The following is a 135,868-nucleotide window of genomic DNA, read 5'->3' as shown; positions in this document are numbered from 1 at the left end:
GGTTTTAAAGATCTTTGGAAAACTGGAACGAACTTTTTGGCCAACATAATATCAGGTGGGTGATAAGCGCAGTGAAGGATAAGAGGCAGGGCGTAGGGGTGGAGAGTGAAGGAAGGGCTGTTTTGTATGGGAGATGGTCAGGGGAGGTCTTTCTGTGGAAGTGACACTTCAGCAGAGTCCATATAGATTGAGGAAACCAGAAGGGCATTCCATGGTCGGTGACAATGAGTTCAAAGGCCCTAAGGTCAAACTGAATCTTTGCAGAAGAAGCAGGAGCCCAGCCGAGTAAGATCAGAGAGGCATAAAGGGTAGGCAAAGAGTTCAGAATCTTGCAGACCTTGGTGAGAATCTGACCTTCATTGTACATTTGCACTCTAAAATTCACCTTGGGCTCCACTCTCACATACTCTATTAGTTACATAGAAAAAACTAGAGACCTCTGCTCACAGGTCCTTTTCCAAAATGCAGATCTGCCCACAACAGAGATCCCCAAATCCCTCAAACAGCCAGAAGGGATGCCCTAACCCAGAGCTGTGGTGTGCCCACACGGGCAGGTCGAGCCTTGGAGGAAGTGGGGGCACTCTGGCAAAGGGTAGGCAAGAGTTATGGAAAGCAACAAGGGGGTGATAGTACTCAGGGCAATGATGTCAGGTGGAGGAGGCACACTTTAGACCAGAGAAGTGAGAGGAGGATGTTCAGGTCAGTCTGGGATGGAGGACAGATACAAAGTGCCTGGGGACATCCAAGATGAAAGCGTCCAGGAGACCTGATCTGGGGCTCCGAGGAGAGGATGGAGACAGACAATTAGTGACCAAAGTTTGGTTTTGCTTTTTTATGAATTTTCATTTATTCAGCAGATAATTAAGTGGCAGGGGAGCTCTGACAAGAGCTGAGGGCACAAGGAGCCGGAGGAATAATGTCCCCTGACCTTGATCTCCCCCAGCACCTCACTGTTGAAGAGCTTCATACTGCTCTGCCGATGGCTCCCTACCAGCAGCCTCTGCACAAGCTCCAGACCAGATTTAGACCCAACTCGCCGCTCAGCCCACACACTCATGGAGCCCTAGCATCCTGGGTGCCTGCCCTGGATGTGCAGTGTATTCATTTCCAAGGGCTGCCATAACAAAGGACCATAAACTGGGGGACTTGAAACACTGGAAATGCATTCTCTCACAGTTCTGGAGGCTAGGAATCTGAAATCAAGCTGTTGGCAGTGTTGCATTCTCTTCCAAGGCTCTAGGGCAGGATCCTTGCCTCTTCCAGCTTCTGGTAGCCCCAGGCCTTACTTGTTTCTGACAGCTTCACTCCCATCTTTGCCTTTGTCTTCACAGCTGTCTTCTTCCCTCCGTGTGTCTCTCTCTTCTTATAAGGACACTATCATGTTGGCTTAAAGACCCACCCTACTCTAGCACAACCTCACCTTAAGTAATTACATCTGCAGAGACCCCTTTTCCAAATAAGGTCACATTCTGAAGAAGGAGTTAGGACTTCAATATTATTTTGGGGGGGGAGGGGAGTTGGGGACACAGTTCAACCCACGGATCACCTTATACTCACCAGGTCCTAACTGACCTCATCTCCCCAACTGGGACCTGAGCTGGAGACCTGGCTGTCACCTAGACACCTCCCTTTCTGTCTCCAACCTGACAGTCACCACACTCTGTATATCCTGCCTCTCAAATGTCTCCCAATTCATTTCCCACCGTCCCTGCCCTGGCCCAGGCTCTCCCACCCCCTCTTCGCCCTCCCCTCTAGACTTCTCCCTTGACTCTGGCCAATAATCTCAGCCTCTCCCACCCACCTTCCACACCATGGCGGGGTTCTTTCGAACACACACATCACACCCTGCCCATCCTGACTCATTCAAGCTCCTTAACGTTGCTCATAAGGTCCTTGCATGGGCTGCCTCTGATTCATGGATCCTTCATGGGGCACATGGTGGGACCTCATCTAAACCCAGCCCTGGTGAAAGTCAGCCTGCCACCCCACTCTGTGCCTGCACGCCCTCAGAAACAAATGTGAACAGAGAAGATCACACAATCATGGGGACCCGACACTTTTACATCCGATGACCTCAAGTAACTGGTTCTATTTGTCTCCATTTCCCTGGCCATTCACTATTTCATGCTTTCTCCTTTCTCTCCGCTAACTTCAGTACCTCCTTTTCACCCCTGACCTTCCTTCCCATGCTACTGAGACAACAGAAGGAACGAGGAGAGAGCATGTTCCCGACACTGTTGACACTACATCAACACCTGCCTGTCTCCGTGCCCATAGAGCCCCTCCCCGTTTATTGTGGCCGAACAGCCCAGGCCCCTTAGACCAACCCTACTTGTGCCCTGAGTCCCACCCATCGTGCCCACTCAAGGAAATGAGGCTGTGATTCTCTCCTCTCTCCTCCAGAGCATCAATCTCCCCTTTTCTAGATCACCCCATAGGCACACAAACATACCTGTGACATCTCCCATCTTAAATAAACCTCTTGAGATCCTGAGCCTCCTTCCAGATACCACTCCATTTCCTCCCTAGAAAGGATCATCGACACAGGATCTCTCTATAATCTCTCTTTGAACTCACCCAATTAAGCTCCTGCCCCCACCACACCTCCAAAATTCCCCTTTCCAGGACTACTGATGAATTCTGTGTCACCAGCCCCAGCGATTGATTCTCAGACTTCACTGAACTTGGTTTCTAGGCAGCATTTGGCCTCATTAACCCTTCCCTCCTCGCTTGGACTTCCTAGGTGGCTCAGTGGTAAAGAATCTGCCTGCCTGCCAGTGCAGGAGACACAGGTTCGATCCCTGGGTCAGGAAGATACACTGGAGAAGGAAATGGCAACCTACTCCAGTATTCTTGCTTGGGAAATTCCATGGACACAGGAGCGTGGTAGGCTACAGCCCCATCAGGGTGCAAAGAACTGGACAAGACTTAGCTAATGAACCATAAAACCCTCGATTTGCACTTCTCACTCAGCTGCCAGGACAGCAGACCACCCTGGATCTCCCCTTTCACTCCCTGACTGCTCTTCCTCAGTCTTCTTGGCTGATCCCAGCCCTCTACATCTGAGTGCCCAGCCGTAAGGCCATGGATTTCTTTTCTATCTACACTGTTCCTTCTCCAGCCTCTCCCAGTCTTAAATGTCATTATTCACTGACAACTCTTAAATTCCTATCTCAAGACTGAACCTCGCCCCTGAAGTCCAGACTCAAATATTCAACTGCCAACCTGATATCTGTACCTGGGCACACTTGAACTCTTAATCCTCTTGTAGCCATTTGCCAGTCTTTGCTTCTGGTAGCTCCATCCTTCTGTTACTCAGGCCAAAGACAATGGAGTAATCCTCAACTCCTCTTTCTCTCACTTCCTCTACCCAATTCCACTTCAGCTCATCTCAGCAGCTACTGCCTTGGTTGGAGCCACTACTACCTCTCACCTGAGCCACTACCTCTTCATGGGGCCTCAGCTTCCACTCATGCTCCCTAAAGTCAGTTTCTACCATTAATACCAGTCAGATCATGTCCTTCCTCTGCTCATGGCTCTCACCTCCTGTAAAACCCAAAATCTTTACAGTGACCCACAAGACCCTGGAAACCTCTGTCTCCTCACCCTACCCTGCCTGCTGGCTCCCTCCTCTCCAGTCCGCTAGCCTCCCACTAGTCTTACCTCTGACTGCACTTGTCCCCTCACCTTCTTCATGTGTCTACTCAAATGTCACCTTCTCAGAGAGCCCTCCCCCAACCACCTTATTTTAAAATTAGACAGACACACACACGCACACCACACTGCCCAACCCCTTTGCCCACTTGTATTTATTTCATAGTACTTACCACTTTTTCACTTATATATCTTATTTTGCTAATTGTCTCACTCTCCCCAGTAAAAAGTGAACTCCATGAAGGTATAAAATTTTGTCTTTTGTATTCACTGCACCTAGAATTGTGCAGGCGCTCAATAAACATTTGTTTGAATGATCAATGAAGCACTGTTTGTTGAATGACTTTGAGGACTCCCGCAGGATGTAAGCTACAAATTTCTCGGCGTAGACTTAACTCCATCATCCTGCCTCTCAGCTAGAACCCGTGTTCTAGCTTCATTTCTGCCTCCATGCATTTGCTTAAAGTCGTGTCTGTGCCGGGATCACCCCTTACCAGCCAAGAAGCTCTCACTCTGATCTGCCTCCCCGCGTGTCAGTCGTGACGTAAGTGGACAGGGTCCCCCTAGGCAGGGCTTGAAGGTAGATGAGTTACTATGGTTACTGCACCCGCCTGGAGCGGAATATCCCCTGGGTGCCCCGCCCCTACGGGTAATAGGTGGTTTGCAGATTTTTAGCAGCCCCGCGCACGGACGGGTATGTGAGGCTGCAAACCTAGTTTTCTGACGCTCCCCACCCCACCCACACAGTTGTCATAGAAACAAAGAGCTACCAGCACCATCTCTCTCCCCTTTCTCTAAGAGACACACAGACAAAGTTAGAGGGTTGAGTGGGCTGGAAGATTGTCCGAAACGCTATGAAGCTACGCAGTACCATCGCTCGCGACGGCCCCTCCCTGATCCTCCAAGGATTGCTACGCCTGCGCAGGAGACAGAGTCTGGGTACCGAGCCTAGCGGGCAGAGAGGCACGCATGCGTATGAGGGTTTTGCGCGTGCGCCCTGGTGGTATCAGGGAGCTAGGGGACGAGCGCCGCGCTAACCTTGCGCCTGCGCAACTGCAGCCCGCTGACGGAGGCCGAAGGAGGGCAATTCTGCGCTTGCGCTAGGGCGGGGGGCGTGAAACCGAAGCTGTAAGGGCGTTGGGGGACCGACCGGCGCTAGGTGCGCCTGCGCCTTGGCTCGCGGGGCGGCCGGGGGCGGGGCCCAGAAGGGGAGGGAGAGAGCCGGCAGGGGGAGGGAAGAGGCCGCAGAAGCCCGAACCTTGACCGACGGGCAGGCGGGGGCTGCGGCGGCGCCGGTGAGTGATCCGCGGCTCGACTCAGTCCCCACCCTCCGTGACCCTCACTCTTCCTGGAGTCTCCCCTAACCCCCGTTGCCCCGCGAGCCAGTCCCGCACCCCCATAACCCTCAAGGCTCCCCTTGATTCGTGGCAATCCCCAGAGCCCCCACAATCCCCGCAGATCTTAATCCCTAAGAGTTTATATTCCCGGCTCCTCCACTGTCCTAGGAGCCTCCAACTCACCATTATTTCTGGACTGCCCTTCTAAGGACCACTTCTATTATTGGTCTTGCAGACGTTCGATTACCCCCGAACCCCCAGAGCGCTCCACTGATCCAGTTCTCCCCCTTCTTGCTGCATCTCCTTTTGAGGATCTCCTTATCCCCATCACCCTCGTGTTTCATCGACCCCCGAGACACCCTCATTCTCCTTGCATTTCCCACTCTTCTATGCCTCCAGTTCTCTAAATGCCGCAGACACCCCCTCTTCTTCCGCTCTTCCTCATTTCCCTCCACTCCTCCAGACCCTCCCCCCATTTTCATCAACTCCCTGGCCTGGCACTTTGCGCCGCGCCTGGCGCGAGACTAGCGCTCAGTCGGTGTCATCTATTCTTAGGCACTCTGACGGCCCCCCGCGGCCCGTCTCCTCCGTCTGCCCTTCGCCCCCAACCCAGTCCTCGGGGACCCGGGAGCCGGTGTCGGGGCGGCCGGGGTGGGGCGGGAGGCGCGGGGCCGCTGAACCCCTTGCCAGCGCCATGCGCCCTGTGCCCGCAGCGCCGGCGCCCCCCATGCGCCAGGCGGCCGGACGGCGGCGTCGGGGGGCGCCATGGCCTCGGCGGCGGCGGGCGAAGCGGAAGAGACCACCCGGCTGCGCAAGCCGCGCTTCTCGTTCGAAGAGAACCAGATCCTGATCCGCGAGGTGCGCGCCCACTACCCGCAGCTCTACGGCGCTCAGAGCCGTCGGGTGAGCGTGGCCGAGCGGCGGCGAGTGTGGGACGGCATCGCCGCCAAGATCAACGGCATCACCAGCTGGAAGCGCACGGGCCAGGAGGTGCAGAAGCGCTGGAACGATTTCAAGCGCCGCACCAAAGAGAAGCTGGCCCGCGTGCCGCACTCCACGCAGGGCGCCGGGCCTGCCGCCGAGGACTCTTTCTCCGCTGAGGAGGAGACCATTTTTGCCATCCTGGGACCGGGTGTAGCGGGGTCAGGAGCTAGTGCAGGGGCCGAGCAGCCCCCCGCGGCTGCCTCCTCACAGCCGCCAGCCCCGAGTGCCTGCGCCCAACGCTATGTGCTGTCTGAGGATCGCAGGGAGGATCGACGCGCGGGTGAGTTCCTTCAGCATCACCTTAGCAAAAGCAACCGAATTCTACTTTGTGTCTGGCGCTGTTCCGAGCCCTTTCTATGGCGCTTCAGCTCCTCACTACAACCATGTGAAGGGCATGCTGCTATAATCCCCATTTTACATCTATAGAGACTGAGGTTCAGAAAAGTGTAGTGACTGTCAGAGACAAAAATGGAACCCAGACCTAGGAGATCTGGCTCCAGAAATGCCCAGCTGGGATCATCAGCTCGCCCACGATTTTCACTATAATTGTAGTGCAGGGAGTGATTCCGGAGGCAGACGGTTTGGGCTCCAGTTACTACTTTGCCACTCAGCTGTGTCATTTGGGATAAGTTACTGCTCATCAGTTTCTGCATCTGTGAAATGGGAATAAAAAGATTGTCCCCACCTCACAGGGCTGCTGGGCAAATTAAATGGGCTAATATGTGTAAATTGCTTAGCACATTGCCTCCTTGTTAGTTCCAGATACAATTACCAACACTGTTAAGTAGGAATTGTTTCACCATTTTGTAAATCAAAGACTCAGGGAGGTTTGGTAATTTTCCCAAGGTCATGCCCAGAGTAGAGGAACCTGGGAGAGTGGAGTACAAAACTTCCCATGCAGTCTTGACTCTGAATGATGATTTTTTTCTACAGCTATTCCCCAGGCAACTGCCCCCAAGGGATGGGGACAGAGGTGTGACTGAGACATCCTTGGGTCTTCCCTTCTGGACTCACAGTTCAGTGGGGGAGACAGATCCATGCATAGACTGCGATGACTCAGAGCAGGCAGGACTGGGTGGTGGGAGTTCTGCGGTGGGGAGGGGGAGGTACCTGATCCAGCCTGGGCAGTCAAGGAGGGCTTCCCGGAGTAGGAGGCATCAGAGTTGAGATAGAGCAAGGATGAAAAAGAGCTGGAAAAGTGTTCCTGAAGAAGGAAGAGCATGTATAGTGGTTTGGAGGCGAGAGAGCTTGGCCGCTTTAGGAAACTGAGAGATGTTGCCTTCTGAGAGGAGAGGAAGGAAAAAAGAACATATTTTTGAGATGAGGCAAAGAGGTGAGCAAAGGTCAAACCATGCAGTTCCTTTAGGCTGAGATAAGGAGTTCAGTTTTATCTTAAGTACTGTGGGGAGCCACTAAAGGGTTTAGAGAAAGAGGGGACACGTGATCCAATAAGGCATCTCAGGATCATGTATTATAATTTCAAGAGGTGCATTCACTCACCCAAGATACACAGCAAGTAAGCAGTAAGAACTTGAATACAGGTTGTGTCCAACTCAAGTTAAGTCCGTGAACTTCACTTATGCTCTGGACTAGACGGCCTGATATATACATGTTGTATATGTATATTGTTTTTGTTTGTTTGTTTGTTGCTAAGTCAAGTCCAGCTCTTTGGCAACCCCATGGACTGTAGCCTGCCAGGCTCCTCTGTCCATGGGATTTCCCAGGCCAGAACACTGGAGGGGGTTACCATTTCCTTCTCCAGGGAATCTTCCTGACCCAGGGATCAAACCCATGGCTCCTGCATTGCAGGCAGATTCTTCACTGCTGAGCCACCTGGGAAGCCCACAACAACAACACACAACAATGACAATTAATATTGACTGAGAGTTAATGAGTGTGCAGGAACTGGATCACACATGGTTTGTAAATAAAGGTCAGGACTTTGGATTTTATCTTGACGGCATCTGGGAGGCAGACAGTGTCTTAAGCAGGAGAAAGACGCAATCACTTGGGACCCTTGTCCTCAGTATGAAGCAAGCGTCAGTGTTTCTGTGAAATGGCCCCATTGAACCAGCACAAAGATGGCAAACTTATTACTTCAAAAGCTGTGCAACCCCTCCATTCATTCATTCATTCAACAGGCACCATGGTAGGTGCTGCGAATACTAGGGAGAAAAAGACAATTTTTCCTTTCCGTATGAAACTGACATTCTAGCTATGGTAGACAAACCACAAAGAAGTAACCCTCAAAGCAAACTCTCAAATTACATGAAAAAGTGGTAAAAGAGGTAAGACAAAGCACATTAAGAGGATAGTGAGTAATGGGAGGGGGATGGCCGCGGTAGACAGGGGAGTCAGGAAGGGCTTCTCTGGAGGTGAAATTTGAGCAGAGACCTGAATAGAGACTGGGCCAAGTGCATATCTGGAGGAAGAGTACTCCAGCTGGAGGGAACAGCGGGTACAGAGGCCCTGAGGCAGGTATGTGCTTAAAGTATCCTTGATTAGAATCTCACACCGAGATTACCCACTGTGTAAAACTCTTAAAAGAGGAACTGCTCTGAAGCATAGGAGCAGAGCCTGGGGCAGCCTGAGGAATCTTTTCTGACACTGGAAGGACAGATAAGGATCATTTATCTTGTGACCTAATATTTGAATGAAAGAACAGTAACAATAACAATATTGAGACCTTAACTGTGTGCCAGGCACTGGCCTACACCGTGTACCCATGGTGATTCACTTAACATCTGTAACCACCCTTGGGGAGATGTTCTGGTACAGGATTACTTGGTCCTGTGTTCACAGGCATCCATTTACAGGTGGGAAAACTGAGGCCCAAAGGTTGCAAATAACTCTGATTTTTAACTCTCCTAGTGGTCCTTCCATAGCCCTGTGAGTGTGAAGGCTGGGCCCCTTTCTGTTATTTTTGTGCTTGTGCTAAGCCACTTTAGTCGTGTCTGACTCTCTGTGACGCTATGGACTGTAACCCTCCAGGCTCCTCTGTCCATGGCCTTCTCCAGCCAAGAATAGTGGAGTGGGTTGCCATGCCCTCCTCCAGGGGATCTTTCTAGACTAGAAGAGTCTAGGAGTCGTATATTATTTCCAAGAGGCTGCAATTCCCATGTGCTTTATGAAGAAGACTTGCCACCGTAGATCCCATAGCACTGGCCCAAGGGATGGTTAAAAGCGTAGGCTCTGAAACCTACCTAGGTTCAAAGACTTCTTTTCCCATTCACCAGCTCTGTGACACTTCTCTGGGCCTCAAGTCAGCTCATCTACAGAATGGGCTAATAATGATAGCACCTACCCCAGTGACTGGCTGGGAGGACTCAGTGAAATAACAGAAGAGGAGAACTTAGCCACTTCACTCAGGGCTGGCCAGGAAGATGTCCAACCACCTTTAGCTGTGGTTATTGGTGCTATGCCAGCCTCTCCCACCTGTCCAGGCTGCCTTGCCTAAGAGGATGGAGCGGGTGATGATCCTGGTGGAGGGAACAGTGTGTACACTGGGCTTGAGGCAAAGAAGAAGAATAGAAAGGGGCAAAAGCTGAGACTTTATAGCCCTAGAGAAAGTCTTGGACTGTCCCCCTTGGGTGCTGGGAGCTGTGGGAGGGTTGCTACCAGGACTTGGGGCCTGGTGCCCAGTCAGTACTGACTCCTAGGAAGCCCTGGTTGTTTTCTCATTAAAGACAAAATTTTGTGCTGGACATTGTTCTAGGCGCTGGGTAAACAGCAGTGAACAAAACAAAGCCCTGCCTGATGGAGCTGACATAAGGAGGAGGAGACAGACCACAAACACAGAGCGATCCCATGCCAGGTGGAGATAAGTGCTATAAAACAAATCAGGGATGGTTAGGAGAGAGAAAAGGACAGAGCTGCTTCAGACAGAGGGTTGTGGATGTTCTTCCCAAGGAGACAGGTTTGAGCAGAAGCCTAAGGAGGTGAGGGAGGGAGCCTGGCAGGTGACTGGGGGAAGATCTTTTCCAGGCTGACTGAGAAGCAAGTGCAAAGGCCCTGGGGCAGGAGTGGGTCTACAGTGTATGAGGATCTGGGACTTATCTGGTGGTCCAGTAGTTGGGACTCCATACTTCCAACGCAGGGAGCACGGATTTGATCCCTGGTTGGGAAACTAAGATCCCACATGCCACCCAGTGTGGCCAAAATTTAAACAAAAACTGTATGAGGACCTACACGGAGGTCAATGTGGCTGGAACCAAAGGAACGAGAGAGAAGGAGTGAGACGTGAGGTTAGGGAGGCAATGGAGGCAGATCGTGGGGACCTGAGAACTTTGCTTTTACTGTGAGAAAATAGCCACAGGAGGGTTTTGAGCAGGTAAAAGACAGATCTCACTTGTACCTTTATTGAGGGAGAATTCTCAGACCATACAACCCAGTGATTTAATAAGTGTACAATTCAGGGGCTTTTAGTATATTCATAGACTTGCACAACCATCCCTACAGTCCATTTTAGAAATTTTCATCACTCCAAAAAGGAACCCTATACCTCTTAGCCATCAACCCCGCCATGTCCCTCCATCTCTGCCCAGCCCTGGGCAACCACTAATCCACTTTCTGACTATAAGATTGTTCTTTTTGGACATTCCATGTAAATGAATGATAATGAGGTCCTTTGTGAGTAGCTACTTTCCTGTAGCATAACTGTCCTGTATTTTAGCTGGACCCTTGAGGGCTGCTGGTGGAGAACAGACTCTTCAGGGGTGGAGGTGGGGCTGGGAGCCCAGTGAATAATCCCAGGTGGGGAGATGATGGCGGTTGGACCAGGATGGGGGTCGTGGAGCCAGACAGATGTTGAACAAAGGGTTATTTGTACACGAGTGGTGTCTTGGGAAAGAGAAAGAGTGACTTTTTTATTTTATCCCAAGCAGCTAGAAGGATGGAGCTGCCATAATCTGAGATGGGGGTGGCTGAGGGAGGAGCAGGTATAGGGGAGAACTGGGAGCTCAGATCAAGCAAGTGAGTTGGAGGCATTATTGGATGGGATTATTGGAGGGATATACACAGCCGGAGAGAGAGGTTTGGGAAATCTGGGAGCCTGTGCATGCAGACTTTTCGTGTCCACGAGCATGAATGGCATCCCAGGTGAGAAGAGGCGGAGGAGCCCCGCAGGCTTGCGGTTGACCTGGCACAGGCCAGAACTGAGACTGCCATCCTTGTTGGAGAGACCCCCGATTCCTCCAGAAGTCCCCCTTTTCTGCTCCAGCCACCTCTCCTCTCTTCCAGGCCCTCCTACCCCCTCCCTTCTTCTCCCCAGTATCCAGGGATGTGGCCAGAGATGGTTCTGTCTGGATAGTTCAGAGCCTTCTAGAATGTTGGTTCTTAACTCTGAATGAGAGCAGAGCTACCTGGCTCAACAGGAGACCTCCAAGACCCAGTTTCCATTAAGGCTAGCATCGGCCACCAGGTTATTGTTAAATATATTGTTTCTCCCCCTTGGGTCATGGGGCTTCTGCTCCAAGGCATGATCCGACTTAGGTTTCCAAAAGCTGACTTTGGGGCCAGGCTGGGTGGGAGGTGGAAAGGGGAAATCATGACAGCATTACAGGTCCCGCTCGTCTTACCTACATCTCTCTCTCCACAGACACACCAGCCCACAGCAAGGGGGGCTCCAGCAGCCCAGAGCCTTGGGCCAGAGCCTCCTGCAATCCCCAGGAAGGGGGCTGCCAGCCACCTAAGGAGCGTGAGTCCTCGCCCCCTCCAGCCCTGCAGACCGTCCAGTTGCCCCGCCTGGCCTTGTCTCCACCACCCTCAGCTCCTCCACCACCGCCGCCACCACCCTCGCCCCCCCAGCCACTGCAGCAAGCCCAAGTGGCACCCTCGCCCCCCAGCCCCCCACGCCCTCCGCTGCCTCCACCCTCGGCCCCAGACCCCTCCCTGGACTTCCTGCGGGCTCAGCAGGAGACTGCCAATGCCATCCGGGAGCTGGCGGGCACCCTGCGCCAGGGACTGGCCAAACTGAGCGAGGCCCTCAGTGCCCTGCTGCCCCTTCTGCCGGGAACGCCTGCTGACCCACTGCCCCCACCTCTGCCCCCGCCCCCACCCCCGCCCCCCAGGCCCATCTTGCCCCCACCCTCCCCCAAGGTGGAGGTCACCCCAGAGCCGGTGTCCGTGGTGGCAGCCGTGGTGGATGGGGCGGTGGTGGCAGCCAGGGGGGTGATCATTGCCCCAAGGAGCGAGGAGGGAGCCCCCCGGCCACCCCCTGCCCCTCTCCCACCCCATGACTCCCCCCCACACAAAAGGAGGAAAAGTTTCCCTACACGGAAGAGGCGGGGGCGATGGAAATGTCCCTGAAATCTGCCATGGGGTTCGAGCTTGTCTGCGCACCTTTTGCCTGCACCTCCTCCCCAACCTTAGCCCTGTGGAGGAGGGCAATGCACCTTCCCTTCCCAGCTGCACCCCGGCTCCCTGCTGCAGGGGCACACGCACCCCACCCCCTGTACTAGTTAGTGCCTGATTCTAGGGCGGGGAGGCCTCCTGGATGGGCCCCCAGCCCTTTCTCCAGTACAGCGCTGTCTGCCTGGCTGCTTCCCCCAACCCCAACTTCTAAGCCATGGATTTTATGTTATTTATTATATAACATAATAATATGGGGGGTTGCGGAGGGAAACCTGCACTACCCCACGCCCCTGCCCCCAACAACTCCTGGCCTTGACTTGAAGAGAACTGACCCACCTCCCCAGCCCAGACTTTGGAGGGGGTGGGGGCTGCAAGACAAATCAGGATGAAGAGGAGACTGCAGTTTGTTCCCTAGGGAGGAGGGGGTGGAGTTCTCACTGGGGAGATGGAGGTTGAGCCTTCTGCCTCCCACTGCAGGTCTCTGACCTCCAGAGCTTAACCCGCTCCGTTCTCCCCAGTGGCGACTAGATATCAATAAACTTATTTTTTAATACAGTTACTTGGGGCTCTGCCTGAGACAGGCCTGGAATTGCACCACCTATACCAGCCCCATCTTTCTGTGGGTAGGTGACAACCCCTTGAAGTTGGAGGCTGGTAGTTTTCTAGACTTTTTTTTTTTTCCTTAAAGCCATCAAGTCCTGTGTGGAAATCTTACCCTATTTTTTTCATCCTTCAGACACCCCCTGCTAAATGTGATCTCTAGGAGGACGTCTTGGATTCCTTTTTCTGGGCTAGGATGGGTCTGCTGCTTAGATTTTCCCTCAGCATCCTGTGGTCCCTAAATGAACACATGCCTTTATCTATTTAAAGCCTGCTTCCCCTACAGTTTAATGAAGTTGGGGAGCTGGTTCTCTTTTCTACTCCCAAACTGGCTGCAGAACCTGGTAGCTAAGTAGGTAATAGCCATCACCCTGGACTCAGACCTGGTTCAAGCCCTGGTGCTGCCCGGCCAGCTGTGTAACTACCGGCCTTTATTGTCCTCATCTGTAATATGGGCATAAAGATTTAGCTGTCTTTTACTGGCTACAACTACATCCTATTCATCCTTCAGGTCACAGCTCAAATATCACCCCCTCAAGGAAAGCCTTTCCCGACACCTCCTTTCTCCCCCAGCAGTTATAAAAGAAAGGGAGTTAAACAATCATTTGAGTACATTTAAATTGAATGTCTGCCTCCAGGTGAGCCTTGTCAAGGTAAGGCCTGAGCTATCTTAGTCAGCGTCCTCAGCATTGCCCATCACAGGTTGTCTTTGAAGTAACAGGAGCTTAAAAACAGCTTTCATTTATGGTGCTCCTTTTCTATGCCAGGCTCCATGTTCAGCATTGATAGCAATGTGCATTTTAACCTGAAGGTACCCAATGAAAAGCCAGAGTCTCCATTTTTTCCTGAGAAGGTTTAGAGGCTTGCCCTAAATTTGTCAGGGCCCAATGCAGTTCACCGGTCTGGCTGGAACTCTTGAATCCCACTCTAATATTTACTGAAGAATAACCCAAAGATGATTTTACATGATACATAGATGGCCTTTTTAATGGCTTCATATGCACATAGTTTTATTTTGTAAAAATGAACCTAGTACTTAAAACCTGTAATTATGCACATAATACCGCGTAGGATAAGGCAGAAGTAAATAGCCTTTTTCCATAGGAGTTAACTTCAAGAAAAATGTTAATGATAACAGTGGTCAACAGAATTGTGCATCGAGACTGAAGTTTGGGTTAACAGAAACAGACCTGCTATGGCTGCAACGGGATGGAGAGGGGAAGCAGGCGCTCCCTGATTAGTCTGAAAACTGCTAATGAATGCAACCCTGGCAAGTTATTACGATACTTGGAGCACAACAGAGACCCGGGCTTCCCTGGTGGCTCAGTGATAAAGAAATCTGCCTGCCAATGAAGGAGATGTAGGTTCGATGCCTGCCTGGGTCAGGAAGGTTCCCTGGAGAAGGAAATGGCAACCCACTCCAGTCTTCATGCCTACTTCTTCGAGCAGCCTGGCGGCCTACAATCCATGGGGTAGCCAAAGAGTCAAACAAGGCTTAGCGACTGGAGAACAACAGACCCAGGCCTAGAGAAAAGAGGCTGATGTAGGTTAGAATCTGGAAACCTGTCTCTCCTCCACATGCCCCCTTCTCCAAGCATGCCCTGCAGCGTTCCATCGCCGGGAAGCACGAGGGTCCCAAAAGCCTGCTTTTGCCTATCAGGTAGTAAGCACTCAAGGTGGGAAAAACGAGGTCTGGTTCTCGCTCTCCACAGAAACTATGCCCCACTTCCAACTCTTGCTATCTCTGGCCTCATTTTCTCCTTCCAAATTAGTGAGCCGTCGAGGTCGAGAGCTCCTCTCAACCGGGCGCTCCGAAACCCCAGAAATTGAGGTGGGGGGTGGGTTGTGGACAGACAGCGGGAATCGTGAAGGCCTCAATCAACCTCTCAGGAGGCGGAAGTGCGTCGGTTTGTCGGCCCCGCGGAGCATTTCGGGAATTGTAGTGAAGTTCTGCGGGGTGCGCAGAAACTGACAGTGTAACCCTTTGGAGACCAGAGCGCGCCGGCTGAACTGGAACAGGGGCATTCGACCACTCCCTTTGGCAGATAAAGCAACTGACGCGGAGACCTTGAGTCCTCTCTTCTCTCCGGTTTTCGCTTGCCCCAGTCAAGAATCTGATATCCAAGATTCTAGGCAAGACGAAGTGCCAAGTGGACAGCCCTACCCAACGCTTGAGTCGCCAGCTTCCTGTCCGCCCCCCTACCCTGAAACCTTCCAGTTAAGGCCCCTCCGCCCCCGTCCCACGAACTGCTGCCTTCAGTAACCGGTAGCCGGCCCACCTTTTGAAGGGCGGGGAACTGAATCTCAGAGAAGGCAAGACTTGCCTAAAGTTGCACAGCAAGTCGGAGTAGAAACCGGATGCCTGTCCACCTCCCGCAATTTCTGAATCCTCGGTGGCTCTCACCATCCGTATCACATCCTCGCCCCCAACCTTGGTCTCCAGCTGCTTGGAGCGACCAAACTCCCTCCCCCGCGGCGAGGAGTAATCACGGTTGCGCAGCGGAGAGGCAGCGAGCCCCAACCCTCCTGCAGCCTGCAGTCCCCTTTAAGAACAGGCCCCTGCGGGACTACGTTTCCCAGAAGGCTTTGCCGGTGCGTTATGTAACTTTCCCTGCGAAGCGGCCTCTGGGGCAGAAAGAGGCGGCGGCGGCTGCGGCGGCGGGAGAGGCGGGAGCCCGAGGCGGCGGCGCCCGCGGCCCATCGCGGGGCCCGAGCTGTGCGCCGCGGCCCGGATCCTGGACCCGGCGGGGGCGCCGACGTGCCTCTGCCAGTCTTTTCGAGGAGGCGGGAGTGAGGAAAAAGGCTTAGGGCCCAGGGGGCGGGGAAGGGGGGCCGGGCCTGGATCCACTGGGAGGCCGAGCGAAAGGCCTGGCGGTGGCTCGCGCGGTCCCGGGGACGCGAATCAAACGGCGGCGGCGCGGATTGAACGGCGGCGGCGGCGGGTGGAAGGCGAGAGCCCGAACGGGCGCGTGCGGGGGCTATGGCGTCCGTGCAGGCGTCCCGCCGCCAGTGGTGCTACCTGTGCGACCTGCCCAAGATGCCGTGGGCCATGGTGTGGGACTTCAGTGAAGCCGTGTGCCGCGGATGCGTGAACTTCGAGGGCGCGGATCGCATCGAGCTGCTCATTGATGCCGCCCGCCAGCTCAAGCGCAGCCACGTGCTCCCCGAGGGCCGTTCTCCGGGGCCCCCAGCCCTCAAACACCCGGCCACTAAGGACCTGGCTGCCGCCGCCGCACAGGGCCCTCAGTTGCCGCCTCCACAGGCCCAGCCCCAGCCGTCGGGGACAGGCGGCGCTGTCTCCGGCCAGGACCGCTATGACAGGGCCACATCGTCGGGCCGCCTCCCCCTGCCCTCGCCCGCCCTGGAGTACACCCTGGGGTCCCGCCTGGCCAATGGACTGGGCCGTGAAGAGGCTGTGGCGGAGGGGGCGCGAAGGGCCCTGCTTGGCTCCATGCCCGGCTTGGTGCCCCCCGGGCTGCTAGCAGCTGCGGTGTCTGGCCTGGGAAGCCGAGGGCTGACGCTGGCACCCGGCTTGAGTCCTGCCCGTCCAGCTTTTGGCTCCGATTTCGAGAAGGAGAAGCAACAGAGGAATGCGGACTGTCTGGCAGAACTGAACGAGGCCATGAGGGGCCGGGCAGAGGAATGGCACGGGCGCCCCAAAGCCGTGCGGGAACAACTGCTGGCGCTGTCCGCCTGCGCCCCTTTCAATGTCCGTTTCAAGAAGGATCACGGGCTGGTGGGACGTGTGTTCGCCTTCGATGCTACTGCCCGCCCGCCAGGCTACGAGTTCGAGCTGAAGCTCTTCACCGAATACCCCTGTGGTTCTGGCAACGTGTACGCGGGAGTCCTGGCAGTCGCTCGCCAAATGTTTCATGATGCTCTGCGCGAGCCGGGCAAGGCGCTGGCCTCATCAGGCTTCAAGTACCTCGAATATGAACGCCGGCACGGCTCTGGGGAATGGCGCCAGCTGGGAGAGCTGCTAACGGATGGGGTCCGAAGCTTCCGCGAGCCAGCACCCGCCGAGGCCCTGCCCCAGCAGTATCCAGAGCCGGCCCCTGCAGCTCTCTGCGGCCCTCCCCCACGAGCCCCATCCCGGAATCTGGCTCCCACTCCACGCCGTCGCAAGGCCTCCCCTGAGCCCGAGGGCGAGGCAGCTGGGAAGATGACCACAGAGGAGCAGCAGCAGCGGCACTGGGTGGCACCCGGTGGCCCATTCTCCGCTGATGCCCCTGGTGTGCCCTCCCCTATCGCCGCCCTGAAGAACGTAGCCGAGGCCCTGGGCCACTCCCCCAAGGACCCTGCCGGGAGTGGGGGCCCTGTGCGCGCCGGGGGTGCCAGCCCCGCCGCCTCCTCCACGGCCCCACCTCCAGCCCAGCATCGTCTAGTGGCCCGCAACGGTGAGGCAGAAGTGAGCCCCACAGCAGGGGCGGAAGCTGTTAGCGGGGGTGGTAGTGGCACCGGGGCGACCCCTGGGGCCCCCCTGTGCTGCACCCTCTGCCGGGAGCGTCTGGAAGACACCCACTTCGTCCAGTGCCCCTCAGTGCCCGGACATAAGTTTTGTTTTCCCTGCTCCCGCGAGTTCATCAAGGCTCAGGGCCCTGCTGGAGAGGTGTACTGCCCCAGCGGAGACAAGTGCCCGCTAGTGGGCTCCTCTGTCCCCTGGGCCTTCATGCAGGGAGAGATCGCCACCATCCTTGCTGGAGACATCAAGGTTAAGAAAGAACGGGACCCCTAGGCCACTACTGCCACCAGTCTACTGCCTATCCACCCCCGCCCCCCTCCACCCCTTGCCACCCACCGCTGCTGCGGATAAATTATTCCCTCCCCTACCCAGGCCTGTGCCTCCCTCACCTGTGTACATACCCACTTCCTTATCCCAGATGGGTCCCCTGGGGTAGATGCATTGAGGGTGGGGGAGAAAGCTGTCCGAGGGGGTGTTTGGGGTCCCCTGACCCCTCTGGTTTCCCTCTCCCCTCCTTGGCTTGGCTTTGCTGCTGCTTGTAGTTGAGGGAGAGGTGGCCCCCTTCTCCTTGAGAAGGGGCCTCCTGAAATCTCGCTCTTTATAAATGAAGCAAAAGCATTTTATTGCCGCCCCCCCCCCCATCTTCCCCCCTTTCCCCCCTTCAATAAACCGAAAGATGGGTTTTTTCCTTCTTGGTCCCTTAGTTGTGTGCGATGCTGCGCCCCCTTTGGGACTAAACTGAACCTGCAAGGGAGAGGACGTCGCGTTGTAGCCTCCAGGTGGCGCCCTTCACTCAGGTGGGCTCACCGGCTGTTTTTACAAAGGCTGGCCTAGCCTTCTAGTCATCAGCCCGTTTTCCAGATGCCAGAACTAAGGCTCACGCGGGGAGCCGGGCGGGGGAAGGGGATGGCTCTTGAGTGGTAGCCACAGCCAAGCTCGGGAATTAGGTTTCCCGTCTGGCCCATCCCCGGAAGGTAGAGGACACAGTGCCCCCGAGGGGGAGTGGAAAGAGGCTTCCCAGAAGGGACGAGCTGTGAGTTCTTGCTGGGTAGGGAGAAAATTAGGCCAGATTGCTAGGGGGAACTGCGCGAGGACATTTACCTCCTGAAGTGCACTAAACAGGGTCCCTGGGAAGACGGTGACTGCTGCTCGCCTGCTGGTGCCCTGAACTGCACGCCCATCTCGAGATCGGCCTCAAGGGCGGCCTCCCTGAAACACCGTGACTGGCCGGGTGGAAGGCACTCCCCCCGCGGTCACCTCTGATGTGTGCGGCCTTATCCCGCACCTGTCCCGGCCGGCTGATTATTAACCAGGACTTCCTGCTCGCTGGCGTCAGGGGGCGGGGCCTGAGCGGGCTGCAGAAAAGCAGGGGTTAAGGGGAGGGGGCGGCCCCAAGAGCCCAACCTCCACCCCAGCGTCCTTCCCTACCCCACCCCCCCGCCCCTCGCGCGACCCTGACGTGAAGATTCCGGGAAGGGGGGAAAGCGGGGTGCAAAGGCCAGCAGATGGCCAGAGAGGTGGGGAGTGACTGTCCTGCCCACCCCCACCCCCGCCTCACAGCCCTGTCAGACGGCTGTGAGGCCCTAGGTTGCCCCAGGTGTCAGGAACCCAGCTGTTATATCACCCAACTCTGGAAGGTCTTAACGTCCCGACCCATCTTGGTTACCCACGTGTCTCACCCACAAGTCCCAGCTCCCAAATATTAGGGACCCTGGGGCCTGGTCCTCTGTAGCTGGAGCACCCTCAGTTCTTGGTCTGAGGGGTCCCCTCCCTCCCCCCAGCCACCAGGTCTCAGGTGTTCTGTCACCCCTGGCACTGCCAGCCTGGGCTCTGGGCAGGGCTGGGAAAACCACCCCTGATTAAATACACCAAGGCGATAAGCGTGGGGCAAGGGAGACGCTGGATGGAGCTCCAAGCCTGAGCACCCCTCCTGGGCAATCTGTGGCCTCCCCTGACCCAGCTCTGCAGACCCAAGTATTGAGTGGCTCCCCCTGCCCCCAGCCTCAGAGTTAAGAGGACTCCAGACGCCAGGGCACTATGCCCCACTAGGGGCTAAAGACCTGTGGAGGACACTGGGTCCTTTAAGAACAGCTGGTGGGTGGCTGGGGGGCAGGGGAGTCACCCCCAGCCTGGCCGGTGTGTATTCTAGATAGAGGTTGGGTTAACTATTAACAGAGCAGACAACCTGAACTGCGTGGGTGTGGGGGGCTGGATCAGCCCCTCTTCATTCAGGGCCAGGGTGGGGCCAGAGCCAAAAGGCTCTGGAGTGATTTGGGGATCAGTGAGTGGATGAAGAGGCTTCATGAAAGGAGAGACAGGGACACAGAGAGAGACCGAGGGAAAGATGGAGGCCACAGAGGTGATGAAGGAGCTGTAGAGACTGGCTCATTGAGAGAAGATAGAGACCCAGAGAGAAAAAAGGAGAGATCAATGAGAGACCCTCAGAGATGAGGGAGATGTAGAAACAGAGACAGACAAACATTCAGAAAAGAGAAATATCCCAACTGGTTAAGAGAGGCTGAGATACACTGAGGAAATCCCAACAAGAGAGAATGGAGAGAGAAGAGACTGAGAGTCAAAAAGAGGACGATAAAGAGGGGAGCGGGAGCGGGGAGGCTGTGAAATCAGGAAAAGGAACAGGTTTGAACTAAAGAGTTAACACATAAGAACGGCAGGGCTGGGTCTTTCAGTCACTTGGTCCCTATATTAAGACCTGGCTCAGCCCTCACCTTCCAGGTCTTAACTCTGCTGACATGTCCTCGAGGAAGCCCTCCTTGACTCTCAGTCTGTGTTAGGTGCCATTTCTGGGTTCCTGCTCCCCTATCCCAGCCTTGAGCATTCTAAATCTTAATAGAACTGCACTGCAAGCCCCATAAGGGCAGAATCAAGGCTGTCTCAGTTCCACCGAATCCCCAGTCTTGCCCAGCACTGGCTGTTTAAAGGATGGATAGATTAATGGATTTCTTCCCTTCAAGAAATGTTTATTCAGCACCCACTGTGTGACCAGCCCTGCTGTAGGTGCTGGGGATACAGCAGGGAACAGAAAGCCATCTCTGTTCTCATGCAGCTGACATTCAGGTGGGAGATACAGACCCATAAAATGTGGATCTCAGCTCCCAACCAGGGATCAAACTCACGCTCCCTGTGGTGGAGGTGCAGAGTCCTAACCACTGGACCTCCAGGGAAGTGCCAGAGATTGGTATTTTAAAAGGGGAGGCAGGGCTTTCTAAGATGACACTAAAAACTAAAGGAGGTGAGGGAGCAAGCCAGGAACACTCTGTGAGGATAGCATGTGCAAAGGCCCCGAGGTGGGCACCTGCGTGGTTCGCTCCAGAAGCAGCCAGGCAGTCAGTGCAGCTCTGGCAACAGGGACAGACATACAACTGAGGTCAGCGGGATCGTAGGGGCACATTGAGGGTCCTGTGGTCCACAGGAAGGACTTTGGATTTTCTTTTAATGGGAACAAGTAGAGGGTTTCAAGCCCTGAGAGAAGAGATGAAGCAAATGAGACAGAAAAAGCAAAGAATCAGCTGAGATGGACAGCATCCTGTTCAGCTCTGTGTCCAGGGCTCAACAGAGGGCCTAGTATATACGCCCAGAGACAGTGTGTGCAGGAGGGAATAAGAGGCAGATTGACAGAGAAAAGAGTCAGAATGACATTAGCTGGATGGACAAACTCCCAGGGAGAAGCCAGGTTAAGGACCCAGGACGCCCAGGGACAGCAGACAGACAGACACAGACAGACGACAGCCCAGCTGAGAAGTCCCATTCCTTCCAGAGGCCTCCCCACCCGGAAACCTTACCAGGAGCTGGAAAAATCCCCCAGTCGCCCCTGCCCGCCTTGCCCTGTGGCGTGCCCACTCACACCTCAGGCAGAGGAAGCTGGCAGGCCCCACAGGAACCTTTCTATGCGGGGGGAGTAAGGGCGGGCGGGCGCAGGGACGAAGAGAGAGGAGTGGCGGGCGGGCGGGCAGGCAGCGGGCAGCGGCTACACAAAGGCCCCAGTGTCTGCCCCTCCTGCCCCTGGGTACAGATATAAATAATATGTACATATACCTTTATATATATATATATCTACCAGTGGGCTGGGGTGGGAGGCTGGGGGCCACACAGTCCCCCCCTAAGGACCCTGGGAAAGGTCTGCTCCTGTGGGGTCTGGGGCCTCAGAGACAGTGACCAAGACTGAGCGGTTCCGGGTGAGGGGGGCTTACAAGGTTCGAGAGAAACAGGAAGAGACTGGCAGATCGTGGCCCTGAGTTAAAAACCAGGTGGCAGAGAGAGTCGGTGGGCTCAGAGACAGACCAGGAAAGGAGAGAAATCAGATTTCCCTGAGAAAAGACAGAAAGAGTCCGAGGTAGATGGGACAGAATGAAGACAAGGGTCATTCCAGAGAATGAACCACAGAGAAATGCAGGTGAGAGGAAGTGGGGACAGAAAGAAGCAGAGAAGCCAGCAGACAGCCAGGGAGCGACAAAAAGCAGGCAGGCAGGCAGGCAAAGGCCAAGGCTGGGGGCTTGGGAAGGTGGGGGACCGTGGGTGGGGGAAAGGTCAGGGCACATCTCCAATTTAGGGGTGCCGCCTGTGGGGCTCTGGGCCAGCCCAGTCCAGGGCAGGCTAAGGGGCAGGGAGCGGAGGTGAGGGAGGTGGCCTTGCGTTCCGGATCTTGGTGTTTACCTGGGGCAGGCATTGCAAACAGGCGCCCAGCCTGGCCCATGGCAGGGCGAGGGTGGGATGGGCTGGGCCGCAGCTCTGGGCACCAGTGGGCCTGACACGCCCACCTGTGGCCTGGACGGTGAGTAAAACACACGGGACACCTGGGTAGATGGTGACACATAGGGGGACAGACACAGTGACACACAGGGACAGATATAGGCAGACCCAGAGCGTCCGAGACATAAACAGACCCACAGAAGCCAGTGACAGAGACACGCTGTAATAGACACGGTGACAGACACCGGGACACAGGAGCAGGCAAACACAGTGTTGAGCTTAGATGCGGCGACAAAACACAGAGACCGAGGACACAGTCAGACACGCTGCAGACAACGGCAGCGCGGGCACATGCGTGCAGATACCACGACACAAACACCCACGGAAACCCAGCAACAAGACGCTGACGCCGAGACACACGGGCGCGCACCACACACGCTCACACACTGACCACGCAGATCACGGAGTAACACGGAAGCCTGCAGACGCCATGACAGCGACACGCTGACACCAAGGGACACGCTGACACTGACTCCCGGACTGCTGGCTTCTGGGGTGCCCCTCGGCGTCCGGCTGCGGGGTGTGAGCGGGGCTGAGCACGGGGGAGGGCTCGGGACCCCAGGGCCCCGCTGTGCTGCTCTTACCCCTCTAGAACAGCGCCCTGATTTAGGGCCCCGGCTCTGGGCCTGGGTTCAAGTTCTAGCTCCCCACTCACCACCTGTGTGACCTTGGACAACTTACTTCTTCATGCCTCAGTTTCCCCAGTAATAAAATGAGTGGTGGGAAGGACTGGCTCCATTAACTGTCAGGTGCTTCCACGATGCCAGACTTAGTAACTGTTGTTATTGTTCCGTTTCCTTCCTTCTTCACCATCATCATCTCACGTTTTCTGAGGCAGGTGGCTCTCTGCTCACAGCAGGGACCCTGCCTTGCCCTGTTTCCCCACCCACGGGCTCCTCCCTTGGACCACGTCACCCACAGCCACAAGCCATGCCCAGGTCCATCTGTCCCAGCCCAGGCTTCTCCGTGTCCCCGTGCTGTCCCTCCATCCCTGACCCCCAGCGTCTTCATGTCTGCCCTGTGTCCCATGTGTGACCGTGGTACTTTTCCATACTGGCCGCCCGCCGGCTGTCCCTGGGGTGGGGGTCACACCTGCCCACGCCGGCCGAGCCAGTGGCCACCAGACACCCTGACGGATGGCCCCACCCTCCCCCCAGGACCCTACAACAACACCCGCCCCTCCGGCCACCTGAGGTCCCCACTGGGGCGGCCTGAGGCCTGAGCCTGGGGACAGGAAGCCCCAGGCCTGGCCGCCCTGAAAGCCTCTTTCAGCCTGGGCCTCCTCCGGCCGCCACCGACTCCTCCTGCGGAATAATATTTGGGCTGTTGGCCGGGGGGCGGGGGCCAGATCCGGAGGCCGCCTGGGAGAAGCCAGAAACCGCAGGGCTTCCTGCCTCGGGCCGGCCGACTCCGGGAGAGACCCCCAGGCCCGAGGGAGGGGGGCGGGCACCAGGGGAGACTGAGGGCCTTTCTCTCGGCACCAGTTGTTTTTTCCAGGAACCGGGAGGAATTCCCCAGCCTGCCCAGGACAGCGAGGCTGGTGGGACGGCTGACGGGGAGCCAGCACGGCAGGGGGCGGGGGGTGACACGCAGCCGGCGGGGCGGGCATGGTGACAGAAATAGAGGGCCTGGCCTGCGAGGTGGCAGGTAGAGGCGGAAACTCAGGGAGCCGGGAGAGGGAGGCCAAAGGAGGAGGAGGAGAGAAGCCGGAGAACCAAGGGAGTGGAGGGAGGCAGACCCCAAGAGAGGAAGACTTAGAGCCCCAAGGGAAGGAGGGAGCATTCAGAGAGGGAGGGAGGGACAGACTCAGAGGAATGGAGAGGATGAGAGAGAGAGAGAGCAAGGCAGAATGTTTGAGAGACAGATGTACAGATGATGTGCGAGCTGCCCACAAACCAAAGGACAGAGATTAAGACAGAGACAAGTAGGGACATAGATGACACTAGGGGACAGACAGATGGACACACAGGAAGTGGGAGAAACACCCCTCTCCCTTCTGTCCTCCGACTGTCTCTCTGTCACCTGCTCATACACACACACACACACACACACAGAAACAGCTTTTGGTCTTTGAATGGACTGACTAAATGAATGAGTGGCTACAGAGCCAACGGCCATGAAAAGCAAATACAAACTAAGGAAAAGACACCTGCTCCAGCCAGCCTGGCAGCATGACCTCGGCCCCGGCCTTTCCCATTCAGGGCCTCAGTTTCCACCCTGTGAAATAAGGGCCGTGAAGACCACACCTGTGTTTCCCAGAGAGGCATGCCCTCGGCAACACTGGAGCCACAGATACCAGACTCAGAGCCTAGGCAGACTCAGAGACCTGGACAAATAGAAGCCCCGAGAACCCAAACCCAGAGGCCCCCAGAAGCCCCCCAGCGCCCAAAGGAAGGGTCAGCTCCTTTCCCCCACACCTGCACGTGAAAGAGACAGAGACACACTAGAGCCAGCCAATATACACTCACACACAGCCACAACAGTGACAGGGATGTGGCAAAGCCAGGCATAAGTCACAGACATAACTCTTTGGAAGACATACAGACAGATGCTGACTCACGGAAGTACACATGAAACGCACAATGACCCACAACGCCAATGTAGGCGTAGGTAGACTCTCTGAGGCAGCAGGCAAGTAGACAAAGGGACATACGGAGACACACATCCAAGTGTGAGACCCAGAGGGTCCCAGGGACAGGTGTGTAAGAGAACCACAGACACAAAGCACAAGGCAGACACACAGAAGTCTGGTATCCTGAGACATCTCCAGGAAGCACACGGAAGATGGACGTAGAAACTAACACAGTTAAGGGATACAAGCCACAGATAACACCCACAGCAGACCACGGGGACCTCAATGGCTGTAGCGATACCCTATGACCCACAGAGGCACAGGCGCACGGACGCGTGCACACACACACACACAGCCTCCTTCAGTTGGCACCTCATCTGTCCCTCCTCCTCCTCCTCCTCCTCTCCAGCTTCACCAAAAATTGAGCAGTCCCAGGGCTCTCTGAACCTCAGTGCTAGAGGCATGTGTTGAGAGGGTGGGGGCAGGGAGATGGCCTTGGTCACTTCAGAGCCACCTCCGCCTGCTGCCCCGGCCCCATGGCTGCGGGGGCTGCTATCTGTGAGCAAACTGTCCTTGGGGTCAGGGACAGCAAAGAGCCAAAGGTCAGGTCGATGCCTCCCCCAGCCCTTCCCCCAGAGGTAACCGGCTCTTGGGGGCAGGAAGGAGAGGGGACAGGACACAGCAATTCAGTTGTTTCAGCTTCGAATGCCCCACTGGCTAAGGAAAAGATACATCCAATAAGAGGCAGAAATGGTGCCTTTAATGGTCAAACACAGCCAGTAACCCCCTTCCTCGGCAAGAACCAGACTTTAGTAGAAATCCCCCACACCCTAACCAGTCCTTTCTGGTTTCTCCAGGATCAGAGGGAGAATGGGCTCCAGGAAAAAAACAAAAAACAAAAAACAAGGAGTATCCTCATCTCTACCCCTCACTCAGCTCACACCAGAGACAGGGATGACACGGCCAGCACCGGGGCTGCGGTGGCCACTGTGTTGCACAGTGGTACCCGGGTGATGGCAGTCGGTCAGTATGGTGGCCATCACAGCACCCAGTGGGCCAAAGATGTAACCAAAACGGTGCCACCATCACATCCAGAGGCTCAGCCGAGAGGCTGGGCATCACAGCACCCGAGGAGCCAACCAAGAAGTCATCCCAGAGGGTGGCCATCTGAGGACCCAACAAGTCAACCTCATCACATAGATCAGTATGGCCGTCTTCACAGTACTCAGTGGGCCCACCACGATGTCAGTGGCAGCTATCATAGTACTCAGTGGATCAACACGATGCCCAGTGATGGCAGTCACCATGGTGAGCAGTAGGCGGACCAAGATGTTGACAGCCTGGAGGAGCAAGGCATCCTCGGGGAAAAGGTCAGGCCCTGAGCCCGATGGTATGAGCTACAGCCGGATCCCACCCACCACGCTCCCACCTCACCCCTGCTAGGATGCGTTAAGCAGAGAGCGGGAATAGAGGCCCTGGTAGTAGACCCCAGACTCCCCACCCTCTGCCCCGTAGCCCCCAAATCCCACGTCCAGCTTGGGGGGTGCTGGCGACTGTTCCGACATCAGGTTGTTGATGGAGAAAGGGTGATTGAAGTTGTAGGGCGCATCCAGCTTTAGCTCCCCTGGGAGCTCCAGGCCTGTGAAATAGGGTGTGGAGGGAGCAGCGGGCGAGCCACAGTCCAGAGCCCCCACTTCGTCCCCACCCTGGGCCTCCGGCTCCGGGGGCGGGGGCTGCGGCTGCGGCGTGGAGGCCACAGTGGCGGCAGGGGCGGCGGCCGCGGAGGCCGACCCCGCACTGTTCCTGGAGGCCGAGCTCCCGCCGCCCCCTTTCTTCACCTTCTCCTCCAGCTTGAAGCGCTTCTGGCGGCGTAGGTAGCAGCCGTTCTCAAACATGTTACCTGAGCTGGGGTGCAGGGCCCAGTAGGAACCCTTGCCCGGCTTGTCCGGGGAGCGCGCCACCTTGACGAAGCAGTCGTTGAAGGAGAGCGAGTGGCGGATGGAGTTCTGCCAGCGCTGCTGGTTCTCCCGATAGTAGGGGAAGAGGTCCATGATCCACTGGTAGATCTCGCTCAGGGTGAGCATCTTGCCCGGCGCCTGCTGGATGGCCATGGTGATGAGCGAGATGTAGGAGTAGGGCGGCTTGGCGTGGGCCAGGGGCCGCCGGTACCCCTTCGGCATCTCCTTCCCGTGGACCAGCCCCGGGCCCGGGCCCGCGTACCCTGAGCTGCTGCCTCCACCCGTGCTGGCGCCCAGGCCTGGGAAGGTGGGCCCCAGGGGCGCTGTGGGGGCTGGGGGCGCCAGGGGTCCAGTGGGCAGTGGGGAGGCAGGGAGCCCCCCTGGGGGGTAGGGAGAGCTCAGCGGGTTCAGGGTCATGTAGGAGTTGAGGGGGGCCATGGTGGGTACTGGGGTCACCGGAGAATAGACCTATAGGGAGAGAAGGAGAGATGGCAAGTGGTGAGCCTCTACTCTGTTGGTAAGCAAAGCGTCGCTGGGCCCATTTTGGGACCCTCTGTCTGTGCGTCTTGCTCTTCCATCGTTACCTGCCTCTGGAAATGGCTGTCTCTTCAAGTCTCTCTCTCTGCCCCCTCTTCACACACCCCTCTCCCTGACCCCATCTCCCACATCTCATGTCCTGGAGTGCACATGCTTTAAGTGGTTCTCAAAGTGTGGTCCAGGACACCCTGGGGAGTTGTCTGAGACTCTTCTTTGGGGATCAGCGAGGTCAAACCATTTTCGTATAATGCTAAGATATGACTAACCTTTTTCACTTGGTTACTCTCACGAGCATACAGTGGAGTTTTCCAGAGTCCACATGACATGGAATATTGCAACAGACCAAACGTAGAAGCAGCTAGGAAAATCCAGCTGGCTTCTCCTGAACCAGACACTAAAGAGACGGGCAAAAATGCCACTGTGCCACTCCTCCCCTTCAATGTCCTGAAATACAGTTATTTTAATAAAAATACACACTGCTTATACTAACACATTGTTGCTATTTTTAAATGAATGAATGCCTATTTTTAAAATGTCTCAGTTTTCACTTTGAATGTGGTAACAACCAATATAACTCTGATCAATAAAAACTGTTTGGGGTCCTCAATAATTTTAAGAGTGTGAAGAGGTCCTGAGACCAAAAAGAAAACAAAAAAATTGAGAACTGCTGATTTATCTAATAATGGAATCTATGTGTGTCCTTTCTAACCATCTTTTAGGTTATAAAATCATAGCTTTATAAGTCAAAGCACCTGAAAATCAGAAATCACATATTTCCACCTAATATATGTCATCTGTTTATTAAATGTCATCAAATCTAAGCTTCAGTAGTATTTTAAGTGTCAATAAGAATGGAAAAAAACATTGTCAATTATAATCCCCAGACACCACTGACTGTAAAATCCATTCCATTTTCAGAAAGGTTCAAATGGGGGGAAAACATACATCTTCTCTCAGGGAAATAAGGTAGACATTGCTATGTCTTTGTAAGTAACTATCTTGTCTCTCAAATATTCAACTGACCACCTACTGTGTGCTGGGCACTACTCCAGGCACTTCCCAGGAAAGTTCTGCTCTCATCCTTGTGACCACACTATGGGGGAGGCGCTATCATGACACCCATTTTTCAGCTGAGCAAGCTGAGGCCCCAGAGAGGTTGTCCAGGAGTCACACAGCAAGGAAGGAGAAGAACTGGGATTCTGAATCCAGGCAGTCTGGCTCCACATGGGTGTTCTAGATCTAGCTACAAAAGCAGTGACTAAGACTCGGAAATGCCTGCTCTCAGGGAGCTGTCAGTCTAGCAGGAAGTGAACAAGGTAAGGAAGCAAAGTACAAAGCTTGGTGGATGGGGACTTCTCATTCTGTGAGCATTTATCCCTTTCATCCAGTCTTCCATCCATTCTCTGGCAATATTCCATCTGTCTGTCTGTCCTGCTTCCTGTCCCGGGGGGTAGGGTGGGTCTCATGGCACTGGGGGTGCTGCTCTAGCTCTGATGGGAACCACCACTGAGTCAGTGTGTCCCATCTCACCCCTCTGTCACTTAAGAGTCTGCACAGACCAAGGCCCAGAGGGAAAAAGGAACTGCCAGGATCACTCAGGGAGCCAGAGACAGGTGGTAACCAACCCCAGGTCTGCATTCCAGTAGAGAAACTCTCCCCTGTCTTTTCGCGTGTCTATCCAGGTAGCTCTTTCTACTTAGGTCTCTTTGACTCTCCCTGTCGGCATTCTATGTGTCTGTTCACCTCCTTCCCCGTCTCGGTACCTCTACACTCCTTCCCTCTCTCCCTCCCTCCTCTGTCTCTCTCTCCCCCCCTCACCCCCGCCCCCACGCTCTCTCCCTTTATCTCCGTCTCTCTCCTCCATCTCTTTCTCTCCCTCCTCTGCCTTTCTTTTCACATAAAAAGACACTCACAGCCCCCACCTCTCTCTTCCTCTGCCCCCGCCCATCTCTCTCACATCTCTTTCTCCAGTCCTTGGAACTCTCTCTGATTACCTTCCTCCTTTCCCACCCACCCCTCTTTCTTTCTCCTTCAGTACATCTTTGCATCTCTCTGCCCCTTCCCTGGGCACCACCGTCTCTCTAGAAGTCTCACATTGAAATTGGAGCCACAGCTATTCCCCTCCCCCATGCACTGGTCTCCCCTTTGGTTGGCTGGCTCTGGTCCCTCCCCAAAAGTAAGGGAAAAGGGTCCTTTGGAGAGAGGGGAGGTGTCGGAACTCAGGGGGATCCACAGAGAGAGTTCCTGAATCCCTCTATGACCCCTGACACTTCTCCAGCTCAGTCAGACTCTTGTATTGCAGAGGAAGACAGACTGGGACCCCAGAGCCCTTCTTTTCTGGCTCCCCACCCACACGGAAGTCCTTCTTGAGGTCTGACCTCAAGCCTCCAGCTGCCCTAATCCACCGTCAGCTTTCACACGCCCCGGGGCTGGGATGAACCCCCAGTGTCCGGGTCTGAACCGGATCTCCCCTGTGAGGGCGGGGCTGAGACTGGGGGGGAAGCCCTGAGGGGACCTGCACCCCCACCCCAGGAGGCTGGAATTTCTCCCCTTTCATTTCCTTATTGTCTCTGGAGGAGGGTGTGACAGGGAGCAGAGGGAGGCGGTGTGAAGCCAGAAGCTAGTTTCTAATCCTGGTCCCAGCCTAGGACCTCAGGTGGCCCCTACACTCTGAGAGGCTTTAGGTTCTCCATCTAGAAAATGGGGTGGGGGGAGCAGTTGGACCAGCTGACTTGTGAGAACTGGGGGGATGCCTGAGGACTAACTTTCCAGTTTCTCTCCAGACAAAGAGCTAGCCTGGTGGAGGGGGGTGCCATGACCCCAGCAGAAGGGTGTGGTGGGCAAGAAGCAGTGTGGGGTTCCCCCCAGTGCTCAATTGCTGAGTGAGTGCAGAAGTTTCTCCTCTCATTGTTCTGACCCAGGTGGAGGAGGTGATTTTGTTGATGGGAAGGTTGAGGAGACCCTCACACAGTACGTCCATTTCCAGCCCCCTACATGTCATCTCTTCCAAAATATGCCCCCAAATGATGACCATCTCTAGACTGTCCCTCAATTTCAGAGACAACTTCCACACTCCTTGTCCCCTAAGCTTCAGGCTGTGCCCCAAATAATGATTCCTTAAGCCTAGAGCCCCGCAATTTACTTTTTAAGATACACCTCCAAAACACTGATTTGTAGTTGGTATCCTTAGAGCACACCCCCAGGATCTGAACTATGCAAGGCGTTCAGCTGAGATTCTCCTACTGTCTGGAAGCCTCCACCACCAACCTGGTCTCTGCCTTCCCCACCCTAGAACCGACATCGCCTCCACCTCTCAATGCTCTCAATCCCTTCCCTGCCCCACCCCACGTGCACCTCACACCTCCACAGCCCCAGGACTGGCCCCTCCTGGGCACCTTGCCAAGCCTTGCAGGCCTGGGTATCCAGGAGTCCCACCCTACAGCTTCAAACCCCAGACCCAGAACTCAGGCACGCTGGGGCCCATGTAAACCCCAGATCTTAGTGTCTTTGGAGAACTCAACCCCTGCAGTCCCACATCCCACCTCAAGCCCACAGTCCCCATCCAGGTTAGAAACCCAAGTATCCAGACCCCCATAAACTTCTGGCTAGGACCCTGTCCCGCCTCCACTTCATAATGTTGACTAGAGAGCAAGCAGGCTAAGACGGAGTCCTTGCAGCAAGAGGAATGCAAGTTAGACCTGGGGAAGGACTTTCCATCAGCTAGGGCAAGCGAATTATTATTCTCTGCCCCCTATTCCAGGGAAGTCTCATCCTGTCCGAGATGGGACTGGTGAGGACATTAGCAATTTGTGGAGATCAATGGAAGGTGGGGTGGGTCGGGGGTGGGCGAAATCTGAAACCCTCCAGACTCCAGCAAGGAGAATCCCTGCTGAGGGTTTCTCTAATAACACTTAGACCCCTGAAGTTCAGCTGGGAGGGGTGAGGGTCAAGAGTAGGGACCTGCTAGGTGGAGACTGACCCCCTCTGCTGCCAATGCTGTTGCCCTTACCCCCTGCTCTCAGGATCCCGACTGTGACTGCATCTGGCGCCTTACCTATCTGAGCCCCAGCTCTTAAATTACCTGTTATTTCACACTCTGCAAACCAAGCTTCATGTCTGACCACCTTCATCTCTTATCCTTGAGCACCTACCCCTATTTCTAACTTTAAAATAGAACTCAACCCCAATCCTTATCCCAGAACCCCAATTCTTACATCTACCCCAGACCCCCATCTTTAACACTAAATTCTAACCCTGAACTCTCAACTCAGACTTCTCTTAATGGTGACCTCCCTCTCCCATCTCTTATTCACTATATTTCTCCCTAATGTTGAACCCGGTTGCCTAATCCCTCAGCTCTGTCCGTATCCCGGAGCTCTGATTCCTATCTTTGGTTTATTCATTTTAATTCCTTTTACTTTGGGTCCCTGACACTCAGCCCTCACGTATGAGCTATGACTTGACCCTTGGCAGAATCTTCCTTACTCCCATTTAAGCCCTCACGGCGACAAGCCTGCCTAAACCGCGCTCCCATGCATTGTCCCCCGTCTCTGACTCCTTACACCTGGTCTCCGTGTGTCCAGTTCCCCCGCTCTCAGGTTCTATTTGGGGCCACCGTTGGAGTCCACACCCAGGTCCTTACCCCCATTTAACCCCGCACCCTGATTCCTGCCCGCCCCCCCTCCCCCGCCAATTCCCGCTCCGCCATCCCCGAGGACACACCTCGCCCGCCTCCGGGTAGTAGCTCCACTCGGCCAGGTCGTGGGCCTCCATCTTCACCGAGCCCAGCATCCCCCGGGCCTGCGCCCCCACCCGCCCCCGCTCCGGCCCGGGGAGAACCGAGAGTTTCGGATCTCTTGGCGGGCACTGCCCGAGTTCCGACCCGCGCCCGTCCGTCCGACCGCCCAGGGTCCCAGTCGTCCTGGGCGCCGCGGGAGGCGGCCACGCTTTATAGCCGGGACACCCCCGCCCTCGCCCGCCCTGGGCTCCCCTCCCGCCTCCCCGAGGGCGGTGCGCCCGGATTGGGGCGCCCCCTGCGGGATTGCGAGGAGACAGACCTCAGGCGCCGGGATCCGCAGCCCGGGGACGAGAGAGCTGGGGACGGCTGAAGAGTGCGGGAGCTTTAACTGGGAAACAATTGCTCATGCTAAAAGCCTCGAGGGCAGAACTCTAGGTCGCTTCTACTTAGGGTTTTCATCATCTCAACTGGAGCAGGCGAACAGCCAGCAAGACTTGTTGGAGTGGAAAGGGGGCTCAGAACCGAGTGGTCTCCAGAGTGGTCTCCGCTGTGTTACTATTACTATAAAGACCGGTAGGAGACCCTCGAAACCACATTTCCCTTTGGACGGAGTGGAAGACTGAAGCGTCTGATAACTGGAAGTGCTCCAGATTGTGTAAATGGCCAGGACACAAGGTGGAGGGGATCGGGGCCTCTGCTCAGATCCCACTGAGACTGCAGACAACCTGCAAGACCTAGGAGCTTCGCCTACCCGACTCTGTTCAATCAAACATCAGCCGTCCAGGGAACCAGAGTCTCCGTGAACTCCATTTCCCAGAAGCCTCCAGCCCCCTTTCCGTCCCGCCTCCTGTCACAGGACTACATTTCCCAAGAGGCATGGCGCCCGAAAGCCGGAAATGAAGGTCCGCCCGGGCTTCGCAGGGGGGGGGTGCGGAAGGCCGCTAGCGCGGTAGGGGCGGAGGCGCTCGTACAGAGTGGACTCCATTTCCCAGCGATCCGCCGAGTGCTGTGATTGCGTAGTGTCACGGCGGCGAGCGGAAGATGGCGGCGGCGTCTGTGAAGAGGCGCTGCTGAGGGGGCGCGAGGGGGACGGAAGCCGGAGCCGCGGTGAGCGGGGGGCGAGCAGCGTGGGCGCCAGGGACGAAGGGAGGAAGGACTCTGAAAGGCTAGGGGCGCTGTCGGGGGCAGTGAGGACACTGAGAGGAGAAGGGAGCAGTGACGCTCGGGACCCCAGTTTCTGCCCAGCTTTTGGACCCAGCCGTGGCTCCCCAGTACCCTCAGGGCAAAGTTCCAGCGTGGCCGCCAAGGCGCGTCCGCACCCCCCGGCCTCAGCTGTACCAATTTGCTGGTCCCTCTTTTCGCCCAGCTGTACTGGCCTTTCGATTTCCTCAAACTCGCCATACGCTTTCCCGCCTCAGGCTTTTTGCACATGCCGTCCCCTCTGTCTGCAACATCCTTTTACTCATTCCGCCTGGCTGACTCCCATTCATCTTTCTGATCTTGGCACCAACGTCACTTCCTCTGCGAAGCCCTCCTTTCCCGCCCTCCATCCCGAAATCCGCCTGTTGGACGATCTCATAGGTCGCTGTTCCTTTCCTTCATGTCACTGGGGGGTCTCACTTGTTATTGAACCTTTATTTGTGTGGCTTGTTAGTCCTGTCTGTGACCATGAGCCCCACGGTGGGTAGGGACTGGGTGTCTGTCGGTCTCCGCTGTGTTCCCAGCACTGCGGAATCGCGCTGAAAACTCCCAGTTAAGGTTCGTTGAATGAATGAACGATTCTCGGGGGGCCACTCTGTGTATGTAAGGGAAGTCGTCGTACTCCAGGTGGAAGTGGGGCGGCAGGACTCTATAAGGAGCACAGCGAGATGGAAGGGAAAACGATGATTACTGTTGATAGCAAAAGACTACAAACCACCCCCAGATGTTATTTAGTAGGGAGATTGGCAGGGAAAAAACGGATAGCCGTCAGAAAATAAAATATGAAACTGTAAAAAGGAATGAGGGAAGGGGGTAAAAAAGGAACCAGAGACAAAGAATGTACTGCAGCATATATTAAGGGAAAAGCAGAATGGAAAACAGTGTTTATCATATGCTTCCTTTTTGACAAAAGTAGAGGAAATATTTGAAAGTGAAAGTCGTTCAGTTGTGTCCGACTCTGCGACAGTCCATGGAATTCTCCAGACCAGAATACTGGAGTGGGTAGCCTTTCCCTTCTCCAGGGGATCTTCCTAACCCAGGGATCGAACCCAGGTCTCCCGCATTGCAGGTGGACTCTTTACCAGCTGAGCCACAGGGAAGCCCAAATGAAGTAAGGATATACATTAAAAAAAACCAACAGTGGAAGAGGAAGGACACCAGGTAAAAAGTTTGGGTGACTCAGTGTATTCTTATCATGAAAAGAGAAGAAAATTCATCATGAAAGCGTTCATTGTGTTCTGCTGGGAAACAGCAGTATACTGAATTGTTGGGTGGCTGTGACCTTTAATTTGCATGAACAGAGCTGGGGGGCAGGGGAAGCAGTTCTTTTTAGAGACGCAGTCCAGTGCACTACTGAGAAGGCTAGGTTCTGCAGCCAGGCTGCTGGGTCTGCATCTTACAAGTTATGAGCCTTTGATCAAGTGATTTTACTTCCTTGGATTTCATATATCCACATCTGTAATATGAGAATTGGGGCTTCCCTGGGGGCTCAGTGGCAAAGAATCTGCCTGCAGTGCAGGAAACTGAGGTTTAATCCCTAGGTTGGGAAGATCCCTTGGATGAGGAAATGGCAACCCGCTCTAGTATTCTTGCCTGGGAAATCCCCTGGTCAGAGGAGCTTGATGGGCTATAGGGTGTTGTGAGGTTTAAATAAATTACTGGGTGAGAATTGTGCCCAGCGCATATTAAATGTTCAATAAATATTAGCTGTTATTTTTCAAGCATTCCCAGAGCCAAAGGGCAAACTAAGGGATAGTGAGGGATACTAAGCCCAGTGATTGTTGAAGCCCTTTGACATTTACTCAGCAGATTTTTTTTTTTTTTTAATCTTTTGGTCACACTGCGTGGCATGTACGATCTTAGTTTCCTACCAGCGATCAAACCTGTGTCCCCTGCATTGGAAGTTCAGTCTTAACTGCTGACCACCAGGGAAGTCACACTCAGTAGATTGTTATTGAAAACTTACTAGATGACTTCCCTGGTGGCTCAGACGGTCTGCCTACAATGCTGGAGACCTGGGTTCAATCCCTGGGTTGGGAAGATTTCTGAAGAAGGAAATGGCAACCCATTCCAGTATTCTTGCCTGAAAAATCCCATGGATGGAGGAACCTGGTAGGCTACAGTTCATGGGGTTGCAAAGAGTCGGACACAACTGAGTGACTTCGCTTCTTCTTCTTCACTCGGTGCCAAGCACTGTTCCATGCTGGGGATAAAGTGAACACCCACACCTCTTCCCTCATGGAGCTTATAAATATGTAGTGTGTTTATAATGATCCATACCATGGAGAAAAACAAAGCGACACAGACGGTGAGGGAAAGTAAATGGAAATTTGAAATCAGATGGTCAGAGAGGACCTCGCTGCTGGGATATTTGAGTTGAGACCTGAAGGAGATAAGGAGGAAGGGAGCTGTGGCAGTATCTGAAGGGAGGGGTAATCCAGGTAGAAGGAAGAGAAGCACAAAGGCTTAGAGGAAGGGGTATGTTGGTGCGGTGACGAGGAGGCCAGAGTGACTGGAGCAGAAAGAGCCAAGAGAAAGAGCAGAAACAGAAGAGCCAGCTCACGTAAGGTCTGCCCGGCCGTGGTGAGGACTTAACTTGGCTTTGACTCTAAGCAAGATGTGGGGGTGACAGGCAGCAGGGAGACCAGGAAGGAGGCTGTTGGACAGTCATTCATTCAGCAGATACCTGTTGAGTATAAACTGCTGTGTACGGTATATTATGGTTCTTTCAAAAGATGCATCTTTTTCACTTCCTCAAATTATTAACAGTTTTCTGCAGTAGCCTTCAGATCTCTTTCCCTGCACGTGAAAATAGCTATACTTACGTTTACTATGTGTGTTAACTCAGCTAATCCTCACAATAGTTCTGGGAGATCACCACTGTTGCCATCCCTGATTTACAGAAGAGACAGCTGAGACCCAGCTGTTTCTTGCCTTGACAAAAATCGGTTGGATCGTATACATTCCTCTGTGAGGCAGCAGAGTGTTACTGTCATCTTTTCGTGATGATAGTTCTTTGAGACCCATCCTTTTTTTCCCTATTTCCTCCCTTTTCTGCTTTTTGGTTTTTCCTTCCACTCTTTTTTTTTTTTTTAACAAATACATATATTTTGCCTTTCTTTTGTGAAAAGGGAACATAGAGTAAAGATTGCCTTCACTTTGTTTTTAATTTAGTATGTGCTGGAGCCCACTGTCTATCAGCACACAGAAAGATTTGTCTCATTCCTTTTTACAGCTGTGTAGTATTTTATTTTGTGGATGTATCACAGTTTTTCAGCCCGTCTCCCTATTTGAGAAGACTCGGGTTGACAGCGGTCTTTTGCTACTGGGAATAGTGTTGTAATTGATATCCTTCTTATTTCTTGATTTTTGCCAGTGTGACTTTGGGAGAGATGTCCAGAAATATCCCCCACTTCTTTTGAAACACAGTGTCATAATATTCCAGAAAATGGCAGAAGTGTAATTTGTTTGATTAGGCCTTCTCTGATGTATTGAGTACTTACCTACTGTGTGGAGGACCCAGCTGGAGAGACGAAGGGCACTGAGACCAGAGAGAGGTGGCTGCTCTGCGTGCATCTCTTCAGTCCTCCAGCGGTTGTTTGTGGTCAGCCTGCTCTCTGTAAAGTACTGGAGGTGAGGCTTGGTTCTCCACGGGGTACAGCCTCTGAGCCAGGAGACATCAGTCTCCCCCAGATTATAGCCCCAAGAATACATACAGTCAGATCCAGACTCTGGAAGGAGGAGGGGCTTGAAAGGACCCAACAGGCTGGGAAGGAGGGTTGGGTCCTTCACAGACAGTGGAGTAACGGCCCAGAGCTTGCTCCATCCTCCTCTCCAGCAGGTACCGGGCTGCAGCCATGGCAGCCAGCAGTGGGGACAGCGTCACACGCCGGAGTGTGGCATCACAGTTCTTCACTCAAGAGGAGGGGCCTGGCATCGATGGCATGACCACATCAGAGAGAGTGAGTACCAAGAGAGAGGGGTGGAATGGGGAGGCCCGGGCCCTCTCTGGGGGCACCACCCCTAGCTGGAAGATCTCAGGAGTGCCGTAGGAGCTGGGCTGACCTGCCTTCCACCCTCCTTCCAGGTGGTAGATCTCCTGAACCAGGCGGCACTGATCACCAACGACTCAAAGATCACAGTGCTCAAACAGGTGAGGGGAAGAGGGTGACGCTGGGCTAAGCAGGACGAGAGGAGCTGGGATGGGAGCTTCGGCAAAGAGGGCATGGGTACTGACGCTAGCATCCACGTCTAAGTGCTCGGGATATGGCACTCAGCGCTGCTCGGCCACACCATCGTTTAATTCTCACAAAAGCTCTCTGAGGCAGGGTAATTTCTTCTCTGTTTTACAGAGAAAGAAGTAGAGTCTCAGAGCTTAAATTAGACCAAGGTCACTCTGCTAGGACCTGACAGAACTAGGACCTGAATGCTGGATTCAGACTCCAAATGCTATGCTTTTGATCCTCAAGTTTCTTCTCCACCAGAGTCCTGTCCAGTGGGGAGGACCTGCAGGTGACCCAACAGTGGGGACTCAGAGTAGGCAGGGCTGACATGGAGGCGCCTGGGGGAGTGTGGAACCTAGAGGGGGCTTCTGACCCACCCTAGTGGCGGGAAGTCAGGGAGGGCTTCCTGGAAGAGGGATGTCTGAGCTGAGACCTGGAGGAGAAGGAGAGAACCAGGCCAAGGGAAAGAGGGAGAGTGTCTTGAGCAGAGGGCAGAGTAGCTTGTACAGAAGCAAAAGAGGATGAGGAATTAGGGGGTGCTGAGTGTGGTTCAGAACAGGAGGCAGGTGGAGTTCAGGGGACCCCAGTTCTACCTGTTCTGCACGCCACCCCACCTCAGCAGTGAGTGGGGTTCTGACGGGGCCTCCCTTATGGGGTGGTTGTCAGGGCTGTTCACCAACAGTGCCTTGGCTCGTAGGCAAGAGCTTCTGTGAGAGTGTTTTTGGGAGGGGCTTATTCCAAAGAGCCTGGCAGGTATTACACAAAGGCCTCAAGAAATGGGCTCTCCCTGTGATAAAATGCCTGCTGAATTGCAGCAGTTTAATGGGGAGTAGAAACAGAAGGGGCGTGGAGAGAATTGCTGGATGAGCCTCAGGAAGGTAGGAGTCCCACGGCACCTCTTCACGGTCACTGGTCCACTAGGACCTGCGCCGCCTTGTAGCATCTTCTTCTTAAAGCCTCACAGTAGCCGTGTAAGCTATTGTTTCTGGTTCCCATTTTGCAGAAGGGTAGACTGAGGCTCAAGGGAAGCCGCTTGCCTAGGCCATGCTGGGAGTTGAGCTGAACCTGAGCTGAACGTATCTGCTGCCCCCATGCGGGTTTCTCCTCCGCGTGCCTGTCTGTACTGACCGGCCCCTGGTTTTATATTTGTGTCCCCCTTTTTCCCGATCTGCCTCCAGGTGCAGGAACTGATCATCAACAAAGATCCCACACTACTGGACAACTTCCTGGATGTGAGTGGCCAACAGGAGAGAAGGGGTATGGGTGTAGGGATAAGGGAGGGGATCCTGGTGCAACTCTGACCCACCTTCCTCCTGACCCTGGCAGGAGATCATCGCTTTCCAGGCAGACAAGTCCATCGAAGTGCGCAAGTTTGTCATCGGCTTCATCGAGGAGGCTTGGTACGGGGCGCTGCAGGGCACGCGTGGGAGCGCCCCTGCTGGAGTTGGCCTCTCGGGCTCCTGGCCTGCTCCTGCCCTGAGAGTCTTGCCCTCCGCTTCCCACACGCATTCTCCCTCCCTGATTCCCCAGCAGATACTTAATAAGGTCCAAGTCTCAGACTCGTCCACTCTTCCTCTGCTTCTTTGACACTTCACATCTACATCATCAGTAAGGACTGCCGACTCTGCCTCCAGACTGTAAACAACATCCGACCATTTTTCAACCATTTCCCTTGCTGTACCAAACATTTTTTATTCAGTCCTCACACATGGGATTCTTTGTTTGGCCCATTTAACTGAAGAGAAAACTATGAATCAGAGAGGTGAAGTGAGTTTCTTAAGGTCACACAGCCAGTATGTGGCAGTGCTGGGATTTTAACCCATGTCCATAACACCATTGCCCAGAGTCTCAATCTCCCATCTTTTACTGGGAGAGTTTTTTTTGTCCAATTGAGGTATACTTGATTTATAATAATATATTAGTTTCAGATATACAACATGGTGATTCAAATTTTTTAGAGATTATATTCCACTCAGCTATTGTAAAATATTGACTATATTCTCTGAGCTGTACAATACATCCTTGAAGTTTATCTATTTTGTATGAGGTAGCTTGTACCTCTTAATCCCCCTACCCCATCTTGCCCCTCCCCCATTCCGTCTCCTCACTGATAAACGCTAATTTTGTCTTTTTTTTTAACATGTTAGCATATATAGCACTTTTGATTTTTAAAAATTTAACTTTTTCCAAACAAGCAAAAAAAAGTGATATTTTTTGAGGTATAGTTGATTTATAATATATTAATTTCAGGTAAGTAACATAGTATTTCAGAATTTTCATAGATTACTGGGACAATCTGGTATGTTTTCTGAGTTTGCCAAAACACTTTTTGTTCCAGATATGTATCACATGACTGCTATGTGCCAGGCATTTGTGTCAGGCTATAGAAATAGAACTGGATAAAAACAGATATTGTTTCTGCCTTCATGTAGCTGATGGTTGAGTTTCATATTTTTTGACTGATTAGCTTAATATTTAACTTAAAATTGTAACGTGATGTAAAAATTCACATTCTGAGCTCTGGGTGTAGCCTTGAATTTATTCATTCACTGAACAAATATTTATTGAAGGCCTTTTCATTCTTTCCTTCAACAAAAAATGAGAATCTGCTAGTACTCGGATGGGAAAGAATCCCCTACTTTCAGAGCCCTCCATCTTAGGTAAACAAATTAGTAAACAGAACTCATGATTACATAAGACAGAGTGCTTTAAAATATTAATGACTAATATTTGTTGAATGCTTTCTTATACCCTTCTAAGAGCTTTACATGTATTGTTGCAGTTTTCACAACAGGCCTCCAGGCCTATTCAAAATGAGACAAAGGTGCTTGTTCAGATTCACACCAGTGGTCTGGCACTGCTGCCTCTTAGGTGAACTGTGGGCCCTAATAGTACGAGAGAGTGGGCGTTGCAGGACCAACCTAGACCACGGTCGAGCTCACCTATGTCCGAAGGTACCAGATGCTGGCAGACACGACGGGTGTCTATCTGCCTTCCAGTCTTCTGACACACTGGCCCTGATTTCCCTTTCCTGGCAGGCCGCAGGCTCCCATCACCTGCACAAAGGCCACCTTGACCTTGCCTTTCTTCTTCCATCCCCAGCAAGCGAGACATTGAGCTGCTGCTGAAACTGATCGCGAACCTCAACATGCTGTTGAGGGATGAGAATGTGAATGTGGTGAAGAAGGCCATCCTCACCATGACCCAGCTCTACAAGGTGGCCCTGCAGGTAGGGGCTCCCTGCCCGCCTGGGGTTGCCCCAGCCTGACAGGCCTCATTCGCGTCTTAGAGCCCACAACCAGCGTCAGATCCCGTCTTCCAAGGTCAAGATGTGCTGTCGATCTTTAGGGACAGACAACGAGGGGCTCTAAGTTCTAAAGGCCCAGGAGTTGCCATTAACCCATCTTTCCCTGCATCCGTCCATCCATTTATGCATTCCGCAAACGGTCCCTGAGAACCAGGTCTTGTGACCAAATGGGCCAGCTGGGTCCACACTGTGGTGTGATGTACATTAACATTATTGAGAGGAAGAAATCCATTTACTCTCTTGCCACCACCTTGAGAGGTCGGCATTGTTGTTCCTTTGGCCTCTTTAAGATCTGAGCCTCCAACACTCAGCCTTGTCACTACCTCTGAACCTTATGAGGGCAGGACCAGGCCTGGCCTGGTCACCACTGGGTCCTGTCCCCCGCATCACCTAGCCCAGGGCCAGGGACGGAGTTGTAATTCAGTGAACATGTCCCCAGTGAATGTATTTATCATCGTTGATGGATCTCTGAGTTGTGGTGGAGTTGGTGATTGGTGTCTTGTCCCCATCTGCCTGTCTGTCCGCCCCTCCCCGGCCCACACACAGTGGATGGTGAAGTCACGGGTGATCAGTGAGCTCCAGGAGGCCTGCTGGGATATGGTGTCGGCCATGGCTGGGGACATCATCCTGCTGCTGGACTCTGACAACGATGGTATCCGTACCCATGCCATCAAGTTCGTGGAGGGCCTCATCGTCACCCTCTCGCCCCGCATGGCTGACTCGGAGGTGCCCCGACGCCAGGAGCACGACATCAGCCTGGACCGCATCCCTCGTGACCACCCCTACATCCAGTACAGTGAGTGCCCCGTCAGCTGCTCCCATTGGCCTGGCACTGCACCGGCTCCCTCCTCCTTCCCCCTTTCCCCCTCTCTTCTTAGTTTTTCATTTCTGGAATCAGTTTAATACAGCCCTGATGCCACGTTCAGATCTCAGCGTTACCTCTCTTACTCACGTGAGCTGGGGCAAACTACTTCTTTCTGAACTTTGTCTTGCTTTTGTAAAATGAAAGTGGTAATGGTACCCTTCCAGGCTTGTAGTGCTGTTCCATAAGAATGTGAGCACTCAGTAGTAAATATCAGCTGGTTACACAGTTTTTCTGATTGCAAACTATAAAAGTAGCACAGGCACGTTTTAGTGTCAGGCAATAAATACGGAGGAGTAGAAAGGGAAATTACTTCCTTCCCCGGTCCTGCTCCTCAGAGATGAATACCGCTAAGAGTATTGTTTCCTTTCGGACCTTTTCTCTGCAAAGACAGGTATTTATATGTGTGTGTTCATAGTTTCTGTGTTTGTTGGGTTTATTGTTTACAGAAAACAGGGCCATTCTTAATACTCCCAGCTGAGAGGCATGAAAGTGGAATGGCTTGTGTTTGAATCCCTGCTCTGGCTTTGAGCACCCGACCTGTTCTCTCTGAGCCTGTTTCTTCATTGGTAAATCCGGAGTTGTTACTATGGCATCTCCTTTAGGGTGTTAGCACGAGCTTTTTGGTGAGTTTATGTGGCTGGCATAGTAAGCGTTCCACAGATATTAGCTGTTCTTCTGGATTGTTTGACCACGTTTTGAACTCAACAAAAATTAAGTTGCATCTTTTCCAAACAGTATCATGTTCAGATGTTACAAAATATTCCATTAGAATGGCTATATTACATTCTATATTTTATTCACTGTTTTGTATAATGTCGGATCCAGTAGGTTTTTGCATAATAAATGTCAGGAAAGATACTTGCCACAGTTGTTTAGAGTTAACTTTTGGTGACTGGATCAAGGAACATGGTGGTTCAGAGAATTTCGAGTCCTTTATCTGTGTGTTGCCACATGTATACATATTCAGAGTTTTGCATCAGTGCAGCTCAGACAGATTCCTTATAGTTGGATATGTTAAATTATTTCTACTTTGTCAGTATTGCAAGCCTACGCTTTGAGCGTCATCTCTCTATTTTTATTAATAGTATTATAGTCAGACTCATCACGCACTAAATCTCCTGAGTTTTTTCAGCCAGTCACAGCCATCCATGTACGAGGATATTTCTCCTTTTGGTCTCAAAGACTGCTCTCTCTGGAGGCCAGGGAGAAAGCCCCCTACTAACTGGTCCTCTTCTCTCCCTCGTTAGATGTGCTGTGGGAAGAAGGCAAGGCAGCCTTGGAGCAGCTGCTCAAGTTCATGGTGCACCCTGCTATCTCCTCCATCAACCTGACCACAGCCCTGGGCTCCCTGGCCAATATTGCCCGCCAGAGGCCCATGTTCATGTCAGAGGTGATTCAGGCCTATGAAACCCTCCACGGTAGGTTGGTCCCCTCCCCTACTTCCCCTGTCCACAGACCAGTCTCCTCTTTTCTGAGAAAATGTGGGCTAAATATCAGGCCCCTAAAGCATTCATCATCGTCAATCTAGTAGGTTATGGACATAAGGAAGGATTCTCCAGATTAGACACATATCTTTCAGTGATTGCAGGTGACAGAAACGTAGTTCAGAGCTGCTTTTAACATTGAGGTATGTGTGGGTGAAGTGACCTGGTGTCTTAAGTACTTCAAAATACTTCAGCTCTTCCCCTGTCTCCCCTAAAAAAAGCAGGAGGAGAGATGTGCCAAGATCAGCAAAATGTTGATGGCTACATGGTGATTCATTACCCTGGTCTCTACTTCTGTGCATGTGTGAAACTGAAAGGTGTGGGGCTGAGGCGTGAGTGTGTGAAGATCAAGAGTCCCTCTCCCTCTCCTGGCTCTAATGTGTCTCTTTCCTAGGGTAGAAAAGATGGCCCCCAATTGTTCCAGACTTCCATTCCATCTTCTTGGCAACCCCATGGGAAAGAGAATGTCTCCTTCCCAGCCATTCCAACAGAGGTCCAAGGGCTCATTGTTTCTGATTGGCCAAGAAGACATTGTGAGCCTATCTCCCAGCCAATCACAATGGCCAAGGAATTGCAGTGTTCTTACTGGCTCTGAGGCTCTTGCCCCCTTGGACTGAGAATGGAGCCGGGGTGGTTCCCTCAAAGGAAAATGAGAGTGTTGTTGGCTGAGGAAGTGGGAAAGGATGCTGGGCAGGCACAGTTGCAGGCATCCTCTTTTGCTGTGGAACAGGAGAGACTCACCTCTCAAGGTGATTGTTAGACGTTTGAAGGTCATTCTGGTGTCAGGGACCAACAATGAACTGTTGTGGCAGCTCAGTTGAAACATTCTGCAGGTGATTATTGCTTTCCCTAGGAAAAGTGTGATGGAATTTCCAGACCAAAGGTAGAGGGAGATGAGACTTAATGTTTAATAAAAGGGAGGCTGGGTTTTCTGTTTTAAGGTTGACTAATACCGAGGGAGACCTCTCAGGGGAATATCAGCTTGTACAGGGGGAAGGCCATAGTAGATCTGAGAGTGAAGGAGCTCTGCCAGGAGATGCCCGCCACCACTGCCCAAGGTGGGGCTTAGGAAGGCAGGTGGGCAGGGCACCGTGAGCTCTGTCCACAGCATAAAGCTCATGCTACTTTGCTCGCAGCCAATCTGCCCCCAACGCTGGCCAAATCTCAGGTGAGCAGCGTGCGTAAGAACCTCAAGTTGCACCTGTTGAATGTGCTGAAGCACCCAGCGTCCTTGGAGTTCCAGGCTCAGATCACCACCCTGCTGGTGGACCTGGGCACGCCTCAGGTGGAGATCGCCCGCAACATGCCCAGCAGCAAGGATGCCCGCAAGCGGCCCCGAGACGACTCGGATTCCACGCTCAAGAAGATGAAGCTGGGTGAGCTGAGGAGCCGGGTCAGGCTGGGCAGGAGGTGGTGGCAGGGACTGACCACGTCCAAAATGTCTAATTATTTATAGGAAACTAAGCTTAATTTACATGATAGATTATATTGTATAAGTATGACATATAATAAGTGATGTCAAAGTAAAATTATTAAAGAATATAATATACTCAAAAGTAATTACTTAAGTTATACAGAAAGGAGTAAAATGAAAATAGTCTCCCTTTCATCCCTCTCCCCCAAAGTAACAAAGCCACAAGTATTAACACTTAGGTTTTCTTTCAGAAATGCCTTTGATGTGTAGAGTTCTCCTTTCTTGTGAAGTAATCTTTGGCGGCGGGGGTGCTGTGTTGCAATACACAGGTCCCATGATGCTCCCCACCAAAAAGAAAGGATGGAATTTTTTTTTTTTTTTGAAAAATAACTTACTGAGTATGAAGATTGAGGTAGAGATCTGTGTTTCTCCACCTATCCACGTGATTTATTTTTTCTTTATTTTGGCCACTCCTTGTGGCATGTGGAATCTCAGCTCCCTGACCAGGGATTGAACCCACGATCCCTGCAGTGGAAGCAGAAAGTCCTAACCACGGGATCTCCAGGGAATTCTGTAAATGTCTGATAGCAGCTTTCCCACAGTTTTCATCACATCAGTGTATGCCACCCCAGCAGTGTGTGAGTGCCAGATACCCCACTGGGTAAACCCTGGGTATAAATGGTATCCTCGGTTTAAATTTGCTTTCTTGCCTGTTTTGGAGTTTTACATTTATTAGCTGTTTGCATTTGTGTGAAGTACCCGTCCTTTCGGGCTACTCAGCCTTTTGTAATTGAGTTGGAGGTGCCCTTGGTTAATGCAGGGCATCAGCTCTGTTGCTTGTGTTGCAGACTTGACGAGATTGTGTAACATGTCATATTTTTGCCTTAATCTACTTACATCATCATTCTATTGAGCATTCCAGCTCTCCCACTTTTATAACTACAGCTTCAGGGAACATCTTTGCACACAAAGCTTTTTCTCTAAGGTTCATACTAAGTTAGTTTTTTCCCCTGAGCTAGAACCTCTGTGCTTATATTCAACCCAGCCTGTTCTTGATAGACTTTGTATGCTGTATCTCTGTAGCGTCAGTGTTGCTGTGAGTTCGCTGTGCATTTTACCTTAGCTATATCTGTAAGTTTTTAGGGTAGATCCTATAAGTGGAACTGCTGTGTTGAAGAGGTATACACGTTTAAAATTTTGACCTACTATCAAACTGCCTTTCCCAAAGGCCATACCAGTTTATACTTCCACAGTTCACACCCCCACTAACAACTGTCACTACTAACTTTTTGTTGTTGTTGTTCATCATTTAGGCAAATCTGTTGTCTTACTAGGATGTTTTACTTTTTCTTGATTCCCTGTGAGGCTGAGCACTATTTCAAAGATAGGTGTTTTTCAGCAATAAAGCTCTGTGAGCTTATTAGTTAGCCTTTTTGTCTTCTTGGAGCTTAGTGTGGTCAGCCAGGCTGGTGTTTACATTTCTCAGATGAGGAGAACTGAGGCCTAGAGAGAGGTGGGTAGTTCCCCAGGGTCACATGGGCACACTGCTGCTGTTTGCTGAAGCTGCTTGGGGGCAGGGGTACCTGAGAGGAGAGAAGGGCCCAGTGCTCCCTCCAGAGAGCCAGCATCTTGTCGTCTCCTCCATCCTAGAGCCCAACCTGGGGGAAGACGATGAGGACAAGGACTTGGAGCCAGGCCCCTCGGGAACCTCGAAGGCCTCAGCCCAGATCTCAGGCCAGTCAGACACAGACATCACGGCCGAATTCCTCCAGCCTCTGCTGACACCCGACAACGTGGCCAATTTGGTGAGGACGCATAGGGGCCTTTTCCCACAAGGCAGGGAGGAAGGGTCTCCAGTCTTCCCCTGCCTTTCTGCTCCACACTGCCCACCTTTTGCACATAACATCAGACCTGAAACCCTTCTGTTTTCAGGGCTGGGAGGGTGTGGTCCACTGGGCCTTCCTCACCTTGGATGGACCTCTTCTTAGATGATCTTTATTCCTTCAAGAGGTCACTTGTCACACCGCCCACCCCCCAATCACAGTTCCCCTTCGGGTTTTCTAAGTCTCGGTCTAGACCCACCCACTCTCTCTCCTTTCCTTTGCAGGGAGGGCCTATTAGGTCTGTTAACTGGAGCATCAGCCCATGACTTGTTTGTTATGTGGTATGGGATTGGCATTGGGGGGGTGGGATGACCAGTGTTATTTTTAGATTTTCGAAGATGTCCTGCTCCGAAGTAACAGAACCATTGGTTTGAGTTGAGGAGGCAGTTGGGCTGGGGGAGGGGCAGAAACGTGGGAGGGTGGTGGTCCTCACACCAGTCTTCAGGCTGTAACAGAACCGAGACCTTCTTGTTGGACGCTCCTGCAGAATCTCTCTTCCCATGCTTGACGGCAGTCCCCATCAGCTTTCCCTTCTCTCTCCCTAGAGGCTCCAAGGGGGTTAGTTGCTGGGCAGTTGGGGCAGTGAGTTTACTCTCCAGCTCACATCTCTTGGGTGAGCTCCAGGCCTGGATGTCTGGCCACCTGCATCTTTCTCTCCTTGAGTGTTTTACAGGCACCTCAGACTTAACATGTCAAATCTCAGCTTGTGAAATTTCTCCTCCCACTCCAGTACAGGCCCATAGCCCCTCCTGTGTTCCTGGCACACATGCCTCTCGTCCCCACACCAGAAACTTGGAAGTTCGGCTCTTTTCCTCCGCCTCCCCTCCAGCCCTTCCCCTCTTCCCCATCCCTGTGACTGACCCCTGCCCTATCCAGGCCCTGCCCTCTTCCTGGCAGAGGACCACTTCTTCCTGGCTCTGCCTTCTACTCTCCCTGCGGCAGCCAGAGGCATCTTTGTCAAGTACAAGTCATGAAGCTCCTCTGCTCAAATCCCTGCCAGGGCTCTCTGCTTCCTTCCAGATAAAACTTAAATTCAACTTGCCTTCGGCCCTGTCTGATTTGGCTTCCATCAACTTGTTGTACCTTACCTATCCCTGTCACACTTCAGGAAATTGTCTTTTTCAAATTATTGGCATGGCGTTGTTCACAGGATTCTTCTACTCTCGTAATGCGTGCTGTCTCTGTAGTAACGTGCCATTTCTTTGTCCCGGATACTGTGTCCTTCCTCTTTATTTTGTATATTCTTGCCATAGATTTGCTTGTTTTAAGCCATTTCAAAGAACTGGCTCTTAAGTTTTTTGATCATCTTTCGTAACCTTTTCTGTTTTATTTCTGCTGTCTTTATTTCTTTTTTCTTTCTTCCTGCTGTCTTTCTTTCTTTCGTGTTACTTTCTTTCAATGTTTTTCCCCAAAGGTAAATGCTTGGCTTATTAGTCTCCAGTCTCTGATAGCTCAGTTGGTAAAGAATCCGCCTGCAATGCAGGAGACCCCAGTTCGATTCCTGGGTTGGGAAGATCCCCTGGAGAAGGGAGAGGCCACTCACTCCAGTATTCTGGCCTGGAGCAAAAGAGTCGGCCAGGACTGAGTGACTTTCACTTTTACTTTTCTTACAATGTAAGCATTTGAGGGTCCGACTTTCCATTTAAATACCCGTATCTTCCGTGTTTTATTCCATTATCTTTCTCTTGTAGTTATTATTTAAGAACATGCATTCAAACTTCTAAGCCTGTAGGGGGTTGAAGTTATCTTTTGTTACCGATTCCTGACAGACGTGGATATGTTCTATTAGGGTACTGATTTTGTGTTTTGTTTGTTTTAAATCAATTTCTAGCTCATATTATACTCTGTCGCTGAACCTCCTTCCAGTCTCTGGGCAGAGTATCAGCTCTGGTGCCTCTTAGCCTTCTCTCATGCAGTTCCCACAACCTGGAATTTCCCCACCCACCTGCCCCCACCGCTGCAAGGCCTCACTCTCTGTCAGTCTGCTTCCAGCCCACCTCTCAGTTTCCAGCCTACATGCCACCGCCCGGAGAAGCCAGAGCTGTTCTTGGCCTTCCTGGTGTGACACCTGGCCCCCTTCCCTTCTCTCGTATGCCACCCACACTGCATCAGTACTCGTTTTCTCTCTCACTCGCACAAGAATCTGTGATCCATGAGGCCCAGGCCTGTCCTCATCACTGCCATTTTGCCAGCATTGGTCTGGGTGTGGAACCAGCATCCATTGCGTCAATAACTAAGGAAGGTTCCTGGCATCTCGCAGGTCCTCATCAGCATGGTGTACCTGCCCGAGGCCATGCCCGCCTCCTTCCAAGCGATCTACACCCCAGTGGAGTCAGCAGGCACCGAAGCCCAGATCAAGCACCTGGCTCGGCTCATGGCCACGCAGATGACGGCCGCAGGACTGGGGCCAGGTGAGTGCCGCAGGGAGCTGACCGGGGCCGGGGCTGGCACTGTGGCCGCGGGGCTCTCCTTACTGGAAAAGCACCTCTTGGTCGAAGTGCAAATGGAGAACCATGTGAGATTTTATTGTCGGTAGTCACAGGCCCCATAGATTGAGTGAGTGTTCAGTATTTGCAGGCCCTGGGCTTTGAGGCCCAGCAGACCTGGGTGTGAGGTCTGAGGGGACTCAGACTGGCTCAGCCACTTAATAACTGTGTGTCTTTGGCCAAGTTGCTTAACCTCTGCAAGCCTCAGGTGGTTTCCCATTCTCACAGTGCTGCTGAGGTTTAAATGATGTACAGTGAAACAGCTCAAAGTGCACAACTTAGTGGATTTTCACAGCGAACACGCCAGTATAAGCACTACCCGGGTGGAGGAGGGCTGCCACCAGCACTCTGGAAGGTTCCTTCTTGCTCCTTTCCAGTAGAGACTCAATGCATCCCCTGTCCCCACTTCTGTCTCCGTAGGTGAGTTGTTTTCGTTTTGAACTTCCTATCAATGGGATCATAGCCTCTGGCTTACTTTAAACTCAGCATAAGTTTTTGAAGTTCATCCATATTGCTGTGTAAGCCAAGCGTTTACTTTTTTATTGCTCATTAGACTTCCTTTATGTGACTAGGCCCCCATTTGTTTATCCACACTCCTCTGTTGACGGACATGTGGGCTCTTTATACAGTTGTTGGCTGTTACGAGTAAAGCTGCTGTGCCCTCATTTGTGAGTTTATACGAAGGAGTGGAACTGTTGGGTCTTGATTTGGGGCATGTTCGATGCTATTTGAAACTGCTCATCAGCTTTCTAAAGTGGCGATACCTGGTGTTACTCCGACCAAAAGACAGTGAAGTTTCTTGTTTGAACCTCAGTCGTTTTATTGCAAAGTGGGGATGAAAAATGTTCCTGCTCCAGAAAAGCATTTTGCAGAATTTTTTTTTTTTTTTCTAATTTTTTGCTCTTTTGGCCATGCCACAGAGCTTGCAGGATCCTCGTTCCCCAACCAGGGATCCAACCCACGCTTTACAGATGTAAATGAATTTCGGATGTGCAAGGCTTAGAGTGGAACCTGGCCCACAGGAGGCCCTTGGGTGGGAGCAGGTGGTTCTGACACACCAAGAGCCCGTTTGCTGCCTTCCCCTCAGGCGTGGAGCAGACCAAGCAGTGCAAGGAGGAGCCCAAGGAGGAGAAGGTGGTGAAGCCAGAGAGCGTCCTGATCAAGCGGCGCCTGCCCGCCCAGGGCCAGGCCATCTCGGTAGTGGGCTCCCTGAGCTCCATGTCCTCCCTGGAGGAGGAGGCACCCCAGGCCAAGAGGAGGCCGGAGCCCATTATCCCCGTCACGCAGCCCCGGTGAGTCCCCTGACGGCACGGTGCAGGAAACTGGGGCCTGGATTTGGTGTGTATGTGACAGGCGAAGGCAGATAAACGGAGATCAGTCTGGGCCAGGATCTCAGATTCCAGAGTCAGTGCCGTACCCACTGAACCTTATCTGCTGTTTTCTTGTATATAAAACTACCATCTTATATCTAAAATGGGGCTGATCGTATCTCTCTGTCTTTGAGGATGAGAGAGAATTAAATGAGTTCACAGTGCTGGTTAGAGGATTAAATCGGATGGCACTTGGTGGACAGGGATCACGAGGTAGAAAGCACTTAGCGTGGTTTCTAGCATGTAGGAAGTGCTCCTGGCTGTTCCCATCACTGTCCCCTTCATCACCTGCCTTACAGACCACAGAATCCAGCCTCTCCCTGCCCTGTCCCCAACCTAGGCTGGCCAGCAGGGCTTGACCTGCTGCCCCTCCAGGCTCTCTGTTAGCCTTGCTCCCTCCTCCAGTCACACCAACCTGTTGGTCGGCCAAGCATGTCCCCACTTGGAGGCCTTTCCACTCCCTGTTTCCTCTGCCTAGAGAGCTCATCCCCAGACATTTGTGGGTCTGATTCCCTCACTTCATTCAGGTCTTACTTACGTTGTCATCCGTTGCTTGCTTCTTACAGCAGCCTCCCCTCAGATACCATGTACCAAACCCAAACAGCACCCTCTGCCTTCCTGTTGCCCTGCAGTGCCTTGGGGTCATGGGGGAGTTGGAGGGACAGCGTGGGGTTGTCTCTGTCTGTATGTCCTGGGGTGGGGCCTGGGTTCCAGAAAGGACGTTCGGAGTCACCATGTCCCTCTCCGTACTCTTGCACGTAGGCTGGCGGGCGCTGGTGGGCGCAAGAAAATCTTCCGCCTAAGTGACGTGCTGAAGCCCCTGACGGACGCGCAGGTTGAGGCCATGAAGCTAGGCGCTGTGAAGCGGATCCTGCGGGCGGAGAAGGCTGTGGCCTGCAGCGGGGCCGCCCAGGTGTGCCCCCGTCCTCCCAGCCCCTCCTCCCAGTCCCTCTCTCCAAGAGCCTGCCGCACGTCGCAGCGGAGAGACAGGCCTCCGGGTTAACCCTCCCTGGCTCCAGACTCCAGCACTGGCGCTCCTCAGCCGCTTCTCCCAGCCTCACTCTGACCTCCCATAAAGCAGATATGACAGCAGCAGCTCCTCAGACGACGTGGAAGAAGACGTGTGTGGACACGCGTGCTCTGTCCCCCAGCACAGGGGGGCTGCAAGGAAGAGCCCCCTGCACGGGGCTGTCGGGGTGCTTGCTCCTGCTGTGGTTCACAGCATTCTCGTTCTTTCGCCGCAGACACACTTACACACCCACAGCTGCTTTAAATCCTGATTCCACCAGTTGCTGGGATTGCAGCCTCAGTCAAGTGGCGTGTTCCCCAATTTTTGAAGTTTAGTTTTAGTTAACCAAATAGTATATGAACGTGTGCTTTCTGTTCAAATTATTTCCAGGCCATAGAGGGACCATAAGTCTCCTTTGGCCCCCGTCTGCAAGCCATCCCCCCGACAGAAGCGACCAGTAAACAGACTTGGGGAGTCCTTCAGGATCATTTTCTGTGTACTCAATACTCCTAAAAATTTAGATATTTATATTGTAGATGCACTTGAGATACAGTGTAGCTATTTGTAATTTTATATATCTATGATTTAGATATTGCTCCTAGAAATTTTAGCTATTACTCCTAGTTTTATTCTGTTATTTTTTTCTCCCTCTTCAGTTTTTTTCCTTCCATATAAATGAGACCTCCTGAAAATAAGGTTCTTCAGCTTTCCTTCCTCATTACCACTGGGTCTGCGCTGGCTCCCTGAGGCTAGGCGGGAGCAGATGCAGGGCATGGTTGGGGGTGCCCGGCATTGCCCTTGCCACCCCCACGCCGACACAAATCCTCACTCCCGTTTCAGGTGCGCATAAAGATCCTGGCCAGCCTGGTGACGCAGTTCGACTCGGGCCTGAAGGCCGAGGTCCTGTCCTTCATCCTGGAGGACGTCCGGGCCCGCCTGGACCTGGCCTTCGCCTGGCTCTACCAGGAGTACAACGCCTACCTCGCAGCTGGCGTCAAGGGCGCCCTGGACAAGTACGAGGACTGCCTCATCCGCCTGCTCTCCGGCCTGCAGGAGAAGCCGGACCAGAAGGACGGGTGAGGGGGCGGCCCTGCAGCCCGCTGTCCTCAGGGGTCCCCCGTCCGTGTCCTGCCTTTGCTTTCTGGGTTCCGAGCAGCTCTTCCTCAGCACCCAAGCCGGTCCTCCATGCGCGCATCCTGAGCCGCCGCCTCTCCCTGCCCTCCCCACGCACAGAACAGGTCCCTGCAGTGTCGCTTTGTCCCCTAGCTCTGCGGCTTGCTCTGACCAACCGAGCGGCGTCACTCACCTCTGGGCCTCCGTTTTCTCCCATGATGTGTGCTAACTGCCTGTTGCAGAGGCCTGTTCTGGGGGTCAACTTCTCACCATCCCCATCTCTTACCTGAATTGGTTCTGTAGCTTCCTCTTTGCTCTTGACCTCCAGCGTATCCATTCTCCAGCAGCACAGGTGACATTTGATAATGTAAAGCCTCTTATTTCCCCACTGAAAACCTTCCATCGTCCTCAAGATAAAATGCCACTTTCTTAATAGGCCTCGTGAGATCTTGTATAATCTAGTCGCCACCAACCCTCTCGAGCCTCTTTTTGGCCTCTCTGCTTTTCCCTGCCCACCCCCTACGCCCTGCCCCGACTTTAGCCGCACCGGCCTTCAGTGCTGTGTTCTCACACATGCCGAGGTGGGCACTTTTCTGTTCGCTGCCTGGGGTCCTCTCCGCCTACTCCTTGCATGGCCGGCTCTTTCTTAGCTACCAGCATTGGCTAAAGCATCTCAGAGCAGCCTTTGGTGGTCACTGTGTCTGAAATACAACACCCTTCAGAACTCCCCCCACCATTCCCTCCCATTGCTGTTTTAAACAAGCTAGGAATCCCCATTGGACAAAACAGAGGCAGTCTCTGCCCATGTCACCACCCCCCTCCCCAGGCAGCATTTGAACCCGACTCTGTTGCTTCCATAGCTCTGTCTGCAGGGGGTTGAGCAAGCACTCTGTAAGGGGTCCTGCCAGCTCTGAGCTGCAGTCAGCAGGAGGGGGAAGCCCAGGGGCCTCTCCTCTGCAGCTGTACCCGTCCTTCCCCCTCTGGCAGGATCTTCACCAAGGTTGTGCTGGAGGCGCCGCTGATCACCGAGAGTGCCCTGGAGGTGATTCGCAAGTACTGCGAGGACGAGGTGAGGATGGGCGTGACTGGGGCCGTGCTCACTGCATCCTGGGCTGGGGTGGTGGGTTCTGTGAGGGACCTGATCTGACTGAGGCAAGGGAGACACCCCAGAGGCACACTGCGGGTGCCGTGAGCTCCAGTTCCCCTCTTTCCTGCCACAGAGTCGCACCTACCTGGGCATGTCCACTCTCCGAGACCTGATCTTCAAGCGCCCATCCCGCCAGTTCCAGTACCTGCATGTCCTGCTAGACCTCAGCTCCCACGAGAAGGACAAGGTGACCCCCCACCCCTGCTCTGTGCTGGGCTACACTCAGCCCGTCCTCTGTCCCTAGTAACCAGCCCCATCTTTTCCACATGCCCCTGAAGGTTTCTGGGCCTGCTGCCCTTCTTGCGCAACTTGGTGGTGGTGGCTTTTCCACTTTTGATGGCACGAGGCTGCTTAGAATGTACACACGTAGACACACACACCCCGCCCCCCCAGGATGGCAGTCCATTTTGCTCTTACTCCACCCGTGTTGGTGCACCCCCTCTTAAGGCCTGGTGCTGTGCTGGGACCTGGGGGGCACTGCCCAGGACGGGAGCCGTTGTGACCACACAGCACGTCCAGCGCCTGGAGTGGAGTAGGGTGTGCAGCCAGGGAAGGGAAGCGGTCTAAGGAAGACTTCCGAGGAGGGGTCGCGCGAGCCAAGACCTGCACTGAGTGGACGGGTGTGCCCTGCACAGAGGGTCAGCGTGTGATTGAGAGGCCCTCGGTCCATCCCTGCACCTGCCTGCCGCTAGCTCCTTCCTGACATCTCATGGCCATTCGCTCAGCAAACCCTCCCTGCTGGCTTGGCCCCAAGGTGCTCTTGGGGACAACGTGGTGCCCAAGACTGGGCCCTGTTCACATGGCTCCCAGCAGGGGATGTCTGAGTGAAACAGGATCTAGCCAGTGACAGGCATGCCAGCAGTGGGAACCTTTTGTGCCAAGTCTCAGAGCTGGGGAGAATGCTGTCACTTTAAGAAAAGTGAGGGCTTCCCTGGTAGCTCAGACAGTAAAGTGTCTGCCTGCAATGAGGGAGACCTGAGTTCGATCCTTGGATCGGGAAGATCCCCTGGAGAAGGAAATGGCAACCCACTCCAGTACTCTTGCCCGGAAGACCCCATGGTTGGAGAAGCCTGGTAGGCTATAGCCCATGGAGTTGGAAAGAGTCGGACACAGCTGAGCGACTTCACTTTTTCGAGCAACTAAGGAAAGCTTCTTCCAGTTGGAGTGCAGCAAGACAAGAATGAATGATAAGAGATGGGATGGGGCAGGTAGACGGTGGGGTAGTACAGGGCCTTGAGTTGGGCCAGGAAGCCTCTCTCCCAAGCTGGTAACCAGCCTTGGGCATGGTAACTCAGCCACAGCGGGCCTTTCTCAGATCTCGGCTTGTTTTCACACCAATGCCACCAAGCTCAGAGCAGCCGACCTTCCCCCCACCCCCGCTCCTCAGGTGCGTTCCCAGGCCTTGCTGTTCATCAAGCGCATGTACGAAAAGGAACAGCTGCGAGAGTACGTGGAGAAGTTTGCCCTCAACTACCTGCAGCTCTTGGTCCACCCCAACCCGCCGTCGGTGCTGTTTGGAGCCGATAAGGACACAGGTTTGGCGCAGGTTCTCCAGAGGTATAGTGAGCTAGGGGAGATGGCCCGCTGCTGGAGACAGCCAGACAGCAAGAGCTGGATGAGCAGGCCTAAGGTGGCAAAAGCAGGAGCCTGTGGGAACTCAGAACGGGTGCCTGGCCCAGCCTGGGGGGTCAGGGAGAGTGTCCTGAAAGGGGGCAGCTGGGCTGGAAGCCGAGGACCAGGAGAGTGAGCCAGTGATGGGACTCCAGGAAGGGCCAGGCAGGTTCTTTGCAGACCATTCCCTTAGCAGAGCTCTAGGTCCTCCAGCATTGTAGACTGGGAGACCCAGGCCCCCAGGGTAGGGCCCATTAACCTGGAAGGTTCTGGCCGTGGCAGAAAGCAGGGGGCTTCTAGGAGCACAGGAGCCCCAGTGCAGCCTGGGTGCCGGGCCAGCTTCCCAGGAGAGGTGCTGGCTCTGTGACCCTGAGATGGTGCAGAAAGAGGAACTGGGGGGCTTCCCTAGTGGTCTAGCAGTTATGACTGCATGCTGCCGATGCAGGGGGCACAGGTTCCATCCCTGGTTAGGGAACTAAGATCCTGCCACACAGTAAGGTTAAAAATAAATAAGAGTTGGGCACAGAGTTCTAGGCAACAGAGCAGCACGTGCACAGGCTCCAAAGAGGGGGCCCCAAGAGCCCGTCAGAAGGAGGCTGTGACCCCAGCACACAGCCCCAGAGGCAGGGCAGCCCTGAACAGGAGCTGGCGGGGAGAGCAAGGCCAGGCGTCCCCTGAGGGCCCTGGTTGGTGGTGAGAGCGTTGAGCAGGGGAGGGGCAGGGCCTGACGTGCTCTTGGGAAGATCCGTCAGGGTTGGTGGTCAGGAGACCAGATGGGAATGTACTGCAGAGACTTCTAGAAGGGGAGCAGGTCTGGTTGCACCCCATTTCCCAGAGGACTGGCTTCCTGCCCTGGGACAGTTTGCTTCCCAGGCCCAGCTCCCACTCCCTTCTGTGCCTGTCGCCCCCCCAAGAAGAGCCAGGCTCTGGGCAGGGGTGAGGGGGAGTAAGGCCCATCTGATCTTCACCCCCCACCCCTGCCCTCTTAGAGGTGGCCGCACCCTGGACCGAGGAGACGGTGAAGCAGTGCCTGTACCTCTACCTGGCTCTCCTACCTCAGAACCACAAGCTGATCCACGAGCTGGCGGCCGTGTACACGGAGGCCATCGCTGACATCAAGAGGACAGTGCTGAGGGTCATTGAACAGCCGGTGAGGCCCCTGGCCCGCCAGGCTCTGCCCACCGGTGGGCAGGGCTGAATACCAACTCCAGCCTGCCCCTGCCCCTCCCCCGAATGTCCTCCCCCTGCTGAGTGCGGATGCTAAGGGTCATCACCCCCACCCCGCCTCCATCCACTCCTGAGAAGACAGCAGGGTAGCCCTGTAGTTAAGAGCTTCCAGTCGGACAGACCTCGGTTCACATTCCGTCTTTCTCCTTCTCACTGTGTGACCTTGCACCCTTCAGTTAAACCCAAGCAGATAATTCAGACCAGCAAGCTTGTTGGAGCAATTCTGTGACCTCATGCCGGTGAATACCTGTGTCCCTGTTGTCATGTATGAGCCATCCCTCCCCTGCCTTGCTGACAGGGATCTTTACTTGTCGTGGCCCGAGTCCCTCCTGCTCTGGAGCCACAGGGTCACCCACAAGAGAAGCAACGCAGGTCCAGGCTGGCCTGTGAAATTCAGAATGTCTGTTCTTCCTTTCTGTCGCCAGATTTGAAACTGCTCTTCTCTATCTCTGTTCCTGACATTTATTACTGAGAATTTCCACCATAAACCACAGGAGAAAATGTGGCAGGTTAATTCCCACGTACCTGCCTCCCAGAGTCAACGGAGTCCTTACCTGTAACGTGGGGGTAATAATCTGGTTGTAAGGAGGAAGCAGATTCTTCTCCCCATTGTCACCGTGAGCCCACCGGACTGCGAGCTCCTTGCCACTTGCAGTTGGGCAGAGGAAGGGACGAGCCCTTGACACCTGGCCCTCCTCCGCTCCCTGTGTTTGGTGCCTGTGGGTGGGTTAGGGGGAGGCTGCAGACACAGTAACAGGTCGAGCCCTGATCTGACCCAGCAGCAAAGCTGGCACCCGGGTGGTCACAGGGGGAGGTGGGCAGGGGTCACTTGTGCCTGCAGAAGCCAAAAAAGTCTTCACCAAGGAACTGAAGAGCAGCTTGGGCATCAAAGGTCAGGTTGAGTCCCAGAGACCAGGCCTGGCTTGCCCGCTGGGAGGGCAGCATGCTAAGAGCTGGAAGGAGCTGCAGAGGTTGTGTGTGTGTGTGAAGAGACCTGGACGCTTCTGCCAACCCTGCCCACCTTCCCCAGATTTCCCCCACTTCTCTGAAGCCTGAAACCTATTCTTTTCTCCCTCTGCTTTATTGAGATACAGCTGATATACAACATCATCTTAGCGTAAGGCCTACAACATAGTGATTTGACACATGTATATATTATGAAATGATTATTACCATAAGTTTAATTAGCATCCGTCACCTCAAAGAATTACTGATTTTCGTCTAACGAGAATATTTGAGATCTGCCCTCTCTTGCCAGTTCCTCCTCCAGAGTCCCAGCGTCCTGCCAGCTGCCTGGTCTCTGACACCCCCAAGCTCTCCCCCTGGGCCCCCATCCCCTCACACCGCTCTCCATCTCCCCTCTCTTTTGCCTGTAGATCCGGGGGATGGGCATGAACTCGCCAGAGCTGCTCCTGCTGGTGGAGAACTGTCCCAAGGGGGCGGAGACACTGGTCACACGCTGTCTGCACAGCCTCACAGACAAAGGTGCCTCCCGGGACCCCATCCTTCCTTCTCCTCTCCTGTCCCGACCCTCCCCATTTCCCTTCCCAGGACCTGGGGATCAGAGCCGCTGGGTCCCTAGACGCTTGTCCCTCTTGTGAGTCTCCCCATCCTTGGGCCTCAGTTTCTCTGTGCAGAAGGGTGCACTGCTAAAACGCATTTGAGAAACCGAGGGGCCAGGGGTTTCTGCTCTGAAGTGGAGCAGGCCCTCCCCGCCCCTGCCACACACCCACCGCCATTCGTTTCTCCTCAATGTCCACTCTCGCCCCACCGCCCCCAGCCCCTGAGCCTCCTGCTTATTCCTCCACCTGCAGTGCCCCCGTCCCCGGAGCTGGTGAAGCGGGTCAGGGATCTCTACCACAAGCGACTGCCAGACGTCCGGTTCCTCATCCCAGTGCTCAATGGGCTGGAGAAGGTGCGGAGCTGCACGCCCGGATGCCCCCACCCACGGGGACACGCCTGGCAGGGCCGGGAGGAGGGAGGCACCCGGGCACCCTCGTCAGATGCAGCCAGCACAGCCTGGGTCTTGTCTGGGTCAGTCTCAACTCGGCAAGCCCCGCCCCTCTCTGAGCCTCAGCTTCTCCCTCTCGAAAGTGAACATCCCAGTGATCCACCATGACCCGCCCCACCCTATACACAAAGTGGAGCCACAGAAGCAGGGCAGGGGCGCCTCCGCTTGTGCGTGTGCTTCCCCTGCCCCAGTCTTGTTCCTCCCAGGCTGTGGGACCTCGGGTGAACCTCCATCTCCTCTTGTAGGAGGAGTCATCAGGCTGGCCCAGGGGCTCACCCGGGGGTGATGAGGCTGGGGCTGGGTCAGGCCCAGGGAGCTGGTAAAGCTAAACCTTAAGGGACCGAAGAGAGGGAGAGGGGGAAGGCACTGGGGGGCTAGGTGGGGCCAGAGCTTGCCCCTCACCACCCCAGGGTGAGCAGTGGGGAGGCTTCTCTGGAGTGGGCAGGGGCCGTATCTGACCTGCCCTCCTCTGCCTTGCCCTTGCAGAAGGAAGTGATCCAGGCCCTGCCAAAGCTCATCAAGCTCAACCCCATCGTGGTGAAAGAAGTCTTCAACCGCCTGCTGGGCACCCAGCACGGTAGGTGATGTGCTCGCCTCCCTGCCAGGGGCCAGCTTAACCCTGGCCCTCGTTTCCCTCCCCAGCGGCTCCCCCAGGAGACCCCACCTCAGGTGCAGGAGGAAGGGATCCCGGAGGTGAGATGTGGAATGCTGGGGGAGGGATGCCTCCACCTTTTGGTGAGGGGGTGTTCATCTTGCTCTCTGAGGCTGCCATTTAGACTTGGCGACATCTCGACATCTGTCCCAAGCTCCTGGGCCACCCTCCCGTGACACTTGGGTGATGGTTTCATCCACACTGGGGACAAAACTCTGGGACTGAGGGCTGATTCTCTATAAGCATCTTCTCTTCCAGGACCTCAAACATGGGCTCCATCCCTACCCTTCCTCAGGTCTTGCCTGAACCCCTCCGGCTGTGGGTGAGGGGCCTTTTGTTCGAGTTTGGACTCACCCTGGTCCAAAAGAAAGAAAACTTTCAACCTAGACAGACTACCAGATGACGTAGGGTAGATTCCTCAGCCCTCGCCCCAGGGGCTGGAGCTAGGGAAGGTAGAAGCTGTTCTGCCTGTGACTTGGGGACTCAAGACACACACGCGAGTGTCTGGGACCCTCGACACCCCCCAGAAGAGTGCCGTCTCCTGCAGCCTCGTCCCTGTGGCATTCAGCCCAGGCGCTGTTTGCAAGACTGTTGCCTGGCCCTCTCGTCCCGTCCAGCAGACTCCTCTGCGCCTCTCTGCTGTGCTGGGGACCTGGGATGAGCTCGTCCTCGCCCTGCCCTTGTGGGTGCACAGCCTGGGCCGGGACAGGGGAGAGTGGTCGAGTCACAGGAGAGATGCTGGGGCCACAGTGCGGGGGCGGGGGGTCACAGTGAAGGCCTGAAGGCCTCTGGTTGGAATGGTCGCCAGCTGCCGCCTCACTGGGGCGCCTCCTGGTGTTCTCAGTCTCTCCGCCGCCGCTCCAGCCCTCTGTACCCCTAATCCTAGAGGGCGCCTTGTCTTCCTCTGCTGCTCCCCGAGTCTAGGGGGGCGTGGACCTGTCTCTCAGGCCTCCATACTATCTCCTCCTCCTCCCCCGCCTCCCCCTGCTGCAGGTGAAGGGAACTCAGCCCTGTCCCCCCTGAACCCTGGAGAGCTGCTCATCGCCTTACACAACATTGACTCAGCAAAGTGTGACATGAAGTCCATCATCAAAGGTGAGGCCCCCCGACCCCGCCCTGCCCCAACCCCCTCTTCAGTGGCCTGGCCATTGCGGACCCAGGGAAGAACCTTGGGCTGGAGTCGGCCCCCTCTGGAATCAGCCAAGTCGGAGACTGTGCCCCGCACAGCCCCGTCTCAAAGCTCCGGACACCAGCCTCGCTCTTTCCATCCCTCCTCCTCTCCTTCCTTCCCCCCCACCCCATCTGAGGAACTGATGCACCCCTTGCGCACCAGCTCGAGGCCCTCAGGAAAGGTGGGAGAGCCCTCCTCCCCGGTCCCCAGGGGCCTGAGGAGTGAAAAACACTGAGCCCTTGGCCAGGCTGGTCAGAGGCAGGGCAGATAGCGCACAGCAGGCGTTGTTGGACCGGGAGAGCTGAGCCCGGAGAGCAGCCCTCCCGGCAGGGCAGTAGGTGGCAACCTGGCCGACTCATCACAGTGAGCAGTTTCCCAGTGGCAGCTGCCACTGTTCACCTAGCGCTTAGTCTGGGCCGCGCTTTCCTAAGCACCTCACAGGCCCACCCGCCCAGCCACAACACTCTGTTCCTGCTAAGTATGCCGACTTCCGTTTTGTAGCCCAAGTGGAGGTTCCAGAGAGGTTAAGTAACTTGCTCAGGGCCACCCAGAAGCTCAGTGGTGTAGTGGACAAAACAGAATCGGAAGTTGAGGGACCTGGTTCTGCCTGCAGATGGCCTCCTGGGTCCCAGGGCAGCGTTCCCTCCCTCCCTCCGTGCTCCCCTCCCTCCCTCTGCGCTCCCCTCCCCCCACCCCCCACTGCGCTCCCCTCCCTCCCTCCGCACTCCCCTCCACGTCCTCCATGGCTTCAGGTCCAGAAACCATGCTTTCCCTCGGAGGCCGGAGCCCTTACTGTCCCCTGCTCTTCTCAGAAGACAGCTGGCCTTGTTTCCTCCTCTCTCCTTGAAAAGCAGGGAGGAGGGTTTTCCCTCCTTGCTAGTGTCTTGTCCCGCCTGAAGTAGCTTCATTGACGTATTTCCTAGTCTTCCTCAGCAGATTCTCTCAGAATCCTTTAGGTCAAGAGAGGAGCTTCTGAAAATATTAACCACACGCTACAACTGAGAGGGAACTGAGGCCTCTAGGGGAAGCGGTGAAGTGTCCCAAAGCTGAGGCTCCGAGAGTGGTCGTCTTACACACCCTGGCCCCTTAGGTGACCTCTGAAAGTTATGAGCCCATTCCCAAAGACAGTACCCACATGTGACCTCGTGTACCATTTGAGGGGACTCAAATTGTGCTAGCATGGCCTGGTTCTGGAACTGCAGAGCAGACCCTGGCTGGATATGGTGGTTTGGGGGTGGGGGTCTGGTCAAGAAAGGAGGTCAGGGTGTAACCATGCAGGCCCCGCCCACCGCTCCAGTGACACGCATTCACGGATCTAGGTTTAGTCCTTGATCCTACACAAGGGAACCAGGGCCCAGTGGGGGAAAGGGCTTGACCACAGGTCACACGCGCAGCCAGCACCCAGGCCCTGGAGATGTCAGCAACGCCCCGCATGGTTTCTCCCTACAAACCCAGGCCCACGCGGAGCCTCTGTATTGCTGAGCTGTCAGCAGCCCTTCAGCTGGTCTCCCTGCTGGCTGTTCATCCCAGAGTACCTTCTCTGCTCAGGCACCCGTGCTTTTCTCCGTTGCACCAGTAACCCTGCTTGACTGTTAGCTTCAGGTCCTGTTTTGTGCCCCATTGGACTCCCCAGTATCTGACAGTATAAGCAGTCATCACTGGCATTCACTTCCCTTAAACCACCCTCTCTCTGATGAGTTTCTCTATAGCTGGACCTGTCCAGCAATTAAGACTCACTGCGCACCTCTGCTCAGCCCTGTGCTGGGCCCTGCTGAGAACACAGCAGGGATGGGGACAGTCCTGGCCCTGCCCTCCCTGGACTCACAGGCCATACCTCCAGTAACAGTCCAGAGTGAACAGGACTGGGGCAGGGGGCCCAAAGGGGCCCCCTGACTCTCCCTTGGGTGGGATGTTAGGGAGGGCTTCCTGGAGGAGGGGACACCTGAGCTGAGCCCACAGGATGAACAGGGGTGAGGAAGCAGGAGAGGCAATCCATGCTAGCAAGGCCTGGACCTGGAACTACAGAGCAGACCCAGCTGGATCTGGCCGAGGACGGAGGTGGGGGATGGAGTCGGGCTATAATGGTGTAGGCCCTGCCCACAGCTGGTCTCTCATAGACCCCAGTTCAAGTTCAGACTTGCTCTCTTGAGGGCCTGTGGCAGGTACAGGGTCAGGTTGAGCTTTTGAAAGACCCCCTCAGGCTGCTCTATGGAGGGTGGATTAGAGGGTGGGTGGGAGGCCCAGGAGGAGGCTGGCGTGGAGCTGAAGGGGAGGAGAGGGAAGAAGGCTGATTTTGGAAGCTTTCTGGCAGAGCAGGCAGAAGCCAACAGCTACCTCGAGGAGGAGGAGGAGGAACAGCCTCTGTCGGGCGGGTCCTCTTGCCCTTTGTTCACCTTCTGCTCCCTGCAAGCCTAGGTGCCCCCCGTACCCCGCCTCCAACCTCCTCCCTGCCTGTCTGCCTGCAATGCCTCCAGCCTCCCTCTCTTCCTTACAGGAGCTCCCCAGCCCCCATTCTTTGTAGGCACCCACCTCTGTTCTCCATTAGCCTCTCAAGGACTGGGGGCCTCTCTTCTAGCTCAATAAAGACTTCCTGGTTGACAGACTCACCTGGCAAGTGGTGTTTGGGGCAGAAGGGGTTCAGAGGCAGTTCCCGGAGTCTCCCCACTAACAGTGGATCCGAGCACCACTGATCTCACTGATTCGGGGTCCCGCAGCGCGCTCCTGAGGGGCCTGCCCTCACGGTGCTTGTGCCGCACCAGCCCCCCTCAGGCCCTTCCTGGCGCTCATCGTGTGCCCAGATTTCCTTCTCTCGCCCCTCCCTCGTGACTCTCTGGCCTGTGACCTCCACGTCCCTCCAGGCCTGGTAGCGCCCGAACCAGCACGAGCCTTGTGCACTGGGTTGAAAGCAGGCAGTCTCTTGACCAGTCTGCTGGTGGAGACCATGGCTCTTGTCCCCTGAGGGATTGCTTATGGAAGTCACAGCTGCTTCCTTCCAGTAGAGGTGGAGGTGCCATGCCATCCCAGCCCAGCCGCGGTGGGTCCCCAGGGGTAGGCAACATACGTCTCTCCCCTCACCCTTTCTGGGCATTGTTCTCCAAGAGACAGGGCCAACGTCTTCCCACGGCCCAGTGGGGCTTCCGGGAGATGGACGTGTCCTCTCCCTCACCCCCAGCTCCCAGGCTTTCCAAGGATCAGACCACAGTGTCCGCTTCTGGGTAGGGGGGAATCTGTCTTGCCTGGAGCTTGAGGGAGTTGGGGCTGGGTCTCCTCTCATGCGGGCAGATCACAGGGCTGAGGCTCTCTGAGGGGTGGTGGGGCTCCCACTTCCCAGGGGCTGCTGGGCAAAGGGGACAGGTCCCCTCTCCGCCTCCTCACAGCCACCAACCTGTGCTTTGCGGAGCGGAACGTGTACACGTCAGAGGTGCTGGCCGTGGTGATGCAGCAACTGATGGAGCAGAGCCCCCTGCCCATGCTGCTCATGAGGACCGTCATCCAGTCCCTGACTATGTACCCCCGCCTGGGGGGCTTCGTCATGAACATCCTGTCCCGGCTCATCATGAAGCAGGTAACCCGCCCGACCACCCTGGGCTCCCAGGCAGGGGACTGCCGCAGGATCGCTGCCAGGAGACTTGGGGCAGAACCCCAGGCTTTTTCAGTTGGTTTGGCCCCTGTCCCAAGGGAGCCCTGGTGCAGAGGACAAGCTCTACCATGACTGGCAGACAGCTATAGGGGGGCAGGGTGGCGAGTGAGGCTGATGATTGGTGGGAGTGGACTTCGAGAGGTGCACGTCCCAGGCGGTGTGGCTGCCCCTTCACAGTGTTAGTCACTTAGTTGTGTGCCACTCTTTGCAACTGCATAGACTGTAGCCCACCAGGCTCCTCTGTCCCTGGGATTTCCTAGGCAAGAATGCTGGAGCAGGCAGCCATTCCCTTTTCCAAGGGATCTTCCTGACGCAGGGATCGAACCTGGGTCTCCTACACTGCAGGCGGATTCTTTACCATCTGAGCCACCAGGGCTGCTCCTTGCCCCCCATCATTTGGCACTGAGTCAGACAAGAGGCATCTTGAGCTGAAAGATGGCCCCAGTTTTCAAGAGATGCTAGAAATGTTTTATGAAACAACAAAAAACGTCTATCCACAAGCCTTCAGACTGGATTCAGACCACGGGTTGCCACTTTGCAACATCTGGCTTAGAGGTTAAGTGCAGATGCAGGCAGATCTGGGGGTCAGTTCTGCCCTTGGTACCTGTGTGACCCTGGACGAGTCCCGCACCTCCCCGGGCCTCGTAGGTTTAGCAGGGCTAACGTCGCCCTCTAGAGGCGGCGGTGAGAATGCAGCGAGGCATGGCCTTGGGTAAGGTCTTTGTCCCAACTTCTGGGGCGGCTCGCTGCCTGCAGGCCCCCTCACGACTGCTCCCTCCCTGCCCGGTCCAGGTGTGGAAGTATCCCAAGGTGTGGGAGGGCTTCATCAAGTGCTGTCAGCGCACTAAGCCCCAGAGCTTCCAGGTCATCCTGCAGCTCCCACCCCAGCAGCTGGGGGCCGTCTTTGACAAGTGCCCAGAGCTCCGGGAGCCCCTGCTGGCCCACGTGCGCTCCTTCACCCCCCACCAGGTACCCTCAGGTGTGGGGTGGGTGGCCCCATGGGTCCAGCCCTGTGGGACTGAGGTGCCGGGGCGGGGGGTGGGGGTGCAGAGGGCAGCCCGGCAGTGTCACGAAGGTCCTGGAGTCTGGAGAGTCAAGGACACCAAGGGTGTGAGTGGGACTTGGGGGAGGGGGGTGTCTCCGTGTCAGAGCTCTCCACAGCGCCCCCATCTGCTTTTCCCCTAGCAAGCACACATCCCCAACTCCATCATGGCCATCCTGGAGGCCAGCGGCAAGCAGGAGCCAGAGGCTAAGGAAGCACCCGCCGGGCCCCTGGAAGAGGTGAGGGTCTGCAGCCCCTCCCCAAGCCAGAAGTCCCCGCACCCCTCCTACCCACACCAGCCATCTCTGCGGGGAGGGGCTGGGGAGACGGCAGCCCCTTACCCCCGTGCCCTCTGCTGTCTGCCTCAGGATGGTTTCCATCTTTTCCCCCACCATCCCCTTGAGAGCAACCTGGGTCTTGGGTCCCAGCCGTCCCTGAGGTTTTGTGTGTCGCCTCGCACCCCCAGGATGACTTAGAGCCTCTGGCCCTGGCACCACCTCCGGCCCCCCGACCCCCTCAAGATCTCATCGGCCTGCGGCTGGCCCAGGAGAAGGCCTTAAAGCGGCAACTGGAGGAAGAACAGAAGCTGAAGCCTGGGGGACTGGGAGCCCCCTCCTCGTCCTCGTCCTCGTCCTCTTCCTCGGTGCGGCCAGGCCCCCCCCAGTCGGAGGAAGCCATTGATTTCCGGGAGGAGGGGCCTGAGTGTGAGACCCCGGCCATCTTCATCAGCATGGACGATGACTCGGGGCTGACTGAGGCCGCACTGCTGGACTCTAGTCTTGAGGGACCCCTACCTAAGGTAGGGACAACCGCCCCAGAGCAACAGAGGGCGAGAAAAATCAGGGCCCCGGGTTAAGTGTGTGTGCCTAGTGTCCAAGCGGGCAGGGGGCGGGAAGGGTAGGGCCTGAAGAAGTACTGGAGGTGCGACCACGCTGTCTGACCTGCCCCCTCTTCTGTCACCAGGAAACTGCAGCAGGTGGATTGCTTTCAAAGGAGGAGCGGAGCCCCCAGCCCCTCACAGCTGCTGGAGAAGACACAATGCAGACCCCCAGCCCTGCCACTGAGGAAGCGGGCGAACCGGAAACCAAGGGGAATAGCTGACGGAGCTTGTTGGGGGTTGGGGGAGTGGGACTGGGAGCTCAGGGAGGCCGGGGAGGGGCTTGGCCGAAGGTGCTTTGCCTTTAAAAATTAAACAAGTAAAAAAGATCACTGGTCTGGGGTATGGGTGTCGTCTCTGGTGCCTTCCTCCGTGTCAGCTGTGGGATTGTGCACAGGCTGGTGGGCGCCCCCAGGAGGCCCTCCAACCCGCCAGGGAAGACTGCAAACCCCTCTGGCATGGGGCTGCGCCTGCGCGAAAAGCAGCTGCTTGGCCGCGCATCCCCGCGCCCTGTCCTGGTAACGGCCCGCCCCCTCCGTCCCTAGCAACCGGCGCAGCTAGCCCAGCGGCTGCTGGGTGCACACAACACGGGCGACTGATCCGGCCTGCCTATCTGCAAGCCTTCTTCCTGGAAGTCTGCGATCCCTTTGAACTATGGGGGACCCTCCACCTGACCCTGAGCCCCCTTCTCAGCCGACCTCCAGCCGTAGGAGCTCGCAGGTCTCTGAGCGGCACAGTCGGGAACTCAGCAGGCCTCAGGTCTCACCCCTGGTCCCCGAGGAGCTGCAGCAGATACCCCTTGGCCCCCAGATCCCGCGCGGCAGTCAGGAGGCGCCGTCGAACCGGAGCAACCTCCGTGGCTGGCCACAGAGGGCCAGCCTGACCCCAAACGAGAACCTGGTTTTCCAGGCCGAGGACCCTTTCGTGAACCCGGGCTTTCCCGCAGAGGTGCAGCCCCAAGCTTACCTGAGCGAGGGCGGGCTCCAGGCCAGCCAGAACGGCAGCCTAATGCTGCAGCAGGTACAGCAGAGTGAAGGCAGCCTATTCCAGCAACTGGAGTCCGCCTACCAGGGGCCCGCAGCAGACCTCCCGGGCCAGTTCACCATGTACCAGAGAGAAGACCTGCCGTTCAGCCTGGGCACCCAGCATGGGCCCTACATGAGGGATGACCCCACTCTTCAGTTCTCGCCCTCTGAGCTGGGCTTCATGTCCTTCAATATGGAGTTGCCCGAGCCAGAACCTCGCGAGCTGGCCGTGCAGAACGCCAAGGCTTACCTGCTGCAGACCAGCATCAACAGCGACCTCAGCCTGTGAGAGAGGGCCCTGGGAGTGGGGCGAGGGAGGGACCAGGCAGGGAGACACCTCAGCCAGGGCCCCACCTCCTCGTCTAGACGAGATTGCTCTTCACTGAGAACCAGCGACCCCTCTGGGGGCATCTAACTCAGACTGGGAGTCAGGGAATAAATAACAACACTAGTTAGCATTTACTTACCAGACTGCGCCAGCAATTCACAGGTTAACAGCTGGTTCTCCTGGCTGAGCTTAGCACATCTGTTCCAATTTTGAAAGAAAAGTGAAAGTCACTCAGTCCAGTCGGAGACTTTATGACCCCATGGATTGTAGCTTGCCAGGCTCCTCTGTCTATGGAATTCTCTAGGCAAGAATATTGGAGTAGCTAGCCATTCCCTTCCAGAGAAGGCAATGGCATCCCACTCCAGTACTCTCGCCTGGAAAATTTCATGGGCGGCGGAGCCTGGTAGGCTGCAGTCCATGGGGTCGTGAAGAGTCAGACACGACTGAGCGACTTCACTTTCACTTTTCACTTTCATGCATTGGAGAAGGAAATGGCAACCCACTCCAGTGTTCTTGCCCGAAGAATCCCAGGGACGGGGGATCCTGGTGGGCTGCCGTCTATGGGGTCACACAGAGTTGGACACGACTGAAGCGACTTAGCAACAGCAGCAGCAGCCATTCCCTTCTCCAGGGTATCTTCCTAACCCAGGGATTGAACCCAGGTCTCCCGCATTGCAGGAGGATTCTTTACTGTCTGAGCCACAGGGAGGGAAACTGAGATACAGAGAAGTTAGGTCCCATGTCCAAAATAACACGGCTTAGCTATGGTAGATCCAGGATTTCAGCACAAATGATTTGGCTCCTGAGGCCCTGTTATCCACTAACATTTCCTGCCTGAGAAAGGCATTTGCCAAGGCCATGTAGACTCAGTCATAGGCCCACATCACATCCTCATGAAGCTGACACTCTAGTGGGAGAATGGACAATAAATATAAGGTGATAACAGCTAAGCTGAGCGATAGGGCAGAGTAAGGGGGATGGGAGTGGATGTTAAATCGTACGAGGTCAGGGAAGTCCTCTCTGAGGAAGTTACATTTGATCAGGAATCTGAAAGAGGTGAGGGAGAGCACCATATGGGTAAACTGGAGGAAGAATTGTCCAGACATAGGACACAGAGTGATCGCCAGGAGTCAGTGATGGACAGGGAGGCCTGGCGTGCTGCGATTCACGGGGTCGCAAAGAGTCGGACACGACTGAGCGACGGAACTGAGCTGAACTGAGGACGCAGTGAGCTTAAAGGCTTGGGAGCTTGCTGTGTTTGAGGAACAGCAAGGAGACTGGTCTAACTGGAACCAAGGGAGGAAGCAGGAGAATGAGAAAAGAGTTGGGAGGAGTAGCAGGTCTTGCTCAAGCACAAAGCTGACCCCCATTCCTCCCATGCTCAGAGCCTGCCATGGCTCACCAGTGCCTTCAGAAGAAGGTTCCTGCTTCTCATAACAGCCTTCAAGGTCCTATGTAATTCAACCCCTCCTCCCTCTCCAAACATCATCTCTAGTCAGCTCCTACCTCAGATCCTAGAATCTAGTCAAAATTAACCTCAAAATAAATAAATAACCCGCAGCTCTTCCCCAACAGCACCCAGCCCTTGGGAGTTTCAAGGTCCCTTAATGGGTCTTTTGTTTTTCTTTTTTTTTTTTGGTCATGCCACATGGATTGCAGAATATCAGTCCCCCTGACTGGGGATTGAGCCTGGGCCATAGCAATGAAAGCCTGAATTCTAACCAGTAGGTTACCTGTGAGCTCCCTCAAGTCCCCTATTGAAAAGCTCTCTCTCCTTCTTGCCTTTCCCAAGTCAATGATGGCTCTCAACCACACCAAGCACTGCTGCCAAATGGTTGCACATTGAAGAGGCTTAGACATACAGGATTTGAAATTAGGCCAAGTGAAAGTGGAAGTGGAGTTGCTCAGTCATGTCTGACTGTTTGTGACTCTAAGGACTGTAGCCCCCCCAGGCTCCTCTCTCCATGGGATTTTCCAGGCAAGAATACTGCAGTGGGTTGCCATTTCCTTCTTCAGGGGATCTTCCCAACCCAGGGATTGAACTTGGGTCTCCCGCACTGCAGACAGACTGTTTACCATCGGAGCCACCAGGTAGCTCAGAAATTAGGCCAACTTGGTTTTCAATCCTGGCTGTGCTACCCCTGGGTGACCTCATGACCTCAACTTTTCTAAGCTTCAGTTTCCTCTTCCAGAGAGTAAGGATCATAATTTTCTCTCAGGTGTATGTGGTGAGAATTCAACATTGCATTCAAGGGCCCAGCATAGTGCCTGACTCAGGGGAGTGGAAGTCATGCTGGTTCTGTTAACACTCCAGCCTCCTTTCCTACCTCAACCCCTCTTCCTCACTCTGCTCCAGATACAATGACCTCAATATTCCTCCAACCTGCCAGGCACACCCTCAGCTCAAGGTCTTTACACTCCATTCTCAATCATGTCATCTGCAAACCATGGTAGTTTTGCTTCTTTTCTTTTTCATGTCATATTTCATTGACTGGGATCTCCAGTGCATTTTATAGAAGTGGTAAAAGAAGGCTTCTTCCTTTCCAATCTCATAGGGAAATTATTCAGTCTTTCAGCATTACATTTGGTGTGTGCTGCAGCTTACACACATCTCCTCTTTATGAGATTGTAGAATATTATTCTATTCCTAGTATCCTAGGTTTCTAAACATCATGAGTGGATATTGAATGTTAGTTTCTCTGCACCTATTGAGGTGATCTCACATAATCTCTTTTAACATGTTAATGTGATGAATTAATTCTTCAGAATGGACTGGTTGGAACTCCTTGCAGTCCAAGGGACTCTCAAGAGTCTTCTCCAACACCACAGTTCAAAAGCATCAATTCTTCAGCGCTCAGCTTTCTTCACAGTCCAACTCTCACATCCATACATGACTACTGGAAAAACCATAGCCTTGACTAGACAGACCTTTGTTGGCAAAGTAATATCTCTGCTTTTCAATATGCTGTCTTGGTTGGTCATAGCTTTCCTTCCAAGGAGTAAGCGTCTTTTAATTTCATGGCTGCAGTCACCATCTGCAGTGATTTTGGAGCCCCCCAAAATAAAGTCTGACACTGTTTCCACTGTTTCTCGCTCTATTTGCCATGAAGTGATGGGACCAGATGCCATGATCTTCGTTTTCTGAATGTTGAGCTTTAAGCCAACTTTTTCCCTCTCCTCTTTCACTTTCATCAAGAGGCTTTTGAGTTCATCTTCACTGTCTGCCATCAGGGTGGTGTCATCTGCATATCTGAGGGTATTGATATTTCTCCCGGCAATCTTGATTCCAGCTTGTGCTTCTTCCAGCCCAGTGTTTCTCATGATGTATTCTGCATAGAAGTGAAATAAGCAGGGTGACAATATACAGCCTTGACATACTCCTTTTCCTATTTGGAACCAGTCTGTTTTTCCATGTCCAGTTCTAACTGTTGCTTCCTGACCTGCATATGGGTTTCTCAAGAGGCAGGTCAGGTGGTCTGGTATTCTCATCTCTTTCAGCATTTTCCACAGATTATTGTGATCCACACAGTCAAAGGCTTTGGCATAGTCAATAAAGCAGAATTAGATGTTTTTCTGGAACTCTCTTGCTTTTTCCATGATCCATCAGATGTTGGCAGTTTGATCTCTGGTTCCTCTGCCTTTTCTAAAACCAGGTGGAACATTATGTATATGTACCACAATTTCTTTATCCATTCATCTGTTGATAGAAACCTAGGTTGCTTCCATGTTCTAGCTATTGTAAATAGTGCAGCAATGAACAATGGGATACATGTGTCTTTTTCAATTTTAGTTTCCTAAGGGTATATGCCTAGGAGTGGAATTGATGGGTCATATGGGGTTTTATTCCTAGTTTTTTAAGGAATCTCCATACCGTCTTAGTGGCTATATAAATTTACATTCCCACCAACAGTGCAAGAGTGTTCCCTTTTCCCCACATCTGCTCCAGCATTAATCGTTTGTAGACTTTTTGTTGACGGCCATTCTGACCAGTATGAGATGATATCTCATTGTAGTTTTGATTTGCATTTCTCTACTAATGAACAATATTGAGCATATTTTCATGTGTTTGTTAGCCATCTGTATGTCTTCTTTGGAGCAATGTCTGTTTAAGTCTTTCCCCCAGTTTTTGATTGGGCTGTTTGTTTTTCTGGCATTGAGTTGTATGAACTGCTTGTATATTTTGGAAATTAATCCTTTGTCAGTTGTTTCATTTGCTATTATTTTCTCCCATTCTGAGGGCTGTCTTTTCACCTTGCTTATAGTTTCCTTTGTTGTGCAAAAATTTTTAAGTTTAACCAGGTCCCATTTGTTTACTTTTGTTTTTATTTCCATTACTGTAGGAGGTGGGTCCTAGAGGATCTTGCTTTGATTTATGTCATCGAGTGTTCTGCCTATGTTTTCCTCTAAGAGTTTTATAGTTTCTGATCTTAAATTTAGGTCTTTAATCAGTTTTGAGTTTATCTTTCTGTGTAGTGTTAGGAAGTGATCTAATTTCTTCCTTTTACATGCAGCTGTCCAGTTTTCCCAGCACCATTTATTGAAGAAGCTGCCTTTGCCCAATTGTATATTCTTGCCTCCTTTGTATAAATAAGGTACCCATAGGTGCCTGGGTTTATTTCTGGGCTTTCTGTCTTGTTTGATTGGTCTATGTTTCTGTTTTTGTGCCAGTGCCATACTCTCTTGATGATTGTAGCTTTGTAGTATAATCTGAAGTCAGGAAGGCTGATTCCTCCAGCTCCATTCTTCTTTCTCAGGACTGCTTTGGCTATCCGGGGTCTTTTGTGTTTCCATATGAATTGTGAAATTTTTTGTTCTAGTTCTATGAAAAATGCCTTTGGTAATTTGACAGGGATTGCATTGAATCTGTAGACTGCATTTGGTAGTACAGTCATTTTTACAATATTGATTCTTCCTACCCAGAAACATGGAATATCTGTCCCTCTGTTTATGTCATCTTTGATTTCTGTCATTCAGTTCAGCTCAATTCAGTCACTCAGTCATGTCTGACTCTTTGTGACCCCATGGGCTGCAGCATACCAGGCCTCCCTGTCCATCACCAACTCCCAGGGTTTACTCAAACTCATGTTCATTGTGTCAGCAATGCCATTCAATCACCTCATCCTCTGTTGTCCCCTTCTACTCCCACCTTCAATCTTTCCCAGCATCAGGGTCTTTTCCAATGAATCACTTCTTTGCATCATGTGGCCAAAGTATTGGAGTTTCAGCTTCAACATCAGTCCTTCCAATGAATATTCAGGACTGATCTCCTTTAGGATGGACTGGTTGGATCTCCTTGCAGTCCAAGGGACTCTCAAGAGTCTTCTCCAACACCACAGTTCAAAAGCATCAATTCTTTGGCACTCAGCTTTCTTTATAGTCCAACTCTCACACCCATACATAACTATTGGAAAAACCATAGCCTTGACTAGATGGACCTTTGTTGGCAAAGTAATGTCTGTGCTTTTAATGTGCTGTCTAGTTTGGTCATAACTTTTCTTTCAAGGAGTAAGTGTCTTTTAATTTCATGGCTGCAGTCACCATCTGCAGTGAGTTTGGAGCCCCCAAAAATAAAGTCTGACACTGTTTCCACTGTCTCTCCATCTATTTGCCATGAAGTGATGGGACCAGATGCCATTTCACTCTCTTCTTTCACTTTCATCAAAAGTCTTTTTAGTTCCTCTTCACTTTCTGCCATCAGGGTGGTGTCATCTGCATATCTGAGGTTATTAATATTTGTCCCGGCAATTTTGATTCCAGCTTGTGCTTCTTCCAGCCCAGCGTTTCTCATGATGTACTCTGCATAGAAGTTAAATAAGCAGGGTGACGATAGACAGCCTTGACGTACTCCTTTTCCTATTTGGAACCAGTCTGTTGTTCCATGTCCAATTCTAACTGTTGCTTCCTGACCTGCATATGGGTTTCTCAAGAGGCAGGTCAGGTGGTCTGGTATTCCCATCTCTTTCAGCATTTTCCACAGTTTTTTGTGATCCACACAGTCAAGGGCTTTGGCATAGTCAATAAAGCAGAAATAGATGTTCTTCTGGAACTCTCTTGCTTTTCCCATGATCCATCAGATGTTGGCAATTTGCTCTCTGGTTCCTCTGCCTTTTCAAAAACCAGCTTGAACATCTGGAAGTTCACGGTTCACGTATTGCTAAAGCCTGGCTTGGAGAATTTTGAGCATTACTTTACTAGCGTGTGAGATGAGTACATTTGTGCAGTAGTTTGAGCATTCTTTGGCATTGCCTTTCTTTATTAGTGTCTTATTATTTTCTGTGTACAGTTCTTTTGTCTCCTTAGGCAAATTTATTCCTAGATATTTAATTCTTTTTGTTGCAATGGTGAATGGGATTGATTCCTTAATTTCTCTTTCTGATTTTTCATTGTTAGTATATAGGAATGCAAGTGATTTCTGTGTATTGATTTTGTATCCTGCAACTTTGCTAAATTCACTGATTAGCTCTAGTAATTTTCTGATACTATCTTTAGGGTTTTCTATGTACAGTATCTTGTCATCTGCAAACAGGGAGAGCTTTACATCTTCTTTTCCAACGTGGATTATTTTTGTTTCTTTTTCTTCTCTGATTGCTGTAGCTAGGACTTCCAGAACTATTTGAATAATCCCACAGTACTCTTGAGTAGGTAATCCCATGGACAGAGAAGCCTGGTGCCCTACAGGCTTTCCATAGGGTTGCAAAGATTCAGACAGAACTGAGCAACTAAACAGCAATAATAATATCCTTTTAAGAATGCCAGGCACCACTTGCTTAGGATTTCAGCATGTACAGTTCTACATGAGATTGGCATGGACTTTCCCTTTCTCCTACTTTCCCTGAGTTCTGATATCAAGATTATGTTAGACTCATGAAATGTCTCAGGACCTATGCGTATGCTGTTCCCTCCAACTGAAACACTCTTCCTTCTAATGTTTGCACAGTACCCCACCTCTCACTGAATAAGATCATTCAGCTCTCAGCTTAAAAGTCACCTCAGTGAGGCTCTCCCTGGCCTCCCTATTTAAAACTGCAAACCATCCCCTATCCCTGGCATTCCCAGTCCCCATTCCCGACTTTGCTTACCTCCCTATAACTACACACTTGTGTATATTTTGTGTATTTTGCCCATTTGGTTAATATCTGTCTCTATCGCCAGACTGTCAGGTCCATCAGGGCAGGGACCTTTTCTCTTATCTATGATGTCCCCAGTGCCGGGGACACGGCCAGGTACACAACAGCGAGCTCAGCAAGCTGGGTGATCAGTGTCCCCCACCTCCTACGCCCCTCTCCCCGAGGCAGGTATGAACACCTGGTGAACCTGCTGACCAAGATTCTGAACCAGAGGCCGGAAGACCCCTTGTTCCTCCTGGAGTCGCTGAACCGCACCACTCAGTGGGAATGGTTCCACCCCAAGTTGGATACGCTTCGGGACGACCCAGAGATGCAGCCCACCTACGAGATGGCCGAGAGGCAAAAGGCACTGTTCAGCCGGAGCGGCAGCGGCGAGGGCGAGCAGGAGATGGAGGAGGAGACGGTGAGTGAGCCAGTGCGGAGGCCCGAGCAGCAGAAAGAGCCGGAGTGGCGGGACCGTCACTGAGGGCCTTGAACGCCAGGCTAAGGGGTTTGGGCTTTCTCCCGAGGCCACTGGGGCACCACCAGAGGGTTTGAAGCAGAGGGGAAGTTGTAGAAACCTGACTCCAGCACCACATGGAGGTAGAGGCTGGTTTCTCCTGCCATCCTTTCCTCCTTTCTGCAGAATAACTGTTTCGTGGATATTTTCTGTGAAGCCTGCTACCTTCTGGAGTTTTTCAACACTAAATGTGCCTTCTATCCCCTGGACTCAGTTTCCTCTTTTGCAAATTGAGACCTCCTAACAAGTCTTCCACCCAAGACTCATGAACATTCTACTATCCTCGGAATATTTAATTCCATGATTTTCTTTCCAGCATTGTGTTCAGTTGCTCAGTCGTGTCTGACTCTTTGTGACCCTATGGACTGTAGCCCGCCGGGCCCCTCTGTCCATGGTACTTTCCCAGCAAGAGTACTGGAGTGGGTTGCCATTTCCTTCTCCAGGGGCTCTTCCCAACCCTTGGATTGAACCTGCGTCTCCTGCATTGAATGGTATCTGCTGCATTGGATACAGCATTGGATGGTGGCTTAAAATTTGGCTGAAATGTTCTTTCGCTCGTTTAAGAAACATTTTGGGGGGTCTTCCCTTGTGGTCCAGTGGTTAAGACCCTACTCTTCCAATGCAGGGGGCACAAGTTCCTTTCCTGGTCAGGGAACTAAGATCCCACAAGCCCTGTGGTACAGCCAAAAAGAAAGAAAGATAAAGAAACATTTGTTGAGAACTCTGTTTATGATAATTCTGACATCTCCTAGGCTTAGGAGTGTAGGCTCAGGTCATCCCTGAAGCAACCTTAAGGCAAGTGCCATTTATTATTCCTGTTCATGGAGGAAGGACTTAGAGGGCTCAAAACTAGAAAAGCCAGGACGAAGAAGGCAGGGCTGTGTCCTCCAAAGCCTGGGCTATCATCTCGGCCATCTTTGCAGATGCTGTTGGTCTGTGCTCACGTCTCATGCTTCTGAAATTCTAGGATTCTGGCCACAATGGGGTGAGATGCTGAGAGAACCGGGAACGACCATCTGACCAAGGAATGAGCCCTTGGGTGAGCAGAGCGCACGTGGGAATCCAAGTCTTAGACACGAACAGTTTTACCTGAAAATACGGTTTTAAAGTTTAGATCAGCAGTCTCGAAGTCTCTAAGGAGAAACTGCAGAAAACTGTACCTTTCCTCCCCAACTCTTCCAGATCGCACCCACATCTATCACCAGTCCTGATGATAGCCCCGCCTCCTTAGAGCGCTTTGCCTTTGGAGGCTCCACCCCCGGCTCCGCCCCCTGAAATATAATCCTGAGGGAGGCTCTGCCCTTTTCGAAGCCAAGTCACCAGAGGCCCCAGACCTTAGAACTTGGAGGCGGGGTTTTTTCCAGTTCAGTCGCTCAGTCGTGTCCACTCAGTCGTGTCCGACTCTTTGTGACCCCATGAATCACAGCACGCCAGGCCTCCCTGTCCATCACCATCTCCCGGAGTTCATTCAAACTCACGTCCATCAAGTCGGTGATGCCATCCAGCCATCTCATCCTCTGTCGTCCCCTTCTCCTCCTGCCCCTAATCCCTCCCAGCATCAGAGTCTTTTCCAATGAGGCAACTCTTCGCATGAGGTGGCCAAAGTATTGGAGTTTCAGCTTTAGCATCAGTCCTTCCAAAGAACACCCAGGACTGATCTCCTTTAGAATGGACTGGTTGGATCTCCTTGCAGTCCAAGGGATTCTCAACAGTCTTCTCCAACACTACAGTGCAAAAGCATCAATTCTTCGGTGCTCAGCTTTCTTCACAGTCCACAGTCCAACTCTCACATCCATACATGACTACTGGAAAAACCATAGCCTTGACTAGACCAACGTTTGTTGGCAAAGTAATGTCTCTGCTTTTCAAAATGCTATCTAGGTTGGTCATAACTTTTCTTCCAAGGAGTAAGTGTCTTTTAATTTCATGGCTGCAGTCACCATCTGCAGTGATTTTGGAGCCCCCAAAAATAAAGTCTGACACTGTTTCCCCATATATTTCCCATGAAGTGATGGGACCAGATGCCATGATCTTCGTTTTCTGAATGTTGAGCTTTAAGCCAACTTTTTCGCTCTCCTCTTTCACTTTCATCAAGAGGCTTTTGAGTTCCTCTTCACTTTCTGCCATCAGGGTGGTGTCATCTGCATATCTGAGGTTATTGATATTTCTCCTGGCAATCTTGATTCCAGCTTGTGCTTCTTCCAGCCCAGTGTTTCTCATGATGTTCTCTGCATATAAGTTGAATAAGCAGGGTGACAATATACAGCCTTGACGTTCTCCTTTTCCTATTTGGAACCAGTCTGTTGTTCCATGTCCAATTCTAACTGTTGCTTCCTGACCTGCATATGGGTTTCTCAAGAGGCAGGTCAGTTGGTCTGGTATTCCCATCTCTTTCAGAAATTTCCACAGTTTATTGTGATCCACACAGTCAAAGGCTTTGGCATAGTCAATAAAGCAGAAATAGATGTTTTTCTGGGACTCCCTTGCTTTTTCCATGATCCATCAGATGTTGGCAATTTGATCTCTGGTTCCTCTGCCTTTTCAAAAACCAGCTTGAACATCTGGAAGTTCACGGTTCACGTATTGCTGAAGCCTGGCTTGGAGAATTTTGAGCATTACTTTACTAACATATAAGATGAGTGCAATTGTGTGGTAGTTTGAGCATTCTTTGTCGTTGCTTTTCTTTGGGATTGGAATGAAAACTGACCTTTTCCAGGCCTGTGGTGACTGCTGAGTTTTCCAAATTTGCTGGCATATTGAGTGCAGCACTTTCACAGCATCATCTTTCAGGATTTGAAATAGCTCAACTGGAATTCCATCACCTCCACTACCTTTGTTCGTAGTGATGCTTTCTAAGGCCCGCTTGACTTCACATTCCAGGATGTCTGGCTCTAGGTGAGTGACCATACCATCGTGATTATCTTGGTCATGAAGATCTTTTTTGTACAGTTCTCTGTGTATTCTTGCCACCTGTTCTTAATATCTTCTGCTTCTGTTAGGTCCATACCATTTCTGTCTTTTATCGAGCCCATCTTTGCATGAAATGTTCCCTTGGTATCTCTAATTTTCTTGAAGAGATCTCTAGTCTTTCCCATTCTATTGCTTTCTTCTATTTCTTTGCATTGATCACTGAGGAAGGCCTTCTTATTTCTCCTTGCTATTATTTGGAACTCTGCGTTCAGATGCTTATATCTTTCCTTTTCTCCTTTGCTTTTCGCATCTCTTCTTTTCACAGCTATTTGTAAGGCCTCGCCAGACAGCCATTTTGCTTTTTTGCATTTCTTTTCCATGGGGATGGTCTTGATCCCTGTCTCCTGTACAATGTCACGAACCTCATTCCATAGTTCATCAGGCACTCTGTCTATCAGATCTAGTCCCTTAAATCTATTTCTCACTTCCACTGTATAATCATAAGGGATTTGATTTAGGTCATACCTGAATGGTCTAGTGGTTTTCCCTACTTTCTTCAATTTAAGTCTGAATTCGGCAATGAGGAGTTCATGATCTGAGCCACAGTCAGCTCCCAGTCTTGTTTTTGCTGACTGTATAGAGCTTCTCCATCTTTGGCTGCAAAGAATATAATCAATCTAATTTCGGTGTTGACCATTTGGTGATGTCCATGTGTAGAGTCTTCTCTTGGGTTGTTGGAAGAGGGTGTTTGCTATGACCAGTGCGTTCTTTTGGCAAAATCTATTAGTCTTTGCCCTGCTTCAGTCCGCATTCCAAGGCCAAATTTGCCTGTTACTCCAGGTGTTTCTTGACTTCCTACTTTTGCATTCCAGTCCCCTATAATGAAAAGGACATCTTTTTTGGGTGTTAGTTCTAAAAGTTCTTGTAGGTCTTCATAGAACCATTCAGCTTCTTCAGCGTTACTGGTTGGGGCATAGACTTGGATTACTGTGATATTGAACGGTTTGCCTTGGAAACGAACAGAGATCATTCTGTCGTTTCTGAGATTGCATCCAAGTACTGCATTTCGGACTCTTCTGTTGACCATGATGGCTACTCCATTTCTTGTAAGGGATTCCTGCCCACAGTAGTAGATATAATGGTCATCTGAGTTAAATTCACCCATTCCAGTCCATTTTAGTTTGCTGATTCCTAATATGAGGCTTGTAAAAGGGCAAAATTATTGTGGGTATCTGTGGCCTGTGCATGATTCTAGGAAGAAAATCGAATTTGTTATTCAGCATTTTGTATTTATTTTTCTGTATGAGGGGCTCTCATTCCTGTCATTTTCTATTTCAAATGGAAAGAATTTCTGTTTCTTTTATGCTCCTCAATAGCATTTATGTAAAAACTGTCCTTGCCCCGCTTTGAAGATGCCACCCCTGCCGTTGGTTTACAGCTGTGTGGACTCCGGTCTGTTCCTGGAGCCCCTGCTCTGTGCCTTGCTCTGCGATGGTTTTCTGTTCTGGGACTCTCCTGCTTGTTGTGTACAATCGCTACAAAGCAGATTTGGCTCCCCATCACTGCACCTCTGTTTTGAAAAGTTCCTCACTAGTCTCACATTTATAGTTTTAAAGAAACTTTAGTATTTTTCTTGTACTTGTTTGTCAACAGAACTGACTTTAAGACAGGAAATAGATGTCACAGAAATGAAGATGAGTGGCTTAGACAAGATAGTTTTTCTCACACCTAACAGTCAGGTGCAAGCAGTCTACGGCTGGCAAGGTGGCTCCCCAGCGAAGGGATGCTGAGGGCTATCGTCTCCCCTCTCTCCCCCTCGTCCCTCACCCTTACTCCATCCAAACCACGAAAGCTCACTTTGGGCTGCAGGGACTTGGCCCAAGCAGTCCAGCAGAACGTTTCGTTACTTCACTTGCTGAGAGTGGGTACAGTTGGGGCAGCATTTCTGTGAGATCATGGGGAGTCCCGGCACTTCCCTCCCTTCCATTCTGCTATCATCATGTTGATACTTGGTACCTTGAGTTTATCACTTTATGTTTGAACAATGACTACCTCAGCCTCAGACATCACATTTCCACACCAGTGCCCTGAAAGGGGAGTGGGGAGCTCTTCTCAGTATGTACCCCCTTTTTTTTTTTCGGTTGAGCCATGCAGCTTGTGGGATATTCGTTCCCTGACCAGGGACTGAACCCAGGCCACACAGTGAAAGGGTTGAGTCCTAACTACTGGGCCACCAAGAAATTCCCTCCCACCCACTGACCCCCTTTTTAAAAAAATACAGGGAGCAAGGAAATTCCCCAGCAGTCTAGTGGTTAGGACTTGGCCCTTTCACTGCTGAGGGTGCTGCTTCAATCTCTGGTTGGGAAACTAATATCCCACAAGCTGGGCAGTGCGGTCCAGTGAATCAATCAGTCAATCAGGAGCCCCTCAGAAAATCTCTGCTTGCATCTTATTGGCCAGATTGGGTCACATGACCATCCTTGGATGCAAGGGAGGCTGGGAAAGTGACTGTGGAACTTCTCCACTTCTCCAGCCTGGAGAAAGTAAGCAATGGAGAAGGGGGTTGAGGATGGTCCTAATTCAGTGGACTGAACCCAACGAACCCAAGGGCAGGAATGTAGCTGGACCCCAGGCCAAGCTGGCATTTGGAGATTCCCCTCTGCTCCTAATTTTTTTAATTCCATCCAGTTACCAGTAGGAAATCTTTCCCCTCAGATTATAGATAGGATCTTCCTGGAAACTGGGAGAAAGAAAAAGGAAGCTTCCACAGTTAATAGAGGAGTTAAAAGAGTAGGGGCTAAGACTATGGCCTCTGAAGCCAGACCAACCTGGGTTCAAACCCAGCCAACCCACAGAAGTAATCTCTGAGCAGGGGGCACCAGCTGTACTTTCTCTCCACCCAGTTTCAAATTGCAGAGGGTGAGAAGGAGAGCCTGAGCTGCCATTTTGTCCTCACTTGCCCCAATCAACAGTGACCAGAGGGCAGGGTGACATAATTTGATCATGGTTGGTGAGGCCACTCCACTGCCAAGTGGGTGGAAGACACTCCCGGAAAGAGGTGATGGCCACTGGCTCATGGGCCAGGCACACACTCCAGAGAGGGTTTCGTTTGCTCATTCGCTTAGCTTCCCTGCCAGCAGCACAGTGAGTCTGGGGATTCAGTTTTGACTCTGTCCCACTGAGTTGCTGGTGTAAACGTCGATTAGGCAAAGAAGCTTTTGGCCTGTGTTTTAGTTGCGGGAAACTGCCGGAATCACTTTCAAAATCATGGTGTTCCTCCTATAGAGTATTAGTCAGGGTGTGCTGCGTCGAGCTGAGGTAACAAACAGCGCGACAGGCCCAGCGGCTTAACATCACGCAGTTTATTTCTCACTCACGCTTCCTACCCATCCAGGCTGGGCTGGGAGGCTCGGCTCAGCAGCCGCTTGAGATGAATGGTGATGGAGATGCCGCCGTGACTCAGGCTCCCACAGTTGCAGAGCAGGAAAGTCAAGGCATAGCAAACCCCACACAGGTTCTTACAGCTCCTGCCTGGGTGTGACCTGTGTCCCTTTCACTCCCATTTCAAGTGGTCAGAGCAAGTGACATGAATGCGCAGGGGTGGGGGTGGGAATATACAGTCCGCCTGTGGAGCGGGACTTCTAATATTTGTGAATAAGGAACCAGTCTAGCATTCATAGAAAGAAAATACAGGACTTGTTCCTTTTATTAATAACACTTAGCTCACAAATGGAGCTTTGAAGAAAATGGAAATGCACTATGCGTTTGGAATATGGATTATGCATTATGCATATGGAAATGCACTTTAAGAAAAAAACGCAATACATTTGTCCCCAAATCTTTTACATCAGCTATACAATTTAAGGGCTTCCCAGGTGGCTCAGTGGTAAAGAATCTGCCTGCCAATGCAGGAAATGCAGGTTGGATCCCTGGCCTGGAAAGATCACCTGGAGGAGGAAATGTCAACCCCACTCCAGTATTTTGCCTGGAGAATCCCATGGACAGAGGAGACTGGTGGGCTCCAGTCCATGGAGGTTGCCAAAGAATCAGACACAACCGAGCAACTGAGCACTCGCGCAGGTACAATTTAAGCAAGCATCATCATTCCTTGGCACACATACCCCTACATCAGCGGCCAGAAATGGTTGCTTGAGCAACTGGGTTACCCAGTAGTTTGTCTCTGGACTCTAGGAGAGTCAGCATGGGGAGCAGGGCTTCAACCTGGTTCCCTCTGCCTTCCGCCCCCTGCCCCACCCCGCTGCAGGCTGAGACCCCGGTGCCAAACATCATGGAGAAGGCCTTCTACTTCGAGCAGGCCGGTGTGGGCCTGAGCTCCGACGAGAGTTTCCGCATCTTCATGGCCCTGAAGCAGCTGGTGGAGCAGCAGCCCGTCCACACCTGCCGCTTCTGGGGCAAGGTCCTGGGGCTCAGACGCAGCTACCTGGTGGCGGAGGTGGAGTTCCGGGAGGGCGAAGAGGAGGCGGAGGAGGAGGAGGTGGAGGAGATGACGGAGGGCGGCGAGGGGATGGAGGCGCACGGCGAGGAGGAGGGCGACGAGGACGAGGACAAGGCCACGGACATCGTCCCCAAGCCCACGTGGAAACCCCCGCCCGTCATCCCCAAGGAAGACAGCCGAACCGGCACCAATAGGTACCTGTATTTCGTGTGCAACGAGCCGGGCCGGCCATGGATGCGGCTGCCCCAAGTCACGCCGATCCAGATCGTGCAGGCCCGCAAAATCAGGAAGTTCTTCACGGGTTACCTGGACGCGCCGGTCATCAGCTACCCGCCCTTCCCGGGCAACGAGGCCAACTACCTGCGGGCCCAGATCGCCCGCATCTCGGCCGCCACGCACATCAGTCCCCTCGGCTTCTACCAGTTTGGTGAGGAGGAAGGCGACGAAGAGGAGGAAGGTGGAGCCGGGCGTGACTCCTATGAGGAGAACCCCGATTTTGAGGGCATCCCGGTCCTCGAGCTGGTGGATTCCATGGCCAACTGGGTGCACCACACGCAGCACATCCTGCCGCAGGTGAGGGCGGGACTCCAGCCGCCCAGGCCCCGGGGGTGGCGGGTCGGGGGTGTAGAACCGGGTGTGATTCCAGAACTAGCTATACCGAGCACCTGATGGCAGCGAGGCATCTGTGCCCGGTAATAGTCCTCCGTGCATCCATCCATTCATTCATTCAACAGATACTGGTTGACAGTCCCCAGTCAGAACCCTTTGGAACCAGATGCCTCTTGGAATCCCGAATTTTTCAGATTTGAAAATGGTGATATTGGAATTCCCTGGTGGTCCAGTGCTTAGGAGGGGCTTTCCTCCGTCACTCAGCGGTAAAGAATCTGCCTGCAATGCAGGAGACCTGGGTTTGATCCCTGCGTGGGGAAGATCCTCTGGAGGAGGAAATGGCAACCCACTCCCAGTATTCTTGCTGACTCCAGGCTTCTGGGGGCCAGGGTTTGATCCCTGGTCAGGGAACTAAGATCTGACAAGACAAGTGACATGGCAAATAAAGCAAAAAGTATTTATGAAAATAAGAGTACTTTAAACATACACAAAAAGATGACAGTACACATACCATATATTACGTAACACATCAAGGAGGCGCTGGGGCTGCAGCCCAGTTTTAAAGGTGTCACTTTCTGCAGCAACACTGAAAAGCCTCTCATCAGTCAGTCAGGACTGCAGACAAATGACTCATGAAAAAACTTTTGGTTTTCAAAGCTTTCCAAATTTTGAAAGTGTGGATAAGAGGTGGTGGGCCTACATTTACTGAATGCCTAGTTTGTCTGAACTTTACATACATTTATTTATCCATTCAAGGAAGCACCTGTTGGGTGCTAGGAACTTTTTTATTTATTCATGTATTTGATAAACATTGATTATGGATTCCGAATAACCGCTTTTGAGATTGCTATAATGGCCATTCCAGCTTGTGCTTCTTCCAGCCCAGCGTTTCTCATGATGTACTCTGCATATAAGTTAAATAAGCAGGGTGACAATATACAGCCTCAACGTTCTCCTTTTCCTGTTTGGAACCAGTCTGTTGTTCCATGTCCAGTTCTAACTGTTGCTTCCTGACCTGCATATAGGTTTCTCAAGAGGCAGGTCAGATGGTCTGGTATTCCCATCTCTTTCAGCATTTTCCACAGTTTATTGTGATCCACACAGTCAAAGGCTTTGGCATAGTCAATAAAGCAGAAATAGATATTTTTCTGGAACTCTCTTGCTTTTTCCATGATCCATCAGATGTTGGCAGTTTGATCTCTGGTTCCTCTGCCTTTTCAAAAACCAGCTTGAACATCTGGAAGTTCACAGTTCACGTATTGTTGAAGCCTGGCTTGGAGAATTTTGAGCATTACTTTGCTAGCGTGTGAAGAAGCACACATCACTTTACTAGAGTGGAAGAAGCACAAGCTGGAATCAAGATTGCTGGGAGAAATGTCAATAACCTCAGATATGCACATGATACCACCCTTAGGGCAGAAAGTGAAGAGGAATTCAAAAGCCTCTTGATGAAAGTGAAAGAGGAGAGTGAAAAAGTTGGCTTAAAGCTCAACATTTAGAAAACGAAGATCATGGCATCTGGTCCCATCACTTCATGGCAAATAGATGGGGAAACAGTGGAAACAGTGTCAGACTTTATTTTTCTGGGCTCCAAAATCACTGCAGATGGCGACTGCAGCCATGAAATTAAAAGACACTTACTCCTTGGAAGAAAAGTTATGACCAACCTAGATAGCATGTTGAAAAGCAGAGACATTACTTTGCCAACAAAGGTCCGTCTAGTCAAGGCTATGGTTTTTCCAGTGGTCATGTATGGATGTGAGAGTTGGACTGTGTAGAAAGCTGAGCACCGAAGAATTGATGCTTTTGCACTGTAGTGTTGGAGAAGACTGTTGAGAGTCCCTTGGACTGCAAGGAGATCCAACCAGTCCATGCTGAGGGAGATCAGCCCTGGGATTTCTTTGGAAGGAATGATGCTGAAGCTGAAACTCCAGTACTTTGGCCACCTCATGCGAAGAGTTGACTGATTGGAAAAGACTCTGATGCTGGGAGGGACTGGGGGCAGGAGGAGAAGGGGACGACCGAGGATGAGATGGCTGGATGGCATCACTGACTCGATGGCCGTGAGTTTGAGTGAACTCCGGGAGTTGGCGATGGACAGGGAGGCCTGGCGTGCGGCAGTTCATGGGGTCGCAGAGAGTCGGACACGACTGAGCGACTGAGCTGAACTGAACCAATAAAGGCCATCCGCATTCAGTTGCTGCAGCCGAGGCCTGCTGTATGCTCTGCACTTCGGTTCACTCATTCATTCAACAACCGTTTACTGACTCTGCAGTACTTCCTTCAACCCAACAATAATCCAATGAGAGAGGCACCCATGACACCCCCATTTCACAGACGAGCAAACAGAGCATCATATGGGCTGTTGAATGTCAGCTCCACAAGGGCAGAGATGTGGAGGTCTCTTTTTCTCAAGGACGTTAACTCCAGCGCCAGGAGCACTGCGTGTATATAGTAGGTGCTCCTTAAATATACAATGAATGGATGGATGGATGGCTGCCTAAACGGAGCCCACAGAGGCTGAGAGAGGAGGGGTTCCGGTCTCACCGCAACAGCTGTCTCGGCCCATTCCACCCCGCCCTCCTGCCTGTGCAACTCACCCTGAACTTTACCCACACCTGGGTCCCTGGGAATAGGACTGGTCCCCAACATCCTGCCTGACCCTTCACCGCCTCCCAGGGAACAGAGCCCGGGCTGTTCCCTGCGGCTACCAGCTGACCTCCTCCTCCCCACCTGCAGGGCCGCTGCACTTGGGTGAACCCTTTGCAGAAGACAGAAGAGGAGGAGGAGTTGGGGGAGGAGGAAGAGAAGGCAGATGAGGGCGTAGAGGAAGTGGAGCAGGAGGTCGGGCCCCCGCTGCTGACCCCGCTCTCAGAAGACGCAGGTAACAGCCCCACACAGAGCCTCTCTGAGCCTCTGTTACATTCTCATCTATAAAATGGGCAGCCCATAGGGTTGTAGGAGCACGTCCGTCTTGTGAGCCGTATCTGGCCCAGCAATCGCCCAGATGGTGACACGTGGTCTTTCGAGTCCCACGTGGGCTTGGAAAAAGGGAGCGAGAGCGAGGGCGGCCTCCCCAGAGGAGGCAGGACTTGAGCTGGATGTTGGAAGGCTGGACAGCAAGTTCCTGAGGTTGGGACCTCAGGTACCTGAAGGGAGGAAGGAGGAGAGCCTGAGAGTGGGTGAGCAGACAGAGTGAGGATGTGAACGCAGATTTCCATGAGTCTGGAGCCAGTACTCCGTCCTCTGAGCCCTGGTTCAAACTGACGGCCAACCTAGAAGGGGAATCACAGCGGCTCCCCTGTCAGGGGCCCTTGGGGCTCACTGCCACTCTGCACAGGAGGTGAGGTAAGTGTCTCCATTGCCTGGGTGTGATCACTGAGGCTCAGGGAGGTGGAGTGGCTTCCTCGGGCCACGCAGAAAGAGTGGTCAGAGCCAGGGTTCAAACACGGAAGCCAGAGCTGTTGGTTGCCACAGTTCCCTTCATGCCCTTCCGCTTCCTCCCTCTTTGCTCCCTCCCATCCTTCTCGCTGCCTTCCCTTGGAGGGCGGGGGGGAGCGCGGTGGGCTGTGCATTGCAGGGGGGGAGGGGGGCTGCAGCCCAGTCTCTGACCTCCCTGGTGCTCTCTGCTCGCCTACAGAAATCATGCACATGGCACCGTGGACCGCCCGCCTGTCCTGCACCTTCAGCCCGCAGTATTCCGTGGCGGTCGTGCGCTCCAATCTTTGGCCAGGGGCCTATGCCTACGCCAGTGGCAAGTAGGTCTACTCCTAGTTTTCCCCAGCAGAGGGCGCTCCTACAACTTCCTCAGAGTCTGACGTGTTGGGGCAACCCACCAGGGTGGGCAAAGATCGGCTCGGCTCTCTTCAGGAAGCCCCTAGGGGCTGATGTCTTCACTTAGAGTCGAGGAGTCCCACTAGGATTAAAATCCCAGACCAAGAAATCCCAAACCAAGAGGATGTGAGCCTCTGGGATGACAGAATGGAGGATCAGAAAGGGGGAGGAATTGACTCAGGGTCACACAGCACCTGCAGGATTCAAACCTGGATATCTGACCCCCCTGGCCCAGGGTTCTGTGCTGTATGAGGCATGAAGCCAGAGAGGACTCAGATGTCCCCTTTGGGGTGGCCTTTAGAGGGACAGAGTCTCATCTCTGGAGAAGCTAACTCCTTCCCTAAGTCTCCTGGACAGTTCTTCCAATCTGAAGGATCTTCTCTCTATGGGCAGAAATCTTCCCCACCAGGATCCCCTCACCGGTCGTTTCCAAAAGATCTGCAAGCCAAAGTCACTTCCATATCCTCCCACCTCAGTTACACACTCCAGACAGTCCCTCCGCCTCTCACCAGGTACATCGCAGCTTTTCTGCTCACGGGGCATGCACTTACCAGCGCTGTCCACCAGATGGCACGATGACTTTTCAGAGCTTTTCCTTTTCCACCTCAGTGATGAACCTGCACGGGGTTCGCTACTGGGATTCACAAAGAAAGGTGGGATTTCATGTAATCTTCACAATTTATCCACATTCTTGGCAATTTCTTTTTCGCTTCCAGAAGCGTGGAAGAGACATATTTTCTTTTACCAATGCCCTTCTGGCCACACCCTGATTTGCCAACATTCCTCTGAAAGCAAAAGATCCAAACTTGGAGCTCCTCTCACCCACCCATCCTCCACGCCCATGTCCCCAACCACCCATCATCCACCCTCCCATCCACCACCCAATCAGGCATCCATCTATCCCCACTTTGTTCTTTATAAAAGACTCTGGAATGTCACTGTTTGCCAGCTGTATGCTGGGCCCCAAGCACTTTGTTGAAAAAGCAGATATGAATCTGGGAGCAGGCAGAGGAGACATAGCTGTCAACTGCACATGGAGCCTCACCCTCCCTCACCCCAATCCCCACCCCAGTCAAATATCTGGTTCCAAACTGAGAGAAGTACCACTAGAGAGAGTGGAGGGACAGATGACAGCTCGCAACTGTCGCGTCTAGGGATCAAGGAAGGATTCCTGGGAAAAGCAGCCTTGATCTGAAATCTTTGAGGGAAAGAGAGAAGTAACTAGGGGACATTCCCCTTCTTCTTTTATTATTGTTTTTTTTAACAATTCAAATCATCTTATTCATTTATTTTGGCCGAGAGACATGCAGGATCTTAGTTCCTTGACTGGGGAGTGAATCAGGTCCTGGCAGTGAAAGCACTGTGTCCTAACCGCTGGGCCTCCAGGGAACTCCCCAGGAGGACATTCTAGACCAGAGCTCCCTAAACTGCAAGTGGATAGGACTACCAGGGGCTCTGGTTAAAGCACAGTTTCTGGTGCCCTAGGTCTGGAGAAGGCAATGGCACCCCACTCCAGTACTCTTGCCTGGACAATCCCATGGACAGAGGAGCCTGGAAGGCTGCAGTCCATGGGGTCACTGAGGGTTGAACACGACTGAGCGACTTCACTTTCACTTTCATGCATTGGAGAAGGAAATGGCAACCTGCTCCAGTGTTCTTGCCTGGAGAATCCCAGGGACGGGGGAGCCTAGTGGGCTGCCGTCTCTGGGGTCGCACAGAGTCGGACACGACTGAAGCGACTTAGCAGCAGCAGCAGCAGCAGGTCTGGGCTGAAGCCCAAGACTCTGCCTTCCTAGCAAGTGCAGCCTCCTGAGTGAGGCGCTGGTTCCTGGACCCCAGGAACCAGGGCTGGCAGAGGTCAGGGGTTTCCAAGGAAGCAGTGATTTTTGAAGCCTCTGACAAAGCCATTTGGAGGAAAAGGATTCTCGAGGGAACAGCAAGGCTGTGAAAAATAAGGTCAAATCCAAACTGCTCACCAGGACAAACTCTCTGGTTCTCTCCCTGTCTCTCGGTCTCTTCCCTTTTCTTGCACTTACTCCTTTTTGCTTCACCCATTAAAAGTCTGGGGAGAGGTGAGTTGGTGGGGCTGGAACCCAACCAATTACGTCCTTGATTATTAGTCTCCTCCCTCTGGAATGTAGGCACCACGGCAGCAATTCTAATTCTTTTTTTTAACATTGATTTGTTTTTAATTTAAGGATAATTGCTTTACAATATTGCTTTGGTTTCTGCCAGCAATTCTAATTCTTGTCTAATTTGTTCACTGCTAGGCTCTCACAGTTAGACCAGTGCTGGCCAATGTATATAAAATATGAGCCACACATGTCATTTTAAACTTTCTAGTAGCCACATTCAAGAAATAAAAATAGACAGGCAAAATTCATTTAATAATGTATTCAACTCCAAATATCCTGAAATTCTTATTACAACTTGAAGCCAATAATGTAACAATTGTGAATGAGCTACTTGGTATTTTGTTCATACTGTCTCAAAATCTGGAGTGAAGGTTATACTTGCAGCAGATCTCAGTTCAAGTGCTGAATTATTTTTTCCACACCACTGGGATCTTAGTTCCCCAACCAGAGATCAAACCCACACCCCACTGCATTGGAAATGCAGAGTCTAAACCACTGGATTGCTAGGGAAGTCCCTTAGGTACTAAATTTTTATCAGAAATACTTGACCTGGATTCAGATTTCACAACATTTACAGTTGAAAAAGTAGATTCACGTGCCCAGGTTGTCCCAGACATACTTGGATGTCTTCCAATAAATGAAGTATTGGTTTTGTAATTTAGATTAATTAACGTTAAATAAAATCCACACTATCCAACAACAGCAGAACACACATTCGAGTGCATATGGAACATTCCCCAGGATAGACCAAATGATAAATTTAGAAAGATTAATCATATAAAATATCTTCTCTTACCACACTGGAATAAAATTAGAAATCAATTAAAGAAGGAAATTTGAGGGACTTCCCTGGTGGCACAGTGGTTAAGACTCTGAGCTTCCAGTGGAGAGGGTGCAGGTTCAATCCCTTCGGGAAGCTAAGATCTCACAGGGCTTGAAGACAAAAAAAAAAACCAAAACATAAAATAGAAGCAATATTATAAAAAATTAAATCAAGATTAAAAAAAAATTAGTCCACAACAACAGCAAAAATTCTCTTAAAAAAAGGAAATTTGGGAAATTCACAAGTATGTAGTAATTAAACAGCACAATCCTGAACAATCAACAGGTCAAAGAAGAAACCACAAGTGAAATCTGAAAATTAAATAAAATTCAAAATTCAGTCCCTCCGTCTGGCCAGCCCCATTTCAGGCGCTCGCCAGCTGTGTGTGCTATTAGACATTGCAGCTCTGGACACAGTCTGGCAGGTAGGAAGATGCCCAGGAAATAGTGAAAGAACAAACGAACAGGGAACCCTGGTGGGCACATTGCTCTCTACCGCCCACAGCTCTGCAGGCATGCTGTGCCTACATTGGGTCCCACCTTTAACACAGTCCAGGCTGGGGTCTTTGAGGGAGGCCTCGCCAGCATCTCTCCGCCCCTCCAGGAAATTTGAGAACATCTACATCGGCTGGGGCCACAAGTACAGTCCTGAGAACTTCAACCCGTCCCTGCCAGCCCCCATTCAGCACGAGTACCCCAGCGGCCCGGACACTATAGAGATGAGCGACCCCACGGTGGAGGAGGAGCAGGCCCTGAAGGCTGCCCAGGAGCAGGCCCTGGCGGCCGCGGAGGAAGAGGAAGAAGATGAAGAGGAGGATGAGGATGAGGACCAGGATGACTGAGGCCCCCTAGCCCCCTTCCTCAAGCAGGTAGCCAGCAGGTTTTCCCTTATACAGAGTTATAGCTTGATTTTTTTTTTTTTTCACTGTAGGTTTGCTTTCTGCCCCTAGAGGACAGGGGTAGAAGAGGAAGACAGCTGCTCTAAATAAAATTTCCCCAGGGCATTTGGGTGAGTCACTCAGTCATTTGTTCACCACGTCTGTTGACAGGACCTCAGAGTCAGGACTATGGCACTTTGCTGTGAACCCAGACATTGCCCGGCATAGTCTCTCCCATCTGTTCATTTATTCATTCATCTGGCCATCAAACAACTCCTGAAGTGCTGCCCCTGGTCAGCCCAGCCCTGTGTGGGGGACACAGGAGCCACCAAGTGACCCCAGATTTACTCTCCCAGGGCTGGATACTCTACGGGAGAGACAGATGCCTTCCTCAGGGAATGACAGCTCAGATGGGGGAGCCCAGAGGACTGACAGAGTTCCTGAGCTCTGGCTCATAAACGGTCAAGAACAGAGTAGTAAGGCATTCCAAGCAGAGGGAACAGGGTGTGAAAAGATCCAAGAGCGAGAGAGAGTGTGATGTGTTGGGGTAGATGCTCAAACCTCATTTTTGAGACATGGTGTGAGGAGTCAGTGGTAACAGATAAGGCTGGAAAGAGAAGTTGACAGGAACAGATTACCTAGGGTTGAACTCTGTCCTGAGAGCCCTAGGGAGGCCATGGATGGGCTTTGAACAGCGGTGGGCCGGCCCTGATCGTATTTGTGCTTTAGAAAGACCTCTCTAGATCCCAAGTGTAGTGTAGATAGAAGGGTGAGACATGGGTCTGGGAGAGCAGAGACAAGGCTGATACAGGGAGAGTCCAAGCAGGAGAGGAGTTTCAACGGAGGCTGCAAAGAGGAATGGAGTGGAATAGAGGAATTCAGGTGACAGAATGCAAAAGACTTGGGGATTGTAATCAGGGAGTGAAGAGGAATGGCAGAAATCTAGGGAAACACCAAAATCTGCAGCCTGGTGACTGGAAGGAATGGCAGTGCTGCCCCTAAAATGACTCAGGAGAGGAGTGGGATTTGAAGTGAAATTGTCAGTTTCATTTAAGATCTGTGATGGGAGCAGGAAGGGAGGGACACTGACTGTTAGGGAGCTGTTGGGATCAGGAAGAGATTTTGGATTACCAGTGGATTATTGGGACACCGAGGGTATTGCAGGGATCAATCAAATTTTGGTGGGTGTTGGAGAAGTGAGTGAGGTTGTGGAAATATATAGGAGTTTGGTGGAAAATGTGGAGCTGTTCAGTTCAATCACTCAGTCGTGTCTCACTTTTTGCAACCCCATGGACTGCAGCACGCCAGGCCTCCCTGTCCATCACCAACTCCCGGAGCTTACTCAAACTCATGTCCATTGAGTTGGTGATGCCATCCAACCATCTCATCCTCTGTCGTCCTCTTCTCCTCCTACTTTCAGTCTTTCCCAGCATCAGGGTCTTTTTGCTGTTAGTATTAATCAGTATTGGGTCAGATGAAGTCGCTGGAGTTTTATGGAGACGTTGGAGATCAATGAAATTTGCAGGATCATCAAGGGTGGGGAGGAAGGGTTGGAGATGCTGTGGCCAGTCGGGGACTTTAGATGTAAGTGGAAAACACTGGAGGGTGTATGTTGGGAGTCTTCAGGAGACATTAGGGTCACCTGAAGTCATTTCTGTGACGTCATGGGAAGGACAAGTTGTGGGCGAGGCCTTCTCTTGCGGGTACTCCCGTTGCTAGGCAAACGGTTCCCAGGGTGCCGTTGCTAGGGACTATGGCTCTTTTATGGACACGCCTCTTTCCCTGAGGGCCCCGCCCCCACAGCCAACCACTAGATGGTCGCAGGCACTAAGGCCGCGCCCACCTTGTAGCCCCGCCTTCAGACCCAGAACCGTTACGGGAGCGACGGCTGGAGGTCGTCCCGCCTCCCTACCCTGTTGCCAATCGAAAAGGCGTTGCCCGGGCGACGACCCCACCTCTTCCGGTGCGGACCCCGGCTTCCGGCAGGGGGCCCGGCGGCGGGCGGCGGTCCGGCAGCAGCGGGGTCCGGGGCTGGGGTTGGGGGGGGCGCCCAAGATGGCGGCGGGCGGCGCGGAGGGCGGCTCTGGCCCCGGCGCCGCCATGGGGGATTGTGCGGAAATCAAGTCGCAGTTCCGCACCCGCGAGGGCTTCTACAAGCTGCTCCCCGGCGACGGCGCCGCCCGCAGATCGGGTCCGGCTTCCGCCCAGACCCCGGCGCCGCCCCAGCCGCCGCAGCCTCAGCCCGGCCCTGCCTCTGCCTCGGGCCCCGGCGCCGCGGGCCCCGCTCCGTCCCCTCCGCCTGCAGGCCCCGGGCCCGGGCCCGCGCTGCCTGCTGTGCGCCTAAGCCTCGTGCGTCTCGGGGAGCCCGACGGCGCCGGGGCCGGGGAGCCGCCCGCCACGCCCGCGGGGCTGGGCGCCGGGGGAGACCGCGTCTGCTTCAACTTGGGCCGCGAGCTCTATTTCTACCCGGGCTGCTGTCGCCGTGGGAGCCAACGGGTGAGCGGCCTGCACCTTGGGGCCCTGGGTGCAGGCTGAGAGGATGGGGACCCCTGAGGTGATTCACAAGTGACAGGAGGGTACCTGAATGACAGAGGGCCCGGAGACAAGCATCCTGGATGTGATGCAAGTCCTAGGGGGAAAGGGTTCTTGGAGGTGATGCAGGGTTCTAAAAGGTGAGTGGAGGCCCCCTGAGTGCTGACCATCCTGGAGGTGGTGGGAGGCCTTGAGATCACGTGAGATCCCCAGGTTATGCTTGGGGCTTCTGGGATAGTGACTGTTGTGGAGGTGATGGAGAATTCGAGATGGTTGTGGGGTCCTCCAGGGTTCTGGCTGGCAGGCATTTTGCAGGTGTTAGGAATTGGAGGCTCATAAGTGATACCCAGGGATATTGCATTCTGGGGTTGTCCGGGGGACTTAGGGAGCCCAGAGATAAGGAGGATTCTAGAAGTGACTGGGGCTTAGAGGTAATAGGGATCATGAAGGTGAATGGGACTCTAGAGAAAATTGGGGTTCTGGAGATTAATGACAGTGCTGGAGGAAATGAGAATCTTGGAGCTGATGGGAAATATGGAGGTGATATCCTCAGGTATGACAGGTGTCTCTAAAGTGATGTCGGTCCTAGAGGACGTGAGACCCTTGGAGTAAATGGTGGCCTCCGGAAGTGTTGGGGATCCTGAGAGTTCAGAGGTGATGAAGGCACCTAAAATTTGGGGGGACTGTGAGATTTAATGGGTTCCTGAACTGTGTGATGAGAATTCTGAGATTTAGGAACTCCAGAGTGAAGAGACTCTTGGAACATTGGGCTTTAGCATTCTGGGGATTGGGTGATCCTGAGTTTTGGTGGTTTTGGAATGTTGTGGTGCTAAGACCTAGGGGTGTTGCTGAAATTATGGAGGAGGACAAGAAAGGTATAAAAGCTCAGGAACTGTGGGGACCCTGCACTGAAGCTGTAGGCAAGAGTCCCTGAAGTTGGGTGGGGAGGGGCGTCCAGCCTGGGGAAGGAGGCACTTAGTGGCCTCATGTGGTGGCAGCAGGGGAGCCTTCCTGCCTGGCGCTCTCTTCTGTTTGTGTTTTGGGTCGTCCTTCCTGTCTGTGGTTTCCCCTTTCCTCCTCATTTACCCATCCACCTACCCACTTCCCTCAGGGCTTTAGCCCTGCTTCCTCTTAGTGGTTTTTCCCCCAACCTCAACAGCCTCTTCCTTCCTGTCAGTGGTAGAAGCCATTAACTCGTTTTCTCCCACCACTCAAGTCCATTGACCTCAACAAGCCAATTGACAAGCGGATCTATAAGGGCACTCAGCCCACCTGCCATGACTTCAACCAGTTCACTGCTGCCACGGAGACCATCTCCCTGCTGGTGGGCTTTTCAGCTGGCCAAGTCCAGTACCTGGATCTCATCAAGAAGGACACCAGCAAACTATTCAATGAGGAGGTGATTATGGGGCCCCATGGCTCACAACTCCTTCCCGCCCCACCCGCCCGCAGGCTGTTTGTGTGAGACTACAGCTGCCTGGGGAGCAGTGTCGGCCTGAGTGGGGGCAGAGTGAGGGAGAGATGGGGGAGGACTGACAGATACGTTGGGGGGGCGGACAGCAGTTACTCTGATGACAGCCAGCGATGACAGGTGCACCTCTGGTGCCCAGGCCCTGTGCGGTGTTAGCTCTATGCTGGACACATTACTCCTGGCATTTTCATCAACCAATAGGTTAGGATTGTGAGACCCATTCTGCAAATTAGAAAACTGAGGCTGGTCACTGGTTGGGATTTGTTTGAAGCCAGAGCCCTTGCTCTTCAAATTCTGGACTACATCATCTACTCACTGTGTGGCTTTGGGAAGGTGCCTGTTCCTGAGCCTCAGTTTTCCTCCACTGCAAAGTGGGATTCCTGTCCCTACCTCACAGGACTGTTGTAAAATCACATGTGGAGATTGCTCAGTCCTGGCGTAAGGGGAAATGTCAGCGGAGGAGTTTATCTGTGTCCAGAACTACTCTTGTCCTCTCTTTCTCCTGTGTTCAGAGAGGGTGTCCCAAATGTACAGAAAGCATGAATGGCAGAGGAAAGTGAGTTGAACGGGGAATGGATTAAAAATGGACTAGTTTATCCATTCACAAAATATTAACTGAGCATTCTCGTTCATTGCCAGACTTTGCTCTAAGCACTGGGAGTATTATATCTCAGTGAACAAAACAGAGGGCCCTCTGTTTGTGGAGCTTTCATCTCGCTGGCAGAGACAGATAGTTATCAACTACCTAAGTATGCCGTGTGTCAGCAAGTTGTGGATGAAAATCCAGCAGGGGAGGCGAATGGGGAGTGCTTGGTGAGGTTAGGAAAGGTCTCGCTGGAAGGTGACAGGGAAATAAAGGGCCTGAAGGAGGCAGGAGAAGTTACTGGGGAGAAGGACGTTCTGCATAGAGGGAACAGCTAGCACAGATGCCCAAAGCAGGAGAGCAGAAAGGCTGGGTGACCAGAGCAGTGTTGAGGGGGAGGGTAATAGAGGAGTTCTCAGAAACAACTCGGAAGGGAGAGGAGATGGAGGGTCTGGAAGGTCATGAACGCTTGCCACCTGGGTTCACCTGAGTTATAGAAAGCAGAAACGATTTGATTTCTAAATTCTCCAGAGAATGCAGAATGGGAATCCACTTAGATAGGTGGGAAAGAAGTTAATTTGTTACAGGCACTGGATGCCTAAGGGCTTTAAGACTTGGTTCTCTCCGGAGCCCTGCCTGATAAAGGCTGCCATGTGTGTTCAGAGTGGGAGAGAGTGCTAGGTTGCTGGCTTAGGTTTTAGTCGCATCTCTCTGGCAATGGTGTAGAGAAGAGACCTGGGCAGTGGTGGCCGGGAGGCCGGTTAGGCCATCACAAGCCTGATGAGGGCTGAGACCAGGGTGGTTGGATTCGGTGGCAGGGAGATGAGAACAGGTCCATTTCTGGGTGAATTTTGAAGCTCCAGCCCACAGGATTTCTTGCAGGTGTGGAAGAGAGTGCTGAGGACAAAAAGGAGCAGAGATGCTCAGTGGATAGGATGGGGGTTGTCATTGATGAGTCCAGGAACTACTTTCCAGGGCTCCTACCTGTGGAGCTCTGCGCTGTGGGGCCAGAACAATGAACCAAATAAGCAAAGGTCCCTTCCCTCAGGGGAGCTGATAGTCGGTGAATCAATTTCTTGCCTTAAGCATGACACGGTAAAGATGGTAGAGGGGCTTAGACAGAAGACAGTTGCTCTGGAATGCAGGACTGCCCTCCTGCCGAAGAAGGGACATTGAGACTCTACAGCGCCCCTCACACTGCCTTTCTCCCCCTGCCTTCCCGTGCTGGTGTCTGTCCTTTTCCCTCAGCCCCTCCTCTCCTGGGAGACCCAGGCTGGGGATGATGACTTTCTGCCGGGAACCAGGCTCAGGGGGAGGTGGGCCAGGGGAGGGTGGCCTTCTCCCAACTGCGCTCTCTCCCCTGGTAGCGGCTCATCGACAAGACCAAGGTGACGTATCTGAAGTGGCTGCCCGAGTCAGAGAGCCTGTTCCTGGCGTCCCACGCCAGCGGCCACCTGTACCTGTACAACGTCGGCCACCCATGCGCCTCGGCGCCGCCCCAGTATAGCCTGCTGAAGCAGGGCGAGGGCTTTGCCGTCTACGCCGCAAAGAGCAAGGCGCCCCGCAACCCGCTGGCCAAGTGGGCGGTGGGCGAGGGGCCCCTCAACGAGTTCGCCTTCTCGCCCGACGGCCGGCACCTGGCCTGCGTCAGCCAGGATGGCTGCCTGCGCGTCTTCCACTTCGACTCCATGCTCCTGCGGGGGCTCATGAAGAGCTACTTTGGGGGCCTTCTCTGCGTGTGCTGGAGCCCCGATGGGCGCTACGTTGTGACGGGGGGTGAAGATGACCTGGTCACCGTGTGGTCCTTCGCCGAGGGCCGCGTGGTGGCCCGGGGCCACGGCCACAAGTCCTGGGTCAACGCCGTGGCCTTCGACCCCTACACCACAAGGGCGGAGGAGGCGGCGGCCGCGGGCGCCGATGGGGAGCGGAGTGGCGAGGAGGAGGAGGAGCCGGAGGCTGGGAGCACAGGCTCCGGCGGGGGCGCCCCCCTGTCCCCGCTGCCCAAGGCTGGCTCCATCACCTACCGCTTCGGCTCGGCCGGCCAGGACACGCAGTTCTGCCTGTGGGACCTCACCGAAGACGTGCTTTACCCACACCCTCCCCTGGCCCGCACGCGCACCCTCCCCGGCACGCCCGGCACCACGCCGCCTACCGCCAGCGGCTCGAGGGGCGGCGAGCCGGGCCCCGGGCCCCTGCCCCGCTCACTATCCCGCTCCAACAGCCTTCCACACCCCGCGGGCAGCGGCAAGGCGGGCGGCCCGGGCACGGCGGCAGAGCCCGGCACGCCCTTCAGCATCGGCCGCTTCGCCACGCTCACGTTGCAGGAGCGGCGGGACCGCGGGGCCGAGAAAGAGCACAAGCGCTACCACAGTCTGGGCAACATCAGCCGGGGTGGCAGTGGGGGCGGGGGCGGCGGGGACAAGCCCAGCGGTCCCGCCCCCCGCAGCCGGCTGGACCCCGCCAAGGTGCTGGGCACCGCGCTTTGCCCGCGCATCCACGAGGTGCCGCTGCTGGAGCCGCTGGTGTGCAAGAAGATCGCCCAGGAGCGGCTCACGGTCCTCCTCTTCCTGGAGGACTGCATCATCACTGCCTGCCAGGAGGGTCTCATCTGCACCTGGGCCCGGCCGGGCAAGGCGGTGAGTCTCTCCTCGCCGGCCCACCAGGACCCAGGCGGAGGCGGGCCTTGGCAGAGGGCTTCGTTAGTGCACAGCTTCCGGCCCCCTGGGGTTCGGGGAAGCCATGGAAATCTTGTCCCAGAAAAAGGCTCCCCAGGTCTTAGAGTGGCTTCTAGAATGCTTGCCAGGCAACATCAGCAGCAGGTCAGGTAGGAGAAGCCTCTGGGAGTGGTGGAGACTGGGGCCAGCTATCTGAAGGGCAGTCAGTGGGCCCCGCATGGCCAGGTCTTACAGGAATGGTGAGATGTTTCTAACGCTGCAGGTCCAGCTCTATGGGCAAGACTAAGCCTGTGGGCCCCAGCTTCCAGCCTGGGTGTCAGACTCCTGGGATGCAAGCCCACGGCTGGAGGCGTGGGCTGTGGGATCCAGGCTCGGGGTTCCAGCTTGCACTTTGGCTCCCTGTGTGACCTCAAGTGAGGCACTGCCTCTTCCTATCCGTTCTCACCTCTGAGGAAAGGGATGCCTGAAGGTGGGTGGCGGGTGGATGTGCCCACCTCCTGGATTGGCTCTGGGGCGCAGAGAGGCCCCAGCGAGTGAAGTAGGGGCTTGGTGCTGTGTGACTTGGGAGCTGGGGTGTCAGGAGTCTCCTTGGGCTTTGGGCTCGAGGGCCAGGAGGCCAGATGGGAGGGCTGTGCCTTGGTTCCCTGGAAGAGTTTTAGAGTTGTAGGTTCCTGGATCCCTAGAGCTTAAAGCATAGTCTCTGAGGCAGGGGCATCGAGATTTGGGGAAGCTGGTGAGCCCTGAAAGAGACCCCTCTATCTCCCTAGTTCACAGACGAGGAGACCGAGGCCCAGACAGGGGAAGGAAGTTGGCCCAGGTCACCCAGCAAGTCAGTGGTAGAGGTAGGACTGTCCCTAAGTCCTTCCCCACCAGAATCTCAGGTTCCCCCCCCCCCAGGCAGAAGGGGACCCCAGTTCCCCCCTCCTCCCTTTTCCCCTACCCCTTCCCCATCCTCTCTGCTCAGGCTCAAATGAGGACTTTATTGTATAAAAGTTCCACTTGCTGGGACTGGGAAGCTAGCCGAGATTTAAGTTCCTGAGCCCAGAGCAGTGGCCTCTCTGATGGTGTTTGGGGTGGGTTCAAGGGCAAGGCCAGGGTAGCAGCAGCCTGGCTCCCTCCCCGCGGGACTGGTGAGAACCCCAGGTGGTCTCTAACCCTTGCCTGTCTCACCTCTCCTCTTCCCCAGGGCATCTCCTCCCAGCCAGGCAACTCCCCAAGCGGCACAGTGGTGTGAAGCCGTGGATGTCGGAGTCCCCCCACACCACACCCCCAGCCTCCTAGTGTAACCCTTCCCGCTGAACTCACAGATCAACGTATTAACGAGACTAACCATGACAGATGGACTGCTCCGGTCCCTCGCCCTGCACAGATTTGGGGGTAGATGGTCCCTTAGACTGGCCCAGACACGGGGGGGATGTAGTGGCCTGTGTGGCCTCCACCTCGTCCCCACCCACTGCCAAGTACAATGACCCCTTCCTTCAAGACATCAGTGTTAGCCTCCCTGTCCCCAGCATGTGACTGGTCACTCCTGGGGGAGAAACTGCCCCCCACAAGAGCCCCAGCTCTGCAGCGTGCCCCTCCGTCCGGTGCGCAGGGCAGGGGGTGGCCCACCCCTCCCCTGGCCCCAGCCCTGCCCTTGCTGTTCCTTGTGCTTTTGAAGAGTGTTAAATTATGGAAGCCCCTTGGGGGCCCTCCCTGTCCCCTGGGACCTCTTATTTATACTAAAGTTCCCTGTTTTCACCGAGTCTCTGTTCCCTTCCGCGGAGGTGTGGAGGGAGTGTGTGTGTGTTCAGTGCAGTCCTAGAATCAGTCCGCTTTATGCAGAGCAAGAGCTAGGCCCAGTCTCCCCCCAAACCCCCTTTCAATGGCAGGAAAAAGACTGGAGGAGGGCGGTGCCAGGGGCACAGAGCTGATGGGTCAGTTTCTGGCCGGCTGGGGGCAGGGCCCTTCAGATGGGGAGGATCCCTCAACCCCCCACCCTCCCGCCAAACTCTCAGAGGGAAGGGAGCTGCCAGGACCCCTTCAAGGTCTTCAGTGGGCGTTTTTAAAGTTGCCTTTTCAAAGTGTCCAAATCAGAAGTGACAGGGAGCCCCCGAGGTCCCCCGAGTGGCCTGCTGCCAGCACAAGCCTTGGGCTGCCGGCTCTGCCAGGGGGCCCGGCACCCAGGGCCGCCCAGAGACCACAGTTTCCTCTGGGAGGACTGTCCGCACTGGAAAGAACGACAGTCCCTCCTGGCGGCTCTCTGGAGCCACACGGAGTAGTGTCTTCCCGCTCCGCCCTTCACCCCCCGAAATGTTTGTTTCTAATCCTAGCCTGGGCAGGAATGTGGCTGTGCAGCCAGGGCCCAGGGAGCTATTTTGGGGGCTCCTTTGGCTCCCCCGGCTTTGGCCAGTGGGTCACCCCTGGTCCTGGCTGCTGAGGGCCTCCGTTCCCATTTCTCTCACCGCCCCTTCCCCACCTCCTGCCAAAAAAAAAAAAAAAAAGGCAGTGTAAAACAGAGGGCTTGAGGGCTAAATTTAAACCGTCCCAAAGTCTGAATCCTTGGCTGAGTCACCCGCAAAGCTGCCCTGGCCTCCCGCCCCCCCTTCCCAGGCCTCACCCCTTTTTCTCCCCTCCCAGCTCCACAGCTTGGGAGGGGTGTTGCCAGATCACTCTGAACCTCAATTGGTCCCCTCCGGGGAATGGGAGGGCTCATCTCTGGCATCGGTCACACCTGTGCCAGGTCTTTTCGGTGGGAGAGGGGGAGAGTTTGAGGGTTGAGATTCTCCACTGCCCCCCACCTCATTGCTGAGGCTTTCAGAGGAGCCCGGGGAGGCGGGAGTGGGGGGGCCCTGGCTTGTGAGGGGTTAAGGCCAGGAGGCTGGAGGGGGCTGGCCCGAGGGGTGGGGAGAAAGGGAGGAGGCCCTCGCAGCCAGCGGAGAGAAGTGGTCAGAGAGGCCCAGGGGACAGCCAGGGACAGGCAGACATGCGGCCGGGGCCCCCACAGGGCCCTTCAGGCCCCGTGACGGGAGGACCCTGAGCCCCAGGCCCGGGGAGGGGGCCATGGTGCTGCCTGCCCGACATGTCAGCCGAGGTGCGGCTGAGGCGGCTCCAGCAGCTGGTGCTGGACCCCGGCTTCCTGGGGCTGGAGCCCCTGCTCGACCTTCTCCTGGGCGTCCACCAGGAGCTGGGCGCCTCCGACCTGGCCCAGGACAAGTATGTGGCCGACTTCTTGGAGTGGGGTGAGTGCCCACCTTTCTGCAGGGGCTCCCCCTCCAACTCCCCACCCCTGGCCCAGGTTTGGGGATGGGGGCAGGGCAGAGGGAGGAGGTGGGTCTGGGCTGGTTGCTGGGGGCAGGATGGACATGGGGTGAGCCTCGCATTCAGGAGCCCAGTACTTGGGGCGATGTGTGCCTCCCCCTGCGCTCCACTGCGTAGGGCAGAGCAGGGTCAGCAGAGGCCCGGGTAGCCATGACTCAACCAAGACTTGGGAGCCGTGGTCAGCTGGGCTGGGCGCTGCCTTTTGTGGTCCCCTCCTGTACCCCCTCCCCGAGTCTAGGCCTAGGGACCTGCTGGGGAGCCCTGTCTCCTGGGGAACTCCCCACCACCACCACCAAAATGGGCTCCATGGCCCTCCACCCTGCCAGAGTGCAGGGGGAGCGGGAGAGACAGAACAGGGCAGCTGCCAGGGGTGCGGCCGACAGGCAGGTGTTCGGCGCCAGCCTCTCCAGCTGCCCCAACAGGTGCCCAGGCCCTGGGAGGGCGCGGTGACTCAGGCCCCAGGGAGAACCAGCTCTGCAGACAGGCATCACCCAGCACCCCCTGGTTGGAGGAGGAACAACCAGGGGTCTTCTGGGAGGGCCCACTTTCTCTGCAGGTTCCATGCTGCATGCCCCCACCCCCCCAAAGTCCCTTCTGGCTGAGTTCCCCTGGAGACAGGTCCGCAGGGAAAATGGTTTAGCCTCAGCCTCCTGCTTGTCTGCCCTCAGCCCTTCCTGGCCGGGGCTCTGGGGCGTCTCCGACATCTGCCATTCTGGCCCTCAGTAGCCTGCTCCTGGTCCTGGGGCCCTGGGTGTCCCTGTGTCCTCTCTGCTTTCTGCTCCCTCTCGTGTCCATCTCTTTCTGACCCAGGCCCTGCTTCTCTCCTTCCCATTTTGCAGACGGGAATGTGGAGGCCAAGTGCTTGACAACTTGGCCTCTGGGAGAACCTTCTCCCCAGCCCTTAGTAACTCTCTCAGCCTCCTTCTTGCTGCAGGATAAACTGAGACCTGAGGCGGGGACAGGAATCAGCACTCCTGTAAGGAGCGCTCCTTTTGTGGCCGGGCAGCATCCTGCGGCCCCTCCCCTGCCAGGCTGCCGGGGCGGGGGAGGGGGCCTGGGTTCCCGCTGCCTTAAAAGGGCTCAATGTCTTGGCTCTCTCCACCCTCCCCCATCCTGGGCCCCGGCTGCTGCTTCCCGGCAGGCCCACTCTCCCTGAACCCCAAACCCTCTCCGTAGTCCACAGTATCCTTCTCATCCTTAGCTGTACCCATCTCCCTCTCCCTCCTGCCTCGGAGGCTCCAAGCTTCTTCCAGGCCTCCTGTCCTCCTGCCTCAGTCTCCTGCCTCCACCCTCTGCCTGCTCTCTCCCAAACTGCCCCCTGCCACATTGCTGGCTCTAGGACCTTGGGCAGAGGACTTCACCTGTCTTGGGTCTTGGTTCCCCATCTGTAGATAAGGAGTGATAGTAAAACCTCCTCCTGGAGTTGAGAACACAGCACGCGTTTGGCCGCGTCTGCAGCACTGGTGCCCAGGCTGTAGATAGACCCACGCTGGCTTCGTCTCCCTCTCCTGTTCCTTCTCCTGGCCCCAACTCTAAACTCGGGATTTCCCAAAGTGTGGGCCACAAGCCACCTGTATCTGAGCCTAAGGTGCTGGATTAAATTGCAGGCTCTGGGCCATAACGCAAGACAGACTGAATGAGAGAGCGCCCTGGGGGTGGGCCAGGTCACTGGGAGTAGGGACTGATGCCCCAGGAGCTCTGTGAACTGGGCCTGTTTCTTCTCTCTCTCTTCATCACAGACTCCTTTCAGCAGACTTGTTACCTCAACCCGTTCATCCTGCACCTGGGAGAGCCCTCTGGCCTAATGTTCTGTCCCAGAAAGGGGTTCGCAGACAACACACCTCTCCATAGGAGGGCAGTTTAGGGCCCCCCAAACCTTACAAAACGTTTATGTGAAGACGGAGGCAGACAGCCCTAAGGGGAGAGGCAAGGACAGGGGACCGAGGGCGGGACTGCCTCGTCTCCAATGTCAGTCCATGTGATTCTGGTTCCCTGCACGCCTCCAGTGGAGCCCATCGCGGCGAGGCTTAAGGAGGTCCGACTGCAGAGGGATGACTTCGAGATTTTGAAGGTTATCGGACGCGGGGCGTTCAGCGAGGTGAGCCTGGAGCAGCCGAGGCAGCTCAGTGGGGCTGGAACCTGCCTTTTCCTACAGTGGGCGGGGGACGTAGTTCTGAGACGGGCCTGAGAAAGTGATGAATGACTGAGTTTAGAGCCTAAGGCAGGGCTTGAGGCCAGTGGGCGTGGCTTGTGGGGGCCGGGCCATGTCTGGGCCGGGTTACGGGGCGGAGTCCTATCCCCGCGCGTCCGGGAGTCTCCCGTCCACCTCCACCCCGTTATCCTGTTTGCGCCTTCAGGTGGCGGTGGTGAAGATGAAGCAGACGGGCCAGGTGTACGCTATGAAGATCATGAATAAGTGGGACATGCTGAAGAGAGGCGAGGTGAGGGCCGGGCTGTGTGGGTAGGGTACTGAGGATCCCCCCCTTGCGTCGCCCCCTTCCCTCGCCCGCTTCAGCTCCGGGTGTCCCGCAGGTGTCGTGCTTCCGCGAAGAGAGGGACGTGTTGGTGAACGGGGACCAGCGCTGGATCACGCAGCTGCACTTCGCCTTCCAGGACGAGAACTACCTGGTGAGCCCCAGGCCGGGTGACTGTGGGCTCCATACTCTGGACATCGGGGAAGGTCTTTGGGTTCTCTTTCTCCCTGACTTTCTTGGTGGGGAGTGAATTTCTGTCTAGTGACATCCTAGAGGAACGCGGATTGGGGGTAGGGGGTGTCTGTTTTGGCCTGGGAAATCTCTCGTGGCTGCGCCTGCGGGGTCTCTGCCCAGGGATGGGGCGTCTCTGGGAGTCTTTGTCCTGGGATGTCAGAGATCGGTGCCCAGTCAAGGTACCGGTACCGACCCCCATAACACGCCCCCTCCCAGTACCTTGTCATGGAGTACTACGTGGGCGGGGACCTGCTAACGCTGCTGAGCAAGTTTGGGGAGCGGATCCCGGCCGAGATGGCGCGCTTCTACCTGGCCGAGATTGTCATGGCCATAGACTCGGTGCACCGGCTGGGCTACGTGCACAGGTGGGCGCTGCCGGGGCCCAGGGGCGCGGGAATCGGAGAGCTGTGACCCTTAAGAGGGCGGGGGCCTGGTGAGACCACGGGAGAGAGGCTCGCGTATCCCCCTCCCCTTCCTTCTTCCCTCCGCGCAGGGACATCAAGCCGGACAACATCCTGCTGGACCGCTGCGGCCACATCCGCTTGGCCGACTTCGGCTCCTGCCTCAAGTTGAGGGCGGATGGAACGGTGAGCCGTGCGTCGGTCCTGGGGCAGCTCCGGCGACCAATAAGGGGTGGAGTCGGGGTGGAGAACGGAACCGGAGGTGCAGGGTGTGGGGCGGGCCTGAGGTGTGCAGGCCGAGCCAGCGTGAGGGCAGGACCAGATGTGGAGGGGAAAGAGGAGACCCAGGACTAAGCCTCCTTGTGGGGGCTCGGTGTTAGAACAGGCAGAAGGAGGGACTAAGCTGCAGGGTCGAGGTTAGGAGGAGGCGGAGTCAGAGGTAGGAGGGGCGGGGCCAAGCTCAGCTGTGGTCCTCTTGGCTCAGGTACGGTCGCTGGTGGCTGTGGGCACCCCGGACTACTTGTCTCCCGAGATCCTGCAGGCGGTGGGCGGCGGGCCGGGGACTGGCAGCTACGGGCCCGAGTGTGACTGGTGGGCGCTGGGCGTGTTCGCCTATGAAATGTTCTACGGGCAGACGCCCTTCTACGCCGACTCCACCGCCGAGACCTACGGCAAGATCGTGCATTACAGGGTGAGCACCGCCTGGGGAGCTCGTGATCTCTCTGCGAAGGCTCCCAGATAACAGTCCCTCTTCCCCGCCCCTTCCGAGCAGGAGCACCTCTCTCTCCCGCTGGCCGACGCAGGAGTCCCCGAGGAGGCTCGAGACCTCATCCAGCAGCTGCTGTGTCCTCCGGAGGTGCGCCTGGGCCGGAACGGAGCAGGAGATTTCCGGAAGCATCCTTTCTTCTTTGGCCTTGAATGGGACAGCCTCCGAGACAGCGTTCCCCCTTTCACGCCAGATTTCGAGGGTGCCACGGACACGTGCAACTTCGATATGGTGGAGGACGGGCTCACTGCCATGGTGAGCGGGGGCGGGGTAGGTACCTGCGACCCCAGCTCTGCAGAAGGTACCCCTCATACCTCCGCCATAACACTGAGGTTAGGAGAGTACCCTCCTCCTGGGGTCCTGAAATCACTGCTTCCCCAGAACCCCTGCTCTGTGGGGGCTGAGTACTAGGAAGCCAGCAGTGACCTAGACTCACAGTCCAGTGGGAGACCCAGACTTGTCCCTGACAGTGACGCCCCAGAGAGATCAGGGCTGAGACAGGCGGGGAGGTGCAGGGGGCACGCCTCCTGATGCAGCATGAAAGGTCCTGGAGGGCTTCCTGGAGGAGGGGGCTACGTGACCTGGAAGGATGAGAGGTGAGAAAGTACCATAGAGGAACCTCCCTCCCTTCCTTAGGCCTTCTCTCCCTCAGCTGTTGGTACAAGCTCCCCCAGGCTTGCTCTGTCTGACTGCCCTTGTGCTGGGCACTGCTGGGGACACTCATGGACCAGGTCCCTGCCCTCCTCTACGTACAGTCAGGAGAAGATATACCTTTACTGTGGCAAGTGCTCTGAAGGAAGCAGCAGGATGCAATGAAATGATGTGGAGTCCACTTTAGATAGACACAGGGCTGGGGTCGGGGGTGGTGGGAACTTAAGCCAACACTGGGAATGGGTGAGGGGCCAGCCCTGACAGCTGCTGCTCACCTCACACCTGTGTTTCTCTCGCCTAGGAGACGCTGTCAGACATGCAGGAAGGCATGCCACTGGGCGTCCACCTGCCTTTCGTGGGCTACTCCTACTCCTGCATGGCCCTCAGGTAAGCATGGCCCCTTTGCAGCCGGAGAGGAGTGGATGGGGGGGGAGCGGAAAGGTCCCCCCAAGAAGCCCTGGGGGGCTACTCCAGGTTATCACATGCTGCCCTGATGGCGCCCAGGAGACTTACAGGGTCAGTCTTGGAATCTTATCGTCTTGGGAAATAAGGACTTTTAGGAGTCCAGAGTTGTAACCTTAAACTCTCAGATCCTGAGAACTCTGAAATTTAGATTCAGTTGTAAAACCTGAGTCACAGACTTGGCCTTGCAGAATCTTCTCACTTTCCACTTTTCCATGTCTAGCGTACAGTCATGGGACCTCACAGTCTTAGAAAATTAGGAGTTTAGAATTGTTAAGTCAGTCTTAAAAGAACACAGACTCATTGAATTACATAACCACAAAGCCTTTTTAAAACATTGATTCTGCAAATAATATATTTGCCTATCACAAGTATATCAGAAAATACGAAGCCTGCCAGCAGCGGCGGTCCCTGGCTCACACACGCACACCTCCTTAACAACTGTGGGAACATGCTGTATTCTAACCCGTTCTGTTATTGGACAATGTACTGCAAATGCCATTTCTTATCATGAACAAACTACCACACAATCCTGACCTGCTGGGGAGTGCTCTCTCCACTGGACTGGCAGGACTTAGTCAACCAGCCTCTCTGTCCTGACCTAAGCTGGATGAACAGCCATAAATTGGTCTTGGCAAAGGTCTTTATCCTTGTCCAGGGTCATTGGGTCCTTGAGGCCCAGTTCCGTAAGAGGGACTGCTGGGTTGGAGGGAACATCACTTTTATTGCAATTTCATATTCCTTGGGAGGATCTGTCTTCCTCCCAGCACCTGGGTCTGAGGGGGTAGGCTGCTCTCTACTGTCAGTCTTGGGATCCTACACCCAATCTGAACACAACCTCTTTGGAGGTTGCCAGAGCCGGGCAGTGTGCCCCTCACTTCCATAGTCCCTAAGGAGAGAGGCCTGAGAAGGGGACATGGAGACGGAGGGGAAGGGAAGATCTTAGAACATGGGTGTCTTGACTCCAGGTTCCCAAAGAAGGGAAGCTCAGCTTCCAGGGACCTGAGGCCATGCCAGGGGCTGGCCTTTTCCTAACAAGAGGAGGACCTGTTCCCTTCCCCTCACCCCAGCCTGGCAATTTGTCCCCTTCACTCTGCCTCTCTCCCTCCTTAAACCTTGGAGACTTCAGGTCTGGCTGCCCCAGGGCACAGGCTAAGGTGTCCTGGCTCTAAACCCAGGGGATTAGCAGCCTCTGGGGTGAGGCCAGTTCATCCTCCCACCCCTCGGCTGCCTCCTCTCCCCAGGGATGATGAGATCCTGGGCTCCATGCCCATGGAACTGGAGGCCGAGCCATTGCCTGAGCCATTGCAAGAGCCCAGCCTGGAACCCACAGTGCCCCCACCAGAGGAAACGGTGAGTCCCTGGAGGAGCGTCAGTGAGGGACGAGAAGGGGAGGCCTTCAGGGATACCGTGTGCCATGGAGTGCTGGACCTCCTAGGAACTTCCTTCATAGAAAGGGATGGAAGACCAAGTAGAGACAAGGCTACTTCGGTCAGACGTGACCCTCACAAAGAAATTAGAACAGGTCACTGAGTTCTAATTTCTAATGCATGGAGGGGGACTCTCAAGGGAGGGGAAGCCCCGGAGAAGGAGGAGGACCACCCATGGGAGGAAAAGCAAAGAGAACCTTAAGAGTAAGGGCTCTGAGGTGGGAACCAGCTGATTTGCTCTTAAATGTGAAAGGAGGGTAGTACGGCTGCACTGTTCCAGGAGAAAGGACCGTGAAGAATGAGGAGTGGGGTGGCTGAGGCCAGCCCAGGCACACCAGACAGGGCCTTTCAGTGTGGTGTGCCTCCTCCTGAGGGCTCTGAGGGACTGGAGAAAATCTGAGCAGAGGAGGGACCTGGTCAAGTTGAGCAGTGTTATAGGAACATCCCTTTGGTTTTGGTGTGGATGGTGGATGGGAGGAGAACAGAGTAAAGGCTGGAGATGAGTAGAGGCTGGAGATGAGTAGATGAGTAGGACTGGGCTGGCATTAGCCCTCCAAAGGAGGTTGTCTGGATCATTGTGGAGCTGTGGAGATTCCAGAAGGATCTAGGGGGTGCAGGAATAGAGGTCGAGGGAGGATCCTAGTCCTGCCTTGAATGCTCCCCAGGCCTCAGGCCGCCCTAAGCCCCGTTTCCATACCCAGGCTGAAGTGGCAGTTCCGGAGACCATTCAGGAGGCGGTGGCAGAGCCGGAGGTGACGCTGCGGGAGCTCCAGGAGGCCCTGGAGGAGGAGGTGCTGACCCGGCAGAGCCTGAGCCAGGAGCTAGCGGCCATCCATAAGGCCAACCAGAACTTCGCCAGGTCGGGGTCAGGGCCCTGGGGCAGTCACCATCTTTAGCAGCCTCTCAAGTCAGAGCCTCAAGGGCTCACGGTCCTCACCTCCCCGCAGTCAACTCCGCGAGGCCCAGGCTCGGAACCGTGACCTGGAGGCGCACGTCCGGCAGCTGCAGGAGAGGATGGAGTTGCTTCAGGCCGGGGGAGCTGCAGGCGAGTCCCTCACCTGCCCCCTTCCCTGAGGTGCCCGGGGGAGGTGGGCCCGCTGCAGGTGTACACACCTGGGGGAGGGCGAGGGGCCAGGCTGGGGCACGCCGCGCCACCGCCCTCCTCGTCCCTCCACGCGCCCTACGCCTCTCTCTTCTCCTTCCAGCTGTCACGGGGGTCCCCAGTCCCCGGGCTACGGATCCACCTTCCCATGTAAGACCCCTCTTTTTCCCCTGCGACAAGCCTGCTGCCCCTCTTTGCTGCCCCTGTCTCTGTCACCCCGTACCCCCGTCCAGATTTAGGGCCCCCCTCTCTCTGTGGTTGCAGTCAGTAGATATTCTCCATTCACCCCACATCGACCAGATCTCCCTCGTTTAGGCTTTTCACCATATCCCCATTCGGGATATCGCATTCGGGGTCTCCCTAGATAACCTCTCCGACCTCGACTCCCCTCGCTGTCTCTCGCCCCCCGCCGAGGGCGGCCGGGCCGAGCTGGGCTCAGATCGGGTCACCTGTCCCTTCTCTCTCCAGCTAGATGGCCCCCCGGCCGTGGCTCTGGGCCAATGCCCGCTGGTGGGGCCAGGCCCCATGCACCGCCGCCACCTGCTGCTCCCTGCCAGGGTACGTCCGGCTGCTCACGCCCGCCCGCCGCGCGCCCCCGCCCAGCTCCACGTACCCGAAGTCGCCTCTGCTTAGCAGCGCCTCTGCGGGGCTAGGCCAGCGGTGGGGAGGGAGGATTCTCGGGCAGCCAATCAACACAGGTCTCTAGGAAGCAGCCAATAATGAGTTCGGACAAGACTTAGGTTTGCGAGCCGGCCAACCAGAGCTACCCGCCCTGTGAGGGGGGCGGGGCGGGTGCCAGGGTTGTGGACCCCCTTAGGCGTAGGCGGGGCAAGTCCCGAGAGCCAATCAGAGGCTCGTATCGCTGGGTGCTGACCCTCGCTCTCTCCCTGCAGGTCCCTAGGCCTGACCTATCGGAGGCGCGTTCCTTGCTCCTGTTCGCCGCTGCTCTGGCTGTTGCCGCCGCCCTGGGCTGCATTGGGTTGGTGGCCTGCTCCGGCCATCTCGCCGCAGTCTGACCCCGCCCGGGAGCCGCCTTCTCCGCCTGAACCCTAGAACCCGAGCCTTTCCTACACTCGGGCTCCGCTGGAGGGTTGGGTGACCGAGGCAGGGCCCAGAAGCCCCTCCCATCGCCTCCCAGTTCACAACACTCCAAGCGTGGGTCTCCGCCCCAGCTTCAGCCCCGTGATCCGGGCCCGCCCCCTGGCGGCCGGGGAGGGAGGAGCCGGGGCAGCAGCTCCAGGGAGGCTTGTAGCGGGGAATGCTGCTGCTGCTGCTGCTGGGGGGATCGCAGACTTCTTCCGCCTGCCTAGCTGAGGCCCCCGATCTGGATGGGCAAGCTGCGACCTAGAGAAGGCAGCAGGGCCAGGGCTCATCTGTTTCTCACCCTCCAGGCACCCCCACCCACATCGGCTCGCAAACCACAAATCCTCCTTGTGCATGAGGCCCCGCCCCCTCAGGAAGGCTCTCCGCAGCGAAAGTCTAGCGCGAGCTCCGCCTGCTTTCTTGGGAATCTTTGTTTCTGACAGCCCCGCTTTTTCCGGGATTCTCGCGCCCTCCTTCTCACGTGCGCTGCTCTCGGAGCCCGCCGGCTCCGTCCGCCTCGGCAGTTTGGGTATTTATTGACCTTTCCTCTGACCCGCTGACAGGCTCCAGGACCCCAGCACCCTAATCCACGTTTTGGATGCACTGAGACCCCGACATTCCTCGATATTTATTGTCTTTCCCCACCTAGGACCCCCACCCCCGATCCTCGCGAATAAAAGGCCCTTCCGTCTGCCCCAAATTCTGAAATTCCTTGGGGTCTGCAGCTTGAGTCGAGGGCAAGAGGCTGCTCAGCGGGCCAATCGGAAGGCGAGCGGAGGCGGCCAATGGCCTGGCAGGAAGCTAGCGGGAGGCGAAGCAGACGAATCGGGTGGGGGTAGGGCTGAGGGGCGTGGCCTAGGCACCTGGCCAATAGGAGAAGACGAGCGGGCCCCTCGGAGGCACCGCCCATTGTCCAGCTGTGGCCCAGCTGTGCCATTCGACAGCGTTGAAGAGGCGGGCTGGACTGGCAGCTAGCGCAGCGGTCCTCGTACTACTGCGCCTGCGCGGGCCACGCTCATCCGTTTCTGAGACTTAAGCTCGAGAAAAGTTGCTGCAAACTTTCCAGCCCGTTTCCCCCGCCCCTTCTCCCAACCAGACCCGCCCCCCTGCGGAGCCGGGAATTCCGAGGGGTGGAGCGTGGGCCGAGATGGGGAGTGAGGGGGGCCTCCGGAGGACCCTGGAGACGGCGGCGTGCAGAAGCTTAGTCTCGGGGCAGAGGTGGCTTCGCGCCCTTAGCCCTCCAGGACGGCCCGTTACCTTCTCCGTTGTCCCGATGGGGAAACTGAGGCCCTGAACCAGAGGCACACGCGGGGGGAGGCAAAAAGCGCGGCCTGAGGCGGAGGGAAAACAAAGGGAGAATCACGGACAGACAGGGAGGGGGACGGGCACACACACAGACACTGGGACAGAGACCCTAGTAGAGAGCTGGGCCTGGCATCGGTATTGAGGAGGGGAGACGCGGGTACGCGGGAGAAGATCGGGAAGCACGAAGTGGGGGGTGGGGTGGGGAGGGGAGACGGGCGGGGGAGGGGGCTGGGGAAAGCCCGAGGGAGGAGGAGAAGGAGGGAGGAACTTCCCAAAGTTGCAAAACATGGCTACCTTGCCTGCGGAGCCGAGCGCGAGGCCGGCGGCCGGGGGGGAGGCAGTGGTAGCGGCGGCGGCGGCGACCGAAGAGGAGGAGGAGGAAGCGCGCCAGCTCCTGCAGACTTTGCAGGCGGCCGAGGGTGAGGCGGCGGCGGCGGCCGGGGCCGGGGCGGGCGAAACGGCGGTGAAAGTGGAGGGCCCCGGATCCCCAGGCGTCCCCGGGTCGCCCCCCGAGGCCGCTGCCGAGCCGCCCACGGGGCTCCGCTTCTCGCCGGAGCAGGTGGCGTGCGTGTGCGAGGCGCTGCTACAGGCGGGCCACGCCGGCCGCTTGAGCCGCTTCCTGGGCGCACTGCCTCCGGCCGAGCGCCTACGTGGCAGCGATCCTGTGCTGCGCGCTCGGGCCCTGGTTGCCTTCCAGCGAGGCGAGTACGCCGAGCTCTACCGGCTGCTCGAGAGCCGCCCCTTCCCCGCCGCCCACCACGCCTTCCTTCAGGACCTCTACCTGCGCGCGCGCTACCACGAGGCCGAGCGGGCCCGCGGCCGCGCGTTGGGCGCAGTGGACAAGTACCGTCTGCGCAAGAAATTCCCGCTGCCCAAGACCATCTGGGACGGCGAGGAGACCGTCTACTGCTTCAAGGAGCGCTCCCGCGCCGCGCTGAAGGCCTGCTATCGCGGCAACCGCTACCCCACGCCGGACGAGAAGCGCCGCTTGGCCACGCTCACCGGCCTCTCGCTCACGCAAGTCAGCAACTGGTTCAAGAACCGACGACAGCGCGACCGGACCGGGGGCGGCGGCGGCGCGCCCTGCAAGAGGTGAGGGGCCCGGGGCGGCGCCAGTCCGGCTTTCCCGGGGACGTACCCCGCTCTCGCAGACCCGTTGTCCTCGGACACCCCCCCCCCCCCGCGCCCCGCTCACACCCTCAGGCGCCGGCCGAGCGCGAGGAATCCGCGTGGATTAACTAGGCACTCGCCCTGTCCTCCACCCTAACACCGCTACTCTCGCAGAGGCTGGGGAGACCGCCTCCCTCTATTCCACTCAAGGCTCCGTCTCAGATCCCATCCGCGCCCGCGGCTAGGCTTGGGGGCGGCAGTGAGAAAAAGGGGCTGCGGGAAAGGAGAGGCCTTTGTCCTCGCTCCTGGGCGTAGGGGCTTCTTCAGACCCCTTCGCAGCCAGTACCTCCCTGACCGCGGCTGTCTCATCGTCTCTCCCGCCCCCCCCCAGGGCCCAGACAGCGTGGTCCGTCGTCTGTCTTTGTTGTGAAACGTGAACCTTCCCCAGCTCCGGTTTCCCTGTAACCCAAGCCCTTCCCCTCCCACCCTGCGCGCCGGCCTCTCGCTCCTTCTTCGACGCCCGGGGGGAGGGGAAGGGGGGTTGGGCACCGGGAACTGAGCTGGCGACTCCCTCCTTAGTGTCTCCAAAGCCACTCGGCTGTTTTCAGGCAGACTCTGGAGACTTCGGGCAGCCCAGTTGCTCAGCCTCTCAGACCCTAAAGCCGAGGAGTTGAGAGAGGAGGGCCCCCTCTCACCCTCAGCGTTCAGCTTGAACCTTTGGGCAGTGGTATCAGGACCAGGCTTACAGAGACTCCTCCCTTGGGTCTCAGAGAGGAGGTTTCATTAACTCCCTGAAATTGCCCACAAAATTTTGGGCTGGGGGACATGGGAGGCAGTGGGCGGCTTGTGCTTTCTCCGAGCACTTTGCCTCTGGCTTCCGGCAGGAATGGGGCTGGCCCGTGGGGAAACACAGCATGAGTCCACCACTCACAATCCTCTCTCTGGCCAGCGAGTCTGATGGAAACCCCACTACTGAGGACGAGTCCAGCCGCAGTCCTGAAGACCTGGAGAGGGGGGCTGCTCCGACGGCTGCCGAGGGCCCAGCGCCAGGCTCCATATTCCTGGCCGGGGCCTCCCCTCCCGCACCCTGCCCTGCCTCCTCCTCCATCCTGGTGAATGGGAGCTTCCTGGCGGCCGGCAGCTCTCCAGCAGTGCTCCTCAATGGGAGCCCCGTCATCATCAACAGCCTGGCCCTGGGCGAGGCCTCCGGCCTGGGCCCCCTGCTGCTCACTGGGGGTGCCCCTGCTCCACAGCCCAGCCCCCAAGGACCCAGCGAAGGCAAGACCTCCCTGGTTCTGGACCCTCAGACTGGAGAGGTTCGACTGGAGGAGGCTCAGCCTGAAGCCCCGGAGACCAAGGGGGCTCAGGTGACTGCTTCAGGGCCCCCTGGAGAGGAGGTCCCGACGCCTCTGCCCCAGGTGGTGCCTGGCCCCCCTACGGCAGCCACCTTTCCACTGCCCCCAGGACCAGTGACTTCCATGGCTGCTCCCCAAGTGGTGCCGCTTTCCCCACCCCCTGGCTACCCTGCCGGCCTGGGTCCCACCTCCCCATTGTTGAACCTGCCCCAGGTGGTGCCCACCTCCCAGGTGGTGACCCTGCCCCAGGCCGTGGGGCCGTTGCAGCTGCTGGCAGCTGGGCCAGGCAGCCCAGTGAAGGTGGCTGGCGCCTCGGGCCCCGCCAATGTGCACTTGATAAACTCCGGTGTGGGTGTGACTGCGCTGCAGCTGCCTTCGGCCACTACCCCAGGTAACCCCTTCTGGTGGCTGGGTGGGGGGTGCACTTGTTTGGGAGAGGGGAGTGTTGTTGGTGGGCTTCCTGGGACTGCAGTGGGGGGAGGGGAGCTCTTCCTTGGCAGGTCCCAGACCCTCCTGAGGCTCAGGCCAGGAAGACTTGGCCTCACCCTCACCCTGAAGGGGCTCCTTCTGCCTCTGGTTAATCCCCGTGCCCACCCTCCAGCGGCTTCATCCTCACCTGGGCTCCTCGGCTCCCCCCTCTCCCCACAGGAAACTTCCTGCTGGCCAACTCCGTGTCTGGCAGCCCCATCGTGACAGGTGTGGCCGTGCAGCAGGGCAAGATCATCCTCACCGCCACTTTCCCCACCAGCATGCTGGTCTCCCAGGTTCTGCCGCCCGCCCCCAGCCTGGCCCTGCCCCTGAAGCCGGACACAGCCATCTCGGTGCCCGAAGGAGCCCTCCCGGTGGCCACCAGCCCTGCTCTTCCGGAGGCCCATGCCTTAGGCGCGCTTCCTGTGCAGCAGCCATCCCAGCCGCCCCCCACCCCCACCCCCGCCCCAAGTCTGCCCTTCTCCCCAGACTCCTCTGGCCTCCTGCCCGGTTTCCCGGCGCCCCCGACTGAGGGGCTGCTGCTATCGCCCGCAGCCGTGCCCATCTGGCCAGCCGGGCTAGAACTGAGCGCCGGCACTGAGGGGCTGCTAGAGGAAGAGAAGGGGCTGGGAACACAGGCCCCCCACACCGTGCTGAGGCTGCCGGACCCTGACCCCGAGGGGCTGCTCCTGGGGGCCACCGCAGGGGGTGAGGTGGACGAGGGGCTGGAAGCCGAGACCAAGGTCCTGACGCAGCTACAGTCAGTGCCTGTGGAAGAGCCCTTGGAACTGTGACCCGCCGGCCCCCAGGCCTCCCCTGACAATGGTGCTCGAAATCCAGGCCGGGAGGAGGGGGCCCTCTCATAAACACAGCGGCTGCCTTCTACCCACACACACTACACCCTCCCTGGCCAGGTGCTCAACCTCTCCGTGCCCTGGAGGTCCACTCCTCAGACAGGATGCTGCCTCTGTTACAGCCCTCTCCTTGGTCTACATGGGGAGATTTGGGGGTCCTGACTTGGGGGCTCTGCCCCACCTCGACCTGGTACTAGCTGTGAGCTGAAAGCCCTGCCAAATGACTGAATTTCCCCTGCCCCCTACCCCCAGCCCTCTCCCTATCACTCCCTGAAACACTATTAATAGCTCCACCGATGTCCAGCATTCTCAGAACTGCTTGGAATCCAGGGTGGAGGACGGGCAGTCCTGTGCCTAGAGACTCATGGACCCTCCCAGCTGGGCCCTTCCTGCCCACATGTATGGGGGGTGTGGGCCGGGGTCCTCGGTTAGCACCTCCTGGACTAGAACCCCTGGTACTTTGTCCAGCCCCAGACCAAAGATACCCGACCACTGGGGCAACCCTGACCCCTATGTCTAGTTTGTATCCTAAATCTTTATTTTTCTAGGACGTGTTATGCCTTCATTTCCATTAAAATAAACAGACAACTAGAACCTTCCAGGGGTGTGGGTTACCTTCCAACAACTTGCCCAAGGAAAAGTACAGAGAGCACACTTTGAGTTTCTGGCTTTGTGATCCATGCTCCCTGAGCGGGGACAGGACTGAAGGTCAGATTGGAGGAGCTGTTTGGGGAGGTGTCTGCGGAGAACAGAGCTGAGGAAGAGGGCCCAGAGCAGCTGGCCTTGTCTCTTGCTGGTAACAAAGTTTTATTTCATTGAAAACAATAAATAATCTATAAATAGAATAGGGTAGGAGGAGGAAAGTGAGGTGAGATTGAACAAGGTGGAAAGCATTGGATTCTGGGCTGGGCAGTGGACAGGCAGAGGGAACCTTCACCTCCCTGCATTTCATTCGGGTGGGAGGGGGCTCCTTCCACCCTCTCTGTAGCTTCTCTGATTCCCCCGCCCAGAGTAGATGGGGGCTGTGAGAGGCTTGCCAACCTTGGGGCAGAAGTTCAGACTGCCCCATACAAGGCAAACACAAAGCATCAGGATCAATAAATAATACCACCTGCCAACCTGGGGGGCCTGCACTAGCGGGAGTGAGGCCCAGGAAACCATCACGGGCTCCTGGTTTCAACAACAGCAGGGCCCGAGGGAGGGCGCGGCACCCTCACCCTTGCTGAAACTCCGGAGAGACTGGGTCTGGGGAGCCTCGAGCCTTCTCGGCCAGCAGCTGGTAGAAGGGTTTGGGGGTCTCCCAGTTCTCGTCCTCACTGCTGGAGCTGTCCTGCTTCACGATCCGGTTGTGCTGGCGACTGAACCTGCGTGCCTTGGTGCTGGGGGAGAGGTGGTAGGATGGGTGGGTTTCCTCCGTCCCAGCCCCGGTGCTCTGGGCTCAGTAGTGACCAGGGCCTGGGCTGGGGATGGCCAGGGCTTTATTCGGCTCCACCAGGAAAGCACTAGCTCCTTGGAGACCTGTTAAGATCTGTGCATGCGCTTGTTTTTCCAGAGGGGGGTGCAACTGAAGACTGGGCAGGTGGCAGCAATTTGAAGTTGGTAGAGAAGAGGGGTTTCGGGAGGGATGGGGCGTCTAGACGGGGAGAGGAGGAGGCCAAGCGACAGGGAGTTAAGACTCAGTTTCCTGCTCTGAGAAACTCCCTGAAGCAGAGAGCACAAAGGGAGTTTAGGGCCAAGGGGGTCCAAATCGAGAATTCAGCTATTTGCCCCTCTAAGTTCCAGGCAGGCGTAGAGCACCCCTCTGCTTCTGTCCCCCAGCTCTTCCATAAACTTTGGAGACACCCAGATCTCCCACCTGAGGAGACTCCCACCCTGTTTCCAACATCACGAAGCTCAAGGCTCTGATGATTTTCAGGGGAGCAGGGAGGGCCCTAGCGTCCACCACCCATGCCTCTGGGCAGGGGCTTCTCACCAGTATGGTTTTCGCTCCTGCAGGGTCATTACCCGCCAGAGTTGGGCCAGCTCCTTGGTGGCGGCCGTGGATGCGGTCCCAGGGCAGGCTCTGTGGCAGGAGCGGGGAGGAGGTGAGGAGGTGCCTGCACTCCTGCCTGGCTTGGGCAAGGGGCAACCACACAAGGGGCCCTGGCCCTCCCAGAGCCTTGACTTTCCTATCTGAGAACTCAGATCTTCCCATGTTGCCCGAAAGGCTTCCCTTTTCGTGCCCTCTGGAATGGAGGTGACAGAGGAGGGAGCTGGACTAAAGGGTGGCTGGAGAGGGGCCACCTGGTGTCCCAGGGTCTGCATCTGCAGCTCAGGAGCACCAGCTCTTCCCCACTGAGGCGCGAGGGGCCTCCCCCACCCCTACCCCCGGCTGCAGGCTGGCAATGATTGTTCAGGGTTGGGCGCTTAACAGATCCCATCAAGTTCAGCTCCAAGAACTTCTGCTTGAAACCTTAGAAATGAGGAGCTGTCTTCCCACAGGGTTGCTGGGGTGGGAGACAGGACATGAGCCTGAAGCTCCTAGGTAGGGGTGAGCCCGCTCCCAACCCGGCCCAGCAGGGAGGAACGCGGAGTCCAGAAGGGGGTGAAGATCCAAGAGCATCATGGGAGTCCCAGGACCAGCCATGGCTGAAGGTGGAGCCTCTTTTTTCAGATTATAGTAATTAATTAATTATATTAATCAGTTATATCGATTATATAAGTTAATATTAGCCAATTAATTTCCTTTTTTTCATAAGTCTGAGGCGAGTTTCACTGCCTACAACGCACGGAGCCAGGGGAGGCGGGGGCGAGTGTGTCAGCAGCAGAGGGCGGCCTAGCCCTGGGAGTGGATGGACAGTGAGGCAGGACCCCTGTCAGGGTCGAAGAGGACGCCCACCCACCGGATGTACTGCTTCCGGTTCATCCTGCAGAACATGATGAAGCCGTTGACACACTTCTTCTTCATCTGGGGGGTGCCAGGGGCTTTCTTGCTCTCCTTGGACTTGGAGGGACGCCGGCTGGCCCGGCCCTTCCTGGCCTTCCTCCCGGCCATGGGCAGAGGCGAGACCCGCCGGGTAGGGGTCCACGTGTAGTCCCCATCTTCGCTGGAGGACTGCAGGCCCTCGAAGTCAGCCTGAGTGTCCTGGCGGGGGCACAGAGAGGTGAGGGGGCGTAGGTGAGGGCGGGCAGGAGGCCTGGACTGATCCGGCCGATGGCTGTCCGTCTCCCTCACCTCCTGCTGCCTCCACACCGAGTCTGTGTCCATGTCCTCCGAGCCGGGGCTGGACGGCACCTTGCTGTTTTCACTCAGCGAGAGGTAGCAGTGGTCCAGCGAGACCGAGGACTGACCCAGGTCGTGGGAGTCAGGGGGGTCTTTGGGGACCTCAGGGGGCATGTCCTGGGGTATGAAGGAGAAAGATGGGAGGAGAGGGACAGAGGGGGCCAGTGGTGTCTCTTCATGGCCCCCACTCGCGGCTTTCCTGGGATATCACACGAGCATCGGAAACAGCTCAGGTTCAAAACAGCCTCATCCAGACACCGCCTCAGAAGTTCAAACAAAGGTTCCCCAGTTCCCACAGCGGGTCCGGGAAGAGGTGGACTGGGGGCTTCTGCCTCCTATTCCGGGGCACTCCCTCTCAATTCCCCTGTGAGGGAGCTGGCACAACCTAGGCAAGTTTTAACTCCTCTGAGCGTCAGTTTCATCCATGAGGGTGTCATCACGCATCCCCTGCCAGGCCAGGCCAGTGTTTACAAGAGCTCCACTAAGGCTGTCTATCTTTGTTTCTACTATGAAATCAGCTACTCATTAAAGCAGGGGCCACCTTCCCACACATGGAGGGAGAACCTTTTGGGGACCAGAGCCAGGCTGCGCCTCTTGGCAGTCAGAGGTTGAGCTGCTGGAGCAGACGGTGCTGCGGAAGTCAGCTCTGGGGCCTGGGAGGGAGGGTCTTTTGCACCAAGGATCCCAGGGGTCACCTGCTGTTTTCACTTTCCTCCCTGGTTAAATGGGGTCACAAGAGAGTCTGCCTCATAGAACAGTCCTCAGATTATGTGGGGTCTTTTCTGGGCACCTGGCAGCTTTTAGCTTTTATTCTTTACAGGTGGTTCATTCCAAGAGCCCAGCACAGAGCAGGGCTCCTGGTGGCCAGCAGATAGGTTAGGGCACAGATGGAAGGGTGAGTCTCTGGAAGGACCAGGAGAAGCATGACGGACAGACAGCTGAGTTGAGGGGTGGGGGTGACAGAAAGGTCGAGAAGACGGATGAATGAATCAGCGGGTGGGAAGGATGGACGGGTGTGTGACAGGTATGTGGGCAGACACCTACCTTCTTCTGTGGTTCCTCGAGGATGCAGGCAGAAGGTGAAGGTGCAGAATCTAACAATATTTCCTCAAAGAGAGCTGTCGGGGACAGAGAGGGAGACCAGAAGGGTGGCTGGGACAGAAAAGCCTCTCTCGGGGCACCGGGCTGCTGTCCTGCCATCCCCATAGCTGGAGTGCCCTTCTCTGGCTTTGTGCTTTGGGATCTACTGCCCAAGTCCAAGTCCAGCTCACAGTCCAGCTCCTGTGGGGGACCTCCAGCCTGGGCAGAGTGAGTAGGTCCCTACTATAGGGTCCCAGAGCCTTCCCCACACCAGGCTGGCCTGGAGCAACTCCTCACCAGGCTGTGGGCTCCAGGGATGGGATGGGATTTGTCCTGGGAGGATTCACCCCTGGGTATCCAGTGCTGCCCAGCAAAGGGCTACATACTTGGTGGGCATCACTGCAGGTTTTTTCCTTCTCAGTGAACCAAACCTCAGGTCCAGCCCTGGGTGCTCACCTTGGGTCAGGTATTCATTGCCATCCTCCAAGATCTGTTCAGGCAGCAGTTTCCCTGGGGAGCTGAAGAGGGAGGGGCTGAGCCCTAGGATCTCCTTCAGGGGGTCTGTCTCCATCAGGTTGGTAATCTGGGGAGGCCCCAAGGCCAGTGGGCTCTCTGAAAATGAAATGTCAGGCTTGAGGGTGTGTCAGGCATTGCCCTTTCCCAGAACACAACGGCTGGCTTTGAGGAGATGGTGCCCCACACTGGGGAAAGGTGACTCTGTCAGTTCCTCAGTGTGAGTGCTTAGAAGAGGAAATTAAGAGGCGTGGTGCCTGGATTCATGGTGGTGGTGGTGGTGGTTTAGTCACTAAGTCGTGTCTGGCTCTTTGCGACCCCATGGACTGTAGCCCGCCAGGTTCCTCTGTCCATGGGATTTTCCAGGCAAGAATACTGGAACAGGTTGCCCATTTCCTTCTCAAGGGGAATCTTCTAAACACAGGGATCAAACCCACCTCTCCTGCTTGGCAGGCATGTTCTTTCCCACTGAGCCACCAGGGAAGCCCAGGATTATGTTAGGGATGGCATGCTATGCTAAGTTGCTTAAGTCGTGTCCGACTCTGTGCAACCCCACAGACGGAAGCCCACCAGACTCCCCCGTCACTGGGACCCTCCAGGCAAGAACACTGGAGTGGATTGCCATTTCCTTCTCCAATGCATGAAAGTGAAAAATCAAAGTGAAGTAGCTCAATCGTGTCCGACTCTTAGCAACCCCATGGATTGCAGCCCACCAGGCTCCTCCGTCCATAGGGTTTTGCAGGCAAGAGCACTGGAGTGGGGTGCCTATATATGTGTATGATATTGTGCTAGATCCAACAGACCGATATGAGCTAGCTGGAGCTCTGTGTTAAGAAAGATTCTGAAGCAGTTTCTGGGATCAACAGAAAGTTAGGATTGATTAGCAACATCCGCCATGGCAACCAATGGCTAGGGACAACGAGTAGACATGTGTCCATGTCTAGTGGACATCCATCCCTCTCCCGCTTCCCCGGCCATCCTCAGAAGAAGGTACCAAGAAGGCCCCACACCCGCCTACAAGGGGGAGAGACAGAGCTTCAGTCACCTTGGGGGCTGCCCTCTGCAGTCCAGGCAGGAATCCAAGGGTCAGCATTTGGGGACTCCTTGCCCACCTCCTCGCCAGAATCATAGAACACCAGCTTCTGCCTGCAAGAGGTGGAATTCACAAGGCAGACCTGGAGCCCTGGCTGGAAATACTGTGGCACACAGAGTGAGCCCTTCCCCTCTGGATGTCTCAGTGTTGCCCACTGTGGAGTAAGACGGGGATGGTTCTGTGCCCACCGCTGGGGGAGTGCTGGGGCAGAAACCTTAGTCAGTTGAGGTGCCTGCCCTTAGGGACCTTCAGGGCTTGAGATGAGAGGCCAGCTGTCATCAGAGCTGATGACACAGGGGGCAGAGTTGTGAGAGGGGTTTGAGGAGGAAGAGAGAAGCCGGGCAGGGCAGGACACAGAACCATGCTGAGCTAGAAGGATAGGTAGAGGATGCGTAGTTTCTTTCAGGTGGACGAGGGGAACAGGCTTCCAGGAAGAGGGAACCAAGGATGAGAAGCCCGGTGGGACACGGGTGGGGCTCCTTCCGAAGCAGTGAATATTTAGTGGTAAGGATAAGATTCATGGGGAGGGGCTGGCAAGATGAGCTGGGGCAAGAGAGGGTCTCAAATGCAAATTAGGATATCTGGGCTCTACTCAGTAAGAGGGAGCAGCCTAAAGCCAAAACGCAACATGATCAAGGACTCTTTAAAAAGCCACACAGGTGACTGGTGTTGACAGGCTAGAAGGGTAGGACAGGAGGCCAGGGAGGGGCTGTGGCCCTGGTCAGCACACAGGAAGCAGGGCTTTCCCTTGGGCTCCCAGTGCCTGGTGCAAAGCTAGGCCCTCAGAGGTGGTCACCCCGGATACCAGCAGAGGGTGGAAATTGACCCCATTTCTCCCCAGGTCTTAACCATTCCCCTGGAACACGTCAGCTCCCCAACTCATATCTCCTGAGCTTCCCTTACCTGGGACCAGGCTGGGTCTTGTTGAGAAAATGGATCATCTCGACCCCTTGCTGGGCCTCAAAAGCAGGATAAGACCCCGAATCCTGAGTATCATATTTGACACAGCAGCCTACGGGGGCAAGTTGGGATGGTCACTCCTGTGACGGGGCCAGATGCCAGGGCTCACAGGGACACGGAGAGGTGCCGGGGTCTCCCACAGCCTTCTGCCTCCTCCCAGTCCAGCCAAAACCTCAGGCTGGGGGCGGGGACTCCGAATTAGCTTTGAAAGTGAAGGTGTTAGTAGCTCAGTTGTGTCCAACTCTTTGTGACCCTATGGACTGTAGCCTGCAAGGCTTCTCTGTCTGGAATTCTCCAGGCAGGAATACTGAAGTGGGTTGCCATTCCCTCCTCCAGAGGATCTTCCCAATCCAGGGATCAAACTCTCCTGCATTGCAGGTAGATTCTTTACCATCTGAGCCACAGGGTACCCTGAATCACCCCCAGGTTTCTGGAATCCTACATCTCTATTAGAAGCTCTAAAGAAGATAAAATATTTAAGTGCAATAATGATGATGGAGATGATGGTAGCAAACAAGTGTATAGTACTTACCATGCCAGCAGTTTTAATCATTTTACATACTACTCAGCACCCCTTGGCCAAAGGATATGGTTATTATAATACCCATTTGAAAGTGAAAGTGAAGTCGCTCAGTCGTGTCCGACTCTTTGCGACCCCATGGACTGTAGCCTACCAGACTCCTCCGTCCATGGGATTTTCCAGGCAAGAATACTGGAGTGGGTTGCCATTTCCTTCTCCAGGGGATCTTCCCCACCCAGGGATTGAAACCGGGTCTCCTGCATTGTAGGCAGACGCTTTACTGTCTGAGCCACCAGGGAAGTCCAATACCCATTTACAGTTCAGTAAATGGACGCACTGAGCTCTAAAGAAACTTGTCCAAGGTCACAAGATTAGCAGGCGATCTGGAACACCCACCACTCATGGGTGACCCCAGGAAGTGAGTGTATGGGATCACCGGACAGTCACTAGCACCATGCCCGTGGCCTGGCCCAGAGGATAGGATCTGGGAGGAAGGGCTGAATGGGCAGAGGAAGAGGATGACCCCGAGGCCTTGCCTTCCAGTCGTGCCTGTGTCTGCTAGGGGTGTCACACCTTTGAAGCTGGCTCACAGGAGCATTTGTCTGGCTGCTTCAAGGGAAGGGAGGCTCAGGAGGAGGCCCGGCTCTTGCCCCCAGTTCTGTGAACTGCAGCCCTCACGTGAGGGCTGCACTGAACCTGTCCCTGGCCTTACACCCACAGCCGAGACTGAAGGGAAGAGGAAACTGGGAACAAGGCCAAGAGACGGCACCTCTCTTGTCCATGGTCCAATCCCCAGCTCCTAGGACTGTGTCCAGGACGCTGGGAGGTGCCTGATCAGTGGTGTGTAAATGACTGGCTAAGTCAGTGGAGAGGAAAGAGACCAACTTGAGATGTCACAGTGTTCTCAGCCACATCCAGCAATGTCAGCTGGCGTCTTCCTCCCTTCCTGTCACCTTGAAATGAGGATGCCTCAGCCCTGGGGAGACTGCAGGAGTCCCAGCATCTTGGAGGGGTGGTGGTCCCCACCACATTTCCTCCTTTCTGGTCTGGAGATGGGGTCTCCAGCTTCTCAGGCTTCTCCAGGGCCAGACAGCGACGAGGGTTCTGGGCCCGGGTCTGGCGTTCTGGGAGAGGAGAGAGATGGCATCAGACAGGGCGGGGGGGACTGTCTCCAGAAGGTGGTTGGGGTTGGGGTGGAGACACTCTGCTCTGGTCCCAGTGACCTGCTTCAAAGCTTTGCCTGGCCGGGTCACTCAGTCCTTCTCAGGTAAGCCCAGATCCTCAATTAAAGACCATCTAGTCGGATAGCCCCTTCCTCTGCCCACATGTTAGAATCACTTTGAGAACTCTGAAAAATACTGATGCCCAAGTTCCACCCAGATCACTGAAGCCCAGCGTTCTGGGTGTGAGGCACAGGCAGGGAAAGCATCTCAGTGATTCAGATGTGCAGCCAGGGCTGGAAATCATTGATTAGGTCCAACTCCCTGCTCCAACTTTTTTTAAAGCTAGGTCATGTGGCATGCAGGATCTTAGTTCCTCAACCAGGGATTGAACCAGTGCCCTCTGAATTGAAAGCGGAATCTTAACCTCTGGAACACCAGGGAAGTCCCAAACTCCGTTTTTAAAGACATGGAAAATGGAGCTCAAAACGGGGAAGAGACAGGTAGTGAGTCAGTAGCATGGCTGAGGTGGGACTTGGGACCCTCGCCTCCCACACAGGGGTCCTTCCATCACCCATGCGCCCTGCTGCCCTGGCCTAGGGATGGATGACAGGACAGAGGGATGATCAATGCTGACAGCAGATTCCATTCGCTGGGCACTGGCCACACGCCCCGCCACTTAAGCACTGCTGAGAGGTGTGCACATGGGCTCCTAATCCTGAGGCCCACCCTGTGGCAGGCACTCCAATATCCAGACCAGGAAACGGAGGCTCAGAGGATGAGAGTGACCCTCCCACCCCGACTCCAGGCCTCAGCGCTAGGAAGAGGAGGGCACCAGGAGTTGAACTGAGGCACGTCTGAATCTAGAGCCTGGTCCAGGCTCAGGACTGCTGACTCGGCCTCCCTGGAGTGGTGACGACCCTGGGGAAGGAGCCCCATTCCTGTGGGACTCCTGCTACCTGTTCTACTGCAGACTTGTACCTGATGCTCGGGTAGGCTTTTTCTTCCGAGGTTTCCGGCATGCTCCCCAAAGACGGGACTTCTGAGAGTGTGGGGAGCTGGATGGGGTGGAGAGTCTCTGCTTTGCAGGACCTGCGGCAGGGTTCCAACCCAGCCCTGCAGAGGATGGAGAAGGAGGCAGGTCAGACAGCCTCACCTTCGTTCAGCCTGAGTCCTGCCTCTGGACAATGCTTCCCACTGGATAGGGGGAGGGAGGCTGCTGCAGTCTCCAGACAGACTTTGTGAAAGTGGAAACTGAGGTCCCGGGAGGAGATGGGACTTGTCTGAGGTTCCACAGCCAGGTGGCAGAAGTACAGGTGAAAACTCAGGTATCTGCAGGTCCATTCTGGGCCTCGGCCCAGACAGAAGACTGACTCAGTGCTTCCCAAATGCTTACCTATCTTCCCCTCCCAAACCAACTCCTCTTCCTACCTCCTCAAGATGGTGGGTGGCCCGCGGCCTCTCCCCCAGGCCTCGCAATTCTTCCTCGTGAACATCTCCCAAATTGACCCTCTTCAGCCCACACTCTCAGCCATGGTGCTGCATTTGCTTGCGGTCTCCTTCCCCTCCTAGAAGTGTCTCCGCTGGTCTCCCTGACTCGTTTCTTACTTAACGACCCCCACACTAGATGTCAGGGACCTCTTCCTAAACAGCCACTCTGACGGTGGTTTTCCTCTGGCTTACAGTCCTTCAGTCGTTTTCATCCTCTCTATCTCCCTCCCGAGCCAGGCTCTCGAGGCCCTTCAGAATCTCACCTCTGCCTCACCTTCTACCCTTCTTGCCAGGGTATTTCTCATACCAGTAACAACACCACCCAGCACATACAATGTGGGACGACTGGCATGTTCCAGGCACTGTGTGACAACACTCCTTGCGTGTATTAACTCATTAAATTCTCACAACAAACATTAAGGAAGTACTCGTACTGGTCCATTTTGCAGATGAGGGAACTGAGGCACAGAGCAGTTTAGGTCATGAGACACATATGTCTGAGTCTGGACCTGGCTCTGGAGTCTGTGCACATCATCTGGGTGCTGCACGGCCCCTCCAGTCACACCCGATGGCTCACCTGTCCCCAGACTTTCCATTTGTGTCTTCTTGTGCCTGTGGGCTCCTGCTCACATTGTTTCTTGTTTGCCTGGCATGGTGCCCCCCTGTCCTTGAAGGCCCGCTCTAAAGGCCCTCCCTCCACAGGCTTCCCAAGACACACTCCTCTGGGGTCACAGCATCTTGGACTCACTCCAGGATGTGAGATCCGGGGAGGATGGGAACCATTTAGGTCACTTCAGTGTCCCCTACAGCCTGGATATAGCAGCCACTGGGAACGTCGGCTGAGCTTACTTACCCCTGAGCCCGCCATGCCCATGGTTGGTGTGGAGTTGGAGCAAGGCCTTGGTCACATTGATGCTGCTCTGTAGGTAGTGAATGTACTGCAGGACATGCAAGAGAACCTCCTTCTGCTCCCAAAAGAAAGACGGGGTTGAGCAGGCACTCAAGATCACGTGAGGCTGCTGGGGACCAGGGACAGTCAGGCTCCAGGACCCCTGGGGCCCCATCCCAGCAGTCCACCCACCATGGGCAGAGAGGTTCCTGTTGTGCCCTTCAGTCCTCACTGTGGCCCAGGGAGCCAACGGTTACAGCTCTGAAGATAGGCCCAGAGCGCTGAAGGGATCGCTGGGTTACAGAGAAGGCGTGGCCGAGCTGGGGTGTGAAGCCAGGCCTGCCTGCCTCCCAGTGTGGTTTTGGGGGCACACGCTGCTGGGCTTCCTGCCCCTGGCCCTTAGGCATGTGCACAGTCCCCCTCTCCTCCCTGGCTTCTTTCTTTGAGCCTCGGCACAGCATTCCCCGCCTTCCAGAAGCTTTCCTGACCTCCTGACCCCACACCTAGGCTGTTCAGATGTCCCTCCTCAGCACTCCTGTGACACCCTGGGCCTGTTTCCACCAAGGCACTTGCCACACTGTTTTATAGTTATCCATTGATGTGTCATTCTCTCCCATTGACCTTGAACCCGTTGAGAGTAAGAGAATGTAGCTGATGGATTTCTGGATCCTGAGCACACAGAACGGAGAAGTGATGGAGCCAGTTACCACTGAAGGAATGACTCTTTCCCCATAGCACCAGCAGGCATCCCCCATCCAGCCACTAAGTCGAGGCTGAGTTGACACTGGAGATACTAAGCTAAAAAAGATACCAACCAGTAAGCCACAAGGAGGGTGAACTACACAAACTTTTTTTTTGCCTTCACAGAACTTACAATATAGGGAGGGCAGCAGACCTTAATAAACTCATAATTCACATAAAATTATTGACTGTGTGGTAAGCATTAGGAATAAAAGAGCATGATGCAATTAGGCTTGGGTGTCCAAAAAGGCCTCTCTCAAGTGGCAGCATTGAAACTGAATAGTGGGGAATTCCCTGGCGGTCCAGTGGTTAAAACTCGGTGCTTCCAGGGCAGGGGGCTCAAGTTCAATCCCTGGTTGGGGAACTAAGATTCTGTAGGTCGTGCAGTGTGGCCAAAAAATTAAAAATATTGAAATTAAAAAAAAATAAACTGAAGAGTGTAAGGAGTTAGCCTGGTAAGGAGGTGAGGAAAGAATACCTATAACTTTTTTTTTGGATTGAAATAGATCCCTAGAATAACAACAAAACTGTCAGCAGGAATCTTCCAAACCCCACATCAGGAAACATGGTCTCGGGAGTGGGGGATAAATTGAGAGACTGGGATTGACATATACACACTGCTATATATAAAATAGATAACTAACAAGGGAACGTGGCACCAGGAACTCTGCTTAATACTCTGTAATGACCTATACGGGAAAAGAACCTAAAAAAGAGTGGATATATGTATATGTATGACTGATTCACTTTGCTATACAGCAGAAACCAACATAACACTGTAAATCAACTATACTCCAATAAAAATTAATTTAAAAAGAGGAAGCATGGTCTCAAGAGCGACATACGTGAAACTTTTCCATAAAATGTAATACGGATAGTCACTAAATATGTTTAATCTGATCCATGGGAAAAAAAATAGTCACTCAGTAGTGTCTGACTCTTTTCAAGTCCGTGGACTGTAGCCCACCAGGCTCCTTTGCCCATGGAATTCTCCAGGCAAGAATATTGGAGTGGGGAGCCATTTCGTTCTCTAGGGAATCTTCCTGACCAAGGGATTGAACACAGATCTCTTGCACTGCAGGTGGATTCTTTACCGTCTGAGCCACCAGGGAACCTGATACACAGAGGGAGCTATAATTTACTTAAGGATTAATGGCTATTGATGCCCAGGTGGCTCAGTGGGTAAAGAATCAGCAGGTAAAGAATCCACCTGCCAATGCGGGTTCAATCCCTGGATCAGGAAGATTCCCTGGAGAAGGAAATGGCAACCCACTCCAGTATTCTTGCCTGAGGGAAATCCCAGGGACAGAGGAGCTTGGCAGGCTATAGTCCATGGGCTCGAAAAGAGTCAGACACTGCTTAGCAACCAAGCACGCACACCACACAATGTGTGGCCACACCGCACACAGCCCAAAGACTATTAGCTTAGGTCCTGGCTCCAACCTGCCACTTACTGGCTGTGCACTGGGAGCAGGTCATTTTACCTCCTTAGAGCCTCAGTTTTTTCATCTGTGCAATGGGCACAAGGGTATTCATTCAGGCTCAGAGGAGTATCATTAGGATGAAATAAATTTGAGTGTGTGAAATTGCCCAGCATACAGCCTGATACATTCGTTGACCAATAAATGCTTAGTTGATGACTGAGACTGAGGACTGACTGGGATGAAGGTCATATGTAAAGCAGGAGGCCCAGGACTTAATTTAAGAGAGGAAGGTCCGTCTAGTCAAGGCTATGGTTTTTCCTGTGGTCATGTATGGATGTGAGAGTTGGACTGTGAAGAAGGCTGAGCGCCGAAGAATTGATGCTTTTGAACTGTGGTGTTGGAGAAGACTCTTGAGAGTCCCTTGGACTGCAAGGAGATCCAACCAGTTTATTCTGAAGGAGATCAGCCCTGGGATTTCTTTGGAAGGAATGATGCTAAAGCTGAAACTCTAGTACTTTGGCCACCTCATGCGAAAGATGCTGGGAGGGATTGGGGGCAGGAGGAGAAGGGGACAACAGAGGATGAGATGGCTGGATGGCATCACTGACTCGATGGCCGTTGAGTCTGAGTGAACTCCGGGAGTTGGTGATGGACAGGGAGGCCTGGCGTGCTGCGATTCATGGGGTCGCAAAGAGTCGGACACAACTGAGCGACTGAACTGAACTGAACTGAACTGAAAACGGGAAAGGAGTGGGATCCTTAAGACAGCTGAGGGAACTCCCTGGTGGTCCCGTGGTTAGGACTTTGTGCTTTCACTGCTGAGGGCCCAGATTCAGTCCCTAGATAGGGAACTAAGATCTGGAAAGCTGCACTGCAGCCACGAAAAGAGAGGGGACAGTGGACTGAGACCTGGAGAGGATTCTACCATGGGGATATGGTCCTCTGCTCATGATGAAATGCTGCTGCCTGTGCCCTGACTTGACTGTCATTCCTCCAGTGCATGGATTTTCTCAGCCATCTCCACCCTCCCTGCCAAGAACTATAAGAGCCCATGCACACCAAATTCTCCAGTGGGCAAGAGGGCAAAATTTCTCAGCTAATTTTGAGCACTGTGGTGGTCTGTATAGTGCCTCCCCCAAAGGTGTCCATGGCCTGGTCCCCGGAACATGTGCATGTGTTGCCTTATATGACAAAGGGGCCTTTGCAGATGTGATTAAGGATCTTGAGATAGGGAGATGATTCTTGATTCTGGCTTATCTGAGTGTGCCCAATGCAATCACAAGCATCCTTATAAGCGGGAGGCAGGAGGGCCAAAGGCAGAGAGAGCAAACTGCTGACCAAAGCAGAGATAGAGGTGAGACCAGAAGCTGTTATGCTTCTAGCTTTGAAAAGGCCATGAACCAAAAACCATACGTTGCCTCTAGAAACTGACAAGGCTTCCTCAGTGTCTCAGGGGTAAAGAACTTGCCTGCAATGCAAGAGACTCAGGAGACTTGGGTTCGATCCCTGGGTCAGGAAGATCCCCTGGAGGAGGGCATGGCAACCCACTCCAATATTCTTGCCTGGAGAATCCCATGGACAGAGGAGCCTGGCGGGTTACAGTCCATGGGGTTGTAAAGAGTCAGACACGACTGAAGTGACTGAGCTCGCACATGTGCAGAAATTGGCAAAGGGGGAGGAAACAGATGCTCTCCTGGAACCTCTGAGAAGAACCAAATTCGGAAATCATCCCAATGAAGTCACAAAAGAAGGCTGTCAGAAAGGGAACTGACATTTGTTCAGGCCCTGTAACGGCTATCGGGTCTTTTTGGTCTCACAATATCTCTGAGTTGGAGTAGTTATTTTTCCTTGATTTATAGCCAAGAAATCTGAGGCTTGAAAGGCTGATAATCTGAGTGAGCTGCCCAGAGTTCTGCAGGTGTGGAGCTGGAGGGCTCAGATCCAGACTGTCTTGACTCCCAGGGAGATGACCTTGACCTGGTGCCTTGCCTATTTTTTTCCTCTGTCAATTCCTCCTGCCTTCTTTTTTTTCTTTTGTCACCATGCCACATGGCATGTGGGATCTTCCCTAACCAGGGATCAACCTGTGCCCCCTGCATTGGGAATTCAGATTCTCAACCACTGGATCACCAGAGAGGTCCCTCCCCCTGCCTCCTTTGCAGGAAAGAGTTCCTCAGACTTCTGGTCATGGGATCACAGACTCCCAGAAATTCCCACTCAGAGCAGGACTCTTGCCATCTCAGTGCTGTCACTGGGTTTGTGTGTCTGTCTAGATTTCTCAGGACAAGGGAGGTCAGCCCAATTGCTGAAATGTTCAGATCTGCCTCCCAAATTCACCTCCTCTCCTTCAGCCCCTTTACCTTGGTGAGCTTCTTGGTACCAGTCTTCAGGGTCACTGGCAGCATCAATGCCAGCTCTTGCAGTTTGCTGGTGTGGTTTTTCCTCTGCTTCCTGTTTTGGGACAAGAGCCAGTTTTGGTTAGGACATCCCAAATGGAATTTGGTATCTGACACCACCCCCCAATCCACCTGTTTCAGTGTTCCCCATCTCAGAGAAGCTTAGTTCCCTGACCAGGGATTGAACCCATGCCTCTTTCAGTGGAAGCATAGAGTCTTAGCCAGTGGACCCCCAGGGAACTCCCAGTCACCAAATTTTGCCCATTCCTCCTCCAATCCCCTCTCTCCATCCCCTCACCTCCACTCTAGTCCGTGTGTTGACATCCTCATAGTTCTCCCAGCCTCCCATCTGGCCTCCTCCAAACCATACTCTTTCTGAGAGTCAGGGTGATCATCCTTTCTTTTTTTTAATATTTATTTTTCAACACCGGGTCTTCGTGGCAGCACGTGGGATCTTTAATCTCTCGTTGAGGCACTTGGGATCTAGTTCCCTAACCAAGGATGGAACCTGGGCCCCTGGCATTGGGACCACAGAATTTTAGCTACTGGACCACCAGGGAAGTCCCTGGAGTGATCTTTCTGAAACACAAAAATGTCTATGGTTTTCTCATCTGTGCAAAATGAATGAGGATATTCTTTCAAGGCGCAGAGGGTTATCCGTAGGACTGAATACCTTAGTTACCTAAGAAGTACTTCAAACCTCTCAATGCCATTACATTATTAAGAATCAAGTCCTTGATTTTATTAAAAATCAAACCCTTAACATGGCTTATAATGCCCGCCCCTCCCCCCACAGCTTGGCCCACCTGATCATTCTGGTCTCATCTCTTACTTCCTTTCGTTCTCTCCCATCAACAGCCCCCAACTCCACAGGACAGGTGAGGTACCTCTGCTAAGAGGCCCCTGACCCTGAGCTCATGCATTTCTCTGATCCCTGCACTAGGCTGAGAGCTGAGTCGGGGGCACCTAGAACAAGGTCTGGCACATTGCGGGAACTCACTGCCTATTTGCTAAATGAACAGATAAATAAGGGCATGAAAGAAGTTAACTCCTGAGCAGATGCAGAACTTTCAGGATATAATCCCTGAATCCATAATTCATAATATATCCATGTACACACACCTGTACCTCTTTCTCCTGACAGATGGGGACACAAAGATGTTAGCGTCTCTCTCCCAAATTACGCACTTCTGGCACTACTCCTGCTACTTGCTTGGGAAAGCCCGAACACCTCGTCTCCACCAATCCTTATCTCATCTTCCTTCAGGGCCTAGTTCAATTGCCATCCACCCCAGGAAGCCTCCTGTCTTTCTCCCTGACTGAAAGCAGGATCAAGCCAAACATACTCCAATTGATTACATATGTATTTCTGATTCCTACTCAGACCCACAAACTAATACCCCCTCTTTTATTTTTGGCTGTGCTGTGTGGCATGCAGGATCTTAGTTCCCTGACCAGGGATCAAACCCTTGCCCCTGCATTAGGAGCGAAGAGTCTTAACCACTGGACTGCCAGGGAAGTCCCTCGATACCTCCTCTTTGCCAGGTCCTGTGCTGGACACTGTGGAAAGGGAGAGAAATCGATTCGCTGTCCTCAAGGACATGAGGGACCAGTGTGGGAGGCACTCTTATCTCCCCAACCAAACTCTGAAGTTGAAAGAATCATTCTTACTCATTCATTCAGCAATTGCTTATTGAGCCCTTACTGTGTGCCAGGGAATGTGATTGGTGACAGGGATAAAAATCTATAAAACAATAACTTTCTAGAGCCCACAGTACAGCCAGGTATCCATCTATCAAATTGTTCCACAAACAACATAAAATGGCAACTAGAAGCAAAACCAGCTATATAATTTGCTGAGGATAAGAAGATTTTCCTCGTGGTCCAGTGGCTAAGACTCCAACCTTCCAATGCAGGGGGCTTCATTTCCATCCCTCGTCAGGGAACCCAGATCCCACATGCCCCAATTAAAAAGATTCTGGGTGCTGCAACAAAGATCAAAGATCCCGCACACTGCAACTAAGACCCGGCGCAGACAAATTATATATAAATATATAAATAATACATATAAACATCTATATGTTTAATACATATAAATATATATATTTATATATGAATAATACATATAAATATGTATTTTTTATTTGGAGGGAGAATAAGGGTAACTAGGAATTGCAAAATCTTGGTCTGTCCTGGGCAACAGTCCTGAATAGGTGTGACCCAGGGCTGTGCTCACAGAGGCCTCTGGGAATCAGGCACTCCCTCCCAAGGGGGCTTCTTTCCTTGCTGGATGGTTCTGGTTTCAGACAAGTCTTCCTCACAGTCTCTATGATTTTCATTCACTAATCCCAGCTCTGCCCTCTGATTCTGTGGGGAACAGGTCAGTTCCAGCCACACAGGTCTTTTTCTGTTTCTACCAACTGCCAAGTTTATTTCTGCCTTCAGGGCCTTTCCCATCCCCACCACCTGGAATGTTTCTTTGCCCTGATTTTTCACATGGCTGATTTCTTGCCATTCAGCCTTTAGCTTAAATGTAACAACCCCAGAAAGGCCTTTCCTGACTACCTGATCTAAACAGGCACATTCTTTGTCACATGCTCACATCATTCATCGGCATCCAAACTCTTTCTTTCTCTCTTTTTCCCTTTTTTCTTTCCTTTCCTTCTTTCTCCCTTATAAATATAAACACAAGAGCAGGGATTTTTGTCCCTTTTATTTATTGCTATATCCTGAACTGACTTCTCCATTAGGCACAGGTAAGCACAGTGCCTAAGGCTGGTGATAATTTTAGGGGCTCATGAAGTGTTTTCTTTTGAAATCAGAAGAGAAAAAAATTAATATAATTCAACTTGGATTACATTCATCTTTATACCAATGCTGTCATAAATGACAGCTTTTAATGTGTTTTTAATGAAAGAATGAGCCTAAGAAAGCAAAATTGCCTACGACCCACAAAAGTCATATATGGCTTTGGCTATATTCCTAACTCCTAGAATAATACCTGGCTCTTAGTAGGTGCTCAACAAAAAATTGTGTTGAATTAAAGAATGCTATTCTGTCTTATGACTGCCTTTCAGTCTTTGAAGTGGCAAATCACTCTAATTCTTGGGTTTCCTTTTCCCTGAGCTAATCAGCCTAAACACTCACTATTCCTTTATTTTACAGGAGCTGGAAGGAGCTTTAATTTTTTTTTCTTCCCCTCCCCCCCTGGAAGGAGCTTTAATCAAGAGCCAGTCCAGGGGACTTCCCTGGTGGTAAAGACTTTAACTTCCAGAGCAGGAGATGCAGGTTCAATCCCTAGTCAGGGAGCAAAGATCCCACATGTCTTGTGGCCAAAAAACCAAACGTAAAACAGAAACAGTATTGTAAAAAATTCAATAAAGACTTTAAGTGATCCACATCAAAAAAATCTTAAAAAAAAAAAGCCAGTCCAAATTTCTCATATCAGCTATGTGAAATCCAAGGCCCTAACTCTAATTTGCTTAAAATGTGCAAGAATTTAAGAGCCACCTCAAAATGAGGGAAAGCAAGGGGCAGTCCCAAGAAGCAGTATAACAGTTGGTTATTATAAACTTCAGCTTTTGAAGCAAACAGATCTGGTTGAAATTCCAGCTCTGCCACTTGCTGTGTGATTTTGGACAAGTGCTTTCATCTCTCCAATCCTGTTTATAATTCATTTATAAAATGGAGCTGGCTGGAAAGTGTGATCTTGTCCAGGTGTTTAGCACCAAGGGCGTGCTCATGAAAGGTTTGTTCAAGATAGAAGGTAGACAGTCATTTGTTGGAACGATTTAGGTATAAGGGATGTTGGAGAATAGGGTGGAGGTATTGTATTGGATGACTATGGTTGATAAAACTGTCATTTTTGGTTGACCAACATCCAATCCCCGTTTTCTGGTAATAATTTCCTTTGGGTTACGATCCCTCCCCCACTCTCAGTCCATGTGGTTCACAGAGTTTGAACCCAACCTCCCCTTCCACTCTTGGCTCTGATGTTGTCTGGGTTGGCTCACCATTTGTGAGGGCAAGAGACCTTTCAGTCACTCCAGGTCCACATCCTGCCAACCTGACAAGTCTGGCATAGATTCTCTTTCCAGGATCCATTGACTCTGATTAGCTAAGTCTGGGTTACTACCCAAATCCTGAACCAATTACTTGACTTCTCCCTTCCATTAGGGAGCACTGAAACAAAGTCTAATCAAGAAGTCAAGGGATTGGTTGAGGATTTGGGTAGTAACACAGGCTTCACCAATCAGAGTCAATGGATCCTGGGGAGAAAATCTCTGCCAGACTTGTCAGGCTGGCAGAACATGGACCTGGAGGGGCTTAGGAGCCATCTTGCCCACACAAATGGAGAGCCAACCCAGACAACAGCAGAGCCAAGACAGGCAGATTTCTGGCCATATAATTTAACCCCTCACTTGGAACCAGCCTAGCCTGATGCCCCAGAATTTTTTGTTTAAAGGATCCAATAAATCCCCATTTATGCCTTAGCCAGTTTTAGCTAAGTTTCTGTTAATTGCAATTGAGTCTTTATTAATACAATGACTCCACATCTAAAAAGCGAGGAAAGAGAATGCACTGTTGGTGACCTCTGGAATTCCAGGAAGAATAGGCAAGCAGGAGAGAAATTCTTCATTGTCTTCATGTGCTCCTTCTGAGCACAGTTCCTAAGCAGAGAACCTAAATAGAGCGGATGCTGATTTTTGGAGTTAATAAATGAAGAGACAGGTAGATGAAAAGTCACTGGGGAAGAAAATAAGGGATAAGATGAATTTTGGCTCTCTTCTTTATCCAGATGTTGGAGGAAGGGAGAAATCTGATCCAACCCTAATCTGCTGGGAAAACCTCTCTGTTAGATTCCTGACACTTGGTAGGGGCTTGATGGCAAAACAAATATGTAAATAAAAGAAAGGAAGGAAGGGCATTTTTAAAAAATCAGAATGTCAAAACCTGCAAGGGCTTAGAGAGGATCTTTGCCAACTACTTCAGAGTTCTCTCATCTTGAAATGGCAGTAATATTTGTACCTACTTCCTCCTGGAGTTGTTGTCAGGATTAACGAGTATACAAACAAAAAGCTTAGCAAAAAGTCTGGCAAACTAATAAATGCTCAGTAAACACTATTGTTATTATCATTCTACCAGAGTGGCGAGAGCTGCAAGGGAGGTGGGCCAGGAGGAGCCCTTACCTGTCACTGGGACTCAGGGAGTTGGTTCTGGGCTGTTCAGGAGAACACACATGTTTGCTGGAATCCCACATCTGCAAAGAGGGGAAAAGAAAGAATTATTAGTGACCTCTGGGATTCCAAGAAGAATGCACAGTATGACAGGCAGCCTCATTTCCCTCCATGGTGCTCCTCTGAGCACTCAAGAGATCCCCAAAAAAGTCCTGAGTCCCCATAAACACAGGCCAATAGAACAAATGAAAATGTCCAAAGTCTAAACTGAAGTCCATGAATCTCAAATTGGAAGTTTGGGCTTGTAAATCATGATCCAGACCTAAAACGAAAAGCAGCAGATTTCCAAACTTTGATTCAGAGCTTTAGTCTTAATAATGAGATGTCAGACTCTGTGGTGGAGAGCGGACCTGAAAACTGTGGCTTAAGATATTTAAACTATGATATTAAGACAGCAACCGTATGATTTTAAACGTCCAAAATGAGGATCTAGAGCCTAAAAAGGAGACTTTCCTAAACCTAAAAGCCTTAAACTCTAATACTGAGGTATTCTAGACCCCTAAACTGTCAACTTCTGATCTCCAAATA

The 135,868-nt window shown here is 54.0% G+C and overlaps 9 protein-coding genes and 2 long non-coding RNA genes across 23 annotated transcripts; 7 read left to right on the top strand and 4 right to left on the bottom strand.

The window, feature by feature from the left end:
• The first annotated feature begins 4,850 nt into the window (after positions 1-4,850).
• On the top strand, positions 4,851-12,885 carry MYPOP (Myb related transcription factor, partner of profilin). The gene is made up of 3 exons (XM_069549231.1): positions 4,851-4,949; positions 5,705-6,255; positions 11,572-12,885. Exons 2-3 carry the CDS (start codon positions 5,757-5,759, stop codon positions 12,279-12,281), a joined length of 1,209 nt encoding a protein of 402 aa, XP_069405332.1. The 5' UTR covers positions 4,851-4,949; positions 5,705-5,756; the 3' UTR covers positions 12,282-12,885.
• A 2,006-nt stretch (positions 12,886-14,891) lies between these two features.
• Positions 14,892-18,083, top strand: IRF2BP1 (interferon regulatory factor 2 binding protein 1). The gene has a single exon (XM_069549230.1). It carries the CDS (start codon positions 15,907-15,909, stop codon positions 17,659-17,661), a length of 1,755 nt encoding a protein of 584 aa, XP_069405331.1. The 5' UTR covers positions 14,892-15,906; the 3' UTR covers positions 17,662-18,083.
• A 7,385-nt stretch (positions 18,084-25,468) lies between these two features.
• On the bottom strand, positions 25,469-32,571 carry FOXA3 (forkhead box A3). Its single transcript, XM_069549229.1, has 2 exons — positions 31,948-32,571; positions 25,469-27,156 (listed from the first exon to the last, which is right to left on the bottom strand). Exons 1-2 carry the CDS (start codon positions 32,014-32,016, stop codon positions 26,170-26,172), a joined length of 1,056 nt encoding a protein of 351 aa, XP_069405330.1. The 5' UTR covers positions 32,017-32,571; the 3' UTR covers positions 25,469-26,169.
• Positions 32,572-32,882: 311 nt separating this feature from the next.
• On the top strand, positions 32,883-66,044 carry SYMPK (symplekin scaffold protein). 5 transcript variants are annotated; one of them, XM_069549223.1, is made up of 28 exons: positions 32,883-33,070; positions 36,640-36,796; positions 37,002-37,125; positions 37,251-37,316; positions 38,565-38,618; positions 38,713-38,786; positions 40,489-40,615; positions 41,240-41,489; positions 42,806-42,976; positions 44,179-44,418; positions 46,107-46,261; positions 48,600-48,750; positions 49,913-50,117; positions 50,958-51,108; positions 52,045-52,280; positions 53,305-53,386; positions 53,538-53,651; positions 54,852-54,999; positions 56,065-56,225; positions 57,679-57,787; positions 58,117-58,217; positions 58,800-58,890; positions 59,959-60,060; positions 63,514-63,701; positions 64,569-64,745; positions 64,962-65,057; positions 65,285-65,617; positions 65,782-66,044. In XM_069549223.1, the coding sequence occupies exons 3-28, from the start codon at positions 37,021-37,023 to the stop codon at positions 65,917-65,919; spliced, it is 3,825 nt and encodes a 1,274-aa protein (XP_069405324.1). In that variant the 5' UTR covers positions 32,883-33,070; positions 36,640-36,796; positions 37,002-37,020; the 3' UTR covers positions 65,920-66,044. The 5 variants fall into 5 exon arrangements, with proteins under 5 accessions (XP_069405324.1, XP_069405326.1, XP_069405325.1 ...); XM_069549225.1 differs by having other exon boundaries at positions 32,910-33,070; positions 37,005-37,125; XM_069549224.1 differs by having other exon boundaries at positions 32,915-33,070; positions 36,540-36,796.
• A 223-nt stretch (positions 66,045-66,267) lies between these two features.
• On the top strand, positions 66,268-90,444 carry RSPH6A (radial spoke head 6 homolog A). Its single transcript, XM_069549222.1, has 6 exons — positions 66,268-67,005; positions 74,344-74,578; positions 81,849-82,613; positions 85,389-85,533; positions 86,290-86,407; positions 90,045-90,444. The coding sequence occupies exons 1-6, from the start codon at positions 66,350-66,352 to the stop codon at positions 90,280-90,282; spliced, it is 2,157 nt and encodes a 718-aa protein (XP_069405323.1). The 5' UTR covers positions 66,268-66,349; the 3' UTR covers positions 90,283-90,444.
• A 1,734-nt stretch (positions 90,445-92,178) lies between these two features.
• DMWD (DM1 locus, WD repeat containing) lies at positions 92,179-99,319 on the top strand. 2 transcript variants are annotated; one of them, XM_069549213.1, is made up of 5 exons: positions 92,179-92,814; positions 94,067-94,249; positions 96,272-97,540; positions 98,347-98,421; positions 98,766-99,319. In XM_069549213.1, the coding sequence occupies exons 1-5, from the start codon at positions 92,374-92,376 to the stop codon at positions 98,811-98,813; spliced, it is 2,016 nt and encodes a 671-aa protein (XP_069405314.1). In that variant the 5' UTR covers positions 92,179-92,373; the 3' UTR covers positions 98,814-99,319. The 2 variants fall into 2 exon arrangements, with proteins under 2 accessions (XP_069405314.1, XP_069405315.1); XM_069549214.1 differs by lacking the exon at positions 98,347-98,421.
• DMPK (DM1 protein kinase) lies at positions 99,291-110,182 on the top strand. 7 transcript variants are annotated; one of them, XM_069549221.1, is made up of 17 exons: positions 99,291-100,795; positions 101,494-101,518; positions 102,276-102,319; positions 102,891-102,977; positions 103,237-103,320; positions 103,412-103,507; positions 103,804-103,952; positions 104,081-104,174; positions 104,473-104,679; positions 104,761-105,024; positions 105,707-105,792; positions 107,112-107,220; positions 107,999-108,156; positions 108,245-108,342; positions 108,503-108,549; positions 108,872-108,957; positions 109,293-110,182. In XM_069549221.1, exons 1-17 carry the CDS (start codon positions 100,622-100,624, stop codon positions 109,450-109,452), a joined length of 1,968 nt encoding a protein of 655 aa, XP_069405322.1. In that variant the 5' UTR covers positions 99,291-100,621; the 3' UTR covers positions 109,453-110,182. The 7 variants fall into 7 exon arrangements, with proteins under 7 accessions (XP_069405322.1, XP_069405317.1, XP_069405319.1 ...); XM_069549216.1 differs by lacking the exons at positions 101,494-101,518; positions 102,276-102,319 and having other exon boundaries at positions 99,291-100,800; positions 102,886-102,977; positions 104,761-105,009; XM_069549218.1 differs by lacking the exons at positions 101,494-101,518; positions 102,276-102,319 and having other exon boundaries at positions 99,291-100,800; positions 102,886-102,977; positions 104,761-105,009; positions 108,868-108,957.
• On the bottom strand, positions 102,724-106,684 carry LOC138418186 (uncharacterized). The gene is made up of 2 exons (XR_011248437.1): positions 104,767-106,684; positions 102,724-104,654 (listed from the first exon to the last, which is right to left on the bottom strand). It is a non-coding gene; the product is annotated as an uncharacterized lncRNA (long non-coding RNA).
• LOC138418185 (uncharacterized) lies at positions 110,090-112,330 on the bottom strand. The gene is made up of 2 exons (XR_011248436.1): positions 111,082-112,330; positions 110,090-110,813 (listed from the first exon to the last, which is right to left on the bottom strand). It is a non-coding gene; the product is annotated as an uncharacterized lncRNA (long non-coding RNA).
• Positions 110,668-115,173, top strand: SIX5 (SIX homeobox 5). Of its 2 annotated transcripts, none has more exons than XR_011248433.1 (3): positions 110,668-111,879; positions 112,782-113,643; positions 113,901-115,173. XR_011248433.1 is itself a non-coding variant. In XM_069549212.1 (3 exons), the coding sequence occupies exons 1-3, from the start codon at positions 111,074-111,076 to the stop codon at positions 114,512-114,514; spliced, it is 2,217 nt and encodes a 738-aa protein (XP_069405313.1). In that variant the 5' UTR covers positions 110,668-111,073; the 3' UTR covers positions 114,515-115,173. The 2 variants fall into 2 exon arrangements, 1 of the variants encoding a protein (XP_069405313.1); XM_069549212.1 differs by having other exon boundaries at positions 112,847-113,643.
• A 193-nt stretch (positions 115,174-115,366) lies between these two features.
• MEIOSIN (meiosis initiator) lies at positions 115,367-135,448 on the bottom strand. Its single transcript, XM_069549211.1, is given in 14 exon segments — positions 115,367-115,953; positions 116,547-116,636; positions 117,457-117,698; positions 117,789-117,953; positions 118,881-118,954; positions 119,373-119,528; positions 120,475-120,575; positions 121,426-121,534; positions 122,888-122,905; positions 122,908-123,126; positions 124,144-124,278; positions 125,507-125,618; positions 130,068-130,158; positions 135,293-135,448. Coding segments are annotated over 14 exon segments (1,749 nt in total). The 5' UTR covers positions 135,364-135,448; the 3' UTR covers positions 115,367-115,787.
• Between the last annotated feature and the right edge of the window lie 420 nt (positions 135,449-135,868).

This window comes from Ovis canadensis, chromosome 14 (genome assembly GCF_042477335.2).
Source record: "Ovis canadensis isolate MfBH-ARS-UI-01 breed Bighorn chromosome 14, ARS-UI_OviCan_v2, whole genome shotgun sequence".
NCBI lineage: Eukaryota > Metazoa > Chordata > Mammalia > Artiodactyla > Bovidae > Ovis > Ovis canadensis.
Note: the sequence above shows the minus strand (reverse complement) of the source record. Positions and strands in the feature narration are given on the sequence as shown.

Excerpts from the sequence above, each read along its gene's own strand:
- IRF2BP1 (XM_069549230.1), top strand. The coding sequence starts at position 15,907 with ATGGCGTCCGTGCAGGCGTCCCGCCGCCAGTGGTGCTACCTGTGCGAC.
- DMPK (XM_069549221.1), top strand. The coding sequence starts at position 100,622 with ATGGTGCTGCCTGCCCGACATGTCAGCCGAGGTGCGGCTGAGGCGGCT. Across the intron at positions 101,519-102,275 it reads TCCGCAGGGAAAATGGTTTA|GAGTGATAGTAAAACCTCCT; the intron begins GCCTCAGCCTCC and ends TCTGTAGATAAG. Across the intron at positions 108,343-108,502 it reads TCAGGCCGGGGGAGCTGCAG|CTGTCACGGGGGTCCCCAGT; the intron begins GCGAGTCCCTCA and ends TTCTCCTTCCAG.
- DMWD (XM_069549213.1), top strand. The coding sequence starts at position 92,374 with ATGGCGGCGGGCGGCGCGGAGGGCGGCTCTGGCCCCGGCGCCGCCATG. Across the intron at positions 94,250-96,271 it reads GCAAACTATTCAATGAGGAG|CGGCTCATCGACAAGACCAA; the intron begins GTGATTATGGGG and ends CTCCCCTGGTAG. Across the intron at positions 98,422-98,765 it reads CCAGCAAGTCAGTGGTAGAG|GGCATCTCCTCCCAGCCAGG; the intron begins GTAGGACTGTCC and ends CCTCTTCCCCAG.
- MYPOP (XM_069549231.1), top strand. The coding sequence starts at position 5,757 with ATGGCCTCGGCGGCGGCGGGCGAAGCGGAAGAGACCACCCGGCTGCGC. Across the intron at positions 6,256-11,571 it reads CAGGGAGGATCGACGCGCGG|ACACACCAGCCCACAGCAAG; the intron begins GTGAGTTCCTTC and ends CTCTCTCCACAG.
- RSPH6A (XM_069549222.1), top strand. The coding sequence starts at position 66,350 with ATGGGGGACCCTCCACCTGACCCTGAGCCCCCTTCTCAGCCGACCTCC. Across the intron at positions 74,579-81,848 it reads AGGAGATGGAGGAGGAGACG|GCTGAGACCCCGGTGCCAAA; the intron begins GTGAGTGAGCCA and ends ACCCCGCTGCAG. Across the intron at positions 85,534-86,289 it reads CCCGCTCTCAGAAGACGCAG|AAATCATGCACATGGCACCG; the intron begins GTAACAGCCCCA and ends GCTCGCCTACAG.
- SIX5 (XM_069549212.1), top strand. The coding sequence starts at position 111,074 with ATGGCTACCTTGCCTGCGGAGCCGAGCGCGAGGCCGGCGGCCGGGGGG. Across the intron at positions 111,880-112,846 it reads GGCGGCGCGCCCTGCAAGAG|CGAGTCTGATGGAAACCCCA; the intron begins GTGAGGGGCCCG and ends CTCTCTGGCCAG. Across the intron at positions 113,644-113,900 it reads GCCTTCGGCCACTACCCCAG|GAAACTTCCTGCTGGCCAAC; the intron begins GTAACCCCTTCT and ends CTCTCCCCACAG.
- SYMPK (XM_069549223.1), top strand. The coding sequence starts at position 37,021 with ATGGCAGCCAGCAGTGGGGACAGCGTCACACGCCGGAGTGTGGCATCA. Across the intron at positions 38,787-40,488 it reads GGCTTCATCGAGGAGGCTTG|CAAGCGAGACATTGAGCTGC; the intron begins GTACGGGGCGCT and ends TTCCATCCCCAG. Across the intron at positions 52,281-53,304 it reads AAGCCGGACCAGAAGGACGG|GATCTTCACCAAGGTTGTGC; the intron begins GTGAGGGGGCGG and ends CCCCTCTGGCAG.
- FOXA3 (XM_069549229.1), bottom strand. The coding sequence starts at position 32,016 with ATGCTGGGCTCGGTGAAGATGGAGGCCCACGACCTGGCCGAGTGGAGC. Across the intron at positions 27,157-31,947 it reads ACTACCCGGAGGCGGGCGAG|GTCTATTCTCCGGTGACCCC; the intron begins GTGTGTCCTCGG and ends CTCTCCCTATAG.